Source organism: Malania oleifera, chromosome 9 (assembly GCF_029873635.1).
Source record: "Malania oleifera isolate guangnan ecotype guangnan chromosome 9, ASM2987363v1, whole genome shotgun sequence".
Classification (NCBI taxonomy): Eukaryota; Viridiplantae; Streptophyta; class Magnoliopsida; order Santalales; family Ximeniaceae; genus Malania; species Malania oleifera.
In genome coordinates this window covers 21,466,382-21,604,193 of record NC_080425.1, presented here as the reverse complement: position 1 = coordinate 21,604,193, position 137,812 = coordinate 21,466,382, and the positions used below count along the sequence as shown (strand labels likewise).

General features: G+C 37.3%; 1 protein-coding gene across 1 annotated transcript; it reads left to right on the top strand.

The window, feature by feature from the left end:
- The first annotated feature begins 21,133 nt into the window (after positions 1-21,133).
- Positions 21,134-126,729, top strand: LOC131163384 (transcription initiation factor TFIID subunit 1-like). Its single transcript, XM_058119979.1, has 19 exons — positions 21,134-21,351; positions 22,813-22,878; positions 29,823-29,929; positions 37,680-37,742; positions 37,908-37,953; positions 55,528-55,785; positions 62,748-62,857; positions 80,797-80,959; positions 81,320-82,436; positions 97,921-98,123; positions 98,324-98,561; positions 99,234-99,495; positions 102,781-102,987; positions 105,642-106,125; positions 106,563-106,759; positions 106,903-107,028; positions 119,166-119,222; positions 119,303-120,301; positions 126,135-126,729. The coding sequence occupies exons 2-19, from the start codon at positions 22,833-22,835 to the stop codon at positions 126,495-126,497; spliced, it is 5,046 nt and encodes a 1,681-aa protein (XP_057975962.1). The 5' UTR covers positions 21,134-21,351; positions 22,813-22,832; the 3' UTR covers positions 126,498-126,729.
- Positions 126,730-137,812: the final 11,083 nt, after the last annotated feature.

The following is a 137,812-nucleotide window of genomic DNA, read 5'->3' as shown; positions in this document are numbered from 1 at the left end:
TCTCCTTCTCTTTGGTTTCTCCATATTCTTTATCAAACTCTTCCCAAATTTCCTTAGTACTAGTACAAGTCATGATCTTTTTAAAAGCATTAGTATCTAAGGTACAATACAACATATTCATGGCATTAGAATTGATTTGCATTGAATAAGTATCATGCCCATTCATTTCATTTTCAAGTTTGGGAATTTCAATATCATTAACAATTTTCATAGGCACAAAATTCTCTTGTGCAATTACTCTCCAAGCTCTTCAATCCATAGATTTGATAAAAATAGTCACTCTTTGTTTCCAAACGGTAAAATTTTCGCCACAAAATATTGGAGGCCCGGTAGAGATTTGTCATTCACAAAACGGGGATACACCAACATGAGCTATGTGTCTTTAACAAAAACGTTTAAGCTTTTTGTAACAAGACTCTTATACCAGTTGTAAGGAATGGTGTAATCCCAAGACGGAGGGGTGAATTGGATTTTTAAAAAACTTTGGCTAATTAGTTTGCTGATTCACCATTAATATCCCAATAAAAAATAAAGGTGTGTATGTAAAATAATTATAACAATAAATATACAAACATACACGTGTGGAAATATAAATGAGATAAGGGAGAGAGAGAACGACACCGAGATTTTTACGAGGTTCGGCTATCCCTACGTCCTCGCTTTGAACAATCCACCCAAGGATTTCTACTATACAACTCCTTTAACTAGGCGGAGCAACCACTTACACACTCCTCATAGGCTGAGCCAAGTCTCCAAGCAATATCCCCTCACTCGGTCCACTCCTTATAGGCGGAGCCACCTCTCCAAGTCATACCCCACACTCGGTACACTACTCCTTATAGGCGGAGCCACCTCTCCAAGTCATACCCCACACTCGGTACACTACTCCTTATAGGCGGAGCCACCTCTCCAAGTGATATCCCCTCACTTGGCCGCGGTTCACAACCCGAACCGCAAAGAGTATTGTTGACTTTTTGAGTTCGATCCCTATTTTGATGTTAACAAAACACATGTTTCTTATGTGTGTATTTAGCATGTGAACATGTCCATTAATTTAACACACACATAAGGAAATGGCGATGGAAGCTTACAGGACTTAAAGCCTATATGATCAGGCGCATTTTATGAAGTCAGAAGAGCAAAAGAAGAAGAAGATCGAGGACATTTATTATTTTATCTTGTAATGCATTTAAGTTTTACTTTTAGAATTTGGTCTGTAATAATGCATACATCTTGCATGATATGATTTGAATGCTCAAACAGAACCATAGAGACTGTAGGGAACCAAAGGTCATAGACAAACCTTAAAACATTGAATTTTTCATTAAAAACCTTTTTTCATAAAAGTTAACATCATACAAAGGTTTTGAAATGTCCTTAGGGTTTAAATTAGGGAAAAAACAAGGTTGACTGACGTTGGATTTTTGGGCTTAATTTAAAAGTACGGCCAACCAAACCCTTGGCGATATAAATGTCTCAGTCGATTGAACAAGTCAAAAGTCAACATGTTGACTTCACTCGGTCAACCATACTGAATTGAACGCACTGTCCTCAGTCGACCGAACCATTAGCCTCTGACACTTCAACTACTTGGTCGACCAAACCTTGTAGTTCAAATTTGTCTTGGTCGACCCAACTTATAAAAGTCGTCAGCCGAACATTGTCCTTGGTCGACCAAACCTCTCGGGTTGGCTTAATTTTTAACCACTAATCGTCATTAAATTTTCACTTAAACATTTTCAAAATGACGAATGTGTCCCTCAACGATCAGATTTCCTGAAAATCTATAAATTCCCCCTCCATAACTCAGATTAGTAACTTTGATTAGCCATAATTTTATCTCAAATTTATTTTGGCTTTTCCTCATCAAAGTTCCCCCAAACCTATTTTTATTGCAAAAATATTTTCTTTGGGGCAAATCTTTTCATACTCTTCAAACTCTCTTTGACTTCTTTGAAAACATTTTTGAAGAAAGTATTTTTATTGGGCATTTATTTTTAGAGTGTGTTTATTGCAAAAACTTTTTCATGCATAAATCCTAACTTCTCCAAATATCTTTTATTGCAAATCTCTGTTGGAGAAAACTTTTATTACATTTTGATCTTTGGAGTTTCTTTTATTGCATATATAGTTCACACCAAAGATCATATATGTATTGGTTTTGCAAAAATATTTTTAGAACAAAACCTTAAGTTCTCCTACAGTTTTTATTGAAATATATTTTAGGAGAAAACTTTTATTAGGGGCCAAATCTTTGAAGCATTTATCATATATATTCTTTTCAAAGATTACAAAATCATTTTTAGAAAAACACCCTTACTCCACTAAGCTTATATTATATCGTAAGAGAGTGCATGTATTTGAGTTTTTAATGTGTACATCCATGCTTGTATTTAGAAGCGTTTTAATATGTACAAAAATGATTTTTAATGTATCGGTTGGGTTCAGCCCGAAATTGAACTAGAGAGTTTCAGCCCCGTAAGTGAGACCGATTCGGTTCAACCTGATATATTGAACTGGGGAGTCTCCACCCCGTAAAGGAGACAAGTTGGGTTCAGCCTTGTAATTTGCTTACAATGAATGCTTCTTCACAAGATGATTTATACAATGAAAAATATATCTAAAGGCACTCTCAAATGATTTGAAATGTGAAGTTCAATAGAGTTTGGTGGAAATGATTTTTCTTAAATAACCTTTGAAATATTAAATGTAAGAATACTTTCAAGCAATATATATGAGGTTGAATATATGCTCTAACCTTTCAAGAATAACTCAAAAATATTTTCTCCAAAAGATTTTTCAAAAGAATAGTAGGAGAAATTTAAATTTGATGCTCAAGAAGAATTTTGAAATATCAAATATAAGAAAGCTTTGATGTAGAAAATATGAGTGTAAAAATATGCTCAAAGCTTTTCAAGAAACCCTCAAAATGTTTTCTCCAAAAATGTTTCTCAAGAAGAGTAGGAGACTTTTGGATTTGATCTTCCAAAAGGAGTTTGAAATATGAATAAGAATGAAAGAATTTTCAACAAAGATTCCCAAATGTTTTTCTAACGTTCCCCAAGTGTTTAGGCTTAGTATATATAGGCAAAAACCAAATATAGTCATTATATGACTATTGGGGCTTTAAAATAATAGTTTATTTTGAAAATTAGCCTTTTTCAGTCGTTGAGGTGCTTTCCTGATAGGTCTGGTCGACTGGGTCAAATATTCGGTTGACTAGATCTTCAAATTCGTGAGTTTCGGTCGATCGGAGTGAAGATCCTATCAGCTGGATTATGCATTTTTTCTGCAGACACCTTTTAGTATTTTGAGCCTAACTTTTTCTATACAGCTCCAAATAACATGTTCTTGATATCAACCAAAAGTTAAGAGAACATCCCACAACGTTCATATTTAACACGTTTTAATATGAGATGTGATTGATTAATAAAATCGCTCATCAATGAGACAGAAGGAATATGAAGGAAATTTTCTACTGCGGATACCTTTCAATATTTTGGACATTACGTTTTCTAGAAAACTCCAAATGGGACGTTCTTGCTATCAAAAGAAAGATAAGAGAAAATTCCACAATTTTCATGTTAAACATATTTTAAGATGAGAACTAATTGATTGATAAAATCACTCATCAATGATACGGAAAAAACATGAAAGGGATTTGGAAAATCTTGTTTTGGAGTTTTTCATTGAAAAAAATGATTTTTACACTTGAAATAATTTTTGCACATTTATAAAATTATTTTCCATAAAATATAGAGTGCCTAGGGTCCAACTAAGGTCATGATTGAGAGTTTCACATCAAATCAAATGATATGCATGCACAATTTAAACCTATAAACAATACAATTGAAAAATATAAAGTTTTCAATCTTTGCTCTTCACAAATCCATGGAATACGCCAAATGATGTGAGCGTGTAAGTGATTTATGGCTTCCATTTTGCATTGGTCATTTGTGCTTATAGAAACATAAGCATGTTCATTTACTTAACGCACAAATGAGATACTATGCTTTGTCATAATCAAAACGGGATAAGACTCAAAAATTCAACATAAAGGACTATAAGAATCATAAAATTTGTAGAAAGAGAAAGAAGTTAAAGAAGGGGAAAAGTGAAAATAAATATATTATAAGAGAGAGAGAGAGAGAGAGAGAGAGAGAGGGGGGGGGGGAGGGAGCGTAAATATAAAAATAGAGAAGTAGATAAAGGAGGAAGAAGAAGGGATAAAAAGATTACACTAGGCCAAGTCAAATGTATTAAGTTTGATAATGGCATAGCGATATGTTTCTCATTGTTACGAGGATATTTGTTTGACTTCTTAAGTAAAACTCTCAATCCTAAACATATCTAACCTGATATTTTCTCATCATTTGCCCTCATTTCATTATTTGAATCGCATAGTTCTTTTGAATTTAAATGTAAACACATAACTAGTATTATAATTTGAATTTCTTAGCTGATTTGCATTTACACATAAGAGCATTACTATAATATATTCTTCTTGTACAGAAATTATAAGTCCCTTTACCATATTTAACCAAATCTCTAACTTTGGCTCTTGATCATGTGTCTAGCAGGCGATTAACCAAATCACTTCCACTTGATTGCCCTTTTATTTGGTAATTAAGTACACCATGCCTCCAAGCATAATAGTCAAATCATTTTTAAATTGGAGCTCGCAAGTCCATGATTATCTACTTGTCTATCATAACATCCATATGTGATATCCCTTGTTTAGGCCACCTATGCATGTGCATGGCCAAGATGACTACTTGAAGGTGTATTAATATTGGTATTGTAACGCCCCGACCTAGGTCTACTAGGGAGCACTGCATCTCTCCTCCTCCACCTGGACCAGACAATAGGGGGCGGGCCTTATCGGACTAATGACTGACCCCACAAACCAACACGTGTCCTTTTTAGTGTATTTTGTCCTCACTCACTCACTTCCTGAGAAAACTTCCTAGAAGGTTACCCATCCCAAAATTACTCCAAGTCAAGCACGCTTAACTGTGGAGTTCTTATGGGAAGGTTCTCGAAAAGAAAGGTGCACCTTGTTGATATGGGTAATAACATCAAATCCTTTTTAAGTCTTTCTTCCACGGGGTACCACATTCTTTCCCACTTACACAACGCAACGTCCTCATTGCGAACCCACATTTCCAAACCCAAGCGATATGAAACTCATCACACTTCTAGCTGGATAATTACTCTAATACCATTTGTAACACCCCGACCTAGGTCTACCAAGGAGCACTGCGTCTCTCCTCCTCCTCCACCTAGACCAGACAATAGGGGCGGGCCTTATCGGACTAATGACTGGTCCCACAGACCAACACGTGTCATTTTCAATGTGTTTTGTCCTCACTCACACACTTCTTGAGAAAACTTCCCAGAAGGTGACTTATCCCAAGATTACTCCAAGCCAAGCACATTTAACAGTGGAGTTCTTATGGGAAGGCTCCCGAAAAGAAAGGTGCATCTTGTTGATATGGGTAGTAACATAAAATCCTTTTTAATGATGCTCCAACCCTCTACGTGGGCCCGGAGTGCTACTAATCCACTCATTTACCTAATAATCCACATTCAAATATCATGTACGCAGTGGAAAATATAAATATAATCCTCAATCATATAATACCATAGTTTTCCTATACCTATCTACCAACCATAATAAATTAATCATCCACCTGTATTCAACATATATACATATCCCCTAAAACATCCATTCACAACCATTCCTTTCTTATCAACCTTAAAACATAAGACATAAAATATAAAATATTTACATTCCCAAAAACATCATTAAAATGTTTATACCATTTTTCTTATATCTCCCAAAAATGTTATAAATCGTCGAGCTCTCTAAGCTCGATCTCGAGGAGGTCCTGAAAAAGATACATTTATATTCGGGTGAGACACATCTCAGTAAGGGAATAAATAATATATTAAAACAGTGTGTGGCCACCATGAGGTTTGTATATAACATATTATTCATCATTTGCAAATCATTAACATAATTTCTAAAATCATTTTCTAATCCTATTCAAACACATGCAAGGTATTTTATCCATGAGATTACCTAAGCATAAAGGTGATTATCCGCCCATACAAGTAGCACCCCTCTGCCCTGATACATTAGGCAACCCAAAGGTCACAATAAAAGCATACCAGAGCACTCACCTTACTCAGTAAACCCTCAAGTGATTGATTAATCTCATACTCACAAAGTTCATACAAAAGTTGACCAGCAAAGGCTCCTAAGAATAGGGAAATCTACCCGCCCATACAAGTAGTTTCCCTTTGCCCTAGCACGTTATTTAGCCTACTGCTACATCTGATACAACTAAGGCACTCGCCTTTCTCAACAAGCTCTCGAGTAAAGAGTTTGCCTCGCCCAAACGTAACATGTTCTACTAGCATAAATACTAATAATACCACAATACATTATATTGTTTGCCATTATTCTGCAATTCTCATATGTTCATGTTCTCAGCTTTGTGATTTCATAGCGTTTCACTTTACGTGATTTTTTCTCATTTTATATTGTTCACATTTCACATTTCATTTCTGTTTTATTCATTTCCATTTTCATTTTATTTCATTTCATATCCAACATCTTTCAGCTGTTTTACCTAACATCTTTCAATTGTTTTATCCAGCATCTTTCAACTGTTTTACCTAACATTTTTCAACTATTTTATCCCACATCTTTAAGTTGTTTTACCCAACATTTTTCAGCTGTTTTACATGGTTGCATTAACACTCACATGCAGCATATTTCATATAACATTTTCATACTCAGTTCATTTCCTGTATATCTTGCATCTCAAACATATAACATATTTCCACAAAACATTCTTATTTACTAACGCCACACTATTTAGCAGTAAAATTCATATATATATATATATATATATATATATATATATATATTTAATATAAAATAAGTCAACCCACATTTAACATTCACATACTGGAAAAAAATGCCTTTAATTTCTTATATAATTAATCTGAAAAATATTTCACTTTCATAAGTTCAATTTCACATATAAGTATCTAATAAAACAGCCCTAGGCTCAGAAAGCATAATTTAAAGGGTTGGCATTTTAAACTCATACCGAAACATATACACGTATATATAACACAATTTATTTTTCATTAAATTCATAAAAATTTTGGTTTAATATATATTTTTCTCCTTACTTGGTTTCTTGAATTACGCCAATGGGGACCCCGAAAAGATACCTACGATGCTCACCTGAGCCCTGAAATAAAAATCCTAGTTCAATTAAATCAACCTTAAATAAAATACTATTTTAATATTTCCTAAGCTCATAAATTCGAAATAAATAATTATACCCTCAAATATAACCAATTTACCTAATTCCCCAAATCTCACTCTCGCTTTGGAGTGGGACCTAGGAAACCTAAATTGAAAATTTACTCACGCCAAAATGACGACGATCACGACTAAGACCTCGTGGTGGTGTCTGATCGTCGATTTAATGACAAATTTAAGGAAAAATTGAAGAAATAGGGAAAAATTGTCTTACCCCAGGAATGGTACCTATGCCGCTCCCACGACAAATCATCTCTAGTAGAAATGTCGGTGGTAGAGTTAGGAACCCAACGGTACCTTCCGTTTCCCAATCGGCCAAATATCCGCCGAGAAATGAGGAGAGAGAGAGACGAAGGCGGAGGAGTGAGAGAGTCACAAAAAGACGAAATCAGGGAGGCTTCTGTTTTGTCTGCAGTTCTCCCAGGAAGCTTCAAGCTTTCTTCTTTTCTCTTTTTTTTTTTTTTACTTTATTATATATTATAATAAAGTATATATATATAAATCACCAATCCTTATACATTTAGGCATATATATATATATATATATATATATTTAACCTTCACATAACTTAATTTAATTAATTCAATTAAATAATATTTAATTAATCAATTAATTTTTATTTTTTTATTTTTTTTTTCATTTTTATTATATTTTATTTTTTTGGATCACTATAGGTATGCATGAAAATAAATGCATATTCCATATAGATCGGTTTGATGGAAAGACAAGTAAAGCCTATGGTAGAACTCATGAAAAGGATAAGCTAGTTGGCTTTGACCTAGCTTCTCTAACCCTAAGCACCAATGACGTACACATACCTTAAGTTTGGATTAATTATTTATGTGCTTAAGAGGTACTTCTAGTATAAAGTCAACACCTACCTAACATAACTTTTCCACATATTCTCTATTCAAGTCCTCATTTTTGCCTCCAAATCCTTAATAGTTGACTTCACCACAGTCGCTACCTTTTATGAAGTACAGGAAGCCTCATAATTATATCCCTTAACTACTTGTTGCTAGATGGATACAATTTTGGTAATTTTTACTAGAGTTGGCAACAATGGTGTGGACAATAGTTCGGTTTGCTCAGTCCCATGCAAATCAGCCCCATGAACCACTAGTCCTACTTCTTTAAATCATCAGTGACACCCTTGCTTGCAACACACATAACAAGGAATGATGGCACCCATCGAGAGTACCAAAAAGGTGTTTACCAAAAATAGACCCTTTATAAACTGCATATAAGGAAAATAAGAAATGATTTTGGAACTTACAACTTTAGAACATCAGGTGATCGTACCAAGTAATGTAGACTTTACAATAAAGGTTAATAAGAATCATAAAAACCATAGAAAAAGAAACTAGTTAAGAAGGGGAAAGGCGAAAGGGGATAGATTACATAGAAAGAGAGAACGAAGGAAATTGATTAGGGCAAGATAGACATAAAGAAAGAAATAGAGCAAGATATAATGGACAAGGAAAAAAGAAGAAAAAGTTTACACTAGGTCAAGATAAACATGTTGAGTCTAATGGCACTGTAGAGGTATGTCTCTTATTGTTATAAATTTAGTTTTAGTCTTCCAAAGTATAAATATAAATCCTAAACACATGAAAACAAGTTCTCTTCATTATTTACCCTTATCTCACAATTTAAATCATCTTGTTTGTTGAATTTAAATGTAAATGCATATTGGCTATACAATTTTAATCCCTTGCTCAATTTAAATTTAGATTTAATAGCATTACTACAATCTATCTTTATTTTTGGGAAATGACTTCTCCCTTTGCCATATTTTCCTAAATCTATGACATGAATTTTGATTATGCCTAATAAGAGGTTAATCAAATCACTTCTACTCAATTGCAATTTACTTGGGCAAGTACTTTCTTCAAACCTTTACTCATAATAACCAAATCATTCTTTCAATTGGAGTTGATCACATACGAGAGGTTATCCACATGTTTCTTTGAGTGTGCACACACATGTTATCCCCCTTTTGGTTTCTTTTTGCATATGCATGGTCGAGATGATTACTTCAAGGTGCATGTGTGTATCAACAAATTCTTGATGAAGAGTTGACTGAAATAAGCAATAAACGTTTTTGAGAGATCTACTACAACTCACAAGTATGGCAAAATAATGAGCATCATGTATGTTCTAGACCCAAGAAACAATACGAAAGCCCTTTGTTACTGTTTTTAAGAAATGACTAGGATGAGCCCCATTCCTTGAAAGGAGTTTTTATGGAATTTTTACCTACCAAATTTTGAGGTTTTTGTTTTGATGAAAAAACAATCATGTATCCTCCTTTTCAAACAAAAACATACAAAAAGACTTGCCAAGAATCAAGTAGTTATTAAAACTTGGAAATATATTTTCAATTTATTTAGTTCTTTTTCTCCTATCAACCCTTTATCTATTTTCTTTAGTTCTTTAGTCAATTGTATCTTTTGAAAAATCTGAATGTTTAATTATTTACATCTAGTCCCACCTGGCCATGATATATATATATATATATTCAATTTCAATATTTTCTTAGGTTAAGTAGTTTTCTTGTTGATTAAATTGTGGCATAAACAACTTTAATAAGACTCCTATTGTTTTGTCTTTTTAAGGTGTTAGATCGACTTATCCATTGCGTGGATCAATAATGGTTGCAACCTTATAACAAGCTAAAAAGAACTCTCGTTGATGGTAGATCTTTTTTTAGCATTAAAACAGAATTGAGTCAGATTAACAAGTTGTTCCCAAGTCTAGTTGGTGTTAATGAAATGACATAAGTACTCCTTGAGTAGCGTGTTGAGTCTGTTTTTTCATTGGTACGAGGAGATGGTAGTTGTGAATTAAGGATTCTAAATATTTCTAACCAAAATTTTCTTATATATTAGGGGTCTTGGTCTCAAATTATGCTTAAGGAACAACCAACAATTCATAATGTGTTTGAAGAACAATTATGCAATCTCCTCTACCGTGTCATACTTTATTGTTAGGAAAAAAGTTTTACTTTGAGAACCTGTCTATATTAACAAGTTTATAACCCATGTCTCCAACTTTGGTAAGGTTAATTAGTCATGAAATCAAGTGGGACAATTTCCTATGCTCTCGTCAGCAATGGAAAGGGCTCTGAGGACCATGTAATCTTCTTCCACACAATCTTGTCTTATTGGCAACTAAAACAAAGTCCAATATACTCAACTAATCATCTTGTGTCTACAACTAACAATGCCCTTGCTTTAACAACGCTAAAGTTCATTAATTATCTTGGATAACACTCCTACAATGTATCATGGCACTTCCGCAAAAAGCATCAACCTAAGCTCGTTGTCTTGGAGAACATGAAGCCAATTTCCATATGTCCATAGTAAGCCGTCCTCCACCTAAAACTAGTAAGCTTTGCTCTCTTCCACTAGATTCATGATGATTTATGTTGTTAGATCTTTGAAAAGATTCTCTTTTATGCACTCCTACTTTGCCATAAAACCTTATTAGTTTTCAAAGGTGCTATTGTTTTGATGGGAATAAGCTCAACATTTAAAACTAAAGAATTTACAAACTAATTCATCTTCTAGTGTTTTGGCTAAGCTTGTCAGAAGGCTTGTTTTCTTAAGATGGAATAGAGACAGAAGGCCAAGAGATGAGAGAAAAAAACCAATAGGTGAGAGAGAAGGATAGGGAGTTCAATGGCTTGGAGGTCCTCCCTTTGAGCTGTATTTTAGGTTTTTTAAAAGGAAGGGGAAAAAATAAATAGGGGACTCAATGGGTGTTATTAGACATTAAACCGAGCACTACAATGGCAAGAATAACGTGAAGCTTAGCTAGATATGTTTGCTGAGATGGGATGCGAAGGGCTCTTAGGCAAGGGATTGATGAAAGGTTTTATGGTCACAAGAAGTTTAGTGAGCAAGAGAAATGGTGTTGGCATCAATAAGGAAGACTGAAAGAGGCTCAAAATGGTCATAGAGTCTAACTAGTTGGAATCTATGGTAAAAATACTACAAGAAAAAGGGAGACTAACTAAATAATGAGAAAAAGGTTGAAGACAACTAAGGGGCCAAAACAACATAGTTTTGGCTCCCCCTCATTATTTTTTTCATTTTTAACTTTAGTAAAGCGGTTCAATTTTGGCGCTTGGGCCTCTGCATGCATGCACCTAATTGTTATTTATTTATTTATTTTGAAATACTTTAAATCAAAACAACATTGTTCTCTAAGAGTTGTAGAAGCGTGTTTGCAACCATGTGACAATTAGTTAAGTCATTATTTTTAATTAATTTTTAAATTATTATTATTTTTTTAAAATAAATTTAACTTGCCAAAAAATATAGAAAAATTTAAAGAGGATAAAAAGAATATGAAAAGAGAAAAATCTTGAAAAAAAAAAAGTATTTCTCGAATTTAATGGAAAATTTGAAACCTTCACAATCTGTTTATTACCATTTCAAACCCTTCTGGATCACCCAGAAACGATCAAAATGGATAAAATGGGTAAAAATGTCTCAAAATCACAAAAACGGGTGGAGAGAGGGGGAATAGGTTTATATTGTCCCAATTTTCAATGCAGCGTCCAAGATTAGACTGGACAAACTTTAGTGTAGATAGCAAGGGGGGAAACAAGGAGAGAATATAAACAAATGGCAAGAAACAAGGCTGAAGACGACTAGGGAGGAGGGCTGTACAATATTGCTTTGGCTCCCCCTTTGTTTTTTAAAATTTCAAGCTTTAATAATGTCAATATTAGATTCTATCTTGGGCACCAATAGGGGGATTTTGCATGGTAATCAGTAAACAAGAAAACTAAAGAGAAGCGAGAAAACAAATAAACAAGAAAAACACACGAGATGTAGAGTTGCCATCTTTTTTTTCTTTAGAAAAGGGAAAACAAAGAAAAATCCTGAAAGTCTATAAAAATCAAAGACTCGATTCAACTGTTTAGGAGTACAATTGTACATAGAGAAGGTGATTGACTAGCCATCTCAAAGATGGTTGACCAATCAACACTCTTATCACTCCTTCCAATAATGGCTACCACGATTATTGTGTGTATGTGTCTTTAAATAAAAAAGATAAATGAAATAAATAAAAAAGGAAACAGACCCTTTTTGTCCTTTAGTGTCATCATTATTGTCCAAGAGCACTCAAACATGGCTTTGGAATCTTAGATTATTGCTTTTAAAAGGGTTGGCTTCAGAATGCTAACTTTGAAAAAAAAAATAATAATGATGATGATGAAAGGAGTTAATTAGGAAAATATCATGTTGTATCATTGATCCAAAAAAAGAAAAAAAGGTGTTCGAAAAGGATATTGGGTTGTACTGACAATCTTGAATAAAATGGGTTTAAAAGAGGTATTAAATTTTGATACTTGCTTGAGAATAATTTGAATTCCGATGCATGTGATTGAAAATTATAGAATTTCACCATCGGCCACTTTTTTGAATTAAGAAGACTTTTGCAAACGATTTTTCAATTGAGAAAACATTTTTAAAGATGGATACTCCATATTAATAATTATTGAGATATGGATCAAATAATCAAGATGCATAGCGGAATAAAAACAATAAGTGAATGAAATACAATCAGAACAAGAACAACAACAAGATTTATGTTGTTCGGCAAAGCCTACATCCATAGAAGCAATGACACACAAATTTCACTATGGAAATCACGAATTACACAATATGCTTCTCAAATGATCACTCTATTTTTCAATACATGCCTAGAATGACATATATAACACCATCTCGGAGGTTTCCCTCTTTTTACCCAACCACCCCAACGTTCAAATTTAAAATTCAAAAACCTGCTCATAACCCAGAACTTCTCATCAACTAGAACAAGGGATTCATCGACGAGACAAAGAAGAACACTCGTCGATGAATCATTTCACTCGTCGACGATCCCCATTTTTCTTCTCTCGGTATCTCAAAAACTTTGAACTTTTGGACCTCTCGGGATCTTCTCGTTGACGAGCACATGACACTCGTCGATGAGTCCTTACTGTCTCCTCATTGATGAACACAAGGCATTCATCGACGAGCCCCTACTGTGCCGCCCCTTCATGTTTTTCTTTCTTCTTTGTTTATGAAATTCAAAGTATAAGAGCCACACTACAAACAACAATCTCCACCTTGGCGATTATATGCCCCTTAGTAAAATCCCGAAAAATATGTTTAACTGCTCCACCTTGAACTTGAAACGCTTGGTTGGGTATGTCTCCCTTCTATCACTTGGAGACATGGAGTAAGTCCAAGCAATGCTTGAAATTCTCAGAAGTAACTGATTTCATCAGAATATTCGTTGCATTTTCAGACGTGTGAACTTTTTCCAACACAAGCTCACCCGAAGCAATCAATTCCCGGACCCTATGGAACCTCACATCAATGTGCTTGGTTATAGCATGGTATATCTAATTTTTCACCACATAAATGGCACTCTAACTATCATAATGTAGCACTACTCCATCTTGCTGTAACCCCAACTCTTCAAGTAAACCAGTAAGTCATAAGGCTTCTTTTGCAACTTCGGCAATTGCCATTTAACCGGCCTCAATCGTGGATAATGCTACCAGAGACCGTACCATAGATCTCCAATACACCGGTCTTCCTACAAAGGTAAACACATATCCTGTTTTAGACCTTCTATCATCCATATCTCCAGCATAATCAGCATCAACAAACCCCATAACTGAAGGACAACCCTGTTGTTTGCCGAACATGATGTCATATCTCGATGTACCCTGTAAATATCTAAGTATCCATTTGACGGCTTCCCAATGCTGCCTTCCTAGATTATAAAGAAACTTACTTACCATGCTTACCACATGAGCCAAATATGGCCTCGTACACACCATGACATACATCAAACTCCCTGCAGCACTAGCATAGGGGACCTTTGACATGTCCCGGATTTCCTCATCTGTACTTGGGCAATCTGCAATAGACAACTTGAAATGATTCGCTAGATGTGTACACACTGGTCTTGCATCAGCCATGCTAAACCTCTCCAACACCTTCTGCATATAACCACCCTGAGATAGCCATAATCTCCCTGCAGTTATGTCACGGATAATCTTCATCCTAAGTATTTTCTTGGCCGAGCCAAGATCCTTCCTGTCAAATTTTGATTACGCGCCGAAACTGCGTAATTGGGCATCTTAACCCGGGCTTTACGGTTTATATTTTTAATTAAATGTCTGAATTTGTTCAATATTTTAATAAAGTGCCAAAATCATCATTATTGAACTTTATTGCACTATTTATGAAGTTTTGGTATTTTTTTGTCGCAGGAAAATTCCTGGGAACCAAAACCGACACCTTTTCGTATTTTATGCATAACTTTTCCGTATGAGCTCCGATCGAGACGATTCAAATTTTTGAAGAAATAGGAAAAGATTATCTACAACTTTTGTGTTTTGAGTTTTGTGAGATACGGGCTCCAGAAGAGTCAGATTTGTGATGAACAGAGAATGAAAAAAATGGAAAAAATATAGCAATTCGAGTCAACTCCAATTGGGTCAAGTTGCCGGGTCGGGTCTCCTATCCGGGTCTAGGGCTTCCCCCCCTATCCTATTTAACCCTTCTCTTCCTCTTCCTGCGTAGGCAGCCCCCGTGGCTCCCCATTCTCCTCTCTTCCCTCTTCTTCTTCTTCTTTAGTTTTGTTTCTTTTCCTGCTTTGTTCCTTCTCTGTTTCCCTTTCCTTCTTCCCCTGTTCTTCCTTAGCTCTGCCTTTCCCTATTCTCTTCCTTGCCCTTTGTCCCAGTCCTCCCTCAGCACAGCACCCATGCACAGCATAGCTGCAACACTAGCAACACAGCAGACCCTCACGACACAGCAGCAGCTTCCCGCAGCTTGCAGCAACTTCTCCAGCACAGCAGCAGCTTCACGGCACAGCAGCCCCTGCACAGCTCTTCTCTCTCTCTCTCTCAACTTTTCTTTATGATTATTTTATTAGTATTAATTGTTTGAGCATTGAATTAAATTGGTTTGAATTTTATTTTAGACTTTGATTGTTGTTTAGACTTTTTATTAAAGTACGAATTTTCATAGGGATATTTGTTTAGGCTTTTTATTCTTCTTACAATATTTATTTATCTATTTACTTATTTTCTTTTTCTTTTAATTGAGTATGTGTTAGGATCGGTAGTGCTCGATTTAGTACCTTAATTTGGTGATGTCCATTCTAGTTCTTAAATAATAATAAAAAAAAAAAAAGGAGAAAGGTGTTATTGTGATTCGTTAAATTTAGATCTTTGTTCGTGTTTTGTTCCTTCAGTTCAAGTTCTTGGCTCGTATTAAAAGTTCAGTTTTTAGTCTGCATTTAAATTGTGATTTTGGTTCGTAATTTTTAGTTCATGTTAAAGATTTGATTTTTATTCCGCGCGTGTGTGTGTTTGATTGAGTTTCCATTCGTGCGTGTTATAATTCTTTATTCAAAGTTGTCATCTTTAATTAAGCGTGTTTCAGTGTTTCCTTAAGTAGACTAGGATTTCCGTTATTGTTATTTAATTTAGTGCGTGCTAGTTTTAGTACTTTAATTTGCGTGTGTATTTAATTTGTTAAATTAGGTCTCCACAATTTTGAAAATCTCGAATCTAAACTGAGTTTAGTACCTTTTTAATTTCGATTGGAAGAACGTAAATTTTGAAATTAAAACGCATTCCCTGAGAAAACGATCTAGCCCTTGGGCTTAATATTACACGACGTAACTCCTATACTTGGGATAGCTTCCGAGTTGCTCATTTTTCGAGTGAGTCAAATTCCTTATACAACAAGTTCTTTAACTGATTCACCTCAGTTAAATCTTTTGCAGCTATCAACATGTCATCGACGTACAATAATAAGAAAATGAGAGAACCATCCTTAAGCTTGTTCACATATACACAGCAGTCATACTCACACCTCTTGTAGTCAATCTTGATCATGAAAAGGCTATGGTGAAGCGTACTCAAGAGTATAATAAACAGAAACAGGAGCCACAAAGCTGAGGCAGTGGTGAACATGTTTTGTAGGTGGAGTTGGAAGCTCAGGGCAATAAAAATGATCATGGTCCTATGGTTGCAGGGAGCTCTAGCTCGGAAAACCAGCAAGTCGACAGTATTCCTATATGGAGATCCAGAAGCACTATCAGACCTCCACCAAGGTATGGATTTGAAGAGTTAATATCTTATGTTTTTCTTACTAGTTGCAACGATCCAACTACTTTTAAAAAGGCAGTGCACAGCCAGGAGAAAGATAGGTGAATGAGTACGATGATTAAGGAGATGGAATCGCTACATAAGAACCAAACTTGGGATTTGGTGGAGCTTCCAGAAGGGAAAAGACTGATATGTTGCAAATGGGTATATAGGAAGAAGGAGACAATTTCAGAATAGGAAGGAGAGAAATTCAAAGCACGGTTGGTGGCAAAAGAATACTCACAGAAGAAAGGGATAGATTATGATGAGATCTTTTCTCCAATGGTTCGACATACTTCTATCAGAATTGCATTGGGATTGGTAGCACATTATGATCTTTATTTGGAACAAATGGATGTAAATTTGACGTTTCTTCACGGTGACCTGGAGGAACAAATATATATGGTGTATAGTCGGAGGGATTCATTGAATTGGGAAAAGAAAATTTTGTTTGCGGGTTGAAGAAATCTCGTTATGGGCTGAAACAGTCTCCAAGACAATGGTAGCACTTCTTTCTCTTTTGCTATAAAATGAAATTCTCTAGGTTTAATTTTTTCTAAAATGCTAATTTCAAAGATGATAGGCTAGATTTTAATCTCGACGTTCAAGGAGTAAACTATGGCTGTTTTAGGTTGGATTTTCTATTTTCTATAGACCCTTAATGTTTGACATGTTGGGTTGTATTTCATTTTACTTTTATAAAACATTGAATTTCTCTGTTCTTAGTCATGATCCGTTGTAGACATAAAGGCACAATTGATGCTTGAACTAGTAACAAAACTTTGATAGTTTTCTTTCATTACTTAAATTTGTTATACAATCTGTTGAGTACCTTACATTATACTAAAAATTGTGGGTTGATTATTGTATTATCTGATCATAATCTCTTGGAATGAGAAAATGGTTGAGAGAAGAGGAAATTAGAGGTATATCCATTACCAAACCAAAAATGGGAGAAAATTGCATATCAAGTGTTTGATTTATTGTTTCTTACAAGTTTAATTCAATTTCTGCACATTTTCTTTGAAGTTCTTAGTTATTGGTAATTTTAGATACATAGATTCATCATTATCTTCAAGTCCTACTTGTGTTTGAACCTCATTTCTCTCTTTTGGTTCATTATTTTAACCCTTTAGCTTATTATTTTTGGAATTTATTGTCACTATAAATGAAAATATGATTTCTTGTGTTATAACTAAGACTTTAATCCTTGCATAATTCTTATTGTCCCTGTGAATTCGATCATGGGATTTACCCTTGTATTACTTTGACAGCTTGTGCGTTTGGAAGTCAAAATCGTTAGCTGATCATCATTGCAGGCTCAAATTGACCCAACTTGACTCCAAGTGTCACCTATGACATGTGGCATTTCTTTATTGTTTTTTTTTTTCTAGTTACATGTTGTTATAACATTAGATGACCCAAAATTTCTTTCTTCCTTTGGTGAACCATGATCCTCCCACGTTGGACAATATTGTTACTCCAAATAAGCACTACAGATATTGCCCTTCCCACCCCATTTGAAAGATATTTTGACCCTCATTTCTTACTATATACCTTCCTTGTTTATCCAGGGCTTCTTTCTTTAAAATCGTCACCATCTTCAAGTCATCCTCCTACCACTTGATACTTGATCTCCTAAAGATTACTTGATTATTCTCTCTTAACAATATCTCATTATTTATATGCAACACTATCACTCATCCGCATACAATTACCCACATTTACAATATATTATTTAAAACACCATATTATTTGACATTAGTGTTGACTTTTTGAGTCTGATCCCTAGTTTTGATAATGACAAACCGTAGGTTAATATTGTGTGTGCCTAGTACTTGAATAGGTCATTAATTCAGAACACACACATGAGAAAGGATTTATGTAAGCACATGAGAAAGGATTTATGTAAGCCTGAAAGACATAACGATCATACCTTCTAGTGTATTTCATGATCAAAGGAGCAAAAGAAGAATAAGACAATTATTTTTCTTTATAATTGTATTTAGTTTTTCTATTTGGGTCTGTAATAATTATTCCAAAGGTCTGTAATAATTGATTCATATCATGCATAATAGGACTATAAGCTCAATAAGGACCATAGGAACAATCAAAGGCTATAGACAGTCTTTAGGGTTTACTTCGGTCGACCGATGCCAGGTTGTTTAGACATAGTCAAAGAGCCTTGACCTTAGAGAGACTTTAAGTCCCTGCACTTCACTTAAGAAAAATAACAGGGGTAAAATATAACCTAAGTTGAAAATTGAAAGGTATTCGGGTGACTGAACCTTGGCGTTGAAAACGCCTCGGTCGACCGAACATAGGGAAAGCCAAAATGTTGACCTGACTTCGGGTGACCAAACTTATTTGAACTAAACGTCTACGGTCGACCGAACATGAGTCTTGACTTTTCCCAGCGTCCTCGGGCGCCCGAACTTCAAGTTCATTTTGAGCTTGGGCGACCCAACATGCAAGTTTGAAAGACCGAACTTAAGTTCGGGCGACCGAATCTCGGACATTTTGAAAATCACCTAGTTCAGCCACCCGAACCGTTTTTCAGGCACCCGAAATTCAAAAATTACTTTTCTTCATGGGTCTGTTTAGGCGACCGAACCTATGGCTCGGTTGACCTAAACTATCGGGTTGGACAATTTTTATAGTGGATAATTAAGAGTAAATCAGGGTTATTTTACTTAAACATGTTTAAAACAATTTTAAGAATTACCCTTATGTCCCCAACGGTAAAAATTTTGGGCATCTCTATATATATGTCCTCATTTGTAAAATTAAGAAATGATTAGGGATTTAATTAACTAAAATTTTCTGTGAATTTTTGAGAGCCCCTCTTCTTACACAAAGTCAAAATACTCCTCACTTTTACTCATTTCATTGCAAAATCATTTTGAGTGAGTGTATCTTGAGAGATCCTACATTGCTTATACTCTTATTGGCTTGATTAATTGTTGATTTTGTTGGGAGTTAGGCCAAAAGGTTTTCCCTGAGATTTAATTTATAAATTCATTTTTAGGGAAACATTCTTTAGCTTGTGAGTCTTTGCATTTTGACTGCAAGACTCTTAAGCTTGTTTTGTGTAGTGAAGTAAATATCTTTTGACAAGCTTGGTTTACAAAATATCTCTTGTACTTAATATTTTCAAAAATCATTTTTGAGATATTTGATCATACTATTGGAAATCTTTGAAACCCTAATTGTGATTGAAATATATTTACATATTGTTTTTCAAAGATAGATTGGTAATACACTCTTACACTTGATTGATTATTGAGATTATTTAGAGTGCTATTACACATTGTTTGCACTGAACTTATAAATCTATCATTTGGAAGTGCATTGATTATTACATGTGCGCATTAGTACAAATCTGCTTGTGTTTAGAAGCATTAGATTGTACACAAAAATTTGATACTCACTATTATATTCTAGGCGTGACCTGAGGGGGTTTTGATCTAACCCGTAAGAATCGGTAGGGCCTTCTCTGCGCCACAAGGAGAGTGTGTAAATATTGAGGTCAGTCCTGAGAATTTGACCTGGTTGTAAACAATGCCACTCCACCCTTTAAGTGAACAATAGTGGTAATCCTCAGACTTGCGAGTTGAGGCGGGGACATAGACAGTATTGGCCGAACCCCAATAACATTTTTTGTACCTGCTTTTAATTTCCGCAATTTAAATTTCTATACTTGAATGTTTGTGATTTATTATTGTGAATAATTGAGTTTATAATTGTATAGACAAACCCTAAGTTGCGTAATACTGTTGATTTGGATAAACTTAGGAGGAGAAATTTTTAAATATCCAATTCACCCCCTTTTGGGAACACACAAATTCTAACAATTAACATCAATAGAAATGAAGTAAAAAATATTCAAACTTTGTGTATGATAGCTTTATTTTTTATGCTACCTTATAGTATACGTGCAACCTAAATGTTACAGCTAGATTTAAATAAAGTACATCTCATTGATTACATAAATAAATAACCTATTATATTAAATCTACAAAAAGATACAAATTTTGGGATATCACTTGTTAATACTTTCATGTTCTATCCATGTATAAATGATATGTTGAGCATTGCAAAAACTTTGATGTTTATATGCATCAACACAATTAAGTAAAAACAAAATAAATTTATTCATTGATCGTTAGTTGATGATAAATTCCTACAAATAATTTAATTGAGATATTGTATTATGTCAAACATAATCACATAGGTCTTATAATTCAAAATTTTGTATATTTGTATTGTTAAAGTTTAATTTTTAAATAAAAATAAGGTATGGAATAGCAAAAGAAATTATGAATAATTCAATTTGTTAGTCGTAATTAATACTCTTTGACCTAAGTACATAGGGCAACCCCCATCAGCTTGATGGACCCACAAACATCAACCTCACTATTTACTAACCAGAAAATATAATCACAATTAAATTAAGTTTTCGATTTCATAAGGTTTATCTTACATAAAGATTTTAAATATATCTAGTTTTATTTTAGTGTAGGGTCCAAAACGCAACTGAACACCCTTAACGGGTCGGGTCCAATGACCCGATCAATGGCCCAATAAATAGAATCCTGGGGATCGACTCTCCTCTTGCTTTGCCCTTCCAAAACAGCGTTCAAAGAGAGCATGGCAGCGATATTCTCGAGCATTCTCTGAGGAAGAACAGCTTCCTCTTCTCCTTTCCGGGTCTTCTCGCTTATTGCGGGCGGCAAGAGCAGTCAGCTGAAGGATTTGAGCACTAAGAACCCATTCTTTGTCTCGATTTCCTCTGGTCCGTCTTCATTTGTCAAGAACTACGCAAACTTAGGTCTGTTTTTGGGTTGATTATGCCTTGCATCTTGCACTCAACCCTAATTAAATGACAAAATCGACCAGAAACGACGATACCAATCCTGTCGTTGTACTCTCACGTCTTCTTCTTCCTAACCTATGATTTCTTTATTGTCTTTTTCTGTAATTTGGAATTCTTATTCGTTCGTTTTGATTTCTACGTAGAAACGACTCCTGTAAAACCCAAAACAGCTGAGAGCTCAATCCCTTACCTTTGAAACTATTGAATAAATAAGAAAATTCATGAAAGTTAAAGCAGTCTGACCCGATAAAGTTGACTAAAAATACGATATAGCCTGTTTGTGACTTCAATATTACTTTAGAACAACAAAGGTTCCAAGAGAGAAGTCCGAGCACGTGAAGGAAATGTGCTTGGAATGGAGGCTATGGTGATTAATGGCTGGACAATCAATAAATTTCTAAGAGCTCAAGGCCCATTTCAAATTTTGTGAGGGGTGGATTTAGTTGACTAGCAATGGAATTTAAATTCCGTTTGACCCTGAGTAATTTTGTTGGAACTAAAGGCCCAAAGAAACTTTTAGGGCAACGCATTGGTTTTCCAAATAGAGTATTTGTGTGAGAATCAAACCGTATTGAGAGTCTGTATTTGTGTGAGAATTAGAGCCTATTGAGATTCTGTGATTTTGGCATGGCTTTAAGTTGATTGGTTGGAGAACTTTGGTTTGTTAAATGTAAATTATAATCTCATTTAGAGAGTTTGTTCTGTATTTTAGAAAATTTACTGATACTGAAATTCAGGTTTGTTTAGAGGTAATTTCACTGGTATTTTGGGCTTGTTTGGGCATTTAGGATGTTGGTTTTGATTTACTTATTGCTTTCAAATTTGATTTCTAGAATATATATATATTTTTTTATTTTGAGCAGGGGTTGTCATGTAACAGAGGATATGAATTTTTTGTTTATTTTTTTTTTCTTTCTATTTATCAATATTGAGATTGAAACATATGCCTTTGTTTTCCTGAAAATAATATGCATTTCTTGGCTAGAATGAAGATATATTTGTGATTTAGGAGCATTTTTCTCTTTTTAAAATATTATTATTTTTCCATTTAAGCTCAATTTGGTTACTGAGAAACTGGGGAAAAGTGATAGAAAGATCAACAATTTAAGTATTAAGTACTTGACAGCTATTTGACTAAGTAACTTGGAAATTTTTCATGAACAGTTTCAGTAGGTTGAGTGCCTTTGTCAAGGAAATATAGAATGATGAGGATATTTAAATAAGTTTGAATCTTTATCAGATCACAAATACCCACTTTTCAAAGTAGAAAATGCTAGCTTCAAATTATTTTTCCAGTTCTTTTCTTAAAAGTTTTTGGTAACCAAAGGGGAGAACATTGTTCTTTTAATTAGTTTGATTGTTGTAAGTTTGTACATAACTACATATTGTTTAAATCTAATTCTATTGTGTCTATAGTGTGGAGCTGGTGAGGTGACATGGGTTACGATTCAGACAGTGCATCCCAGGATGGCCGGGATGAAGGTAAGTTAATTTTCATATGCAAAATAATATCAAGAGGTTTAAACTTTTTCATTGCTTATCTAAAAAAGCAATACACATCATAAGGCAAATTCTTTGTTCACAGCTTTGTGTCTGTTTTGTTTAAAAATAGGCCTATTTATAAGGGTACTTGTGCAGGGTAGTAGATGCGGCTAGTCCTGCTGATACTAGTTGCAGACAGCTTGACTTAGTTTTTGGAACACTTTGAAATCAAAATAACTTTGGAAAAAATGCACACATGACAAGTTTTTAGCGTGTGGGGGTATATAATTTACATATCATGAAGCAAGCAAGGCAGTAAAGAACACTTATGACAACAACAACAGCAATTATTATAATAATAACAGCAATAATAATAATAATAATAATAATAATTCAGCCAGTCAAGTAGTGGTGTAAGTGTTGTAATTGCGTAAGGGTAATTGGGAATTGGGAGGGACAAAATAGTAAAGCAATGGTGAGAGGGAATTTTAATTAGATAATAATAATTATGACGATGATGACGAGAGGGGTAAACCGTATTTTTTCATTGTGAGTTTTGATCAAGAAAAGCAAACTAGATTCATATAGTTAATCTCATGTACTTGGATTTAGGCTTTATTGTTCCTGTTGTAGTACAGTAGTACCTTAAAAATTATCCAAGTGTGTTTGTGAGAAAATACATTCTTTTATTTCTATAAAAAATCTGAATTAGCATGTCATTAATCTATGACATGATTATATCATTCAATTTCAGTTTCACATGGTTAAAGTGGTGCCAGGTATTTACATTTTTTGTCTTACAGCAAAAGTCTGTAGTGTGCGCAGTATACTGATCTCTCTAGTTTCCGATAACTCTCTCTTTGCTCCTATTTCATGAGGACAAAACACATGGAAGTTGATTGTCGCTTTATCATGAATGATGTAATGAAAAAAAGTTGGGAACACTCCATTTGTGAATTCCTCTTATCAACTAGGGGATTTATTTCCAAAATCCATATTTAATTTTTTGTTGCATAGTTCTTGTAACATGCTAGATTAGGTGATGTTTACACCAACTTGAAGGGGGGGGGGGGGGGGGGGTATTAAATTAGCATAGGATATTATGTTTTTATTTTGTGTTGTGGGGGTATTTTTGTCATATGGTATTAGTTTAATTGAATAGATCTGGTCGGCAGAGTGGTGATAGACTGCTCTCCAGTTGACAATTATATTTCTGCTCTCTCTCTTCCTCGTTCGTCTATCTCTTATCCTAAACACAATCTCATTGGTCTTTTGCTAATCAACTTAGATCTCTCAGGTTTGCAACGCATATTATGTACCACGTTGTTTACTTTATTTCTTCTTGCAAAAAGGTAAGTATGGTTATCATAGATACAACTATGGAAGTGTATGGACTAAAAAGTCCCAACCTTTGGAGGATGTTGTCCTGGATCGAACACAATGTTGGAGACAGCATGGCTGAATGCACATGTTGGGACTCAAGGCTTTATTGTTGTTGTATTTATTTTCAGTGAGAACCTAGTGTTTATTTATAAATAGTAGTTTAATTCACAAACAAGGAATATTTTTCTTAACATGAAGATGCCTAAAACAAGTTGGCATGTTCGACCTCAAAACAATCGAAAATCCAAGAAAGCATCACTCTAGGTACTCCAAAACTTTGGACGGCTTGAACTTTGACTGGAATAGATGTTTGCGTGCCGCCTATGGGTTGGCTGTAGGGGTGAGCATAATTCGGGGAAAACCGAATTAACCGACCGAAATTGGTCGGTTCGGTTCGGTTAAAAAATTCGGTTAAGTAGGTTCGGTTATGCTTTCCAATATTTCGGTTAATTGGGTTTCGGTTCGGTTAATGGAGAATATTAATTCGGTTAACCGATTAACTGATTTACGAATTAATTAAATTTTAAATATAAATTAGTAAATTAAAATCCGATTTACTCATTCCCTCTCATACTCTCAGTCTCACACTCTCACAGTCTCATTGCTCTCAGTCTCACAGAAGTCAGAAGTCGTAAGTCCCTCACTGCCTTTCTCTCGCTCACCCGAGCTCGATCTTCTGCACCACCAGGCATCATCTTCACGCGATGCCTTCGTCTGTGTCCATCGCCATCGCCATCGCCGTCGCCGGCCATCATCGCCAACGCAGTCACTGCTCTCTGAAGTCGGAAGCCATCGCCGTCGCCTTTCTCTCGCTCACCTGAGCTCCTTTGCACCACCAGGCACCATCTTCACGCGATGCCTTCATTTGTGTCCATCGCCATCGCCGTCGCCAGCCATCATCACCAACAGTGCAACACAGTTACTGCTCTCTGAAGTCGGAAGCCCTCACTGAGTCACTGCCTCTCTCTCGCTCACCTGAGCTCACTGCTCCGCACCACGGTACCACCATCTTCACGTGATGCCATCGCCTGCACCCATTGCCATCGCCGTCGCTGCTGGCTAGCCATCGTCACCAGCACACAAGCTCCCTCTCATTCTCATTTTTCTTCTCTCGTGCACAGACCAGCTCACCGAGAACCACCCCCGACTCCTCATCGTCATCGGCATCAAGCTCACCTGAGCTCAATCGTCTTCCCCGACTCCTTCCTGACTTCCCCCTTCCCTTGTTCTGGATTCACCTTCTCGATTCCCCCTTCCCTCATTTCTCGGTTAAATTAGGTTAACTGAATTACCCGAAAATAAATTCGGTTGGGTTCGGTTCGGTGAGGCCCAATGGTTCGGTCGGTTCGGTTAACACTATTCTTTAACCGAAATTTTCGGTTAATTCGGTTAATTAATCGAATTTGGCCGAACCGACCGTTTGCTCACCCCTAGTTGGCTGAGGGTGCCCCTGAAGGAGTTAGATACATTGAATGAGGCAGGCATTTAAATATTACTTTTTCAACCAGGTAACATGCCTTTGGAGGCCTAAGGGAGTCAAAGCTCACTTTGTAATTCCAAAGCGATACAAAAAAAAGGTATCGTGGGAATTAACTTTGGAGGTCTGACGTAGAATAATACAAAGATGGTGAAAGAAAATAGGGAGGGAGAGAAACAGAGATGTTTATGTGGAAGGGAAATACCTTCAGCACAATTCTATTCTAAAATTAAGTCCAAACTTGTGGGTAATATACAATATCCTTATTTATAAACTATCGCAAACTGCCCAGACAAGTAATATTCTTCCAAAAAATCTTGTGACCATCTTAGCAACCAAATAGGACTCGAAATTTGCTCCTAAATACCAAAACTTCTAAAAATCACAAAAGACGGCAAATGTAAACTTTCCTAAATTAGCTACTTCTCCAAAATAGGAACTACCAGAACATGTAACTTAGGACTTAATTACAGACGCCAATAACAGTCTGGAAATTAGGACTCCTAAAAATTACTAGATAATATACTCAAAAAATTAACTAGTAGGCAAAATTGAGATGCCTGAGTCGACCAAAAACAGTCTTCTGCTTGCAAGCAATGCAGAGGTTCTGTCTCCATTCCAGTCTATGATTGGGAATGATAAACTCAATGAAGGGCTTGTTTTTGAGCCATTGAACATTTTTAACCACAAGCTCATCCTTAATTCCAAAATATGTGTTTTTGAGTTCTTAATTTTACTTTTGGAAGCCAATGCGTGTTGAGGTTATCAAACTTGTTTTGGAATTGTGCAGGTGGTTGTTTCAGGGGGAAAACCACCTTCAGTGTTGTCTTCTTTCATTGTAAATCTATTCTTCGGCTATGGAGTTAATGGTTGGGAAGAGCTTTTATCCTTTGTGCATGCCTTATTATGTAATTGTTACTTCTTTCTTAAGACAAAAAAGTGCTTCTCCTTACAATATTGAGCTACCCTTACTTTCATCCATGGATAACTAAGCAGCATTTGAATGACTTTTCATGAGTAGCAAGTGACACAAAATATTTGTTAAATGCAAACCCATCTAGAGCATGCAGCTTACATAGTAATGTTGTTTACTGAAAGAAATTTGAAGGGAGAAGGATGAAGTTCAGGCAGAAAATTTAGCTTAGTAATGGTATATTCAGAAACCAAATTCTAGGAGTGCCAATGGTCAATGACAATTTTATGAGTTTTCCTCGAATTAGGAACCATGGAATGTTGTGGCTTGCTTCTACACGTCTTACTCCATGGGTTAAATTTTGTTTTCTTTATTAAAGAAATTCGATTGAGAGAAAATAATCTCAGGGTAACTCTTAGAGGACAAAGATACAATTAAAAAGGAAAAAAGAAATAAAATCACGAGAAATTAGGCCAGGAATAATGTTGAAAATCTGAGAAACAAGTCCTAGCATTAAAAGCCCAAAGTGAAGCCAAGAACCAAATCCTATCCCAAACCAAAGATACTGAAAAATGCCTACCATTAAATATTTGCACATTCCTTTCCAACCAAATTCCTCAAAGAACAATGGAAGCCGCGCACCTCCACAATCTACTTGCATCTTTTCTCCATCCAGAACCTGTGAAACAAATAAGCAAAAACCATCCATTGAGCTGGGCATTCCCTACCGTCTCCAAACTGACTAAACAATCCAGTCCACAAAGAGCGAGCAACTGACTAACTCAAAAGAAAGAGGAGAAACAGTCTTAAAATTGTCATGACATAAAACACACTTTAGGAGATAAATTTTCTAGGGCATTCTATGCTACTACAGGTTTTTGCTTAACTCTATTAAGGGCTAGAAACCAAATAAATGCCTTTATTTAGATGGAACTCTTGCATTCCAAGTGTTATGTTCAAGAGGAATGGACATGGAACGATGAAAAGAAGATTTACTAGAAAACTTCCTTGGGGCATCCAGAGCTCATACTTGAACATTCCTCCTAGTATAAGGGCAGTAGCCATTCATCATAATAAGTAAATATGAAAGCTCCTCAGCCTCCCAATCATTAAGATTTCTTCAAAAAATGGAAATCCCAAGATAAAGAATCACTAGAAATCAACATGATGGTGGAGATATAAGCATTGTTAACCATGAAAAGGTGAAATACATGGGGTAAAAGAATAGAAAAAGAAACCTCACGAGGCCCAACATCCTCTAAAAACAAATATGAGAACCATCTCCCAATTTATACATGATCAAAGAGAAGAAAAAAGAATAAATATGCAAAATAAACCTCCAAGGACCCTCACATTAATTAAGTTCTCCTTATTAGTATCCCAATGACGCTTGTGGAAGCCAAATTTACTTCTATTCACATTATACAGAAGGGAGTTTTCCTCCAAGAGAAACCACCGTAACCAGTTAACCATTAGAGCAGTGTTCTTAGACTCCAACTTACTGAGACCCAAACCACTCTTATCCTTAAATCTATAGACAACATCCTGCCTAACCTACTAATCCCTCTTACCCACTCCAGACTAAAGGAAATACTTGATTTTTCTATCTTAACTGCAGCATCCACCAAAACTGGGATCCTAAACAAGACAAAAAATAAGGAGGAATAGTTGCAAGACATGCCTAGTAAAGCTTGCCCTCCTAAAGATGACAAGGCATCCTTCCACCGTCAAGACACATACACTCTATTCATAACTGAATCCCAAAAAGCTGATGACCTACGATCACCACCCAAAGGGAATCCTAGATAAATTAAAGGCCAATCTAAAACACCCCAACCCACTAAAGAATCAAGTTCTAAAGATCTTTACAAACTCCGGACACAAATTAATAGTAGCTATCCCAATTTTATCCATATTAATTTTCATACTGTGCACAGTATCAAAGGTCTATAAAATAGTGAAAATATTCAAGAAAGACTCCCAATGATCTGATGAGAAAAAAAAAAAAATAGTACCTTATGCTGTAGATGAGAAATGTCATATGCTGTAAATAAGAAACAGCCACGGAGCCACCCTCTCCACAACAAGCAATTATTATGCTATGAATATAGACAATGCATGATATTAAAATGGTTATTCATAGGGAAGTATCTCAACATGCTAATATTGGCCAATCAGGAAGGGATAAAGAAAGCAAACTCCTATTCCCTGAGGTCCTTTTTTATTGGAGGGAGGGGTCTTGATGGGGGTTGCAATGAATAGTACATGTGAACAAAGCTAATGGACAGTGACACCAACTATTAACTCATAGAGACTGGTCAGCACTAATAATTGATTCATTGGATGAATAATCAACGAAAGAGAAACTCAAGCATGGAGGATCAAATCTTGCTTTGATACGACTGATGTAGAACAGTAATAAGGGGAGTAAGGGAGAAAATAGAGGGGAAGGGAGAGAGCTATGTACTTGTGTCTACACTCTTAACACAATCCTTAACACAATTTCTAAGGATACAATAGTCCTTATTTATAGACTCCAGGAACTTCATAGATAAGTAATGGCATTCTAAAACCACAATAATAACCAAATATCCTAAAATCATTGCTAGTAATATCTCAAAATATTGCAATTTGTAGAGGATTGCCAAACCAACTCATCACCAAATTAATGCCTCACAGGGGACTCAATTACTATCCCCCAATAACTATCTAATGAGGCAAGTTAGAATTCCTAAAAAAGCTACAAAATAGTAAAGACATGAGAATAATCTAAAATGAAAAAGATATGGTCCATAATTCTTGAAACTAGGCTTTCATCTGGACTTGCATTATCCACCAAGGCCTTATGAGAGGCATAAAGTACTCTTAATTGGAGGCATCACCTTTCACCTAGTTATCCACCAATCTTAGCTCTAGGGCCTTAAGTGTATTAATCATCTTGACAATTTTTAGCTGATGCCACCTTGTGCTTTTGAGACTCAAAAATAAGGGGTTTTTCATATTTCTTGGGCTACATAGGGCACAATCATTAATAGGAAATTGGCTTTTGCTTTTGCTTCATGTAAAGCAAAATATATGTTTCTAGCATTTGAATGTCATTTTCCCTGTCTTTAGCGTGCGATTGGCATGTTTCTGTTAGTGTTAACATCACCTTGGATATTTGATTGGCAGATGATGATGAGGAATATGAGGAGGCTGGCGGCAGTAACCGGCTATTGGGATTTATGTTTGGGAATGTTGATAATGCTGGTGATCTTGATGTAGATTACCTTGATGAGGTAATCTTCTTTGTCCCCTTATTTTTACGTACATTTTTCTGTTGTATGCATCTATGCTATTGCAATTATACATATGTGAAGACGTGTGCACACAGTGACACAAAGATCTGGTTAATATGTAGGATGGCAGCTTGAAGAAACATAGGATTCAATTTCATAAGGAGTTTTGAGCCTTGTGTGCTAAGTTGAATTTAATATGTACTCTACTAAAGCAATGTTTCATTATATATCAATATTTCAAACACACACAAAAAAAAAAAAAATTTTAACGCACATACATTCACTCTTGCATATTATGTTTAGAGGTGCTGGGAGAAAGGAGGCCGCTGAATATTGAAGATGCGCTGCTGTTTTTGCTGACAGTTTCTTTATTTGATTGGAGAGAAATGCTGGTTGAAGTTCCTTTCCACCTGAGTTTTTCCCCCTTAGCTTCTTTAACAGAAATATCTCTTGTCAATCCTTCATGAGAGGATTTAACATCCCCAGACCACCTGCTAGTGAAGCCTCCTCTTTTGTATAAAATTCCTTCCCACTGCTTGAAAAATTGTGAGTGGCACTGTTCCTTGTGATGATACCCCCAACATGTAGCTTCTCCCTGGCCTATTTTTGAATGCTGATCATATCCATGGGCTGTTGCAACTGCCTCCTGGAAGCTATCAGCAACATTAAAATATAGGCCTGTTTCATTTGATGTCCCAACTGGAACATAAATGACTCTTCCTCTCTTTCCAAAGGTTGGCCCTAGTCCAAACCAGCATCCTTCGCCTAGGCCATTCTTCTCTGCCAACGCCACCCGAGTCCACGATCGATGAGCTCCCTGACTTCCTTCTCCTTTGCCACCAGCACCAGGAAGCAGATCCCTAGCCAACTCACAGAACTCACAAAACTTCACCATCCCTCACCTTTTGAGCTAGTTCCCCTTCCAACCAAGCCCCAACTCCAGAAAATTTCCTATTTTTGTTGATTGAATTGGCATCCAATACCTCATGCCATCCACTGAAATATTGCTTGGTAGGCTTAGTCTGTAATATTTTGTTAATAGTGTGTCAGAAAAGTTTAAATTCATAGTGCAAGTGAAGGACCAAAACAAGCCCGAAGTTTGTTGGGCAAGCCCAAGCTGTATAAAACATGAGGAAGGCCAATATCTATACAGTTGATGTTAATTGGATGCTCTAAAATGGATGAGGCTTCTCCTCCAAAATGCTACATGATTTTAATTTGATTTGTTGCAATCTTTGTCCATGTCTTTTGGTTTAAACATAATAGAAGGCTTTATTTTCCATGTGAAGTGTAAAATTGCAGAAGGAATCCTTTACCTCTAGACAAGTCCTATAATGCTCTTTGCTCAATATTATCATACATTACTGGATCTTGAAAAGGGTGAAGCATATTTAGAGAAATCTAATTTATTATACTTGATGTTCACTTAGTGGTTAAGGAGAAATCGACAAAGGTTTCATAGTTGATTGGTGAAGTTGCAATCTCTAGGTATGCAGCTGCATATATTTTCTATTTTGAAAGTTGTTGCCATTGTTGAATAATTGGGTAAAATGGAAGACCTGAACTCAATGATAGATCTCTCCCTCTATCTATAACATATGCCAAGTATAATAGGAATGGCGATAGTACCCTTACTAACTCACACTTACTACAAACCAAAACAATTAATAATAATGCTAATGAATAAATTAACCATTAACATTCCCCTTCAAGCTGGAGCATATATATCATATGCTCCTAGCTTGTTACAAATAATTTCACATGAGCACCTACTAAGGCTTTAGTGAACAAATCGCAAGCTGAAACTCGGACTTCACATGCGTGGTTGTAATGAGCATCTGTACAACTTTCTCTTGAATAAAATAACAATCAACTTCAATGTGCTTTGTCTGCTCATGTAAGACAGGGTTAGAGGCTACATGAATAGCTGCTCAATTATCAAACATCAACTCTATAGGCTGAGAATGTGGAAAACCTAGTTCTTTCAACATGTTCGTTAGCCAAACAAGTTCACTTGTAGTGTGCACCATAGCCCTTTATTCTAACTCAACACTCGACATGGCCATCACAATTTGTTTCTTACTTTTCCAAGACACCAAATTACCACCGACAAAGATACAAGACCCGGTTGTGGATCTTCAATCGGAAGGTGGCTCAGCCCAATCTGCATTTGTGTATCCCTAAATATGAGTGTGACCCCAATCTTGATATAAGAGACCTCTCCTTGGTGCACCTTTGAGATATCTCAAAATTCAAATTACTGCAGCCCAATGAATTTTTCTCGGGGAATCGAGAAACTGACTCACAACACTTGTTGCGAAGGATATATCTAATCAGGTGACTTTGAGATAATTCAACTTTCCAACAAGTCTCTTGTACGAACCTGAGTTAGGCAACAAATCACCCATATCTGGCATTAACTTACTATTGGGATCCATGGGTGTATCAACAGGTTTGGATCCCAACAACCCTGTTTCATCTAAAAGATCAAGAACATACTTTCTCTGTGACAGCACAATTTCGTATGAGATCTCGATACTTCTATACCCATGAAATACTTCAATGGTCCCAAATCTTTGCTTTAGGTCTTGGATGCCTCGATCATCATCACTAGTGATCACAATGTCATCCACATTCACAATAAGCAAAATCCTGCCAGATGGAGTACATGGTTTTAAATAACGGCCGTTACTTCATGGAAAATTGAGACGTCTAAACTGTTACGGACCGATATTGAGGGGGGAGAAAAATTCATGGCCTTAACGGCCGTTATGCTGCCATAACGGTCTGTAACAGCTGTTACAATATGTTATGCACCGTTACACTTTGTTACAGACTGTTACGGCAGCTGACACTTTGATTCGACTTTTCTCCTTCAAATTTACCCAACTTTCTCACGATTTCCTGCTTTCCCCCTCTCCCAACCACTTGTCCTTGGCAGATCTACCATTCCAAAGACTGAAATCAAGAAATCGTACCATTGATTTGTTGTTTGAAGTTGAAGAATAAGAAGGAACCCTTCGTTCGCAGTTGGCCAACACTCCCTCCTCCGTTTCTCCAATTTCTTCGAGTTCAAAGGCTAAGATCCACCACCCCCCCCCCCCCCCAGAAGTCGAAGGCTCAAAGCCCTGTCCTAGCCTGTTCAGCAGTCACAGGCCAGCCTGCAGCAGCTCCGCCAGTCGCCCCCAGCTCCATCTCCTTTTTGGTCTTCGAGAGTTTGAGTTTTGGAGTGGACTCTTCAAGACTCATCCTCCTCCAGCACACTCTTTGTCTCTCTCTTGATTCTTGAATCTTCACGTTTTTTTTTTTCTCTCTCTTTCGTTTCTTGTTTACTCAAAACTCTTAAACCTGTATTTATTTATATATTATATTGTTTATATATTATATTAGGTTTAGCTTTAGTTATTTTACGTAGTTATTTATATATTATATTAGGTTTGAGGATAGGATTTGAGACATAGGCAGTTTAATAGTTAAATTAGGCTGAATAAATATCTAAAATCCTAAATTCCTAATTGCTAAGATTTGAGAAGTAAATTTAATGGTCTTAAAATATATATATTATATAAATAATTATATTTTTTTCTTATTTTATGACTCTTATTTTATTAATAGATGAAATATCTAATATTTTAAAATTTTAATTATTTAAATATTTTAAAGAAATACTACTTATTATTTTTAACCAAAGATTATACTTTATTTTCATGTAATAAATATTTAAAATTATAAGGAGTATTAATAAAATAAGATAAAATAGGGAAGCAGATTATGAAGACCCTCCACGTCATTCTTTTTGGTGGTGATGTGCTATGTTGTAAATTTGTAATATTGTATTCATGTATTCAACTATTGATACCAATCATTTTTCAAATTCATGTATGTGCATATTAAGTATTGACTCATTTTTAGTAATTTTATTTCTCATATTAATTGATTCTTCATTTTAATTTCATTTCTACATTTTTTTACCCATTAAAGTAGTGCAAACTATAAAACAAATATGATTTTTTTTGTAAAGAGTCACTAAAATTAATATAAAAGTCATATTGCCTATTAAAAAGCATTTGCATGTTGAATAAAAGCAGTCAAAATTCATTAAAAATCATGTATTAATGGATTTCGTGCTTATTTTTTAATTTTGGCATGGTTGTGCATGCATGGAAAAAATTCACGATCATTACGTCTGCCTCTTGTTACGTAACACTCGCATCTCCTGCATCCCTCGACACCCGCAACCATTATGCGACGTTACTCGCGACTGCGATTTAAAACCATGATGGAGTATGACGATAAAAAGCATTGTGATCTATTGCACACCAATGAAGGCCAAACTCAAGTACTACAACACTAAAACAACCAAACCATGCCTTTGGAGATTGTTTTAATCCATAAAATGATTTCTTAAGTCGACATATTGAGCCTAACCCCCCCTGAGCAACAAACCTAGGTGGATGCTCCATATATACCTCCTTATGAAGATCACCATGTAGGAAAACATTCTTCACATCTAACTGATGTAGAAGCCAATAACAAATGGTGGCTAAAGAAAATGAACAAACATACTGAGGCAAGTTTAGTGACTCGAGAGAATGTGTCTGAATAATTCAAACTATATACCTGAGTATATCCCTTAGCAACAACGCGGGCCTTCAAATGAGCCACAGAATCATCAGGATTGGTCATAGTGTGCACCCAGCGACAACCAACCACAAACTTATCAGGAGGAAGAGGTACCAAATCCCAAGTATCATCATCATGGAGTGCACACATCTCTTCAACCATTGCTGACCTCCACCAGAATGGGATAGGGCTTCAAAAATAGATTTTGGAAGAGCAACAGAAGATTGAGTACTAACAAAACAGTAATAAGAGGGTGACAAGAAATCATAACAAACAAAATTAAAGATCGGATGTTGGGTACAAGCACGTTTACCTTTTCAAACAGCTATAGTAGGATCAATATCATAGGAAATAAGAACATCCGATGAGGGAACTAGAGGCATAGTAGTAGAAGTTGGAGGAGGCACTTCCCCCTTGAGTCACCGTGTGTATACCTGCAAATTGGGATGATCCAAGCGACGAGAAATACTCAAACTAGATGAAGATGTTGGAGGATTGGGCATAGATACTAGGTTTGGATCTAGAAGGCAAGGTAGAGGAAGAGACTCATTAAGATCAATAGAACTCAAGGAACCAAAGTAGTATGGTGTAGACTCAAAGAAGGTGGCATCAGTAGAGACAAAAAATTGATGTAAAGTAAGATTGATATCCTTTTTGAGTATAGGAATAGCCCGAAAAGATACATTTGATAGATTGATATCCTTTTTGAGTATAGGAATAGCCCGAAAAGATACATTTGATAGCACGAGGATCCAACTTATCCATTCTTGGAGTTAACTAATCGACAAAGGACAACACAATTGAACATACGAGGAGGAAGGGAGAACAAAGGAGCCTTAGGGAAGATAACTGAACATGGGATTTTACCGCCAAGGGCAGAGGATGGCATTTTATTGATGAGGGAGCACGCTGTGAGCACATCATCATTCCAAAAAACTTTGGGGACATTCATTTGATACAATAGGGTACGAGTGGCTTCAAGAATATGTCTGTTTTTCTGCTCTGCAACGCCATTTTATTGTGGAGTGTGGGCGCAAGAAGACTGATGGTTCATACTAGAGCTAGTCAAAAGTACTGAATTGGGTAATGAAGTACTCCTTAGCATTATCACTACGAAGTATCCCGACTAACTTATCAAATTGAGTCCTTTTTTCGGAATAGAAGGCACAAAGATATTGAACAACTCAAAACGATCTTTCATTAAATATAACCAAGTCATCCTAGAGTAATCATCAACAGATGTAATAATATACAGAAACCCCACCTTTGATGTGACACGACTAGGACCCCAAATATCGGAATGGACTAGCATGAAAGGACTAACCACTCGTTTGTCGACTCAGGAAGCAAAGGGAATGTGATGTTGCGTGCCCAATCGACAAGAATCACACTAAAGATTAGACACAGAACTCAATGTAGGAAACACCTATTTCAACTTGTCTAAGGACGGATGACCAAGGTGACAATGGATTTGAAGTGGTGTAGTTGAGACTGTGCAGGCAATGGGTGGAGAAGGCGACTCAAAGTAGTAAAGTTCACGAGTCTCAAGTTCTGTGCCAATTGTCTTTCTCGTCTTCAGATCTAGAATAACCACAAAATTAGAAAAGAAAGTGACAGAACAATTTTGTGACTTTGTAAGCTTACTAGCTAACATGAGATTGAAAGGAAATTTAGGAATGTATAAAGCAAAAGAAAGAGAGATTGAAGGAGCAGGATTTACTGTTCCTATCCCCTTAACAGCAATAATGGATCCATAAGCAAGGGTAACTTGAGGTAGATTTTTAGGATACTAGAGATCAGAAAAGAAGTTGGTTGCACTTGTTATATGGTCAGTGGCAGCAGAATCGATAACCCAAGTACTAGTAGGAAGGATACCAAATGACATACAAATTGTAGGATTACCTTTCTAGGCAAAAGACACAATGTGATAAGATGCTTGTTGAGATGATTGATACTGTAAAAACCTTGAATACTCCTCTAATATAGTCATAGTACATGGTTCATTCAAAGAAGTGACTAACGAAGGAACCATACCTTTGGGATTTGCAAACTCCATCCCAATGTTCACAAACTCAGGCCAATGACCATAAGATTAATTGTTGGAACAATTGGAACAACCACAAACAAGGTGACCAACCATGAACAAGTCACAAATAAATCAGTACAAGACTGCCACAACACCAAGAAACTTAGAGACAGCCCCAAGAAAGCAACTCACAGCACTGGAACAATTGGAGAAGTGAACCACTGAAACTACCATGGAGAAATCACCAACTAACTTATATAACACTGCCACAGCCTCACAAAAAACAACTTATGAGCACTGCCACTTCTCCAAGAAAGTCACCAATGACTGTTACTAACACCGAACAACAGCTAACGAATTACCATGAGTGCATGGTCACAAAAAAGATTGGGTCTTTGAGCAAAACACATGTCCAACTGCTTGATATTTCGATATATGGAAGAAATTAGAACATTGAATAAAAAAACACAGCAAAACCCACTGCTTCAGACCCAATAATTTCAATAATCATTGATAAACTGCTCCACAAAGCATAAAAAAACCATTCCTTGGGTTCTGCACATGAGGAATTAAAAAAAGTGAGATAATTGGGCAAAAACCATCACAAAAAACTCCAATAACATGTTAATAGAGGAATTGGATCATTGCTGGATCATTTCAGGTCAAAACCATGCCTGAAAGTGGCTTCATGCACCAGCGCGTGGGGTCGTCCCTGGCAGCCATGTCCAGCGTGTGAGTGCGCGTGGGACACTGCCTGGAGGTGGGATTTCAGTAACACTTTGGGTTTAGGTTTCAGAATCATGCTCTGATACCATGTTGAATAATTGGGTAAAATGGAAGACCTAAACTCAATGACAGGTCTCTTCCTCTATTTATAATATGTCAAGTACAATGGGAATGACCATAATACCCTTACTAACTCACACTTATTACAAACCAAACTCTAACAATTAATAATAATGCTAAATGACTAAATAATCATTTAACAGTCATCTAAGCAAAAACATTCAATTTTAGATTGGAAGGTATTTCCATGTGTTTTTATTTTTTTAGTTCATGATGAATATGACATTGGTGCTAAAACTACATTGTCTTTTTCAGGATGCAAAGGAGCATCTTGCTGCACTGGCTGACAAGCTTGGTCCATCATTGACTGCTTTAGATGTATGGTAGTCACTTTTTTTGGGCTCTACTGCTGTGGGTAGTATTGAAGAAAAAATATTTAGAATACAAGTGGTGATGGCTGTGCAATTTTATCTTTTGGTATTTGAAGAGAATGTGATCACATGCTTCTATTTTATGCTGCTAATTCTGTTGTTTGGCTTACAGTTGTCAGTAAAATCACCACAAACTCTCACTGATCCAACTGAACAAGGTGATGTTGCATGCCAATAAAAACTATCTGACAGTTTTTTATTTTCTGTAGTTTCTTAATTTCTTTATTTAATGAGTTTTTTTTTTTTCCTCATTTTTTTACACATGCATCCAATATAAGTATGCGCGTAAGTACTTTATTTTAATGGCATCAATTCATTCTTTACAGACCTTTGGTTGAGCGGCTGAATTAGAGTCCTATTTCAAAATGTAAGTTATGTTGTTACAAAAGACTTTTTAGGATGATGAGGTCAGGAGCATGTTTTATGGGATGGATACAGTTAAGGATCTATGATCTGATGTTTTTTTGTTGGAAGTTGGGAAATGGTAAGGATCTATAGACCTTCAAAATTTGATGTTTTAATGAATTTTTTAACTACAATTGTTGGAAGAGCACAAATTCCATTTTTATTTGGGATCCTAAGAAAGGTCATTCTGTCATTCTAGCTTTTTACTTTTTGGTGGGTTGAGTGAGGTTTTGAGTGAACATATTTGTAGTACTTGGGAGTGTTTTTGTTGGTTTGAACAATGTCTTGAATTTCGATTTTGACTCAAATTTTAAAGCTCCAAAAGTATGGGACTCTCAATGGAAATTTGATTTCGATTTGAAAAAATAACAGAAATCAGTAGTAAAGCATGGTATTATATTCTTTGGATCTTGCGCATCCCTAATTTCTGCTTTTTCTTCTTTGCAAGAGGATGGGCTTTCTTGGGACTTCCGTATTGGGAGAAATCTTAATGAAGTAGAGATTAATGAGTTGGCTCTTTTGACCAATTTGCTTTAACTCTTTTCATGCTCATTTGGGGATTAATAAAGGGTTTGGAGCTTAGTCCTTCTGGGAAGTCCTTTTTTTTGCCCATCGGACCTGTGATCCTAATGCAGCTCCTTTTGCCTTGTACTCTTTGAATTGTAATGCTAAAGTTCTCTAAAAAGTAGAAGCATTTATTTGGCCTGCGATACTTGAAAAAGTCAATACCAATGACTTGCTTAAGAAGAGAAGACCTAATAAGGCCCTGTTGCCTAATGTTTGTGTCCTTTGTTTGAGGAATGGAGAGACTAGCTCTTCACATTTGTTCCTTCATTCTTCTTTCACTTTGGCAGTTTGGATAAATTATTTGGTATTTTGGTATGCATTTGCCCCTCCACGTTGAAGGATTTTTTGTAGGTTTTAGCAAGGGAAAGGATGGGAAAGCTTTGTGGTGGTGTATGGTTTCGACAGAAGTAGACGATGAGAACTCGTTCGATTCAGATCGAAGGAAAGACCTTTGATCTTTGATTGGACAAGGTGGGGGAGACCCCTTATTTGTTTGTGTTGGGGAACAATATTTCTTAGAATAGGTGGGTACAACTTCCCAAAGAGGCTGATGGCTTATCAATCTTCAGTTGGATGGAAAGGGGATATTGAAGGGTTCATCTGGGGAACATGCAGTATTGGTTGTTGATTAGGTGGACAAAGGTGGGGAAATTTCTTGAGTTAGGATTGGGGTGGAAAGGTAAGAGCTTCTCTGTGTTCATCCTTGGTGGCGCTAAAAGTCGTGGATGGCAATCTTTTGCTCTTGATCTAGGTGGTCTGTTGCCTTTTTGGGATTTCCACTTTCGCAGGTCGTTAATTGATAGGGAGATGGTAGAGCTATCCTCTTTGCTAGTCTTGTTGAATGACTATTTTTCTTCTTTAGAGGAGGATAGTTGGTCTTGGTCTTTGGATCCTTCAGGGGTTTACTCTTGCAAATCTTTTTGTAATTATCTGAATAGGTCTAATTTACCCGTTCCTCTCTGTAGATCCATTTGGAAGGCCAAAGTTCCTTTCAAAAAAAGCAAGGCTTTTATCTGGTTGGTTGCACTTGATAGAATTAATACCAGTAACTTGCTGCAGGTTAGGAGACCTTTGAAGGCTGTATCTCCAAACATCTGTGTTCTTTGTTTTAATTGTTCAGAATCTGCATCACATTTGTTCATTCATTGTGATTATGCTTGGAGGGTATGGAATAAGCTATTTGGTATTTTAGGCAAATGTTGGTTGACTTCAGGGGCAGTGGAGGACTTTCTGGTTGTTTCTTTTTCTGTTATTGGCAGGAAAAAGGAAAGGGCCTTGCTCTGGAAATTTTTTTTTTTTGCTGTCTTTTCGGGGCTGTGGATGGAGCATAATGTGCATATTTTTCTAGGGAAGAAGTTGTCTTATTTGCTGGTTTGGGAAAAGATACATTATTTGGCTTCTCTTTGGTGGGTGGGGCTGGGGAATTTTAAGGGGGTGAGCTTTTCTGATATTCAGTGCGATTGGTGTTATGTGCTGGAGTGTTTCTTCATGTTGGTTTTTCTCTCTCTTGTTTTTTAGTTTTCAGGTTGTTCCTTTGTGTTTTTTTATCTGGATTTTCCAGACCATGTTAAGGAGATGTCTTATTTTTCTGGCTGTATATTCTTATTCTATTAATGAAATTCTTATTTTACGATAAAAAAAGTGGTGGATAGCGAAGCTTTATGAATGTTTTTTGTGAGATAGCTAAGGAATTTCATACTAAATCTGGAGGCAGAGGTGAAGCTAGTCTTTTGGCTCCCAAGATCGTGGAGTCAGGTGGTGATGGAAGGGAAGATTACCTAAGGTGAAGGTGGTAAAAGTTGTTTCCAAGCATGGAATCAAGATGTGGAGTATGTAAAAGACAATCTGCTTCTGGTGTTGGGGTGAGTGGCAACTGAAGGGGCCTAGGGCTGCATTGCCAGAAACCACAGCTGTTTGATTGGAGAAGCATGTCCACACAGTCCAGGTGTCTAGGGTTTCACAAGGAGCTTGGAAGCTAGCAGAGGCAGGTAGGTTTGTGCTTGGGGAAGTTGAGGCAAAGAATATTGGGCTGGGAAGTTTTGTTTTCGTCTTTGACCTGGGCCAGGTAATTGAAATTAGCAGTTTCTTTTTTAAGTAAGTTGGGCCAACTAATTGAACACGTCCGTAACCTTGGTAAAATTGATTGGGCCATTCTTTGGAAATGAAGGAGGCTTCTTCTAAGTAGGGTCATTCTTAGATGGGCCATTCCTTTAAACAGGCCCATTGTTTGAATAATGTGGATGGGGCCCAAAAGGCTGGTGTAAATGGTCAAGGAATTTTCCAGATCTCAAATAACACCCTTGAGGATCCTTGCAATGGAGTTTCTAAAGATCAGGGATGTTTGGCTGGGAGTGATGGATTAAAAAGAGAACTGTTGGAACTTTCATCCTTTATATCGTTATTGAACAACTGTCATCTTTCTTCAGCTAGGGATACTTGGTCTTGGACTTTGGATCATTTGGGGGTATATTCTTGAAAATCCTTTATTTTTATTTTATATAGTTTTTAATCCGTTCTAATTCTTGTTTTCCCCTGTATTCATATATTTGGAAGGCAAAAGGTCCCCTGAAAATTAGGGCTTTCATATGGCTGATTTTGGTTTATAAAATAAACACTAATAGTCCATTGCAGGTCAGGAGACCTTTGCAGGCCTTATCTCCAGATGTATACGTGTTATAGTATGTAAATTCTGAAACGGCACCTCATTTACTTTTACACTGTGACTATGCTTGGAAAATTTGGAATAATTTATTTGGTGTGATGGGAGAGTCTTGGGTCTGTCAGGCATTGGTGGAGGAATTGTTGTCTATTTCTGGTGTTTTGGTAGAAGGACAGAGAGGATGACACTCTGGAAATGTGGTATTTTTGCAGTGTTGTGGGGATTATGGTTGGAGAGTAACGCATGTATTTTTTCAGGGAGAAAATTGAATTGGCAGCTGGTTTGGGAGAAGATTCATTACCTGGCTTATTTATGGGTGTGTTGGGTTTGGTTGCTTTAAGGGAGCTAGTTTTTCAGATATAGCGAGATTGGAGGAATCTTCTGTTCTGAATTTTGTGTGTGGGCGTGTGCGTGTGCGTGTGTGTGTGTGTGTGTGTGTGTGTTGTTGGTTTTTGTTTTTCCTGGATTTTTCCAAAATTTTGACGTGAGAAGTTTTTTCTCCTTTTTGTAAATTCTACTCTTATCAATGAAATCCGTTCTTTTGTTATTAAAAAAAAAAAAAAAGCACTTGTGTGAAACTGTTACGGAAGGATCTTCTCAGCTGGAACAGCAGCTACCAGTAGTTGGGGGTCAAATTTAGGAAGATCAGAAGTTTCCTGCATTTCAAATCTAGAATTCTCCCATTAATTGGTGTAGGCAGACAAGGGACTTAACAGGTATGCTGTCTTTCAGGCAGAATCTGGGTACAAACCCTACCTTGCAATGCTGAGTTTGTAAGCAGATTCTTGATGGCCAAGAGGGTTGCCATCTTCATTAGAAAGAAGCAACAATACTGAAAGGGTTAAAGAGAAAGAGGCGAAGAAGGAAAGTCTTGTTTCAAACAATTCTTGAGTTTTGGTCAATGATTGTGTTCTGGAGCAAGAGGATGCTGCAGCAAAGGTTTACAAAGGTGATGGTGTTTTGGGTAGGATATCTGATGCCTCAGACCGTAAGGCAGATCTAAGGGTCCCAAGGTTGATACTCGCCAGAAGAATGCACAGATGGGTGCGGATTTGAAAAAATTGTCCGAAGAAAAAAGAAAGCACTCTGGTGAGGTAGTGCCAAAGATTTTAAAAAGGAATTTAGAAGCAGGGTTAGTTATTGTGGAAGACCTAACTGCTAAGAAAAATACGGGCAATTCTTGTCATGGGTTTAGCAAAGGAAAGGAGGTAATGAAATGGGGGGATTTATCAGATAATGAAAGCCATTGTTTTAGTGAATTTGATTGTGGTGCGGTAAACTGTTGGATGAAAACAGGGAATAATATGGATATGTTCTGATTCCAGTGATGTTTTATCATATGCACATCCATCCCCTTTGGAAGGATTGGAGGGGTTCTTTATATTTGAAAATGATGATCTGGTTAATGAGCTGCAGCGCGAGGATGATATTTTACCAACACCAATGGAGGAGATTTCAAGGAAGGATTTTGAAGTTCAAGATCTCATGGATGAATTGGATTTAAAGTTTTGTGATCCCGGGGAAATGAAGTGGGTTTTGATGGGTGTGTAAACAGAGCTAAAAAGGGTCAAAGGGAGTTAGCTAATGTGAATTATTAAGGAAAAGGATTGAGGAGGGGGTTCCTTGTTTACTTGTTAATTTTAATTTTTAATTTTTTATATTTTTCATTTTATTTTATTTTTTTGGGGTGGACTTCTTGTCCTCTTTTGTTGTAGTTTCTATTTCTTTATCTAATATACCTTCTTTTATTATATATAAAAAAATCTTTGTGTCAGTGTAATGTTATGGCTAACATTTGGTATGCTTGACTGGAGAGGAATGGTAGAATCTTCAAAGGTGTGGTTACTACTAGCAATTTTCTTTGGAGTGGAGTGGTTTATCTTGCATCCTATAGGTGTCCGCAAGTGGCTTCTTTCAACATGTTCCTCTAGAAGACTTGCAGCAGGATTGGTTGGCTGTGCTTCATGAGCTGTTTTTTTTTTTTTGTCTTTTCTGTGAACCTATAGCTGGTTTTCTTTTTGTAAAAGGAGGATTTCTTTTTCTCCTGGTTTTATTTTTCCTTTTTTTTTTTTTGGTTGTATATTGTTTTGTCTTCTAATACAATTCTTTGTTCATCAGTAGAAGGAAAAAAAAAAAAAACTTTGCAGCTGCATTGGTAGAGTTGCTTTTTTATTTTTGCTTCATCATGAGCAAACACCATAGATGTGAGGGGATTGTGCTTCTCTAACTTAGTGGGATCACTAGCTTTTTCAGCTGATATCTGTTCCCTTAGCTTTTATTTTATTTTTTTTCCTTTTTTTCCTCTTGTATTTTTTAGGAGGTTATCTAATCTCTTATGCTCTATATATATTTATAGCAAAAATGAATTTTATTCATATATTAATAATTTACAACCACGAGAATAAGACATCTCCTTAGTAAAGGCTGGAAAAATCCAAACAGAAAACAGAAAAATCAAAAACTAAAAAGAACAAATAAATCAGTGCAATCTAAGTTATCTAACAATCAAATAAATACCGCTAGTTGCACTGAATATCTGAAAAGCTCACCCCCTTAAAATTCCCATGACCCACACACCAAAGATGAGACCAATAATGTATCTTCTCCCAAACCAGCAAATATGATGACTTCTTACCTGAAAAAATACGCGCATTACACTCCATCCACAGCCCCCAAAATATAGTAAAGAAAGCACATCCCCAGGGCGCTGCCCTCGTTGGTTGAGCTAGATAGGAAGGAAGAAGATGGCACCCTCTCATGGGAGGAAGAGATGAAAGGGTATCTTTGAAGAACAAATTGGAGGAGATGATTTTCAAGGAAATGAGAAGTTGGGAACAGAAAAAGAAGTTTAAATGGGTAAAAGATTTTCCCATATGATAGCTAATGGAAAAATGAGAAAGAATTTTATAAGGGAGTTGGATGTGGGTAGGGGGGCAGGTATCTCCAACCAGAGTTGAACTGCTTCTGATATCACTGAGTTTTATTTTAATTGGTATTCTGAGGAGGATGATATTACACTGATGGTTGAAGGTTTAAATTGGGACCTTTTATCTTGTGATGAGGTAGCTTGGTTGGAAAGACCTTTTGAGGAAGAGGAAGTGAGGGCCAGAGTCTTTTGAGATGGAGAGGCTAGTAGGAGAGAGGAAAAGAGTTTTGCTACCGCCGGGGGAGCTCAATAGATATCAGTGCTGTAGGCACTGAGGTATCTCAATTATTAGCAGTTGGCTGCCGGTATTTCGCAAGCTCTGCCTACTTTTTGTTGTTACAATTCCACTTGTGAAATCTGTGACTCAGTTCTCTTACGCTCCATATATTTTTTTTCTTCTTAAAAAAATAGCAGTATTGTGAGATTTTACAGTAAAAATGATTGATAATGACCCGAATTCATCTGTGGCTAATGTGCAAATATGAAGTTGGGAGCTGGAAATTACTTTTGGGAATTTATTGTGTTAACAAGGAAAGAAAATAATTGAGAACAGTTAATCTACGAGGAACATTGGTGATAAAGGATCTTTCAGTGGCATGGGTTCATTCTACCCTGCATTTGAGCAGGGTTCGAACTCCTGTACCTGCCTTCCCACTTACCTGGGAAAAAAATCTACTGACACCCAAAGCTGGCCCAAGGATAAGGGATGTTACACAGGAAGGAGTAGAGATTATTGCAAATAGAGAAAAAATGTAAAGAGGCTAGATTGGTAGTATAAGATATGAAATTTGAACGATTAAAGAGAAAATTGAAGAAGCAAAGACAATCGATGAAATTTCGTCATCTTCTTTTTTCGTCTCCTCAGTTTAGTATTCCATTCCCATTAATGATTTTCTAAATAGTTTTTCTCCTGTTTTTAGAGTAAAGCAATGCACTGGCCCCTTCGTTATTCAGTCTTGTGATGGGAATACTTGGCAAGATGATAAAACGGGCAGTGAAGGGTGGCCTTATTTGAGGCTTCTCTGCTGGTTCAATTGATGGTAACTCTTTCAGCATTGTGCACCTTTTTGTCTGCTGACAGTACTATTTTTTTTTATGGACTTGAGGAAGAACAACTTCTTAAAGTGCATTCTTCTTTGGTTTTGAAGAGATCTTTGGTAAGGGTAAATTTATTTGTAGACATGAGTTGATTGACTAGGGGGATAATGTGAATGGAACCTGGTACCACTTGACATTCTCTGCTGCAATGAAGGGTAATGCTTCCTTTTTCATATGCTAAGTCTTCCCTTAGGAGTTAAATACAAATATGTGAGGATTGGGACCCCATCATTGGTTCATTGCAAAGTTTGAACTTTGGTTGGATGAGTGGAGAAAGCCATATTTGTCTGAAGGTGAGAGATTAACTCTTACCCTGAATGAACTTTCTAGCTTTCCCATGAATTTTTTTTCCCCATCACTCTGATGGCTAATAAGTTGGAGAGCATTCAAAGCCACTTTTTGTTGGACAGTGAGGATTTCAAGTTATATTTGGCATGGTGGGATGTTGTATGGCTCCCAATTAAAAAGGGGAGTTGCATGTGAAATCTTCTGTTGATTTTTACTGGGTGCTTCATTACCTATGGCTTTGATTTTTATGGCTGAAAAGGATATTCTTTGCTGGAGGGTAATGAAATCTAAATATGGATTGGTTAGGACAGGGTGGTTTAGTAAACCTAGAAGGCTTTATGGTGTTCATCTTTGGAAGCATTTTGGAATAGGTTAGGAGGATTTGGTTTATGGGGTGGAATAGGTTAAGAGGCCTTATGGTGTTCATCTTTGGATCATTTTGGAATAGATTAGGAAGACTTGCTTTATGAGGTGGAAAAGAAATATATTCTTTTTTTTTGTAATGATGAGTGGGTGGGCAATTTCTTTATGGCAAGTGAGTCATGTTTTTGTACATTAAACCCTAAATTGAGATGCTTTGGTAGTTGGAAGTATTGAGGTCGTAGGTGAGGTTTGGTCTTGGTGCCCCTTATTTGTTAAAAAGATCACTCTTGAAGATCTTTTATTGAACCATTCTGGGCTTCTTTATGATGTGATTGGTGAGGGATGATAAAAGCTGTTTTGAAACATACAATGAATTGTAAAAGCTTCTCCTAGAGCTTCCTTGTGTTGGTGGGAGGGACCTTGGCAACAAATTCTTACTCTAGCAACTTAAAAGCTGGAGGGAAGATCTTGGTGAGCAGATGTTACCTTTGCAAAAGAGACAAAGTCAATTGAATGCTTTCTAGGGAGCTCCTTCATGTTTTTTTTGAGATTTTGTGAGTGTAAGGTGGTTCTGTTCTTCATGAGTTGAATGCTTCGGGTGTTGGGGGTGGGGTGGGTGGAGCAACTAGAGAGGAAACGTTGACATTTAGAATAAAATTCCACATTCAATTTTGTTGTCTCTATATAGGAATGGAAGTGTAGAACTATTGATAAGGGGGAGTATTTTTATTTTTATTTTTATGTGATAAAAATCTGTTGGCTGTAGATATAGATGCTGCATGGTTCGCGTGTGGTGGTAATTGCTCATTCTCCCAAAACTTTGTTGATTTTTTTTAGCTACACACACACACACACACACACACACATATATATATATATATATATATAATTTCTTCTTTCTCCTCCTTTACTTTTCTCTCCTTTTTTAACCACATGCCTAAATGGTTTTTTTTAGCAAAAGAAGAATTATATTAAGAGATTAAGAATGTACAACCAGGATAATAGGACATCTCCTTGCTTAGTGTGGAAAAAAACCAGGCAAAAAACAGAGGAAAAACTGGAAAGCAAAAGAACAAAAAAAACCAGCACAATCTAGCTGTCCAACAAATAATGCCAATTCCACTGAATGTCCAAATATCTCACCCCCTTAAAATTCCCATGATCCACACACCAAAGAGAAGCCAAATAATGAATCTTCTTCTGAACCAGAAAATACAACAACTTCTTTCGTGGAAATAATATGTGCATTGCGCTTCATCCACAACCCCCAAAATACTGCAAAGTGCTACCATTTCCTTTTTCCTGCTAAAAATTGACAAAATGGAACTGCCAACAAGCCCGCCACTGCATCTGGACACACCCAACATTTGCCGGAAAAACCAAATTATTTATTTCATGCCCTCCCAGAGAAAGCACAATTTTAAAAAAAGATGTGATGCAGATTCTAAATAGTTAAAATAACGTATACAAATGTTTGGATGGAAAGCCTTCATAAGTCTCTTGATTTACAAGAAGTTATTGGTATTAATTCTATTAAGTGCAAGCAACCAAATGAAAGAGTCACTAGAAAAAAGACTCAATTTTTGAGGGGACTTTGGCCTTCCAGATGGTTTATAAAGAGGAAAAATAAGAATTAGAGCTAGTCATATATTTGCGAAAAGATTTGCAAGAGTAAACCCCGAAGGATCCAAAGATGAAGACCACTATCCCCCAAAGAAATCTGACACTTATTCTACAAGACTAGCAAACAAGATAAATCTACCATCTCCTTATCATTCAGTGACCTTGGTGAAAATCCCAAGAAGGTAAAGTAACACTTGAATCAACAAGAAAAGAAGAAATGGAGCCATCCTGCCCTGAGCTCTATCATAAAAGGTGAGTAAAAGAGGACAAAACTACATTACATTCCCTAACCAAAGATCATTCTAGAAGCAGATATTACAACCCCTACCCTACAAGAATTTAGTGTGGGGAATGAAAAGGGTATAAATATGAGAGAGAGCTCTCCACTGACTTTTTCAAGAACATCTAGATCCCAAATTAGTACGCCACTCATTCTCTTGTAATCAATACTTACATTTTTACAACTCTATGCCACATAGAAGAATTCTCTCGTGGGATCCATTTAGCTAGGATAGCTGTGCTTTTAGATACCAAATTTTGGAGACCCAAACCACCCTCCCGTTTAGACCTGCACAACACTTCCGATCTTACCAAATAACCCTTACAGTCCCCAACTCCCGACCACAATAAATCTTTCATTATTTTCTCAATATTGCTCGCAACCTCTGCAAGAATCTTAAAAATAGAAAGAAATTATAACAGGATACTAGAAAGACAAGCCTAAACAAGAGTAATTCTACTTTCAAAGAAAAAAGAGCACCCTTTCACCTATCTAAGCACTTTGAAACCCTCTCTACAGCAGGATCCCAAAAAGTAACAAAACTAGGATTACCGCCTAAAGGAACCCATAAATAAGACAATGACCAATCCAAAACACTACACCCCACCTCCAAAGATAACTCCCTAACACTTTCATCAAGCACATTAATAGCTGCAATACAACTCTTCCCCACATTAATCTAAGCCCAGAAACCTTCTCAAAAATATAGAAAGACCTGAATTTTTCAAAAGTAAGGTCTATGATCCTCTAAAAAAAGATGGTATTGTCATCAAATTGAAGGTGCAAAATCATCACTCCCTCCCTTCTCACTTCAAACCCTTTCACTAGACCTCTATCCAAAACCCTATCTACCAACCTACTCAAGGCATCAACCACTAAAACAAACAATATGGGGAAAGGGGTTCACCTTGCCTAATCCCCCTTGTAGCCTTAAACCTAGATTTAGGCTCACCATTCACTAAAATCGAGTAACTCACATTATACAAAAATTCACAGGGATTGTTATCTCTTCTGGATATTTAAGCTAGGGTTTTGGTAGATCTTGGGCGGGTTCTGTTGATTGTTGGATGGTGATTCGCGCGACAAGGGCAGGGAAATTTCTGGAATTAGCTCACAGATGGAGAGACAAAAAGATATTCTATCTTTGTGCCTGAAGGATCTAATGGCGATGGGTGGTTTCGGTTTGGGAAATAGTTCAATGTTTTGGTGAGCTCTTGTTTGTTTGGCATTGATGGAGTTGATAGTAAAAAGAGTAATGAGAACTGATCATGGAGTCAAATGGTATCAGGAAAAAACAATGCTGATGAAGTTTGTTCAATTGCTAAGGTTGGTGCATGCTTGATTCCTAATGATGGAGTTCACTCGATTCCTAAGGATGTGCTGGAGGTTGTGTGTATTTGTGGGGGGGGGGGGGGGGGAAGATGCAAGAGGAGATCTTGGAGACAGCTGTGCACGATCAATTGACGTTGCTAAGGGAGAAGGTTCTGGTGGAAGAGGTTAGGCTAGAGGTGGCTAGGGTGTTCTGCGTGAATGATGGGAGGATGATGAAGGTTGACTGGGCAGGGCCTGGGTCTTTGACGATTAACTTAGACATTGGCTGTCTGTTTGAGAGCAATAAAAGCATTTTAAAATTTCTGATGGGCATGTTGGTCAAGGAGGATCAAGAGTAGAATTTTAATTCTATATTGGGCTAGTTTAGAGAGGAGAAAATTCAGCAGGGCGAATCGCAGTTGGGCCAATTGGAAGGGCAGGCCCAAATGCTTAGTTAGGTTTCCAGTCAAACAGAAGACCTTCTTATGCAAACTTGTGAGGCTGTGGGAATTAATCTCTGCTTAGAACAGAAGAAAGACATGTGCAATTCAGTGCTTCAACTCTCTTCTGTCAAGATCTATGGTGGTCAAGAGGAGAGAAGCAGTTGCTTTAAAAGAAAAAAAGTAAAGGAGGCAGAATCAGATAAGTGGCCTGCTAAAAAGCCTACTAATTTTCTAGAGAGTGGTGCATCTTTTATTCTCGAGAAGATTGATAGTAGGTGGGGTTCCAGGGTTGAGTTTGGGGGATATTTTCCGAAGAATTTTAATTCTGTGGAGTTGAAAATCAGGACTTTATTGTTGGAGGGAGACAATTTGGATAATCTGTAGAGTTGAAAAGTTTACGCAAACCATAAGGAGGTGCAATTGGGTTTTGAAAGGAGGATGTATTTTGAAGATAATTGGCATTTAGTTAAAAAAAAAAAAAAAAAAAAATCTTAAAAGAGATTCTATAGGTGTTTTACGCAATGTTTTAAAAGGCGAAGGCATAAGGCGAGGCGTTTTAACCCTCAAAAGGCGAGGCATAAGCCTTAAGGCATTGGGGCGTAAGCCTTTTGAGAATTTATTTTTAAAGATAAAAATTTGTTAAATAAATTATATATATTTAAAATCAAGTAAAAATTAAGAAAATCACAAATGTAATATAGAAAAGAAAAATTAGATGTACTTCGCAAAACACTTGTTGGCCATTCAAAAATTGCTAACTTGAATACATGACATAAATCATGACAAGAGATAGCTATACCATTACAAAGTTCAAACCATTTTCATGATGCAAGAGACAACTCTCAGTTATTTTGGAAAGGTTGAGGTTCAAGAGTTTAAAAATAAACTCATATTATGACATTTCTTTTATACAAACATGTAGTTAAAATTTTCTAACCAATTCTAACTTGAGAATCACACACCCAAAATGCGTAAGCCTCAACTAAAAAGGTGCAAAAAGCGTGCTTTTCGTAAGAGTGCGTAAGCCTCAACATGTAATGCGTTAGCCTTTTTAGAATTTGGTATATTAGATTTAGCTTCAAGGCGTTTTAAGCATGCCTTGCCTTGAGGCAAGCCTCGCTTGAGCCTTTTAAAACACTGGTTTTAAGCATAGTGGAGGAGCCAATTGTTGAGTGGATTAATACAAGGATATTAAGAGATGGCGGGATGTTTCCGTGTATGATAGTGTAGGTAGTAGTGAATTTGAATGTGACAAGGGTTTACTTTTGATCAAATTCGGGAGCAGCAAGGATTTTTTCCAGACGCTTCTTAAGATTGTCTCAGGGATTTGTCTTATGTGTTGCCTCCTCCTCTAGAAGGTTTAGATGGAATTAATATTTTTGAGGATGATGCTTCTAAAGAAGAAATGAAGGTAAAAGATGGAATTCTGCCTAATTCAGTTTAAGAAGCTGCTGAGATTGACATTCAAACTCAGAATTTGTTAGACAGCTTGGGCCTCACGTTGTCTGATCATATGGAGGGAATGAAGTTAGGCTTGATGGTGGCAAATGTAAGGCGAAGAAAGATTGAAGCGTTTGGTGAACTGTGATGGGAAGGGATTAAAGAGGAGATTCCTTGGATAAGTTCAGATTTTTATTTTATTTTTATTTTTTAATTTTTATGTTTGTTCTTTGCTTTTGTTTTTCTTTTTTCTTTTTGAGGATTTGGCATCTTCGCTCTGATTGTACCTCCTCTTTCTTAATATATCTTCTTTTATTGTGAAAAAAAATAGTGATTGGGCATTGAAGTACTCTTAAGCATTATAACTATGCTAGACGAACCAAACTGAGTCTTTATTTCATAAGAAAGGCATAGAAGATACTGAATAACTTAGAACAACCTTTTATTAAATAAAGCCAAATCTTTCTTGAGTAGTCAATGATCAAAGTAACAAAATATCTAAAAGCCAACTTTGATGTAGCATGACTAGGACCCCAAACATAATAATGAACTAACATGAGAAAGTTGATTGCCCGTTTATTGATTAGGGGAGCAAATGGAGCACGATGGTGCTTTCTCAACTGACAAGACTCACACTTAAGGCTAGACATATAAGTCAAAGTAGGAATCAATTGTTTTAACTTGTCCAATGAAAGGATGACCAAGACGATAATGAATATGAAGTGGTGTAGCGGTAGCAGTGCAGGCACTAGAAGGAGATAGTGACTCAAAGTAGTAAAGTCCACCAGCATTATGTCCTCTGTCTATTGTCTTTGAATCGTAAATAACAACAGAATGAGGAAAGAAGGTTATGGAATAACTCAGTGATTCTTGTAACCTTACTAACATGCATGAGGTTAAAGGGGAGTGTAGCAGTACACAAAACAAGAGGGATGGAAGGGAATTTGTTGTCCATATTCCACTTAGTGTAGTAGTGGACCCATCAGCAAGGGTAACACGAGGTAAGAATGTTGTGGAATAATTCAGTGATGTTACTAACACAAGGGGAATAAACAAGGTGTAGGATTACCTATTTAAACAAGAGATGCAATGGGGAGAGAAGTTTGTTGGGACACCTCATACTGTATGAACTCCATATACTCCTCCTTTGAGACGGATATAATATGCTGCTCTTTAATAGCTGAAGAGGTGGAATCCATGGTGGCTGCCTTGGTGATGCATGGGAGCTTACCATAAAGATCCCAACACTGCTCAATCGTATGATCTTTTGGTCTAGAATGGTGTACACTTGCATGGGATACCTTTACTATGTCCATCCCTTTGTCCATGGTTTGAACCACTCTTGGAACTTTTGGCACCATGCGATTGAAGGCTTGAACCACCCGTAACAAGTGTGCACTTCTCTGAGCTAGAAGTTAGAACACCTAGACTTGGAACTAAGGCTTGAGTTCTACAGGAGGTGCAAACTATGCAAGAATAATGTCAGCAAAGGATGACACTGAGGACATTACAGGCTCAAACTCAGGTTCCAAACCTGCTGGGACTTGAGGAACTGTCATTTGCTCCCTCTGCTTTTGCATCTCACGTACACCAGCCATCAAGGGTTGCACGATGTTGAGTTCCTCATGGATATGATTCATCTCATTGAAATACCATGTGACTTCTGTGTCTCTTATTCCAGTTGAAAGTAATCCTAGGAGTGTTTTTGCATAGGGGTTATCTTAGGGGAATACTAGAGTTCGACATTGTCCCAAAACTCCTTGCATACATCTAGATGCATACACATTTGTGCAAACTGGGGTCCTGTTGAGTTCCACTGCAGGGAGACAATTAAAGCATCTTACCGAGCCCATACTTCTTTCGGTTTTAATCTAATTGGGTCTAGATTGCCTCACAAGTTTATATAGGCAGCCTTAGACCACTGCACATAATTACTTGTTCAACTTCGTTGTAATTGGTTGCAATCATGAGGGAAACATACTTTTGGGATTCATGTACTCCATCCTAGCACTGAAAAGAAAGACTTGTTAGATTACCACTTCACCTAAAAGCTTAACTATTAGGTTGTGGGCTAACAATGTACATAAAACTTTTACACTCCACTGCACGTGGAGAGATAAACAAACGACAAATACCCATTATAGGGAATGTAATTATTTTTTAAATGCTACACTATAAATGCGGGCAACAAGGTTGGAACCCAAGACCTCCTGGCAACCAGCTTTGATACCATGTTGGATCACCACTTTACCTAAAAGCTTAAGCTGCTAGGTTGTGGGTCAACAATGTATATCGAGCTTTAACAAGACCAACATTCAAAAAAATGGACACCTGAAAATCTGGAATGAGACACACACACAAGGACATAACACCGCCACAGCCCCAATGAACTCCGCTGCCACTGATAAACAGCCTCAAATGATCATTAACAGAGTGTCGTGTGCAAAAAACTGAAAGGTTGGATCTCTGATATCATGGTCTATAGAGGAACTCAAACCATGTGGGAAAATTGGACAAGAAACAAGGCTGAGAATCAAAACTATGTGGGAACAAATCAGACCAGAAACAAGGCTTAAGGAAGCCTTATGTGCTGATGTGGTAGCAGATCTGTCATATTACGACTGGTGGTTGAGCGCGTGTGGGAGGACTTTCAAGAATGAGATTTCAGGGGGCTACAGATCGGTGGAGTCTGTGGACAACTGTGGTGTTGATGCAAATTTCATGTGATTTTTATAGTTTTGATGTGGCAATGTCATCCAGAATTTTTTTGATGACTACTGGAGCTGTTTCAGGTGTGTGGTGGTGTGGATGTCACTCCCACAGTGGTGGAAATGCGTAGGGTTGTGGTGGCTACTGCACTTACAGTTTAGCTCGTAGGACCATGCCCTGGTACTATGTTAAAGAGTGTTTAGAAAATTGGAAAACCTAATCGCTGCGATTAGTCTCCTCTCTTTTTATGATATATGACATCTATATCACAATGACCATCATACGCTTACTAACTCATGCTTAAAAATGTACAGTATAATACTAAATAACCGACACTAAACAACTGGTAAAAGAAAATAGAGGGAAGGGTATTCTTTTCTTTTATTTTTTGGTGGAGATGTTTAAGAGCAAATGCTCTTGAGCTCATATTGGTTCATTAAAATGGGAAAAGACCAAAACAAAATGTAATATGCTGAAATTTGTATAAGATAGTACGAGAGGAAAAAAAAGGATGATAAAAATGAGATGGAGTGCATAAAACATCTTGAAAATCTATTTTTATTGCAAGAAGTAGAGAGCAAGGGGAAGAGCTGAAGAAACCCTGATGGGGAACACAAAGGATGTGAATTCAGTTCTTATTCATGTGCGTGTGCAAGAGAGAGAAGGGGATTTTAGTCTTTAGTTGAATTTTATGGCCTTCGAGTTCTTATTCAGCTTTCATGTTGTTCATTCGTTGATAAAGGAGGGAGGTTTTTTTTTTTCCTCAGTCCCCATTCAACTATTGTGGTGTACATTTTATTATAGAGAAACATACTAATAGGATTTAAAAAACCTGAAACCATTAATATTCTGGTCCTTCTGGACTCCAATCCTTGCCCCACTCCTTAAAAAATGACTGTAACATATAAACATTAAAACACATAAAAATGTGGAAAATCTGCATTATGGCTACTATACTGAAATAATTTTATCGTGACTTTGTATTGTGGGTTATGCATCTATAAATATTTTAAGGAATGGAGTGGTGGCCCTACTTAGTTGTGCCAAACTTCATAATGAAACACTCCAAAATCATAAAATGCTTAAAAAAGTTTGACCCTGTGATATTTGAGGCATGATCTCCCTTACATTCTACGGCTCATGTATCTTTTTAATTGGAAGCTTATGTTGGTCACTTTTGATTGGCTGTTTGGTACTTATCTCCCTATGTTATTTTTATTGGTCTTTGTTCTGAGACAAATCTCTGGTCTGCTTCTTAGATGAGATACTTTTAACTATTTATATTACCTGTTGAAGGCTGCTGATGTGGGCATTGTCTTGTTAAGAAGAGGCTCTTTCCTTAATATATATATATATGTATATATCTTAAAACAGAATTTGTAGGACTCAAGAGTTGAGTTTACTTTTATATAATTCGTATTGTCACTGTTCTGGCGCCTTAATTTTTTATATTTAAAAAAAAAAGTAGAAGGGGGAATTGTTTCATCAGCACTGCAATTATCCAGTGCAGTGCTCCAACAAATTCTTAGATAAAACTTCATTTTCCCTTGCACTTGTTCTGTTAATCTGTCTCTAGTAAAATATTCTGATATTGTGTTGGTTGGTGTATTCTGATGGTAGATTATGATGAGAAGGCGGAAGATGCAGTTAATTATGAAGACATTAGTGAGCAGTATGAGGGACCAGAGACTCAAGCTGCTACCGAGGAGGACTATTTGTTGCCCAAGAAGGAATTTTTTTCTGCTGAAGCTTCAGTTACTACTTTGGCACATACAACTTCGGTATTTGATGATGAAAATTATGATGAGGATGAGGAGTTTGAAAGGGAACATGAGATGGGGGATAACAATTTTGATGTTCAGACTGCTTCTATATCAGGTTTATTGCTGATTGGCAGTATCCTTTGACATTTTTTAATTTCCTGTATTTTTTTTAATATAATTCTGTTAATGGCTATTTAGTCTTTTAGCATTATTATTATTGTGTTAGAGTTTTGTTAGTAATAAGTGTGAGTTAGTAAGAGTATTGTGGTCATTCCAATTGTGCTTACATATATTATAATAGAGGGAGAGACCTATCATTGAGTTTAGGTCTACCCATTTATCCAATTACTCGACATTGTATCGAAGTGTGATCCAAAGTAAACCCTACTCTCCTCAGCCGTCACCGGAAAACACCATTCCCGCGGCTGTCCTTAGATTCATCTCCATCCCATTTTATTTCACAAAACCAGCCACACACCCATAAACAGACCCCTTGATGACGTAACCCACAAAACTCCATCGTCGGAGGGTCCCCCACGCGCTGGAAAAATGCAGGAAGGGCCTACTCCACACACCGAACTGCATAAGAGCAGTTCTGGCCACTTTTTATTATTATTATTATTATTATTATTATTATTATTATTATTATTATTTTGCCATGCTTCGATTCCTTCTTTAGACTATATTATCAAGCTGTTACGCCAGTCTTTTGCCCAAAAATTCAACCTTTATCGACTACGCACTCGCGGTATTCTGTTAATTTCTGTTCAGGATTTGTGAAGGCTTCATTGTGAGTTTTTCGGAGCTGTGGCAGCCTTCGTATGTTCAGTTGTGAGGCTGTGGTAGTGCTATATCAGTCGATAAGTTGTTCACCTTGTCTGTGGTTGCGTCGGTGCTTCACATGGATTGTGATTGTTCTGATTTTTGATTGTTCTTCTTGTTTTTGGTGTGGTTGCTGTTTGTGAGTGTTGTGGCAGCACTATATCCATTGGTGAGTTCACCTCGTCTGTCATTGTGTCGGTGCTTCACATAGTTTGTGATTGTCCCGATTAGTTTTGATTGTTCTTCTTGTTTTTGGTGTGATTGCTGATTTGTGAGTGTTGAGATGGAATCTATGAATCCCAAAAATTTGTTTCCTACATTGCTGCCGCAAATAATGACTCAAAAGTTGGATGGAAAGAACTATGTTCAATGGTCTTAAGCTGTTCGGATTTATTTAGCAAGATTAGGGAAATCTGACCACTTGCTCCAATCTGAGTCTTCTGATGAAAAGAGAAAAGACATGTGGTTTCAGAAAGATTCTTTGACTGTTTCCCTTTTATGGAATTTGATGGAGCCACAGATTGAACGAATGTGTATGCATCTAAATACATGCAAGGAGATTTGGGATTATGTCAAACTTCTGTACTCCAGTAACATTACATGTATGTATGATTTATCCTAGGAGTACTTTCAGTTACTACAAGGAGATAGGAGTGTTGCAAAATATTTTGGAGAGATGAAGCGTATTCATGAGGAGCTAATGTCGTGCAACCTATAGCTGCCAACGTTCGTGAGATGTAGAAGCAGACGGAGCAGATGATAGTTCTTCGTGTTCTAGTAGGCTTGAGACTTGAGTTTGAGGCAGTTGGATCACAGATACTCAGTAGTGTGGAGCTGCCATCATTTGCTGCTTATTATCGTCTCCTTCATGCTTCCTTTAGCACGCATTCTCCTGTTCATGCATTTGGCTCAGAGAGGACAGCTTTTGCTACACGGAGTGATTCAAGTTCTCTACCAAGCAACCGCAAAAGTTATCACGATGGTTCAAGTAGTCGTAGTGGTAGAAGGAATAATCATGGTATTGAGCAGTGTTGGGATCTTCACAGTAGACCTTCACGTGATGCCAATGCAGCTACCACTAACTTCACACCTCTAGGGGCAGCCAATGCAGTCATAGGTTGTCATCGTCTGATGTTCATACTTCTCATGATGTTGATCCTCCTATTGCTGTTTGGAAAGGTAAACACACATGTACTCAACATCCCATTTCCAACTATGTTTCTTATTATTCCTTATCACCCTCCTATTATTGTTTTGTCACTGCTCTATCATCTACTACCCTTCCTAAATCTGGTTCAGAAGCCTTAGCCCATTCAAGATAGAGGGATGCTATGGTTGACGAGATGCTATGGAGGGATGCTATGCTTGGTACCTCTTTCTCCTGACAAGTATGTGGTTGGTTGTCGCTGGGTTTACATTGTGAAAGTCAACCCTAACGGTTCTATGGCTCGTCTTGTTGTTGAGGGATACACTTAGGTGTATGGTTTGGATTATTCTGATACTTTTCCTCCGGTTGTCAAACTTACATCAGTATGTCTGTTCATCTCCTTCGCTACTACTTGTCACTGGCCTTTGCATCAGTTTGATGTTAAAAAAGCCTTCTTACATGGTGACCTTGAGGAGGAGGTTTATATGGAGCAACCACCTGGGTTTGTTGCTCAAGGGGAGTCATGCTTAGTGTGTCGGCTCAAGAAGGATTTATATGGTTTAAAACAGTCTCCTAGAGCATGGTTGGTTGTTTCAGTGTTGTTGTACTTGAGATTGGTCTTTGACACTGTGCTGTAGAAGATTCTTTGTTTAATCGTCATACTTCATCGTGTAGGATCAGATGATATTGTTATTACAGGCGATGATGATAGAGGTATTTAGAGTCTCAAACTTTTTCTACAGACTAAGTTTCAGATCAAAGATTTGGGACCACTGAAATACTTCTCGGGTATAGAAGTATCGAGATCTCGTATCAGAATTGTTGTGTCATAAAGTAAGTATGTTCTTGATCTGTTAGATGAAACTTGCTTGTTGGGATCTAAACTGATTGATACACCCACGGATCCTAACATCAAGTTAATACTGGATATGGGTGATTTGCTACCAAATCCTAGACAATACCGGAGACTTGTTGGAAAGTTGAATTATCTCATTGTTACTTAACTGGATATATCTTTTGCAACAAATGTTGTGAGTCAATTTTTGGATTCTCCGAGGACAAGTCTTTGGGACGCAGTAATTCGCATTTTGAGATATCTCAAAGGTGCACCTGGGAGATGTCTTTTGTATCGTGATCAAGGTCACACTTATATCCATGGATATATAGATGCAGATTGGGCTGGAATGCCTTCTGATCGGAGATCCACCACCGGGTACTGTATCTTGGTTGGCGGTAATTTGATTTCTTGGAAAAGTAAGAAACAAACTATGGGGGCAAGGTCAAGTGCTGAATCAAAATAGAGAACTATGGCTCACACTACTTGTGAACTTGTCTGGTTGAAGAAGGTGTTATAAGAATTGGGTTTTCCGCATTCTTAGCCTATGAAGTTGATGTGTGATAATCAAGTTGCTCTTCATATTGCCTCCGACCCGGTCTTTCATGAGCGGTCAAAGCACATTGAAGTTGATTGCTACTTTGTTCGGGAGAAACTTGTGCAGAAGCTCATTACAACCACTTATGTGAAGTCGTACATGCAGCTTGCTGATTAGTTTACCAAAGCATTGGGGGGTCCTTGTATTAGATTAATTTGTAACAAGCTAGGAGCTTATGACATTTATGCTCTAGCTTGAGGGGGAGTGTTAGACGTTATATATGTCTTTTAGTATTATTATTGTTTAGTGTGTTAGTATGTTAATTAGTGAGAGTTAGCAAGGGTATTATTGTCCTTAGAATGTATTTAAATTTGTATTATAAATAGACGGAGAGACCTATCGTCAAGTTAGGTCATTCAATTTTAATCAAATCTTAACAATATGCAAGCTGGAGGAGAAATTAAAGATGTAATGCTTATAGTTAAGCAGGTTGGGTAAAATGGAGAAGTGCTTTGGGGTGTGTTGTGTGGTCATAGATATGCTATATGGATGAGAATGTTGGGCAAATGAGAAACTATATTGAAAAGCTAAAATTTCTAAAGTGAGAATGCTAAGGTGGATGAGTTACATTAGTATAATGTCGAAAGATAAATTAAGGAATGAACCTATCCACACGTTGTACCTTCTCTTCTTTCTATCTAATATACCTCTTTTGTTATCAAAAAAAAAAAAAAAAAAAAAAAAAAAGGAATGAACCTAGTCCTGGTAAGTTAGCATAGTAATAGATGATAAGGGAGAAGCAGCTGAGATGTGGCTTTGATGGTTTGGACACATGCAATGTAGGCCAAATAGTGCACGAGTGAGGAGGAGCATATCAATGCTCATTAGCAGTGAAGTCCCTCAAACCAGAAAGTGAGATTCTGATATAGTTACTATTAGTTGCAGTAGAAGGGGTAGGCATAGACCTAAAACATCTTGGAGTGGGATTGGAGTAAAAATTTAACTGCTCTTAAATAGTTGGCAGAAATTGCCCAAGGTCATGTAAATTGGATGAAATGAAATTGATTCATGTAGATGGGCTCATCTAACGGACTTTGGTTTATTGTTTGTTACTCTGAAGTAAAATTTCATTAAAGGGCAACAAAGGTATGCCACCCATGTACATACAGACAAAAGAAAAGAATGCACGCTGTAAGGTGTCAAAAAAGTTAAGAATTGTATTAGTGTCAATAAAGAACAAGCCACTAGTCCAGCTAGTTACAATAACAATCCATTTATCTTTGATAGCAAGGCGTAGCCTGATCCTTCGAAAACTCTTTTATTTTTTTCCCTCCACGCAAATCAAAAGATTGCAGGAGGAACAAGAGCCAAGGATTTCCTTCGTTCCTTACTTGAGCGAATGCCATTCCAAGCTCATAACTTTCCTTCCACCGCTCTGGCAGTAACCTGGTGTTGCCTGATCAGGCTTATCACCAAGTTCCAAAGATTTCTGGTCTAAGAGCAGTGCAAGAGGTTGTTCAAATGAGTCGGCATTTTCCATACAAAAAAAGAAGCTGTTGACAAGAGGCAGTCCCCATTTCTGCTGTTTGTCTGTGGTAAGAATCTTTCCTAGAGTTGCCTCCAACATAAAGAAGGCTGGAGGCTGCTGCTTTCCATATGGGCTTTCTGGGGAAGATGCGACTGGTTGCTGCCCAAGAAGTCCAAATTCTGTAGTAGGATCTGACTGTAAACTTGGCATTTTTATCCAGGATCTGCTTGGGTTCATTAAAAATTTTTCAATATTGAGTTTCGTACAAGCTACCATAGAACTCTGTAAGGTGGTGAATTTCCAAATCAAAGGCATTCCTTACCAAGGGAATGTTTCAGAAATCCCATGATCTCTAATTTGGAGGTGATTGCTGATAGGGCTTCTTTGTCGTTGGGCCAGACTGAATATGGAAGGGAATTTTGTGCCAAGGGGAGAATGGCTGCACCAAATGTCCTGCCAAAAGAGAATATTATCCCTATTCTCCACTTGGAAATTAATAAGAGAATTTTTCATGCCAACTTTTCCTCATGAATTTCGAAACTTAAACACCATAGGATCCTCTCCCATTTGTAGGGACCCAACCATTATGCTGAAGACCATTGAAGCAATGATTTCCCTCTTGGTCCTCCTTCATGAATCTTTAGAGCCATTTCCCGAGGAAGGCTTCATTGAAGGTAGAGATAGATTTTAGCCTTAATACTTCATCTCGAGTAGCTTGCGTTATAGTCCCCTATTTGATGAGACGGTTTGAAGTCCTCCCCCATGTTTCCTGTAGGAATCTGTTTTGTACTGCCTCCAAATCTTTTGGCAACTAAGCAAGGGATGGGGAAGAGGGACATCAAACGAGGAGATTTGATAGAGTGCTCTTGATGAGGGTAAGTCTTCGAAGTGATAATTCCTTTTGCAACCAACAAGTTTCGTAGCTAATATTTCTATGGCAGGTCTCAAACTTCATTGTCATTGGATTTGTCCCCAAGAGGGAGATCAAGGTAGGTACTAGGAAATACCACCAGCTTGCAGCCCAAAAAGTCCGTTAATGTTGTTCCCCACCGGAATAGTTTGGCTTTTTCCCAAACCCACTTCCAGACCCGAGACTGCTTCAAAGCTGAGGAGAATGCACCTTAAGTTGAGGATTGATGAGGTTTTACTTCGTAGAAAATGTGGGTGTCATCTGCCAAAAGAAGGTCAGAGATTTCCATTTCTCTTCCATTCTTTCTTGATGCTGAAACCTTTGAGAAGCCCTCCTCTTAAAGTTTTTCGACAAGAGACTAAATATCCATTACCACAAGAAACAATTAGGGAGAGAGGGGTTGACCTTGCCTTAAACCTCCAGAGGAGTGGAAAAAATCTGATTTGGCAGCTGTTGATGAGCACTGAAAAAGTTGGGGTAGTAACGTTGTGGGATCCATTTACACCAAAATTCTCAAAACCCATTCTCTTAACGATGTGAAGGAGAACATTCCAATTCCCATCATCAAAAGCCTATTCCATCAAGCTTGGATACCACCAACTCTCCACCCCCCGTTTTCCTTTCCTTGAAGTACAGATCCACAATTTCATTTGCAATTAGGGCTGCATCCATAATTTGCCTGCCTGCTACAAATGCATGTTGGTGCTGGCCAATGACTTCTGGGATTGCTTTGTTGAGCCTCCTATTGACAACTTCGGGTAGGATCACGTTGATACTACTGACAAGGCTGATAGGGTGGAAATACTCAATGGCACAAGCCTCTGTTTTCTTGGAATCAGGCAACAAAGGTGGTGGTTAATGCTGCTCACAAGCTGCCTGTTTTGTGGAAATTATAAAAATTCTGATTGTATCCTGCTTAAGGTCTCATTTTTCTTGATAAAATGCCAAAGTGAAAACATTGGGACCAGGTGCTCTGTCTCCATTGCTGTCCTTGACGGTTTGAAAAAAAATTCCTCATCAGTGGGCCTTTCAAGCCATTGCACTGTGGAAGGATTTAGAGTTCTAAACGTGTTGCAATTGACTGTTGGTCTCCAAGTCTCATATTCAATGTAAAGAGTCTTGTAAAAATCACAAATGTCCTATTTAATATGAATGAACCAACTCTAGCATATTTAATTCACTCTTAAGTTTTTTGTGGCATTGACAAATTCAGTGATTTTTCACTGCATGATTATTTAGCTTTCTTTTTGATGTTTGGTTTATTTATGTTTGACTTATTTTCTTTTAACTTTTCTAGGTGAGCAGGCTAAGTATATTGCTATTGGTACCAAATCGCCCGAGGAGGATTTGCAAGTTGAATCTTTGGAAACGGAAAAGATGGTTGGCAACTTGGCCAATTTTCAAGAGGTTTGCTTGAAATTATTTTTTGATGAATTATATTATATTTGTTAAAATTTCTTCTTTGCTAGATAATCATTTTTTTATTTATAATAAAAGAAGTTATATTAGATAGAGAAAGAGAAATTACAACAAATAGGACAAGAAGTCCACCCGGAAAAAATAAAAATAAAATGAAAAAATATAAAAATTAGAAATTGAGCAAGGAACCTTCTCTTCAATCCTTTTCCTTCATAATTCACCGAACTCTTCAAGTTAGCTGACAACCCTTAACTCTTTTTAGCTCTATTTTTACACCCATCAAAATGCATTTCATTTCCCCCAAGATCGCAAAACTTTAAATCCTATTTATCATGAGATTTTGAACTACAATATTTGTCCTTGAAAGCAGCTCCATTGGTGTTGGTAGTAGTCCTTGCATTGCCGCTCATTAACCAAATTGTTATTTTCAAATATAAGGACCCCCTCCAATCCTTCCAAAGGGGATGGACGTACATGTGATAAGTCCCGTAAAAATATCACTTGAATCAGATCATCCGATAGTAAGCTACCCTCACAATCAAACTCACTAAGACCATCGCTTTCATTATTTGATAAATCCCCCATTTCATTACCTCCTTTCCTTTGCTAACTCCATCACATGCTTGGCTTTCTTTTAGCATTTATGTCTTCCAGAATAACTAACTGTCCTTCTAAATTCCTCTTGAAAATCTTTGGCACTACCTCATTAGAGTGCTTTCTTACCTCATCAGAGTGCTTTCTTTCTTCATCAAACAATTTTTTCATACCTGCACCCTTCAACACAATCTTTCGACGAGTATAAACCTGGATCCCCGATCCCTTAGATCCCTTTGCCTTAAGGTCCGAGGCATCATATATCGTACCCAAAACACCATCACCTTTGTTACTGTTGCTTCTTTCTAATGAAGATGTCAAAGCCTCTTCGCCATGAAGAATTTGCTTAGAAACTGAGCATTGCAAGGTAGGGTTTGTACCAAGAAGATAACATACCTGTTAAGTCCCTTGTCTGCCTACACCAATTCATGGGAGAATTTTGTGATTGAAATGCATGAAACTTCTAATCTTCCTTAATTTGACCTCCAACTATTGGTAGATGTTGGTTCAGCTAAGAAGATCCTTTCATAACAACTTAAGTGCTCTCTTTTTAATCCATAACTTCCTTGGTCGTTAGAAACTCCATTAGAAGGATCCTCTTGGGCGCTATTTGAGATCTGAACAGTTCCTTGAGCATTTACACCAGCCTCTTCGGCCCTATCCATATATTCGAATAGTGGGCTTGTTTAAAGGAGTGATCCATCTAAGAATGACCCAACCCAGAAGAAGCCTCCTTTGTTTCCAAAGAATGGCCTCATTGGTTTTATTTAGACTATGGACTTGCTTAATAAGTTGGCCCCAACTTAGTTTAAAAAGAAATTGCTCTTTTTTCAATCACACGACCTAGGTCCAAGACGAAGACAAAACTTTTGGGTCCAATATTCTTTGCCTCATCTTTCCCAAGCCCAACCTTCAGTCGCCTCAGCTAGCTTCCAAGCTCCTTCTGGTGATGAAGCTCTAGGTTCCTTCAGGTTGAACTCACCCCCTACACAGAAGACATATTTTGTCTTTCCATACTCCACGCCTTAAATCCATGCTTGGACATGACTTTTATCGCCTTCACCTTCGGTAATCTTCCCTTCCATCATTGCCTGACTCCACGATCTAGGAGCCAAAAGGCTTGCTTCACCTTTGCCTCCAAATTTAGTGTCCATCTCACCAAAAGTATTTGTATAGCTTCGCTGTGCACCTATTATTTTAGCACCGCTAGGGATAAGCACAAAGAAGTTCTTACCTTTCCATCCTTATCCTGACTTATGAAATTTCCCCACCTTTGTCCACCTAAATGGCAACCAATACTTTATGTTCCTTGAACAAATCCTTCGATATCCCCTTTTCATTTAATTGAAGATTGATAAGCCATCAAAAAACCAGATCTCAGCCTATTTGGGAAGTCGTGCCCACCTATTATGAGAAATATTGTTCTCCAACACGAACAAATAAGGGGTATCCACACTTTGTCCAATCTAAGGTCGAAGGTCTTTCCTTCGATCTGAATTGCATGATTTTCAATCGTCTACTTTTGTTGAAGCCATAGCTCAATCCATGAGAGAGAAGGGGGAGTTTCGTGAGGAGCCATTGAAAAATATCGTGCAAGATGCAATCTAGATAAGAATTTTTTTCATCTTATATGCCTGTATGTAGATGTGGTAGGATAAATTTGTTGAAATGTTGGTAATTGGAAGATGTAATCACAATAATAGGTCTCTCTCTCTATTCATAGTTTATGCCAAGTTCATAACAATGATAATATTAGCTTTCTAACTCACGCTTACTAACACAAAAGCGGCACACAATAATGACACGATGTAATTGTAGAGGCTAGATGTCATATGCCCCTAGCTTGTTGCAAATGGAATTAGTTTGAGCGCCTCCAAAGACTTTAGTAAATAAATGAAGAAGTTGGAATTTAGAGTGACTTCACATAAGTTGTTCTAATGAGCTTCTGCCAAATTTTTATTTATACAAATCAATAATCAACTTCAATATGTTTTGTTCACTCATGGAAGAGTTAGTTGGCGGCAATATGAATGGTACAAGTATCATAATATATCAACTCCGTAGGTCGACAATGTGGAAAATCAAGTTCTTCTAACTATTCTTTAGTCAAATAAATTTATATATATTATGGGCCAATGCATGTATTCTAACTCTATGTTTAATCGAGCCACCACAGTTTGTTTCTTACTCTTCCAGAATATCATGTTACGGCGAACAAAAACACAATACTCGGTTGTGGATCTTCTATCAGAAGGTGATTTAGCCCTCCTTGAACATAAGTATGACCAAACCCTAATATAAGATACCTCTCCTTGGTGCTTCTTTGACATATCTCGAGATACAAATGGTTGCATCCTAGTGACTTGTTCTTGGAGAATAAAGGAACCTCACAACACTTGTTGTAAAAGATATACTGGGTTGAGTGACTGAGATAGTTCAACATTGCGACAAGTCTCCAATGTCTTCTGAGCCCACAAATCACTCACATCTAGTACTATCATGTTAGGGTTCATGGGTGCATTGACAAGTTTGTATCCCAAGAACCCAATCTTATCTAAAAGGTTTGGAACATATTTCCGTTGTGATAAAACAGTCCAATACGAGATTTATATACTTATATACCCAAGAAGTTTTTCAATGGCCCTAAATCCTTGGTTTGAAATTTAGTTTATATAAAATGTTTCAGGTGCTCTCTCCAGTAATCACAGTATCATCCATATACACAATGAATAGAACCCTAATGAAATGGAGAGTTATATGCTGTGCACCGATGAATACCAAACTCAGGTACTACATCACTGAATCAATCAAACTATGCTTTAGGATATTGCTTCAGGCCAGACAAGGATTTCTTAAGTTGATAGACTAATATTGACTCCCTTTGAGCAGCAAACCTAGGTGGTTGCTAAGGCCTCCTAAATGTCACAATGTAAGAAGAAATTCTTCACATTTAACTGATGCAGAGAGCAATGACACGTGGTGGCTAAAGAGATGAACAAATGGAGGCAAGTTTGGAGACTGGAGAATGTGTTAGAATAATCCAGACTACACACCTTAGTGTATCTCTCAACAACATGACATGAGCCATAAGATCATCTGGATTGACTTTTATGCATACCTAACATTCTAGCCATCTTATAAAACTTTCCTTTTAATTTAAGGGTATCCTATGATCACACAACACGCTTGATGCACTCCTCCATTTTACCCAACCTGTTTTAATTCTATGTACTACATCTTCTTTAATTTCCCCTTTATCTTGCATAATTGATCCAAGATATCTAAATCTATTAGTGGTGTTATTCTCTTGATTATCAAGTTTAATTTTCTCTCCGTTGCTACTCCTTTTAATTCTGAAATTACATTTCATATATTCTGTCTTATTCCTACTTATCCTAAACCCTTTAGACTCTAATGTGGCTCTTCAAAGTTTTAGCTTAGATTTCACTCTGCTCCTATTATCATCAATGAACATGAGATCATCTGCAAACAACATAAACCAAGGGATCTCAATTTTGGATATTTATAGTAAGTTCATCAATTACTAAAGTAAAAAGATAAGGATCAAAAGTAGAACCTTAATGTACACCTATTGTGATTGGAAATTATGTAGATTCCCCTCCTACAGTCCTAACGCTAGTCACTACTCTATCATACATATCCTTAATGAGGTCAATATATCTACTGCAAACCCCCTTCTTTTCTAAGATCCACCAAAGAACTACCCTAAGCACTCTATCTTATGCTTTCTTTAGGTCAATAAAGACCATATGCAAGTCCCTCTACTTTTTCCTAAACTTCTCCATTAAACTTCTTAAAACATAAATAGCTTCTGTTGTTGATCTCCCAGGCATAAAATCAAATTCATTTTCTGAAATCTTTGTTTCTAGTCTTATTCTATGTTCAATTACCCTTTCCCATAATTTTATCGTATGACTCATAATCTTAATTCCATGATAGTTATTACAGTTTTGAATATCGCCTTTGTTTTTGTACAAAGGTACTAATGTACTAAATTTCATTTATATATACTAAATATTTTTGATATCATTATAACTTTTTATCTCTAAATCGTGCATTATTATATCTATTAGTAGTTTATAAAGTTCCAAGTAAGAATTCCATGCTTACTGCATTTTCCCATCATTTCATAAAGTAGAAATCAAAATTGACATCAACATAAGAAGCTATTGAATTTCTGTACTTCTGGAGCCTCAAAATTTTAATTGAAATTGAAATTTAAGATCCTGAAGACATTCATGAAGAGTTATGAACATGCAACTGATCCATCCCTCCTAGAGATACTCTACTGCTGAATCCTAGTTTTAACAAGCAACTGATCCATCCCTTCTGTCAATTGCGTATCATTGTGGCAAGATCTCCTTAGCTGTTAGAATCACACGTGCAGTGGCCTTTGCTCCTTGCTACTTCAGTGTTCCCATCTCAGCGACTCTCACTTGACTGAGACTGCTTTGAACTAGATTCCTCTGCATTGATTCTTTGCTGGTGTCCCCATCAGCGACAGACTTTGGTTCATTCCCAACAGAGTCATCGTCTTTGATAGTGTTTGTCAGAGATGGTACTGCATCCCCACCAAAGTTGACTTTCATGATAGTCATCAGCAGGGCTTGGCGAGCCTCCTACCATAACTTTGGGAGGTTCTTGTACATCTTGCCTGGCTGTTTTTGTTTACTTGCTGTCTGTGCTGCTTTGGTCACTTGCTGGTTGTTCGTGCTCTCTTGCCTATTGGTACGCACTTTTCTGGTTGCCTAGTCGTACATGGGTATGGGGGAAGGGGAGGAGATAGATGGACATGGTATTGCAAATATTGAGAGGAAAATTTTCAATGCTAATTGCTTGGACAGTTAAGCTTTCAGGTTGTCTGAATTTTCAGGGAGATTCTTCTATTATATCTTGCTGAAAAAGGAGTTCTTATGGATCTTGAGATCCTTGGGGTGGTTTCTTTGGGACCATTAGGGTCATTGAATGTGCAAACGGGGGATTCTCTTTTACATAGAGAGGGAGGCAGGATTCATATAGAACTGAAGAGTAACGAGAGGGGTAGGCTTATCTGTATTGAGAAGCGATCTCCTAGAGGTCGAAGGCAAGCATTCTGTGTCCCAGAAGGGAATCAGAGTGAAGGATGGCACAAGTTTTTAAAAAGCCTTTATGAAGCTGACTATTGACTTTGATGGATACCACATTATGAGATGTGCAGTTGTGGCTCCATGAATATTTTTCATCAGGAGCAGAACATAGTGAAACAGAATGTTCTTCAGAGGCTCTTGAATAGTTGATCATTCTTGTTTAAGAGCACCGGATAAAGGGAAGAAGAATTAATGAGCAATTAGGGAGAAACTTCTTCCCTATCGATGGTAGTGGGGACAGCAAACTTGGGCATTTAAATAATGGGCTGAGAAGGGCAGTTTGTAGATGGGCTGAGGAGGGTAAAATTAACGTGGTATCAAATCCTATTAAGGAGGAGATTTGAGAACTTCAATTTGTAAGAAAATGAGACCTAATGAACTTAATGATGCTGGTATCCTTCCTAGTGGTTAGATGAGTAAGCTCAATGGATTGGAGTTTGGGGGGGGGGGGTGGCTAGAAAGGGAGGGCAAACAAAGCTCTCAAGGAAAATTGAAGGGAGAGGTCTTAAGGACATAGTACTTGGAAGATTCGAAGGCAATGTAGGAGAATTTGAGAAATGCATTGCTTGGCATCGATTCACAACTATCTTTTGATTAAGCCGACGGGACATCAGAAACAGAGCCAGAGATTCCTGAAAGTGGGGGGAGGGGGAGGGGAGGTATCTGATATGAAAGATGACTTGAGTAGGTTTTATGATTCTGAGAAGGAATTGTTGGTGGATCAATTGAGAGCTGATTTAGCCTTGTATGAAGAGGAAGCCTTGGCTTAACTTACAGAGGAAAGCTCCAAAGGAGAGGGACTGGAAGCTTTAGGGTAGAGAGATGAACCTTCGCAAAACACAACTATATGGGGAAGAGTGTATTCTATTGTTTTCTAAAATTGTGCAAGGGGGTACTAATGATATTAAACACAATTTAAACTAGATGAAAGAATTGATAAATAGGGGTCTTTGTCCCTTCCCTAGTCCCTGAGCCTAATTCTGATGTGGTGGACTTTGTTGGTACTCATTTGGTAAAAGGGGTGTGGGTATTGATGAAGTGGCAGTTTTTTTTTGTGGTTGGTCTAAACTCGTCCAAATTTTCAAAAGTTATTCTTCCCTTTGTTGTTCAATCAATTATTTCTTCGACCACTTTATGCCACTGGGAGTGTTCTTTTGGGGATAGCTCTTCTGCTATTGGCCTAGGGAGTAGTGAGAGAGACATTCCAAATCCAAATAAACTCCTTGAGGACCTGTGTTTGAAATTAGTTAGTCTAGTAGTGATCGAGATGAAATTGCCAATGAGTCCCAGAACGTATGAGTGAGGAAACAAAAGGTGCAGAAAGAACTTAAGAGTATGGTTTCTTCTATTAACTATTAGGGGAGGGAAGGGAGTTGGAAAGGGAGGAAAATGAGTGAAATTATGAAAATTGTCAGTTGGAATGTTAGAGGGTTGATAGATTTTAGAAAGAGGGGGTTAATAAAAGATATCCTTATAATAGTCCCCCGATATGGTTTTGATTTAGATCAAACTTGAGAATGTTTATGGGGAGGGTTGCTAGAGGGAATATGAAGGGCGCAATAAGGACTAGGCCTTCGTACCTTCTCAAGGGTCAGTGGCTAGTATTTTGGTGATGTGGGATACTCGCTCAATTGTTAAAGTGGATAGTCTAGTAGGTTTTCTCTCCCTTTTTGTTTTAGTAGATGTGAGAGGCCAAGGTCATTGGTGGGTTTTGTTGGTGTATGGTCCTTCTAGACCAACCCTTAGGAGCTTATTTTGGGATGAACTTGGTTATGTGTATGGGTTTTCTGCTCCTAATTGGATTGTGGGAGGTGATCCTAATGCGGAGAACTTTCCCCTAGAGAAGAAAGGAGGTGATAGAGTTACTGCTACTATGTTGAGTTTTGACTCCTTTAGTAGGGAGTGTGGTTTGAGAGACATTCCTCTTAATAATGTTTATTTTACGTGGTCTGTTGGTGGGGCTAGAGTGGTGGCGAGTAGGCCTGATAGGCTCCTTTTTTATATATATATTTAATGAAGTGGGAGGACGAGTTCCGTTATCTCCTCTCAATTTATTTTACCTAGGCCCATGTCTGAATACTTTCCCATATTTTTGGAATCAAGGAAGGTAGCTCGGAGACGTACTTTGTTTAGGTTTGAAAATATGTGTTTGGATCACAATTCCTTTCAGCCCTTAGTCAGGAATTCTTGGAATGAGGATGTGAAGAGGGTTTGGGAGGGCTTTAGATTCATGAAAAAACTAAAAGGTTAAAGGAGAAGTTGAAAGATTGGTATAGAAGGTGTTTAGAGACTTGAGGTTTGGAAAGGTTAGTATCTTAGGAGAGTTGGTTGAGTTAGATATGAAGGAAGAAGTTAATATTCTATTGGGGGAGGAAGAGATGAGAATTGAAGAATGAATTAGAAGAGGTGATTTTCAAAGAAATGAGAAGTTCTAGGAAAAATACAAAGTTTAAATGGATCAGATATGGTGATTGTAATTCTAGATTTTTCATAGGATAACTATAGGGAAAATGAGGAAGAATTTGATCAGGGAGTTGGAAGTGGATAGGGAGAGAAGGGGGGGGGGGGGGGGGTAATAATATCCAATTAGAGTCAAATTGTTGCTAAAATCACCAAGTTCTATTTTAATTTGTATTTTGAGGAGGATGATAGTGGACCTATGGTTGAATGATTAGAGTGGGACCCTTTATTTGGTGAGGAGGTGGTTTGGTTGGAAAGACCTTTTGAGGAAGAAGAAGTGAGGGCCATGGTTTTTGGGATGGAGAGGGATAGAGCTCCAGGACTTGACGATTTTAATATAGCCTTCTTCCAAGATTGTTGAAAGGTGGTTAAGGATGTTTTGTTTACATGAATGGGATTTTAAGAAAGAGTATCAATTCCACTTGCATAACTTTACTACTCTAGTGTTGAAGAAGAATAAATCTATTAAGATTTCAGACTTTATATCTATTAGCTTAGTTTCCAAATTTTATAAAATCATAACTATAGTGTTAGCTAATAGGCTTAGTACGGTGCTTGATAGGACGATTTCTAAGGCTCAAAGTGGATTTTTGGGGGGTAGGCAAATTGTGGATGCCATTTTGGTTGCTAATGAGGTTGTGGAGGATATTTGGAGAAGGAAGAAGAAGGGTATCATCTTTAAGTTGGATTCTGAGAATGCTCATAATAGAGTGAATCGGAAGTTTGTGGATAAGACAATAAGATCTTTGTGAAGAAGGGGTTTGGCGAGAGATAGTGACATGTGAGTAAAGGTTGTTTGCATAGTGTGATCTACTCAGTCTTAGTGAATGGCGAGTCTAAATCTTGGTTTAAGGCTATGAGAGGGATTAGGCAAGGGGACCCTCTTTCCCTGTTTTTGTTTGTTTTAGTGGCTGATTCTTTGAGTAGAATGGTGGATAGGGTAGTAAATGGAGGTTTAGTGAAAGGCTTGGAAGTGGGGAGAGAGGGGGTCAAGGTTTCGCACCTTTAGTTTGTCGATGATACTATATTTTTTTTGTAGGATCATAGATCATCTTTAAGAATATTTTGGGTCTCCTTCACCATTTCAAGAAGGTTTTTAGTCTTAAGATTAACATGAGAAAAGCTGTTCGCAACTATCAATATTTTTGTTGAGAGTGTTAGGAAGCTACCTGTGGAGGTGGGGTGTAGTGTTTTGGATTGGCCGCTGTCCTATATTGAGGTTCCTTTGTCAGGTGACCTAGATTTGCTAGCTTTTGGGATCCTATTGTGGAAAGGGTTTCTAAGAGACTGGATGGGTGGAAAGGCACTTTTTTTTTTTTGTCTTGGTGGTGGAATCACTTTAATCTAGGCCTGTCTTTCTATTATCCCTTTATAGTTTCTTTCAATTTTCAAGATTCTGGTGGGGGTTGCTAATAAGATGAAGAAGATAATAAGGGATTTCTTGTGGTTGGGGGTAGGGGGTATTAGGGATTAGTTGGTAAGTTGAGGAGTGGTGGGTAGGTCTAAACTAGAGGGTGGTCTGGGTATTGGAAATCTATTCTGATGTCTAAAAAGACAGCTGTTTTGTCGTAATGGCTTTAGTGGTTTCCGCTAGAGATTTTCTTCTTTTGGTATTTGGTTGTTGTTTTGTTTTTTTTTGATAATAAAAGAACGTATATTAGTTTGAGAAAGAGAAGTTACAACCTTAGGGGACAAGAGGTCCATGTGAAAAAAAATAAAAAAACAGAAACAAAACAAAAAGTAATAATAAAGATGAAAATAAAAAATAAAAAATAAAAAATCAGACTAAAAAACAAAAAAAACCGAAAAGTACTCCTATCCAAGAAAACTCTGTGGCATTTGGTTGTTAAAAGCAAGTATGGATTAGAAGAGAATGGGTGGGATACTAATTTGAGATTTAGACGTTTTTTAGAGAGTCTGTGGAAAGCTATCTCTCAAAGTTACCCCCTCTTCATTCCCCATATTAAATTACTGTTGGGAAGGGGTAGTAGTATCCATTTTTGGAAAGATCCTTGGTTAGCAAATGTAGTTTTGTCCTCCTCTTTTCCATGCTTTTTTTGCCTAAGCTCAGGGCAAGATGAGTCCATTTCTTCTTTTGCTGTTGATTCAGGTTGTCCTTCACCTTCTTGGGATTTCCACTTCCTTAGATCATTAATTGATAGACAGATGCTAGAGCTATCCTCTTTGCTAGTCTTGTTGAAAAACTATTGTTTTTCTTTAGAGTATAGGCGGTCTTGGTCTCTGGATATTTTGGGGGTTTATTCGTGCAAATATTTTTGTGATTTTTTGAATAGATCTAATTTATCTTTTCCCCTTTATAGGTCCATTTGGAAGGCCGAAGTTCCCTTTAAAATTAAGGCTTTTATCTGGTTGGTTGCACAGTTGCACTTGATAGAATTAATACCAATAACTTGCTGCTGGTTAGGAGACCTTTGAAGGCTGTATCTCCAGACTTATGTAACCTCTTCTTTAATTGCTCAGAATCATTATCACATTTGTTCAATCATTGTGACTATGGATAAATTATTTGGTATTTTAGGTGAATGTTGGGTGAGTTCTAAAACAGTGGAGGATTTTTTGGCAGTGTCTTTTACTGGATTTGACAGGAAAAAGGAAAGGGCAGTGTTTTGGAAATGTGTTTTTTTTGCAGTCTTTTAGGGGTTTGTGGATGGAGCGTAACGTGTGCATTTTTCTAGGGAAGAAGTCATCTCCGTTGCTGGTTTGGGAAAAGATACATTATTTGGCTTCTCTTTGGTGTGTGGGACAAGGGAATTTTGAAGGGGGGGGGGGGGGGGTGAGCTTTTCTGATATTCAGCAGGATTGGCGTTTTGTGTTGGAGTTGGAGTGTTAGTTTGAGCTGGTTTTTTTCCCTTTTCATTAGTCTTTAGGTTGTTCCTTCGTGTTTTTTATTTGGATTTTCTAGACTTTGTTAAGATGTCTTATTCTCCTAGCTGTATATTCTTAGTCTATTAATGAATTCTTCTTTTATTATAAGAATAACAAATAGATCTGAGGCGCACACGAAAAATAATTGAACCCAAAATATTGATGATCGATCAAGTTCTTGACTCTACATGGACCTGAAATATCTGTGGATGGATAAGAAAAAACAATGATTTACTATGAGAATCCAAAACAATGATTTACTATTAAAATATGTCCTAACATGCTTTCTAGACACAGTACACTCAACAAACGAACTTAGGAAAGACATGTAGTGTTTGACAGGATGGATAACCCAGCATGTCTTTGATAAAGAGAAACACCATAAATAGAAATTGAGGAATGAGAACTGGATCTACCACCACCATGATCAAAATAGTACAAGCTGTCTTCAAACTCTCCACAAATCCTCTTCTTATTTAAATAACACAATGAAAAGGAAAGAAGATCACAAAAAAATTATGAGATTTAGTTAATTGAATAACTAATAACAGGTTCAAGGGAAATTTAGGCACATATAGCTCAGAAAAAAGCAGCTTGGAAGGAAACGGAAGAATATTGCCACACCCAATATAGCTGTGAAGGGTAGTCTTAGAGTGTAAAGTAGTGGGTTTCAAGGACTGAAATAAATCATGAATATATGTGCAATAGAATAAATAATCTAGGTTGAAGGGATGAAGAGGCAAAAGGTGCACTTGAATGGCCATAGTAGCATTAGATATAGAAGACTGAGTTTGGAGTTGTTGAACCATGTGGAGATGATTGTTGAACTCCTCTCAAGACATGGTAGATGATGTACCTAACTCCTAGTTGGCGTGGCCAGGTGCACTTGAAGCTTCAAGTTTCAATGGTCGGATTACCCTCAACAAGAGACTTATTGGCCCAAGTTGGTTTCCCATGGTGATCCATCAGCAATAAACAATATGGTTTCCTTGCCTCCTCCAATGCTTCCAACTTAGCATGGTTGGAGGCACATAGGCAATGCTGACCGTGGATGAACTATCATAAAAAAAGCTTGAATCAGACTGAGAACCATCTTTGGTGATCCATTGGATTCAAGTGTTTGCTTCGTTTACGGATGGTATGGATTCACTGGCAAGAATTTGATCATGGATGGGTTGAAGCTTAAGACTCAACCCAGGCAAAAACTTGGCAGCCAAAACTTTGTCCTTTGCTTCTTAATCATCTCAATATCAGAACTAACTAACTAGTTGATAGATGATGAATTCCTCCCACATACCATTCAAAGTGCTATAATACTCACTTATGGACCTACCTTCTTGGTCATATTTGCAAATCTTCTTATGTAAGTTTAAATCACGTGTTTGATTTTTATCTTGTGAGAAGTGAAGATCATCCCATAAGGCCTTGGCTATTAAACGAAAGACCATGTTCGCAGCTATTTGTAGCTCCATGCCATTCTACAACGACACAAGGAATATGCCATTTTCTTTCGTCCAATTTTCATAATCTTTGGAGTATGGAGATGGAGGAGAATGCAACAAATGCTTGGACTTCCCTTTTGCGTTAATATACTCACGCTCTGCCTGAGACCAGATGTAGTTGGAGGATCCTTCCAATTTGATGGCTGTGATCTGTATGTTAAGAGTATCAGACAAATATCTCTCTATAAAGGCCATCAGAACCACCTCCTGTGCACTATAATCACTATGCACTAGTATCAGGGATGAATAGCATAACAAGTACGCGGAATAAGGCAGCACACACAGGCTGAGCAGCACTTCAGAAGGCATATTGCACCACAAAACTGAAGTTACAATCCTACGAGGCAGATAACACCAATCACCACAGGCACTTAATAAACAACATGGCAGTGCAGTAGCTGCATTCATTATTGCTGGCAGCAACTAGGAGTGAGTGCAGGCAAGACTAGGAAATTGTCATTGAACTCCAATGAACATCTTCGGCAACTGATACAAGATTGCAAGCAGGCAAGCAATCACTAACACACAGCATTAAAACGGCATCATCATGTGACAACCTGCCAGTCAACAACAAAATAGCACCTGCAGTATACGCAAAACAGATATAACTGCTTCACATCAGCAAACCACTACAAATACACACAGCATCCTACCAAGGATGCTGCGCAGCCAAACCAAGATGAATACTGTTTCCGAAATGACAATCAAACCAACCAATAAATCATTTTTGAGCACAAATTAGGGGAAGATAGAAAGGAAAACGAAAATACAGAGTGTCTGAAAAACTGTGCAGATAAATCAGATTTAGAGGAGATTAATGCTGTGATACCATGTTGTAAAGTTAGAAATGGAGCAAATAAGAAGAGAAGAAGAGAAAAAGAGAGAAATGAAAGAGGCAGCAGTTTCTTGGAGCCATCTGTACAGCTTCAGGTCGGCCCTCTTGTATATTAATGAGGATAGAAAAGATTTAAGGACAAAAATTCTCCCACTCACGCAAGCTAATTATTAAAATAACATATTCTCTTCTAATAAAACTGTTCAAGAGTTCCTTTGGGTGGAAAGCCTGGTTTGTTAGCCTTTTGACTATTCCATTGTATTATTTATCTCTTTTTATGATCCCAGGAGGGGTAGCTCAAAAGATAGAGAGTATTATAGAGGATTTCTTTGGTCATGTGTAGGGGAGGGAGGTGATCATTTGGTTTGGGATAGAAGATCATTTGGTTAGGTGGCAGGTGGTGTGTAGGTCTAAGGAAGAAGGTGAGTTGTGTCTTGGTGATTTGGTGTCTTAACACACTTCTGTGGCTAAATGGTTGTGGAGGTTTCCCTTTGGGGTAAACAATCTAATAAAAAGTAAATTTGGCTTGCAAAATAATGGATGAGATGCTATTTGGGGTGTTAAAGGCTCTTCTGAAAGTGCTCGGAGGAGTATTTCTCAGGTTTATCATCTTTTTCTTCCTTTAGACAAGTATTTATTTGGAGAAAGGTAATCATATTAAGTTCAGGAAAGATGTTTGGTTGGGGTGTTGTGGGGCATTATCTTCTTTCTTTGCTTGGTTATATTGCCTTTCTTCCCTTTATAATGGTGTAATTTCCTTTTTTCATACTGTGGATAGAATTGCTTTTTATTTGGACTTTCATTTTAGAGGGGATTTGGATGATAGAGAGGTGGCAAGGCTGTCTTATTTATTCAATTTACAGGAGAGTTGTCAGTTCTCCCGGAGTGATGGTGGAGCTTGGTCTTTGGACGCTTCAGAGGAATATTCTTGTAAATCTTTTATCATCTTGCTAGTATTGATGTGATATTTCCTCTATATCAGGGTGTTTTGGAGCCAAAATTCCTAATAAGATAAAGGGATTTGTTTGGTTGGTGACCTTACTAGAGTTAACACCAACAACAAGACTGCAGAGTTGCAGGCCCTCTAAAGCTCTGTTGCCAGATGTGTCTTATGCGTAGAAACAGTTTGGAGGATGTGTCTCAGTTGTTCATTCATTTTTCTTTTGCTTGGAATTTGTCGAGTTATCTTTTTGGGGTGCTTGGTGAAATATGGGTTTTCCAAAAATCATTGGAAGATCTACTGGTTATTGCTTTTGCCTGTTTTCCAAGACTGCAGAGTTGCAGGTCCTTTGTGCCGTGTTTTGGAAATTTGGCTGGAAAAAAATGCTAGAAAATTTTCAAGGTAGAGTTTTTAAGTGGGAGTCATTTGGACAGGATATGTTACTTGGCTTCTCTTTGAGCTTATAGTGCTGGATGTTTTAAGATATCACCAGAGATTGAAGTGCTTTATTAAGATGATGTAGTTTTATGCTCTATTTTTTTTTTTTGGGTATCTTTTCTCCTCCTTTTTAACTAAAGTATTTTTTTTCCTCTATATAAAAAATCATTGGCTTAAGTTTCCAAAAAATTATCAAAAGTTCCAATTTCCGGCTGTCAATTTCTGACATTTTGTTGTACTGAAATTCCATTGAACTGGCCACGAATTATCTGAAATTCATCAAAATCTCGAAATATTAGTGAAAATTTTCAAAAAATTGGCTATGAAACTAGAAATTGAAATTTGAGATTCAAAACCTAAAAATTGAAATCTTTAGTAATGAACCTTCTTTTCTCTCTCTCTCTCTCTCTTTATTTTTTATTTATTTATTATTCAAATTGAAGCTAAAGATTATTACAGGAATTATATGAATGCTAACTTTCAGATTTTTGGCATTTTATGCAAAATCAAACTTAGATAATAGTTACTACATTTTGTTCAACCTTTTAGATTTTTTCCTCAATATTACTATTAATAATTTCTAAAATTTCCTAAAAAAACAATTAAAATCAAAATCAACATTGACGTCAAAATTTCCATGCTTCCAGACCTCATAACTTGAGTTGAAATCAAAATTTTAAACCGTGGTTTTGAATTGGTGTTAGGGGTGTAAGAGAGGAAGAGGCGGACCTAGAATAATTTGGATGGAGGTAGTAAGAAAGGATTTATTGGTATTCCTATTCTGGTTGGGAAGAATTCATATAGTGGATACACCTAGTGGACTTCAGGCTTTGTTTTGTTGCTATCGGTTGAGACTCCTTTCTTCAGAATGACCTCTCATGTTTCCTCCTCCTACTGTCGCTTGTTTTCATGCTTGAAGTGGTTTCCTGCTAGAAATGTTCTCTATTCCTGGATTGCTTCTTGTTTTATCCCTTTCCACACAAGTTGTCTTGAAATACAGATGAACAACAGGGTTGTTTGGAAAAAAAAAGTGTTGTGATTGATTGATTGCTGAAATCCTGGTTCACTAAACATGATATGGAACAATTAATGCATGAAGGATGCATTTCTAATAGAAACCTCATTTTACTTATATTGCAAAATGCATATCATACCACAAAAAATATGATATGTATTGCACTTCAACCATGCTTGATAACATTTGTGAGACTGTATGACACACCGTACACATATACAACAGGGACCTACAATATGTGCAATTTTATTTTTGGGATATTGTTAGATGGATTTACATTTTTGCTGAACCTTATGATTGGGAAGCAAATGAGATTTCTTTGCTTCTCAGTTTGTTGGACTCTTCCTAGCCTTCTTTAGAAGGGATTTTTGGATCTAGGCTTTAGAGGGGTTGGGGTGTTCTCTTGTTTTTTCTCTCATGTGGTTGTTTCTTGGACCCCTTCCTCTCTCGCTAATTGTGTTTAGAATGCTAAGTTTACCTCCAATGTCAAAGCTTTTGTTTGGTTGGCCATACTTAATTAAGACCAACCATTTGCTGCACATTAGGGGGCCTCATAGGGCTTTATCTCTTGATGTATGTGTGATGTGTTATGGTGTGAGGAGTAACATTATTTGTTCTTCTTGCATCGCTCCATGGCTTGGAGAATATGGATTGAGTTTTTTTGTTTCTATGATGAATGTTGCGTGCCCCACCCTTTTGGAAGTTTCTTTGGTTGATCTTTTTCAGTGGTTTAGGTTGGGTAAGAATGGAAGCTGGTTGTGGCTGCATGCTATTTATGTGGTGCTTTGTGTCATTTGTTTAGAGAGGATTGTGCATATAGTATCATGGTCATTCTTCGCTGTTGCATATACTTTGGGACAGAGTTGTTCTATTTGCATTTTTTTTTCCTGGGTGTATTCATCCAGCTGCTTTAGTGGAATTTGCTTGTCTGATCTTGAGCAAGATTGGAGGGCATCGTTAGCTTGATGCTATAGCTGTATATTGTTTTTGTTTTTTGTTTTTTGTTTTTTGTTTTTTTGTTTTTTTCATTTTCTTTTCTTCTTTTGTTCTTTTATTTATTTATTTATGAGGATATCTTATCCTCCTTCTATGAATAATTTTTCCATTGCTATCCCCAAATATGTTTTGTTTTCTATGAGAAAAGCCCTTATCTTGGCATATAATTTTAAGTCATTTTATGTTATTCATCTAGTTATAAGATAGATTGGAAATCTCAAACTGAATCCAATTTAAGTAAAAAACTATTAGCTAAGTGTAGTTTTCTGATCTCTAACGAAAATAACTTATTATTTTTTACTCCTTCTGTTTGATATACTGCCTTTTCTCCTGCCAACTGAGAGGCTGAAATGAAATAGCTAAGAGCCGAAAAAAATGGCTCTCAGTCACTGGAAAATTTAATTGATTTTTTGCTTTGTCATATGATTTGATTACCCTGGACTGGCTCAACACAATGAGAAGCTTGATGCATTAGCATCCAGCTTGGGTCCTCTTATTTCTTCCCTTTTTTCAGGGTAATTGAATGGTGGGGTTGGCTTTTTGTTGTGTTTTCCTATCATTCCATGTCTAATCACTTCAAGAGTAGGAGAGTAGCTCATATTTGGTCCTAGTCCCAGCTATTGATTTTTAGTTTTTTAGTTTTTTTGGGTGGGGGGTAAATTCTGGGTTTGGCATTGGGATCCCTACTTTAACTTCTAATGAAATATAGTAAGCAGAACTTTAATATTTCTTCGGACGGCATTTTTACATAGATTCTGATAGTTTGAGTGTGTGTTGGTCAGGAATGGAGATAGTGAAAATGCTGCACATTCATGCTTTTAATGCTGGGCTGTCGTGTTTGGTTGCGACTTTTCCTTTTGTCTGAGATACTAAACTAAATGGTTTGATGTTGATTAATTTTAATACATTCAATGCACTTATTATTATTATTATTTAAAAAAAAAAATTGATCAGTTGGTAAGTGGCCAAGTGGTAGAAAAACGCAGTAGATAGTGAGCAAATGGCACATATTTTCTGAGCTGTACGTCAATTCTTTACTTAGTGCACTTCCATTTTCAGTTTATTCCTTATTTATTTTTTGCTCTTTGCTCCTATATATGTGATTATATGGCAGGAACATGAAGTCTTAGATGAACCATTTGACAATCAAAGTTCCACATCTCTGCCTATTTTATGCATAGAAGATGGAATGGTGATCTTAAGATTCTCAGAAATTTTTGGTACTCATGAGTCGAAAAAAAAAGAGAAAAGGGACCAAACACAAAGAATTCCTAAAGGTACCATGTTTTTTTGGTTGGGGAGCAGGGGGTGTCTTTATTCTTTGAATATGTTGTTGCATTTAAATGATTTTATTCCTGAATGAGTGTTTTGATGTCCATGATCTGTAAATTTTTGTGGGGCAGCGACATGATGTTAAGAATTTTTGATGACTCAAGTGTGGTTCAATTTGTTTGTCTGTTTCCTTTGCCTTTTTATAATGCTTGATTGGAGACTTGAAGTTGTCACTGATATGATAATAAAACAGCTAGACTCTGTTTCTACTTTCTAGTTTGCATCTGTCTCGATGTTGTTTAAATTGCTTGGAAATTTATTTTCCTTTTGGTTAATTTTTTTCCTCTTTAAACTTCTCCATGCAGAGCGAAATAGATCTATGGATGCTTTTGAAATTGTTGAAGATGATGAAGAGGCATTTTTGAAGGGCTCTTGCCCAGGTTTTTCAGTTTTGAGACAGGCACATGTAACTCCAGATGATATTTTAGGCATCATGGGTGATAAAACAGAGTTGGAAGAATTTGGTGCTGTTCTGGGAGGTCCAGCAATTCCTCAGCAATTTGATGGCCAGAGGATGGACTCTTGTCGCATTGCCCTGCCAATGAAAGAAGATATGGCAGTGGATTTGTCTGTGGCAGGGCAGTCTCCATTTTTTCCTGAATTTTATGCTCTTGATCAGCAAGATTGGGAAGACGGAATTATCTGGGACAATTCTCCTGCTGTGAGTGATGGTTCAGCTGAGACTTACAACATCATTGGACTTGACTCTGAAACATTGGTTAATAAGAATACTGAATTGGTTTCTGATTCAAGGTCACAAAAGATTTTTTCGGAGCACCAAATGGTACCTGATGAGAAGGATCATAGGCTTTTTCTTTGTAGCTCATCTGTTAATCTGGAATCCTTTGGCTCAAGAGATCCAGGAAATATAAACTTGGCCTTCACAGAAAGCAGATGTCATCCCCAAGTTTTGAGATTAGATTCTCGATTGGAATTGGATGATAAAAATCATTCAGATGCTAAAGGGAATGCCACTGAAGGTCTGCACCATATTGATTCCATCAGGCAGTTTAGCAAGCTTACACTGCAAAATAGAGACATATTGGAAGGATCTTGGTTGGAAGAAATAATATGGGATCCACACAAACCTGTAGCAAAACCGAAGCTAATCCTTGATCTTCAAGATGAGCAGATGGTTTTTGAAATTTTAGATGGCAATGATTCTAACAATTTTCAGCTTCATGCTAGAGCAATGATTGTAACACGTTCCATGAAGTCTGGAACTGGGGATCCTTCCGAGTTGCCTGGTCATGGAGGTCCATCTGGTGGGCGTTTCAATATTGCTAATGACAAGTACTATTCAAACAGGAAAATTTCTCAGCAGTTAAAGTCGCATTCTAAAAAACGTGCAGCTCATGGCATCAAGGTTTTGCATTCAATACCTGCAGTGAAGTTGCAGACAATGAAACCAAAGTTGAGCAAGTAAGCACTCATTGTGATATATGCCTATATATATACTTCCTAAAATTTATTTCCATTTTGTAGATGGCAAAAGAAACTAGGCTGAATGAGGTCAAGACATTCTCAAGAGTAAAAAAGGAAAAATAACAAAAAGAAAGAAAATTAATCAAGAAATCTCTTTTCAAACCCTTCCCATCATAATTTTTGGAGCATCTTAAATGATTTCACTCTCTGACTTCTCTTCTTTTTTGACTTCCCCAAGTGTTTTAAATTTCCTGCCCTATAGGATCAGAGCATCAATCGCACTTTGCACTCTCATGTTGTCCAGCATATCTTGGACTCTATTGTTCTTCTCATCGAATTTCTTCTTTGCAGATATAGTAATTTGTTAAATACTAACCTTGCCATGCCTATTCCCAATCCTGTCCTCTGCTTCACCAGTAGGGGTCCTTTCAGTTATGAAAAATGATTTTCATTTTACATTTTTGTTTTTCAATAATTACAAAAAAAGTTAGCTAATTCTTCATTTCTACAACATTTGTATACGAAAAATGAAAAGCAATAAAAAGTTTTGGCATGATTTTTTTGTGGAAGTTGTTTTATTTTTCATTTTCAAATTTTCAATTATTACAAAAATATCACCTTCTTTTCCAATTTCTAAATTTCAACAGAAAAGTTGGAAAACATCTTTTTATTATTTTCTAGATATTTGATCTTATTCCTGTTTGAGAGCATGGAATTCAGATTTTGGATATAGTCATTTAGATTTGTGTGGATTATGAGAAAATATAATCTGAAATTATATTGCGTTTCTTCTCAATCCACACAAATCAAAATCCAAGTCCCAAAATGATTCCAAATACTAACTTTTATAATGTTTTCGAAATTGAAAAACAAGTATTTTTTTTAATCATTATTTTAAAGTCTAGAAATACAAAAGAAAAAAATTTCTTTGCACAACTAAAAAAAATCTTTATTTCTACTTTTTTAATATTAATCTTGAAAAACTAAAACTAAGTTGGAATTTTTATAATTCTTTAGAAAACTAAAAGTGGAAAATGGAAAATGTTTTCTGTAACTAAATGGGTTCTAACTATTTCCTGACAAGTTCTCTTAATCCCTAAAAATGAAGGCACCCCTTCCAAGTCAACAGGAGTCTTTGACACGTGAGAGACATCGTCTATGGAGGAAGAGCCCAAGTAAAATTGGTTTCTGGTTACATTAGTTTTTTAGTATTACTGTTGTGTGTTATTGCTGTGTTAGTAAATGTGAGTTAGTGCATGACTTATTAAGGGTATTATGGTCATTGTCATGTACTTGGTAATGGTGCAAATAGAAGGAGAGACCTATTATTGTGATTAGGTCTTCCAATTTACACAATACTACATGGCATGATAGCATGGCCCCTAGACCTAAACTTGGGCCACAGCAACAATCAAATGAAGCCTAAAACCCAAATCCACTGCATGTGTACCATTGTAGAAGTGCTATCAGCGTAGGCTTGAAAACCAGCCAAAAGGTGCCGGAAGATACAGCAGTCACCAGAAATACCTGGATGACATGGCCAATTCAGAAACACCAAAGCCCTTTAGATCTTTGAGAAACCAACACCATAGCCACCACAAACACTGCTGATCTGCCAACCTTGAAATCCCATTGTCAGATCTGCCCTCACATGTGCCAACCTTACATGCCAGTGCGTGAAGCTTCTTGCAGCGATGCTTTTGGCTTGCTTTGATCCTATATTGTTCAAATCCATCTATTAACCATATTAATGAGTTTTTGGTGATGGATTTTTGTAAAGATCTCACTTTAAGTTGTTCATGTGCGGCACTCCGAGAATGATATGTGGTACTGGAGGCTGTTTGACAATGTTCATCAGATAATTGGAGCCTGAAACAGTGGTTTGTTCCTGTCTTTTTGGTTGTTATGGTTGTTTGTCTTGTTTGTTGTGTGTTCGTGGTTTGTTGCGATGGTCGACTTTGTGTGTGTTGGATGGAGTAGATGAATACTAAAAGCATCTTGTTCATTTTGTGTTGGCGATTTGTTCCAATGGTTGAGGTTGTGTGTGGATGGAGTCCATGAATCCCAAAAGTATGTTTTGCCTCATCAGTCACTTGGTCGACCATTGGTGAACAATGTACTATGAATTTCTCAGAGGAGTATTGAGGTTCCTGCATCATCAGGCATCCAATCACACTGCATCTTTTGCTCAGAACGGTAATTCCTCAGCTTGCATGTCATTCAATATCTCTTTCTCTAGTCCTTGGGTCATCAACCCTGCTGCCACGAACCATGTGACAAGTGTAAGTGTAACCAACTTTTTTCTGCCTTCTTGTTTTCTAAGAGCCTTCCTGGAGTTTCCTAGGTCCACAACTACAGGTAAGGGGACATGAACAGTGAATTCTATTCCCTCAATTTCTCTTTCTTCAGTTTTGTATATTCCTAAATACCCCTTGTGTCTCATGTAAGATTATGAGGTCACTAAATTGTTCTATAATCCTCTTTCTTATTAAGTTATCTTTCAGGATCTATTGGAAAGGTGATGATTGGCATGTGATATGAGGTTTGTGGACATTATTACTATGAGTTGTTCTCCCCTCCTTTGGTCTGCAGTTTTGCTGCTGCACCAGTTCAAATCCACTGTTCCCTTGTTCGGATAAGTTAAAAAACTAGTATTTTTTTTTTTAAACTTTGAGTTCTGTGTCTGATCTTGAGTATGGGTCTTGTCCTTAGGGACAGCATCATTCTCTTTGCTTCCTGGGGTGTTTAATCCTTTCACGTTATCTCATTTTGATGTTTTGAACCTAGTCATGTCACGTCAAACTTGGGGATTTTGTTACATTTGTTGATGATTACTTTATGATGACTTGGCTCTATTTAATGAAAGATTGTTTTGAGTTGTTTAATATCTTTTGTGCCTTCTGTTCTCAAATAAGAACTTAGTTTGAGATATGTGTTAGGATACTTAAGCGAGAATCCTAATGAGTACTTTAGTATCCAATTTACTAACTATATGATTAATTTTGGTTGGGCGTCACTCAATGTATAATATGAAGGTCAATCCTGATGGTTCCATGGCTTGTTAGAAGGTCCGCCTTGTTGCTAAAGGATATACTCAAAGGGGTGCATTATTGTGACATATTGCCAAACTTGCCTTGTTTGTTCATCTCCTTAGCCACAACATGTCGTTGGCTTCTGCATTAGTTAGATGTTAAGAATGCCTTCCTACATGGATCTTAGGAGGTCTATATGAAGTGACCACTTGGTTTGTTGCTTAGAGGGAGTCAAGATTAGAGTGCCGGCTCTGGAAATCCTTGTGTTGTTGAAAGCAGCCTACATGAAAGCATGGTTTGATGCTTTGATAATTTCAGTCAACAATGTGTGCCAGATTGTATTCTATCCCCATATTTGTATTCATTGTGTGAGCAGGTGCTATTATTATTATTATTTTCCTTTTTTGGTGATAAACAAAGAAATGAATTGAAGGAAGAAAGGAGTACAAATGTGAAAATGAAAAAAAGAAAAACCCAGGAATATCCTCTCATTACAAAAGGAAGCGGCTAAACAGAAGAAACTAAATACAAGAGAAATCAATAAAGTAACGCCACCGAATCTCACTACATGTCTTCCAGACACCAAATGGATGCCAAGAAGACCACACTGCTCCAAAGCATATTACTGGTGACATCTTTAAAGATTCTAGCATTTCTTTCCAACCAAATGCTTTGAATAATAGCCAGAACAGTGTACCACCAAAAATAATAATATGGTCGTGTTCTGCAGAATCCTGGAACATCAATTTTCTTGAAATATCCCAAAAAAATTATTTCAAAGTCCCCAAGAGAAGGGACAATATTACAACAAATGAGAGTTAGTTTCCTTATTCCTAAAACAGAGGACATAGACATAGATAGAGCCTTGTTGGGTCATTGCTTCTAAAGTAAATCATCAGTATTGATTTTCTCAAATAATAGCAGTCCAAGAGAAGACCTTAATCTTTGAGGGAACTTTATCTTTCAGATTAAAGAATGAAGATCAAAGGGGCTGACATTAGGGTCATGGGTCAAATGAGTGGAGAAAGATTTGCATGAGAAACTCCAGAAGAATCAAGGCTCAAAACACATTTATCACTAGTCACCTGTGCATGGTAAAATTGAACCATGATAGTCAAAGAAGCAGCCTCATTAATTTCTATCTCATTGAGATTTCTTCTGAAACGAGAACCCTAAGAACGGCCACCCTCTTACTGAAGAAGATTCATGAAGTTTCGATAAAACCAAATAGATGAGGGAAATCCATAACCAGGGCACATTCCTAGACCAACTGCCTTCCCAAAAATGGATACTCTACCATTACCCACTTTATAAATGTAGGAAAGAAAGACCAATAGATTTGAGACAAAACTTTAAAAGGACTGGAATAAATAAAATTAACTCCAGCAATAGCATCCTATTCATTTTGTGAAAGGCTAAATTTACTACAAGTAGCCTTGTGCCGAAAAGAGTTAGGTTCTAAAGGAAAACACAACAACTTCCCCACCAAAGAAATAATTTTAGATTATAAATTACCTAGACCAAGCCTCCCTCTCTCTTAATCTACTCACAATGCCCTATTAAATGATCTGTCTCCCTCTTGCTAGCGCCTAGCCACAAAAAATCGCTCTTCAACTTCTTTAATCTCTATGCAAGTCCCATTGGAATTCTAAAAAGGAATAAATACACGGAAATAGAAGAAAGACAAACATGAATAAGAGTAATGTGACCCTCTAAAGTGAAAAACACTCCTATCCACCCATCCAGCCTCCTAGTAGTTCTCTCAACTGCCCCAAAACGAATCAGATGTAGGATTGCCACCTAAAATGATGTAGGATTGCCACCTAAAAGAACACCAAAGTAGGTAAACATGGCAACTCACAATACCCCAACTTGCTAATCTAGCAATAAAAGCTTAGGTCCATGCTTTCTCCCACTAAAAAACCCTTAAAGAAGTTAATTTTAACTCTGGGTCCTTCGCAAGAACTTGTAGACTGATTAGCATATTAGAGAAGCTGTTCCTATCCTATGGAAGAAAGAGAATGGTCATTGTCAAACTGAAAGTGAGAAATGGATAGATCCTCATGACCCACCTCAATCCCTTCCAAAATACCTTAGTGGGCATCCCTGTTTTGGGATTTTCATGTTAGAGGGAAGGGTGGAAAAGGATATGGGATGGGAGATGAGCTATCTTCCATTTTGTAGCTTGACTTCCAATCAACACCCTTAATCCCTTCCACCAAGCTTCTTTTCCTTTATCCATCAGCTTGCTTAAAGCATGTGTCACAATAGCAAAAAGGAGGAGGATAGGGGATCACCTTGCCTTAGATCCCTAGAAGCTTGACACTAAGGGGGTGTTTGATAAAATTTAGCAACTAGCGCCATAAATGCTGAAACTAGTGCTAAATGCTGAATGCAATTTTGAATTTGTGAGCTGGGTTCTAATATAATTTGAATTTTGAACTAATTTTATAATTTTTATCAATGGATTTAACACTTTGATCTTTATACATACAAAGAAAAATCTTCATAAATCCTTACAAAGGAAATTGAAGAGAGTTCACAGTCAATTGCATTCATGGCCTCTTTCTACTGTGGGCTTGTATTCACCGGAGTTCATTTTAATATGCAAAAGAATATTTGGGTTTTTGCAATTTGAAAGCTCCACACTTATTAGAGATAATTCAAGCTAGATGGGCCTTCCCAAATCATATTTTGAGATCTTGTGCAGCAGTAGACAAACTAGAAGATAACTAGATTTAAAAAAAAAAAAAAAAATGAATAAACTAGAACATAAATGAGAAGGAAGAAGAAGGAGAAGAGGGGAAAGAACGTGCCAGTGTCTGAGGAGCAAGGAGAATGTAGAAAGAAGAGGGATAACATTGGAGGTGCTTGTGCAGGAATGGAGAGACCGCAGAGATGAGAGCTTGGAGAAGGCATGCGTTGTTTGGGTCATCGTGGGAGGAGAGACGAGGTTGTGTAATTTGTGTTATTTTTTTATGGGAAAAAAAGTCAAAAAAGCTTCTAATTTGTGCTCTTACTGAGTCAGCGTCAGGGAGATTGTTGATTCTCCCAGAGGCAATCCTAAGTTGTTTCATTGGCAAGCCAAACAACACCGGTTTGCTGAATTTTGGACCATTAAAAACCCAACCTCTATTTAGAGGCCATTAAGCGCAAACAAATGACCCCTAAGACTTAACTTCTCCATTAGCTAAGATAGAGGAGACCATAGAGTAGAGACATCCATGAATCCACTTCCTCCATAACCTTTTCTATCCATAACTTTATCCAAGAAACTTTGAACTTGGTCATAAAATTCTCAAAGTCCAATTTTAAAACTAAGACCCTCTTTTTTCTTCTAGCTAAGTCCTCAACCACCTCATTAGCCATAAAAGATCTATCTTTGACCAATAAAAGGCTCCAATTATAGGAGATAATGTCCATCAAGACTGTTGCTAATATATTAGATAAGACTTTAGTTAAATCTTATACACGTGTAACCAAACTAGTTGGTCTAAAGTCATCAACTCTAGTAGCATAGTCTTTTCTAAGGACCAAAATAATTAAAGTGGAGTTAAGACTCCTACCAACCACCCTATTGTCAAAGAACTCATGAAATACTTTGAAGGTGATCCTTTGAAAAATCCTTACAATCTTGAAGAAAGGCCATTATAGAACCATCCACCCTTGGAGCTTTCTCTTTATCCTTCTCAAGCACCCTGCCTCTAATATTCTCCTCCTCAGAAGACGTCTCAAGCTAGTCCTCTTTGTCAATATTAAATTTTTCTTTGAGTTGCCTCCCACACCAAGGAAAGCAAACTTTGCAGGCACTGCAGTTTCTTAAATGAGCTTCTAAGGGAATCAATGAGCTGAAGTTGCTTGTTAATAAGTGACACAGGCCTGCTTGAAGATGGAAGGATATTTTTTTGCTCGGCGAGGACTTGCCATACCAAATTTCATGCCAAGAGAAAACATAATTCCCATTCCTCACTCAAAAATAAATAAGAGAGAAGAAATTACCATTCTCTCCTGATGAGTTTCTAGGTACCAACATCATGAACTCTATTTGTCTCTTTGTAGGCCCATCTATCATGTTGTAGCTCATATTTAGTGATGATGGCTTTCCTCTTGAAATGGTTCTTCTCCTTCATGAATCTCTATAGCCATTTTCCCAAGGAGGGCCTTATTGAAGGTTGGAAGAGATTTCCGCCCTAACCTTCCTCTTTATATTTATTGTTTAACTAGCTCCCCCATTTAACAAGATGATATTTAACACCACCACTCCACCCGACTCCCTTTTTTTTTTTTTTTTTGGGGGGGGGGGGGGGGGGGGGCCCAACTCAGCGATCTCCTTTGAATACTCTCAAACCTCCTAGTTATTGAACTAGGGACAAGGAAAAGAGGCATAAAATAGACCGGGAGGTTTGATAAGGTGCTTTTAATGAGGGTGAGTTTCCCACCTTTTGATAGGTAGTTCCTTTTCCAGCCAGCGGGTTTCCTTTCAAATATTTCAACAATGGAGTCCCAAACTCCCTTATCTTTAAATTTGGTTCCCAGAGTACAACTAAGGTAGGTAATAGGAAAAACCCTTAGCTTACACCTTAACAAGACCACAAGTAGAGATCCATATTTGCTAGTCCTCATAGGAATAATTTTAGTTCTTCCTAGGCTCACTTTCAAGCCTAATACCTCTTTGAACTCAAGGAGAATGCACTTGAGATTGAGGATTTGCTTAGGCTCATCTTAAAAAAAAATGATGATGTCATTGGCAAAAAGATGGCAGACGACCAGATTTGTATTGTTCTTTCCAATGCCAAGCCCCTTGAGTAGGCCTCCTTGGCTTTATTAATCCTAAGCCTCAAGGCTTCCAAAACCATGTTAAACAATAAGGGGGAGAGGGGATCCCCTTGCCTCAATCCTCCAGATGAGTAAAAAAAGTCCATAGGCTGGTGTCACGAGCTAAGCTTGTTCAGGGCATTATGCTTGCCTGTGACCGCTTATCTCGTGTGCTTGGGATGGGTTTCCATCATGTAAATACTAGTGTATGGTTATTTTCTGCTAATAGTGTCTTTGTATGCCAAATAAGGCAGTATGACTCCTCGGTCACTTTGATGTTTCCTAGTGCTAGGATGATAATTACATAAAGACCTCTTTAGGGGGAGGGTGAGTGTTCATCAGTCATTGTAAAACTCACTAGCAATTGTCAACGTGCTTAGCCTACTTGCCTCCCTCGCTAAGTACAACATGTCAACGGAGGATTTGTTAATGAATTACGTTTGCTTCAATGTTTACTGCTTGCTTACCACGACTTTCATGAATTGATTACTGTTTCCGCTGCTATCTGAATGAATGTTTAATAAAAGTGCTTCATGGATGAATGTTGGTAAACGATAGGCTGGCTAGTTAAACAAAAGTGCTTTAGCTAGTGCCGCACGACCCTTCACATGGGTGTGAAAATAGTCAGACCGTGACATTTGGTATCAGAGCTAAGTCGGTGACACTTGGTGAGAGCCCAAGGTTGAGTTGCTACGTGAATTCGATTGCCTTCGTTGTTGGATTTGGAAAGCTTTGGATAGTGACCATAGCACCAAACACTGCTGAGAGGATTAGCGTGCTGGAAGCACAGGTTGAGACAACAACCAACACTATGGTCGCGGAAGTGGCCCAGATGAGAGAACTTGTTGATGAGGTGATGGGATCACAAAAACATCAAGTAGGTTTTATAGGCGACATGTTAGAGGACTTTCGCCACACAATTGAAACTTTGCAGTCGCAGATGGCTGATCTGGATGCAAAGGTGAATCTGATGGTTCTTGCTATGGGGAACTCCAACGCTCCGGGAGTTAGCAAGACCAAGGTGCCAGAACCTAGGATGTATGGGGGTGCCCGAGACGCCAAGGAGTTAGAGAACTTCTTGTTTGATGTGGAGCAGTACTTTCGCGTTGTGAGGATGCCCTCAGAACAGGCAAAGGTGGGTACTGCGATCATGTACTCGATTGGTGATGCCAAACTATGGTGGCGTACCAAGTACAGAGAAATTGAAAATGGAAGCTATGTAATTGATAGTTGGGCAGACTTGAAGAGAGAGCTCAAGGCTCAATTCTTTCCTGAGAATGTTGAGTATAATGCAAGGAGAAAATTGAGAGATCTCAAGCATACGGGGTCAATCAGCGAATATGTGAAACAATTTTCTGCTTTAATGTTGGATATTCGAGATATGTCGGAGAAGGACAAGTTGTTCTATTTTCTTGAGGGGATGAAATTGTGGGCAAGAACTGAACTTTATAGGCAAAGGGTTCAAGACTTGTCAACTGCACAAGCGGCTGCTGAACGCTTGACTGACTACACTAGTGATGATACCGCTTCGTCCAAACGGTTTGGCGGAGAGGGAAAAAGTGGAAAGTCTTTCAAGAATGACAAACCCAAGAGTGGGGGAGCCGACTCTAAATCATCAACCTCAAAGGAAGTTTCGTCGTCTCAAGGGTTCAACACACCCAATGGAAAGGGGAAAAGTAAAATTTCGTGCTACTTGTGTAGTGGGGCTCATAGAGTTTTTGAGTGCCCTCACAAAGCATCACTTAATGCATTACAGGCTTCCATTGCAGAGCAGGCAGTGGAAGAAGATGAGGAAGAGGATGATGCCTCGAGGGTGGGTTCGGTGTGGCTCGTGAGCGCATTGGAAAAGTAGGAAAAAACACCAAAAGTTGCACGAGCAAAAGGGTTAATGTTTGTGGACTTGAGGATAAATGGGAAGAGTACTCGCGCTATGGTGGATACGGGGGCTACTCATAATTTTGTTTCGCAATTGGAAGCATGGAGACTCAACTTATCCTTAGAGAAGGATACAGGACGCATGAAAGCAGTTAACTCTGTAGCCCAGCCTACTCTGGGAGTAGCCAAGCAAGTGGCTATAAAGCTTGGACAGTGGGAAGGTCATGCGAATTTCACAGCGGTGCCATTGGATGACTTTCTAGTCATTCTAGGAATGGAGTTCCTAAGGGGGACGAGGGCAGTGCTGATGCCTTCGGCTGGTTCCCTGTGTCTGATGGGAGATCACTCGTGCATGGTGCAAGTCGTTGCAATGAAAGGAGACGATGGGAAGTCCCTTTCAGCCATACAACTCAATGAGGGATTGGGTCAGGGTGAGCAGACACGTCTAGCCACGGTGGTGATAGACAAAGAAGTAGGCCAAGAGCTAGAGCCTACGACCATCCAAGCAGTGTTGTATGAGTATAAGGAGGTTTTGCCGGATAAGCTGCCTCACAATTTGCCTTCACGACGGACTGTGGAGGATGAGATCGAGTTGTTATCAGGAGTGAAACCACCTGCTAAAGAGCCATGTCGGATTGGCCCTCGAGAGATGGTAGAGTTGGGGAAGCAACTTGATGAATTGGAAGCGGGATGTGTTTGCCCTTCCAAAATACCGTTGAGAGCATCGGTGTTGTTTCATAGGAAACATGAAGAGCATCTACGGAAGGTGTTCGACAGGCTAAGGGGAAACAGTCTGGATGTGAAGAAGGAGAATTTCTCTTTCGCTCGGCGGAGCAACAAATTCCTTGGTCAAGTGGTTGAACAAGGTCGTATCCGGAGGGGTATGGAGAAGGTAAGGATGATTCAAGAACGGAAGATCCCCACGACAGTGAAGGAGTTGCGTTCCTTTCTTGGCCTTACTAATACTGCAGGAAGTTCGTTGAGGGGTATTCGCAGAGAATGACTCCAATGACAGGACTACTGGGGAGGTATTATTGGCCGCACACGCGGGATGATGTGGTTGATTATACCAAAACTTGTCTCACTTGCCAACAAGACAAGGGGGAGCGGAAGAAGTATGGTACTTTCATGGCCGCACCAAAGTACTGTTCGGTAGAGGAGACGACACAATTGTTCCTTGTGACTATTGTGAAACATTGGGGTGTTCCCCAAGTTATTATTTGTGAACAAGATTTAATGTTCACTGACAACTTCTTGATAGGGTTTTTCAGGATATTCAGGTCACATCTTGACATCTGTTCGAGTTATCATCGACAGGATAGACAAACAGATGAAGAGATTTAGAGAGCTACTAGATGAGTACTTGTGCCATTGTGTCAACGACAACCAGAAGAATGGCGTGCAACTACTTGATGTGGGTCCATTCTGTGGCAACGCCCAAAGGCGCTCAACAACCAATAAGAGCCCTTTTGAGCTTGTTACAGGCCAGCTGCCGCTGTTACCTCACACAGTGGGTGAGCCGTACAGACGAAAGAGTCCCAGGGCATACATCTTCATTAGTGAAGGGAGACAGAATGCAGAGTTTGCCCAAGCCTATCTGGAGAAAGCTTCTGAGCAAATGAAGAAGTGAGCAGATCAGGGGAGAAGACCGCAGTTTCATGTCAGCTGCCTCAAGCCGTTCAACGCCAACTCCAATGACCTGAGCAGAAGTTAGTTCAACAGAGCAGAATTGAAGATAGTGCAACATGACAGACATGACGTTGAAGACATCCTTGCAGACAGCAAGTTCATATCCTCAAGGAAGAAGCGGCAAAAGTTCCTAGTGAAGTGGAAATGCCTTGATGACAAAGAAATCAGTTGGATTTCTGCGGAAGATTTGAAGCCATTCGTGGACAAAGTTGAAGTGCACCTATCGCCAAAAGTCTACGAGGCCGTCGACCGCATAAGTGGGGGAGAATGTCACGAGCTAAGCTTGTTCAGTATGCTTGCCTGTGACCGCTTATCTCGTGTGCTTGGGATGGGTTTCCATCATGTAAATACTAGTGTAGGGTTATTTTCTGCTAGTATTGTCTTTGTATGCCAAATAAAGCAGTATGACTCCTCGGTCACTTTGATGTTTCCTAGTGTCAGGATGATAATTACATAAAAACCTCTTTAGGGGGAGGGTGAGTGTTCATCAGTCATTGTAAAACTCACTAGCAATTGTCAACGTGCTTAGCCTACTTGCCTCCCTCGCTAAGTACAACATGTCAACGGAGGATTTGTTAATGAATTACGTTTGCTTCAATGTTTACTGCTTGCTTACCACGACTTTCATGAATTGATTACTGTTTCCGCTGCTATCTGAATGAATGTTAATGAAAGTGCTTCGTGGATGAATGTTGGTAAACGATAGGCTGGCTAGTTAAACAAGAGGGCTTTAGCTAGCGCCGCACGACCCTTCACATGGGTGTGAAAATGGTTGGACCGTGACAGCTAGCCATGTGAGCCCTGAGAATGAAGAGGTAGAAATATGTTGATAAATTGAATTGCAATGGAGTTCCCGAAAAGTCATTCTTTTGAGAATATTTAGCTGAAAAATTGACATGGTTAAACACGGTTTGCATACTTTTCCTCTTTTCCTCAACTTAGTGTAGGCATCCATAACTTCATTTCTGATTAGGGCTGCATCCATGATCTGCCTGTCTGCAACAAAGGCATGCTGGTGCTGCCCAATAATATCCGAAATTGAAATTTTTAAGCCTCGCTATGAGGAATTTGGAAAGGATCTTATACGTGCTACTAACCATGTTGATTGGATGGAAATCTTTGATGTTGCAAGTCCCCATTTTCTTGGGGATTGAGGAGACAAAAGTTGAGTTGATACTAGCCATGAATTTGCCTGTTCTATGAAAATCTTCAAAAACACAGATTACATCTTGCTTGAGAAGACCCCAAATTCATTTGGAGAAAAGCCAAAGTGAAACCGTGAAGGACGGGAGCTTTATCTCCTTTGCAACTCTTGAGAGCTTGAACATTTCTCCTTCTTGGAAGGGCCTGTTGGGCAACCATGATGTGGAAAGGCAAAGGTTTCTTACTGTTGGTTGTGTCTCTGGCTCAGTGTAGCGGTTCTTGTAAAGAATACAAGTACCCTATCCCTTTGTCTTCTTGAGCCCATCAACCCCCCCTTTTTATCTCTATTTCAATTCTTGTTGACGTGTTGAACCTTCAGTGAGCATTGGTAGTTGGGTGGAAGAAACAAGTATTCTTGTCCCCCTCCTTCAGGCAAAGGGCCTTGAAGTTTTTATCTTCGAGCAATTTCTTGCATGCTGAAGAACTGAATGAGTTCTTTTTTGAGTCTAAGTCTTCTAGACTTGTTGTTGGCATTAAGGCCTTGTCCCAGCTTTTTGCCATCCAAGTCCTTAATGTCTTTTTATGTTGACCGAATATCCTAAAACTTCCACATTTCAGGTTTTTAAGTTTACCTTTTGTAGAGATATCTAGTAGCCTTTATTATAGGCTGATCTTTAGGAGATTTACAGCTAATAAATCAGTGTAGAATTATTAGATATCTATCAGCGTTTATTAGAGGCTGATCTTTAGGAGATTTACAGCTAACAAATCAGTTGATTTGTTAGCTATTTTTGGTTCCACAATCCTAGGGGATTTGGGTAGCATGTTACCCGATTTTGTAGATAGTCTTTCCTATTTTACTCTTTCCATTTTAAATAAGATATTCTATTTTCAGTAGGTTGTAAATATCCGTAGTAATTAGATGAGAATTATCATCTATTTAAAGGGAATGTAATTTTTTTTTTTTTTCATATGTTAGTGGAATATTCAGTTTTATTTTCCACATTTCAACATGGTATCAAATCATCCTCTGAACCCTAATCTTCCCATATGACCAAATACGGTATGGCCACCGGGAGACGCGACTCCACCTCTTCAGTCTCAGATGTCACCACCAATCAGGAAGCCATGGTCTTAGGCAACAGCAGCAGTTCAGATAGCAGCCTCATGCCCATTACAGGACGGGGAATTTTTTTCTTTGTAGATTAAAAACCAACACCGCTCGAGCCCAATCTCTTCAGCAACCAGCAACTAGAATTATTGCAGAAAATTTTCGGCCAATCTTCAATAGCCCCTACTACTATGGTTGGTACCGGTTCTTTGGCACACAAATGTAATTTTTTTAGTGCTCTTAATGTTAAAAAGGAGAAGCTAGGTCCATGGATTATAGACTCAGGAGCATCGAACCATATGACTGGAGATAGAAGTTTTTTTCCTACTTATAGTCCCTATTATGCAAATTTAACAGTCAGGATAGCAGATGGGTCACTCTCAAAGGTGGCTGGTAGTGGTTCTATTAAAATTTCAGAGAACCTAACAGTCAACTCAGTTCTATTAGTGCTAAATTTGGATTGCAATTTACTTTCTATTAGTAAACTCACTTGGGATCTCAATTGCTGGGGCTAAAATCCCGTCATGGGGCTGCATATATTGGGGTTATTTACCTGAATAGGAACTGTACTTATTGGGTTGAGCCTCTTTTCTTAAGTCCACCAGAGAAGATACAATTTCTTGCTTCTTAGGAACCAAGGTCAGGTCTAAAATAATTTTAAAAATTGTTTTGGTTCTTGAAACGTCAACCAATTTAAGCCCCATTGTAAAAAGCTTCGGAAAGGAATTGGCCCAAATCAAAATGATGACCGCTAAAGATACTCACCTCTACTCAGGTTTGTCAAGAAGATTTGGTTTTCTAAAATTCCACAAACGTCCCCTAAGGTTTGGCGAAAAGGTGAGGACCTTACCTAAGGTTTCAAAATCCCATGGACTTCCTCTAAGGTTTGGCAAAAAGACAAGTAGAATAGAGAGTGTAAGTGTCCCAAAACTCGAATGTTAGAAGAGGTCTGTGGAATTTTGGAAACTAGGAGGTGTGTGTCTTTTTGCAAAACCTTAGGAAAGGTTCATGGGTTTTTTGGGTTCTTTAAAGCCTTAGAGGAGGTCCTCTTCTTTTTGCAAAACCTGAGGGGAGATTAGTGTCTTTTGTCCTAATGCTAGTGTAGGATCTATTCATTTCAGCATTTGGGTTTGGGCCTAAAAGTCGACAAGAATCATCTCCTCTTTCTCCCCTTGATGCACAAAAAATGCAAGAGCTAAGAGCAATAAGTGCTATTTCTTGGCATAAGTTCTTATTCTGTGTTCTTTATCAGAGTGAGCAATGTTATTTGTGCTTGAGTTTATGCTATAACAATTCTTCTTCACTCTCTCTCTTTCTCAAATTTGTTTCTTTGTCATTTTCTCCTTCAGCTGTATATTACTTAAATTTTGTAACTTAAAGAGAAGTATATCTGCCTATATTTTCCTTTGCAAGCTAGGAAACATAAAATGTGCAATTTGATCTCATGATATTTGGAATTTTAATCTGCCACGATTGGTATTTGTGCAACCACTCCTGAGGCAATGTAATTTATGTACATGTTTTCTTGTGCATCCCTAGAGTGCAGAAATTGTTTTGGCTATCTTATTTCTGCTTTTGTATATGGTTGCTTTTAAGTTCCTAGCAGGTTCTTTTTTTCCCCTTGACATGTTTTTTGGTTTCCTTAATTCTCTACTTGCTGGCTTTCTTTTAATTGCATATGGTTTAGAATGATGTATTGGTTTCATCATGTCTAGTTTACCTGTTTCTATGTGTGTTGGTATTCTTTTTGTTATGTTTATATGGGGGCTATGTGCTGTATTTGTATTTATCGTGAACTTTACATCCTGTTTTGCAGTAAAGATGTTGCTAATTTTCATTGTCCAAAAGCTTTGTGGTATCCCCATGATAATGAGGTTGCAGTAAAGGAGCAAGGGAAGCTGCCTACACAAGGACCCATGAAAATTATATTGAAGAGTTTGGGAGGAAAGGGAAGTAAACTTCATGTTGATGCTGAGGAGACAGTTTCTTCTGTCAAAATGAAGGCTTCTAAGAAGCTAGGTTGGTATGTCTATTTTTGCATGTCTCAATTTGGTGAAGATTTTCTTATTTTATTTAACAACTGCTGAATCTGCATCATGAATTTTTTTTTTTAAACGCATGTGTTCTTTTTTATAAGGATTTTGTGTTGTTAAAATTTGTTTTCTATCTGCATTCTTACAGACTGATAGCCTACCATGCACTTTTTTTTTTTAAAATAGATTTTAAAGCATCAGAGATTGTGAAAATATTTTATTCTGGAAAAGAGCTTGAGGAACAGAAGTCAATTTCAGAACAGAATGTTCAACCAAACTCTTTGCTTCATCTTGTGCGTACAAAGCTACATTTATTACCAAGGGCACAGAAGCTTCCTGGTGAGAACAAATCTTTGCGCCCTCCCGGGGCATTTAAGAAAAAATCTGACCTTTCTGTGAAGGATGGCCATGTCTTCCTGATGGAGTAAGTGACTCAAATCTTGTTTTGTATCATTATGCTTAGGTGTTGCCCTGCTTATCCCAATGTTTTGTAAGTCCATAGTTACCCTTGTGACTAGCTATACTACAAATCTATCTATATTGCCTTTTAGAATCCCCACACCCTCCCCCCCCCCCCCCTTTTTATTTTTATTTTTTATATTGCCTTTTAGTTCCTCCTCCCCCCCCCCCTCCGCCCACCTTCCCGTTTTCCTTGATTCTTCCTTCCTCCTCTATGTTCATTTCCATTCTTCCTATGCTTTCCGCCTGGAGTGGGGGGGGGGTTCTGGTTCGAATTACTTATCCTGGCTCGAATGCTTGGTATCCTTGCTCCTTCCTATAGGCTGTGGGTCCATAGGTCCTAACTAGTCCTATTGTATTTTCCTTTCCTCTTTTGCTCCTGGTAGTTCATCTTCTGTCCAGTTCCTGTAGGTGTGAGGTGCTTGTACATGTGCTTAGGGTTTATCCTGCTGTCCGTGTACTCCTATTTAGTCGCAGTTCCTGTGTTGGGGTGATGTTGGGGTGGGGTAGTCCTGCCTGGCGTTATAATGTTCCACTTTCTTGAGGGTCCTTACTAAGGCCGTCCTTTCCTCCCTTCTGCCGTCCCTTGATCCTCTTTGATCCTCTGCCTTTCCTGTCCCCTTGGCATCCTTGTAAGGCTTTTCCCCCACTCAACCGGGCCGCGAGATAACCCACGCGGCCCACGCTCCAAGCATCCGCGGGGGACACGGCCCCTCCCCATCAGACTCCCGCCCGACGGCTCCTCGCGGCTCGAGAACCGGACCGCCGACCGCTACCACCGGATCCACCCCACAGTCCGGAGACCGAAAGGCGGTCACCCCACTCCTAAGGGCCTCCCATCCGAAGGAATGGACGAACGGAGGATACGAACCCGAACCCCGCCTCCGGTCGCGCGTCCGGTACCCCGCCCTTTATTTTTATTTTTTATATTACCTTTTAGATTCCCCGCCCACCACCCCCCCCCCCCAGTTTTTTTATCAAAAGATTATGATGATCACCTGAATTCAAGATCCATCATCAGAGTATCACTTGAGTTGTATATCCCTAAGCAATGTAAAGAAGTAGTGTGTTCTTTGTTTGATTTCTGTATTTGGTGCTTATCCTTTTACATTGGTTCTAGATGAACTCACAAGGCATATCTCAGAGAGTGTTTCATGGTGTTTTTCTTGTAGATGAAATATTGTAGTTGGCAGAGCCATTAATGGGCTAAATTCATTCTTCTAAGTTAGTTATAGACAAAGAACTTAGAATTCAAAGGTTTATGGAATTTAATTATAATAGGACTTTAACAAAAAAGTGGGTGTGGTGAAAGAGAGGTACCCAAAAGTGGCTCTTTCACAATAACAGAAAAATTGAAGGATAGATTTTTCAATACAGCACATGGTTATTATTTTTCTTCTGAACTGCCCCTCTAATTGTTTTTGCGTTGGTCCTTTTTCTTGGAGGATTTGGAACAAATTATTTGTTTTTGTTGGGAAAAGTTGGATGTCTGAAGTCTCTGGAGCATAGTTGTCAAATTGAGATTCAATTGAAATTCCAATTTGGGAATTGAGAATCGAATTGAATCGTAAGATGCGGTCCAAATTTCCAAAATCAATTCTACATGCATATATTGATATACAAACAACAAGAAAAATAGTAAAACACATTTAAATTTTGACAACAAAAAAATCATATTTCATTTGTATGATTTTCCCTAAACAAATGAATAGTAAGAGAATGAGTTAGGAAAAATTAATAAAAAATGAACTTTGTGTTGTTTAAGTGAGGGAATCAAGAAAAAAATAAAAGAAAAGTTGAATTTTTGGTATTTATCAACAATTAAAAAAATAATAATATTGCATGCATATTCTTTTTTCGGATTAAAAGAAAAAAAAACTTAACCAAAAAATGATAATAATTGAACAAACTACTGAAAAACCCAACTAAATCTTAACAAGACAATGAAACAAGAGTACCACCATAGCCATTGAGTGTTCCGCGACTTCTTCTCAATGGCAGAACACTATACTCCTCCTAGAGTGAAAAGAATGATTTTTTGAAGAAAGCATGAGACCTAAAATTCTATTTTCTCCTCTTTTTTAGTACAAAGCTGACATAGACAAGGAATGGTGATGGTAATTGTGTAAAAATAAAAGCAATAAAAAAAAAGAAATAAATTTTGTTTTAGGGGTTTCAAACTAGTTGGGCTTGTCAGGATCAGATTGGTCCAAAATTGTGTGAATCGATAGATTCCAATCACATCGTTAGATTCACGACGTGAACCGATAGATTCAGCAATGATTCAGTTCTGTTTAGATTTGCTAGTAAGATTCAAATTGATTTGGTGTAGAAGTGATTTGAATCGTATGAATCGATTCATGAATCGTAAGATTCTAGCAACTATGCTCTGGAGGATATGCTGGCTATTTTGTTTTTTGGGTTTGGAAGGAGCAAAGACAAGGCTGCTCGATGGAGTTGGCTGTTTGTTTGCTGTGCTTTAGGGTTTATGGAAAGGAGAAAACTTCTTAGGTTTTGTTTTAAAAAGGATTCAGCATTTGGATTTTTATTGGCTGTTGCTGCTGGTTATTTCAAGGGATTATGTCTTGAAGATGTTCAGCATGATTTGTCTGCTGCACTGATGACTTGTCTTTAAGATCAAGGTATTCACTTAGACTTTAGTTCTTCACAAGATTAGTACTAATGACTTGTAAGAAGGGGCAGGGAAAATGCCTTGAGCCAATGTTTGAGTACCGGGTGCCATGGCGCTGAAGTAACCCATGCCATACTCCTAGGAAAATCTTGAACGACCTTTTAGATAAGAAGACTTCATATCGCAATCAGTCCTAATATTCTGTGATGTGCCTGGCTTCAACACTATTCAGCATCTTTTTCTTCATTGGCAGTAGGCAAGGCAGCTTTGGAGTAGGCTCTTTTCCTTGGCTGGTTTGGCACGGGTGACTTCTCATGTAGTGGATGACTTATGGTGAAGTTTTGAGATTTTAGCGAGGCTGCAAATGAACCAAGCTGTTCATGTATGGCTCAGGAGCTCAGTCGAGTGAGAGCTTGTTCAGGCCTGTTCATTATATAAAATGCTCAACTCCCAAGCCACATTCGAGCCTCATTTAATAAATGAGCCAAACCTGTACATGAATGGGCTTGACTCATTTCTCCTCATTAGGGGCTCGGTTACACAGCCTTACTGGCCCCGTTGGCTTCATTTAATAGGCTTGGAGTAGGCTCATTTATGGGCTAGTTTAATAAGGTTGAATTACACACTGTAAACTGTAGTGCGCTTGAAATTAGGGGCTATCTAGCATGGGCTTGCTTAGCCTAAGTTTCATAACATGACTTTAGTAATATGGTCAATGCCCAAGGCAAATAGCTGGCTTGTGGGAAATTAAACCATAAGGCAATATTAGTAAGAGTCCCCTTTGAACCTTCGCATAACAAAACCTTAAGAGCCTCTTGTGCCACAGTGAGAGGTTCCAAACAAACCAAACCGTTCACGAGCATCTTGGTAGGTTGATAAGGGACTTTGTGGATGGAGAAAAATGCTAGGATCTTTAAAGATCAAACCACATCTTCGTATTTGCTTCAGGATAGAGTTGTGTTTCTTGCTTTTAGGCTTTGAATGAATTTCTTCTTTTATCTGTTAAAGAATAACTCAAGTCGCCAAATTTTATCTGAGGTCAAAAGTTAATACCTTTTCTGTCTAGAATTATTGCATTTATTTCAAAATTTATTGACCACCTAGAAAAGTTCCCATTGGCAAGTAATTGAACTCTTTGTCGAAGATTAAAACCTCGACTGTGAATTTAATTGCTGGAGATTTTTATCTGAATGAGTGTTGCTTGTCCTTTTAAAAAAGAAAAATATAAATGATATATATAATTGAACTCTTTGTCAAAGATTAAAACCTCGACTGTGAATGTAAATGCATGGAGATTTTTATCTGAATGAGCGAGCATTGCTTAACCTTTTGAAAAAGAGGAAGAAAAGATATGTTTGTGTGTGTATATATATATACACACAACTTCAGTGCAATTATTGTTAGCATGCATGTAATATTTCCAAGTGGCTCATTCTTTACTCAATATTTGCACCATATTTTTCATACTAACAGATTGGAGATCGATCTTTATGAGCAATGTGTTTAATCAACATTTTAAATAATCCTTTTTCCAATTATTTTTGTTTTTCAGGGCAGGGAAAATATTGAGCGTCTGGAAATAACTGGTGTTGGAGATCCATCTGGTCGGGGCCTAGGTTTTAGCTATGTCCGTACTGCTCCACGGGCTCCAATATCAAGTGCAGTGATGAAGAAGAAAGCAGCTGTTGGTCGAGGTGGTTCAACTGTCACTGGAACAGATGCAGATCTGCGTAGGTTGAGCATGGAAGCGGCCCGAGAGGTTTGTTGATTTTTACGAAGAATTTATCATTTTGAGTTCTTCGTAAGTTCTTGATGATGCCTAATGCTATCTAGTTGTTGTCATAAAAAGCTTACTGAAAAGTTATAGTGCATTTTCCTTGTCAGTAGAAAATTTCTAACTTATATGGAGCAATTTCCTAGTTATGTCCTACTTAGCAGGTTCCTCAAAAGGTGGTCTGAATATGGTGCTTGACTCCAGCATTTTTGTCTGAGGTAGTTATTTCTGAGACTTAGTGATGCAGAACTAGAAGCCAGTCAATGGTTAGACCCTCATTGGAGGCTGATTAAGAAGAATGAGGGTAGGGAATTATTCTATTTGAGCCCAATAGATGTAGGAGTAATCAGTTTAGATTACATTTTTGTGAGGGTTTGTTTACAATTTGTCTTAGGAGCTTTTTATTTAATTAGCTACATGAGTTGGGAAAATTGATATCAATTGTCAAGCGATGTCTATAAGTGATCATTTATGGTACCTAGGTTCATTTATTCATAACGAATGGAAATTTGAGGACTTGGATCATAAAATTTATGCAGTATGGATGAGACATCATACGAATGAAAATAAAAGAAGAAATGCTTGTATGGAAAAATTTAGAGATGGTATATAGGAGAAGGATTTATTTAGGATGTTTTAGGAACATGCCACAACGTGGATGTGCTGTAGTCCTCCTCAAGTGAGATTTGAGTCAACTCAGAGGCACCAAAAGGAGTAGGAGGAAGCTCAAAATTAATGGTTTGAGTGACGAATGATATTATTTTATGAATGATAGATGAGAAATGATATCTAGAAATTTAGAAGTAAATTAAGCTATTTTTGAAGTAGAATGATACAATAGAATTAGTCTATCCAACTTTAAGTGGTTGCGTATAAGGTGTAATTGAGTGGAGAGAAGTCTCGCTTTTTTTTTCCTCTTGCTCGATATAAGATGGGTAATGCATATGCTATTTGTTTTTAGGAGTATTCCTGCATAGAAAACTTTGTTGTGTGAGCCTTGGTTCCCTGTCTTTTTAGAATTTCATCCATGCAATTCTGATAGCTCTTATTCTTTTGAGGATGGCTCTCTTTCATGGGATTTCCATATCTTTCAGGATGTTAATGAATGATAATTAGATGAACTTGCCAAATTAATGATAGTTGTAGATTCTTTCGTTCCACATTTGATATGTGAGTTGTGATGCTCATATTTGGCTTTGGATAATTCTGGAATGTACTCTTCCAAATCCTTTCTATTGCATCCCCAATGCTATTCCTTAGGAGAATGTTACTTGGAAGATTTAAGACATTAACCTCCACAAGTTAGGCCTGCAAACATAAGCTGCTATTAAGTATTTAGGCTAAAATGCTAAACTTATTACTGAGTTTGAATGAGAGACATTGGTGAGGGAAGAATGGCTGTGAGGAAAAAGTATCTATAAAGTTGTAATCGATGTCGAAGGATGGGTTTTCATTACTTATTTAGAGTTGATTAAGAAGTTTTTGACATTGATTGAGTAATAATGTATCTTTACACATTACTGAATTTGCAGATGGGAGACCAGCTTTCTTGGTGATGGATGACGGAGAATTTACGTTTTAGGCAAATTAAGCAATTCCGATCAGGACCTTGTGGGAATGGTATTAATCTATGGGGTGTAATACTATGGACAGAAAGGGGCTTCCTTAACTTGAAATTGCTCTCAAATAGATGGGCTCGCTTCTTATGCCTTGAGATATTTTGGGAGGTTGGGTGATACAAATCTATTAGTAATTCTAGAGAGTCGCAGCCTCATGGTGGTGGCTGTTCTTTAAGGCCTTGAAAAATGTATCTAATGTTAGGAGGAAAGTGCTTTGAGCATCATAGGGGCTGGAAGGAGATGCTGTGGTTGCAGATAACTGAACATCCATAGAAAAGGGCGGAGGGAGGGAGAGTATCTTCTAGACTATTGGAGGGGTTATGAATGCTGATATGCTCTGAAAGCTGCTGATGTTTGATTTGGGATTTTCTGACGAGGTGTGATTCACTATCAAAGGGATTTGGCAAGGAATTGGCAGGGAGATTTTCAGATAAGATGCACAATTTTAGAAATGGAATGATTCCTTTGACCGTATGATTTCAACTTTTAAGACAATTGAGCCTAATTTCTCTGAGCCTATGGTTGCGACCTCTTCTGGGTACCCAGAAAGTCTTCCTCCCATGGATTTTCTGTGTTTTCTGAAAAGAAAAGATTGCAACTCCACTAATAACTATTCTCTCCTTGATTGAAGGTGATGTAGAAAAACCAATGATTATTCTGTGAATATGTAAATTCTACCTCTTATCTTTGAACAAAGCTGCCTTTAATTAGAAGTAATGTTAAACTGCCACATGGATCCATTGGGAGACGTCGTGAGAGTGGTTATTCTATCAGTATTGTGTTTCTCGCCAGAGCTCTGGCATCGTTGCTCCCCTCATCTCTTCATGCACTGACTAGTTAGAGTTAAGAGACTTGGATTTTGAGAGGGCATCTTGTTAGTTGGAATTCTCTGGATAAGGTTTTTATTAGTAAGGTTTAGGTGAGAGGTAGTGGTCTTGAATGAGGGGTTATTTATATGATGTGTCTTTCTCACATTTTTGCTTATCATGTTTGTAACATTTTATTTATTCCCATTGCCAGGTTCTCCTAAAGTTCAATGTTCCAGATGAACAAATTGCAAAACAAACTAGGTGGCATCGAATTGCTATGATACGCAAACTTTCCAGTGAACAAGCTGCATCAGGGATCAAGGTTGATCCCACAAATATCAGCAAGTATGCACGTGGTCAGAGGATGTCATTTCTTCAGTTTCAGCAGCAAACCCGAGAAAAGTGTCAGGAAATTTGGGATCGACAAACTCAGAATCTTTCATCCATTGATGTTGATGAAAATGCGAGTGATTCTGAAGCAAACAGTGACCTGGATTCCTTTGCTGGAGACCTAGAGAATCTGCTGGATGCTGAGTGTGAAGAAGGGGAAGAGGGTAACTATGAATCTAAGCATGATAAAGTAGGTGGTGTCAGGGGCTTTAAAATGAGAAGGCACCAGTATCTAGCTCAGGCAGAGGAAGAAATTGAAGATGAAGCAGCTGAAGCGGCAGAATTATGCAGGATGCTCATGGATGGTAGGGAATATTGGTCACTAACATATTGGTATTTTTCTTTAATTTTTTAGTGGTTGTTCGAATTTGAAACTCTTCTATGTAATATATGAAAATTTTCTATCCAATTGCATTGCATTTTTGTTGAGTCTATCTTTAGGGCTTCTGGATTGAAGATGAAAATAATGTTTTGGGACATCTCTAGAATGTTGGTGGCTAGTTATACCATGATGAATCCTACAGAATTTACTCTTTAGGGTATGTGCATTTGTGTGTGTTGTGTGGCGTGTAACCTATAAATAAAATAAAATAATAATAATAAAAAATCAATGAGCAAAACAGATATTGGGCCTCATCTGATCTTTTAAGCTCTTTCCTGAAGTGCCTTGCATATATATGCTGAAAATGAAGAGAACTTTTAAAATTATTCAATGTATAGCTGACTGGGTACTGTTGTACAGATGATGAAGCTGATTGGAAGAAGAAGATGACGATAAAAGCTGTCAGGGAGGAAGCATTGTTAGGAGGATCACAATCAAGTTTTGGTTTTGAAACTGCAGGATGGATCAAGAAATCTAGTGCAGCAGCCAAGCCAATTTCCAGCAAAGCCCTGCCGGAAGGATATTATGCACCGAAGAACATTGTTGACCCAAAAAATGTAAGAATGCTCTGCACCATCCATGACTTGTTTACTTCCCAAAACTATTTGGATATGGACATCATGTTTTGACATTAGCACAATTTTTGAAGCACCTGTGTTTGTTAAAATCTGTGCTAAAAGGGAGCATATTTTGGTGGCAGGTTGAAAGTCTTTTCCCTAAGAAGAAAATGTTCAGAAAAGGAAAAACCATGAAAAAGAATGATGTTGCACATACTGGTTTAGTCCATAAGAAAGTTAAAATCATGGCAGATGGAGATGGAGTTAAGGTATTTTTGGTTCTTTATTTTTATTTTTTTTAGTGATGAGTGTTAATCTTTATTTTATTTACTAGAAATACACCTGCGGTTCAGTATTTATATTTTATTAAAAATATCATGATATTATACATAGTATTGATTCCGCCTCTATCTTGGGACCTTGGTCAATTGCCAGAATTCTTCCCAAACAGTACTCCAAACTCAAAAAGAAAAAAGCTACCTATGAAGGAACCTTGCTTCTTCAAACACACATCCCTCCAGCTAAAATCCTCTTTATTAGCACCTCATGATGAGATTTAACAGGAGCAAAACCTGTTTTTCCTGTGGCAAATACATTTTATTCTCCTGATCTCTAATTTTTACCTATATTAATGACCCAAAAACTAACACACCAAAGGAATTTCCTGGTCCCTAAAATTCCTTACCGGCAACAGATTACAATTCAAGGATGCATAACTTAGATCCAAACTGAATTCACCATCGATCTTCATCCGCAGATTGGATACCTGGAAAACTTGGGGTAAGTTTGTGTATATGTTTTAGCCACCATTCTATGTTTTTAATCACTCAAACAATCTGTTGTGCACAATTTGAAATACCATAATCCTGTGTCTATGGTTGACTCTCTGGGAGGAAGAGGAACAAACTTCGATGCACAATTTTGGTGAGGTGTATACATCTATTATTCTGTTATTGACCTCTAATCCAAATCAGCCACGGCTTTTTGTTAAGACTTGTGATGAACTTAGTTGGGATGAGTAACTAAGAATCTTCAAAAACATGTGAATAGCACTAAGAAGTTAGCAATTGGTCAAAACTAGTGGTCAGCTTACTGGTTAAGGCAACTATAAATGCATTGGTCAATGGTGGAGGCATGGTCTGATTTTGACACAGTAATATAAGTAGCCTGGAAGACATTTCCTGTGCCATAGATCCAAAGGCAAGAGGAACACTAGGAAGACAACTCAAAAAAGATTGAGGCATGTCATATAAGGAGTGAGATGATTCACCATTGTTACTGAAGCTGACATTGTAAGGAACATTGAAAGAACCTTTAAAGTACAAAGGTATCCAATAAGCACTTTTTTCAAACTTGGATCCAGTTTTATCCATACTGAGAGTGATGTCCAACTGTCCCAGTACATCCAAATGCGTTGAAACCAAGAGAGAAGGGGTCCTTAAAAGCCAATGGCTGAAAATGGAGGCAGATTCTAAATGCAAAAGATTGCTGATGATTGATAAGAAAACGAGAAGTCAAAAGAGCATTCTTCTGGTATGGTTTGTGACAGTTGTGAATAATAATAGAGTAATCACCAGCTAATAAATATTAATTCTTGCATTATACTACTATTTTGTTGAGTACAAATGCAAAATAAGAATAGTAATGCAGCCTTGGAACTCCAATGAATAGTGTTGAGATTTTGATTTAAATAAATGACCTAACTTGAAGATGGGTCACTCCCTCTATTTATAATACAAATCCAATACATTCTAATGACAGTAATACCCTTACTAACTCTCTCTAATAACATTCTAACAAACTTAATAATAATACTAAAATACAAAAATAACCCCTATTACTCCCCCTCAATCTAGAGCTTAAATATCATATGCTCTTAGCTTGTAACAAACAAATTTAACACGAGCACCCCCCAAAGCTTTGGTAAACAAATCAGCAAGTTGCATATCAAACTTCACATAAGCAGTAGGAATGATCTTCTGCACAAATTTCTTCCAAAAAAAATGGCACTCAACTTCAATCTGTTTCGTCCGCTCATGAAAGACTAGGTTGGAGGCAATATAATGAGCAATTTGATTATCACACATCAATGTTGAAATGTGGAAAATAAAATTGAATATTCCACCACACGTATGAAAAAGATTGCATTCCCTTTAAATAGATATAATTCTCATCTAATTACTAGGAATATTTACAACCTACTGAAAATAGAATATCCTATTTAAAATGGAAAGCAGTAAAATAGGAAAGGTAACATGCTACCCAAATCCCCTAGGATCGTGTAACCAAAAATAGCTAACAAATCAACTGATTTGTTAGCTGTAAATCTCCTAAAGATCAGCCTCTAATAAAGGCTGACAGATATCTAATAATTCTACACTTCCCCTAAAGTTGGTTATAAATATTGATTAGCCCCAGCATGGAACTCAGATCATCAAAATTCTTTCTTGGCAGAACCTTGGTAAGGATATTGGCTGTTTGGAGACATGTAGGCACATACAACATCTTGATTATTCCTTCCTCTATTTTTTATTTTATGAAATATCAATCAATCTCCATGTGTTTTGCTCTATCAAGATGCACTGGGTTCTTTGCAATGTTGATGGCTGACTGATTGTCACAGAACATCTTCATGAGTTCTTCCCCTGAAATCTTTAATTCCTTTAGAAGCCTTCTTAGCCATATTCCTTCACAGATGCCGTGTGCCATTGCCCTGAAATCAGCTTCTGCATTGTTTCTTGACACAACTGATTGCTTCTTACTTCGACATGTAACTAGGTTTCCCCACACATATGTGTAGTACCCAGAAGTTGACCTTCAATCATGTATTGATCCTGCCCAATCTGCATCACTGAATACTTCAATATCTCTTCTTTGATTCTTCTAAAAAAATAATCCTTTAGCCGGTGGTAGCTTCAAATATCGTAGGATTCTATAAATTGCCTCCATATGTTCTTCATTGGGATTGTTCATGAATTGACTCACCATATTAACAGAGAAGCCAATATCAAGTCGGGTGTGAGATAAATATATAAGTTTTCCAACTACTCTATGATATTTGCCTTTATCCATTGGTGCACTGTCTTCCTTGGCTTCTAGCTTGGTTGTTGAATCCATAGGAGTATCTACTGGCTTGCATCTCAGCATCCCAGTCTCTTTCAAAAGATCTAGAACATATTTCCTTTTGGAGACAAAGACCCCCTTCCTTGACCGTGCCACTTACATGCCTAGGAAGTATTTGAGATTCCCAAGGTCCTTGATTTTGAATTCTTTAGCTTGAAGACTTTTGAGACTACTCATTTCCTCCTCGTAATCTCCCGTTAGAATGATGTCTTCCAATTATACAATGAGGATAGAAATTTTTCCCTTTAGGAGAGTATTTAACAAATAATGTATGATCTGATTGACATTGAGAATAGTCATACCTCCTGACAACCTTTGTGAATCTCTTGAACCAGGCTCTTGGGGATTGCTTGAGCCCATATAATGATCTTTTGAGTTTGCAGACTTTGTTGTGTGTAGCTTGTGTCTCGAATCCAGAAGGAATTTCCATGTAGACTTCTTCAGCTAGGTCTCCATTGAGGAAGGCATTCTTGACATCTAGTTGGTGAAGAGGCCAATCTAAATTTGCTGCCAAAAAATAAGAGGATCAGCACTGTATTTAACTTCGCTACAAGGGAAAATGTCTCTTCGTAATCGATTCCATATGATTGAGTGAATCCCTTTGCTACCAGCCAAGCTTTGAATCGGTTAACACTTCCATTTTCATTGTATTTCACAGTGAATATCCATTTGCAACCTATTGGATGTTTTCCAGTTGGTAATTCTGTGATCTCCCATGTTTCATTCTTTTCTAGTGCACTGATTTCTTCCGAGACAGTTGCTTCCTTTCAGGTGTACTGAGAGCCTCTTGTATGTTATTAAGAACTTGGATTTTGTCGAGATTGGCAACAAAAGATCTAAAATTCGATGACAACCGCTGATATGACACAAAAGTGTATATTGGGTGTTTTGTGCATAATCTCACACCTTTTCTCACAACAATAGGACAATCACTCTCATCATTAGTTAACTCATTATGGGAAGTCTCGGGACCAGAGTTACCTGGTGGATTTTCACTTGATCTAGGGCTCGGATTAGACTCTTGGATTTGCTCAAGGGATTCTTGTTGTTCTTTCTCCTTTTGGTTCCTTCTCCTCCGTGAATAGGTAATCAACTCATCATTTTTTTTTCGGTTAAATAGTGTCTAGATTCTGATGTTTCACGGTAGATTCTACGAAGGGATGTGAAGGAGAAATGGAGTCAGCACTTGGAATAGATTCAGATATTTGTGATAGGTGAGAAGGGCAGAATCAGAAGAAGGGTGAGATAACTCTTCAATATCCCACAGCTGGAATTCCCATGTAATCTCCCCCTAAATTTCTGATTTGGGGTAATATGGTTGTCGCTAAAAAAAAGTGACATCCATGGAGTGATAATATCTTTAGTAACTAGTGAATAGCATTTATAATCATTTTGGTTTGAAGAGTACCCGATAAAAATGCACTTAAGGGTTCTAGGATCAAGTTTACCTCGGTGTTGACTATGAACATGAACAAAAGCTGAGCACCCAAATACTTTGAAGGGAATAGTGGAGATGAGTCGAGTATTGGGAAAGGACTGAATTTGAGTTTGACAGGGAGTTTGGAATTTCAGAACGTAAGAGGGCATCCTATTTATGAGGTAGGCTACAGTGAGAATGGTTTCACCCCAAAAGTGTTTCGGTACATGTGTAGAGAACACAAGGGAGCGGGCAACATCTAGTAGGTGTCGGTTTCTTCTTTAGGCAATTCCATTTTGTTAAGTGTCAACACAGGAACTTTGGCTTATTATACCTTGACTCAAAAGACAATCATCAAGAATGAATTTGAAATATTCTTTGGCATTATCAATTTTTACAATCTATATTTTTTCTTGGAATTGTGGTTGGATCATGGTGTTAAAATTTTTGAAAATCAGACTTGCCTCTGACTTTTCTTTAATGAGGAATATCCGCGTAAGTCTAGTGTGATCATCTATAGAAGATATAAACCAGCGAGATCCAGTAATATTCTTGATCCTAGATGACCCCCACATATCACTACGAATCATTGAAAAGGGTCAGGATGCTTTGTAGGGTCAGTTGGGATAAGAGTTGCAAACATGTTTTGAAAATTGACACATCTCACATTGAAAATCATTTGGATTTTTATTTTTGAATAATGAAGGAAAGAGTTTCTCGAGATACAAGAAATTTGGATGTCCTAACCTATAGTGCCACAACATAATTGCACTATCATTATTAGAACGAATGATAGAAAAATAACTTTGACTTCTAGACACTAAAGAATCGGATTTGTGAGTTGTTCCTTGAGGAAGATCATTAACCTCAAGAAGACAGAGCCCCAAGCACATCTTAGCACTGCCAATCGTCCTCCCGAAATCCAAGACCTGAAATTCACACATATTTGTGAAAAAATTTGTAACACAATTGAGATCCTAAGTGTTTACTAAAATTGCAATCCAAATTTGGCACTAATAGAACTGAGTTGACTATTAGGTTCTCTGAAATTTTAACAAAACTTGTACCAGCGACCTTTGAGAGTGAACCATCTGCTATCTTGACTGTTAAATTTTCATAACGGGGACTATAAGTAGAAAGAAAAAATTTCAATCTCCGGTCATATGGTTCGATGCTCTTGATCTATAATCCATGGACCTAGCTTCTCCTTTTTAACATTAAGACCACTTAAAAAATTATCTGTGCGCGCCAAAGAACCAATACCAAACATAGTATTAGGGGATGCTGAAGATTTTCTGAACATTTTCTCCAATAATTCTAGTTGCGCCTTGCTGAAGAGACTGGACTCGGGTGGTGTTGGTTGTTCATCTATCGAGACGAAATTTCCCTATCCTTCTCTGTCATTGGCAAAGCAAGAAGGTTTCCAATCTGCGGGTTTACCGTGGATTTTCCAACAGGTGTCCTTGGTGTGACCAAAACGTTGACAATGGTCACACCACGACCTCCCTTTCTTCGGTCTATTGTCATTGTTGTTATATGGATTTCCTCGAACTACAAGGGCTGAACTCTCCAGGTTTGTTGCAAAATCTTGAGGGCCTATCATTATTTTATTTCGGCTCTCCTCTCGGCAAACTTCTAAAAACGCTTCTCGGATATTTGGCAATGGTTTACCATTGGAGATGGTTATTCCCATTAAGTTTGTGTCTTGTAATGGGCATGAGGCTGCTATCTGAACTGTTGATGTTGCCTGATACCATGGCTTCCTTATTGGTGTTGACGTTTGAGACTGAATAGGTGGAGTCGTGTCTCCCGCTGGCCATACTGTATTTGGTCATATGGGAAGATTAGGGTTAATAGGATGCTCTGATACCATGTTGAAATATGGAAAATAAAACTAAATATTCCACCACACTTATGAAAAAAATTACATTCCCTTTAAATAGATGATAATTCTCATCTAATTACTAGGGATATTTACAACCTACTGAAAATAGAATATCCTATTTAAAATGGAAAGCAGTAAAATAGGAAATACCATCTACAAAATCAGGTAACATGCTACCCAAATCCCCTAGGATCGTGGAACCAAAAATAGCTAACAAATCAATTGATTTGTTAGCTGTAAATCTCCTAAAGATCAGCCTCTAATAAAGGCTGACAGATATCTAATAATTCTACAAAATTTCATGGGCTGAGAATATGAAAAGCCCAATTCTTCCAACATGCTCTTCAACTAGACAAGTTCACAAGTAGTGTGAGCCAAAGCTCCATATTCTAATTCAGAACTTGGCATGGCCACCACCATTTGTTTCTTACTCTTCCTAGAAACCAAATTACCACCGACCAAGATACAGCTAGGATTGTGAATCTTTGGTGGAAAGGCGACCCAACCAAATCTGCATCTGTAAGTCCATGAATATAAGTGTGACCCTAATCACAATATAGAAGACCTCTCCTAGGTGTACCTTTAAGATATCTCAAGATGCGAATTATTGCGTCCCAATAGCTTGCCCTCAGAGAATCTAGAATTTGACTCACAACACTTGTTGCAAAGGATATATCTAGCTGAGTGAATGCGAGATAATTCAACTTTCCAACAAGTCTCTGGTATTGTCCAGGATTAGGCAACAAATCACTTATATCTAGCTCTAACTTTTTGTTAGAATCTAGGGGTGCATCAACTGGTTTAGATCCCAACAATCTAGTTTCATCCTACAAATCTAGAGCATACTTCCTTTGTCGCAAAAAAGTTCCCATACAAGATCTAGATACTTCTATACCCAAGAAGTATTTCAATGGTCCCAAATATTTAGTTTGAAATGTAGTCTATAGAAGAAGTTTGAGACTCTGAATACCTTCATCATCATCACCTATGATAACAGTATCATCCACATACACAACAAGAAGGATCGTACTCAATTAAGTATGACGATAAAACATAGAATGATCCATTGCACACTATCAAAGACCAAACTCAAGTACTGCAACACTGAAACGACCAAACCATGCTCTAGGAGACTGTTTTAAACCATATAGTACCTTCTTGAGCTGACACACTAAGCCTTACTCCCCCTAAGCAACAAACCTAGGTGGTTGCACCATATAGACCACCTCCTTAAGAAGATCACCATGCAAGAAGGCATTCTTCACATTTAACTAATGCAGAGGTCAGTGATAAGTGGTGGCTAAGGAGGTGAACAGACATACTAATGTAAGTTTGGCAACAAGAGAAAACGTGTTAGAACAATCCAAACCATACACTTGAGTATACCCATTAGCAACAAGATGGGCCTTCAGACAAGCCACAGAATCATCAGGATTAACTTTCACAGTATATGCCCAATGACAACCCACCACAGACTTGTCAAGAGGAAGAGATACCAAGTCCCAAGTGCCATTGTCTTGTTTAGCATTCATCTCTTCAACCATAACATTCCTCCACCTAGAGTGGGCTAAGGCTTTCGAAATAGATTTAGGAAGGACAATAGATGATAGATACCAAGTCCCAAGTGCCATTGTCCTGTAAAGCATTCTCTCTTCAACCATAACATTTCTCCACCTAGAGTGGGCTAAGGCTTCCGAAATAGATTTAGGAAGGAAGAATAATAGGAGGGTGATTAAAAGTCATAGCAAATATACTTGGAAATGGGATGTTCGGTACATATGCATTTACCTTTTCGAATAGCAATGGGAAGATCAACATCATGGGAAATATGATCATTAGACAAGGAAACCAAAGGTGTGGTAGTAGAAGCTAGAGGGGACTTTCCTTCTTGGAGTCATCGTCATGAATACACTTGGAAATTAGGATGATTGAGGCGATGAGAGGGATTCGAACTACATGGAGACTTAGATGGTTGATTGGGCAAGGACAAGAAACTAGAATTTGGAAGATTAGGTAGAGGAAGAGACTCATTGAGCTCAGAAGCACTTGCAGACTGGGTGTTGTAAGTTATAGACTCAAAGAAGGTAACCTCTATATAAACAAAGAAGCTATGCGACATAGGACTATAACAACGATACCCCTTTTGAGTATATGAGTAGCCCAGAAAGATACATTTTATAGCATAAGGATCCAACTTATCCACACCAGGAGTTTGTTGATGAACAAAGGACACACCCCAATATATAAGGAGAGAGAGAAAAATGGTGAATTAAGAAAGAGAAGGGAGTAGGGAATTTTACATCTAAGAACAGAGGATGGCATCCTGTTAATTAGATAGCAAGCAGTAAGTACAACATCACTCTAAAACACTTTGGGTACATGCATTGGATACAGTAAGGTGCAAGTGTTTTCAAGGATATGTCTAGTTTTCCTCTTTGCAACCCCATTTTGTTGAGTATGGGCATAGGATGATTGATGGACAATACCGAATTGATGGACACAATGGTGCTTTCCCAACTAACAAGACTCACTTTCAAGACTAGACACAAAACTCAAATCCGGAACAAGATGTTTAAATTTTTTTAGTGAAGGGTGATCGAAGCGACAATGAATTTGGAGAGGTATTGTAACAAAAATGTAGGCAGTAGAAGGAGATAGCAGCTTGAAGTGATAAAGTCCACTAGTTTCACGCCCTTCGCCACTCGTCTTTCTCATCTTCCAATCTTCAATAACCACAAAATTAGGAAGAATGTTACTAACAATTCGTGGATTTAGTAATCTTTCTAACAAGCATAAGATTGAAAGAAACTTGGGAATATACAAAACTAAATGAAGAGAAATAGAAGAAGTGGGATTAATACTCCCAATTTCCTTGACGGTAGTAGTGGATCCATGGGCAAGAGTAATATAAGGTAAATTTATGGGATATTGAAGAGTAGAGAAGAAATTAGGTATACGTGTGATACGATCAATGGCAGTGGAATCTATGACCCAAGGACTAGGACAAGAAGTACTGGATGACAGACATACTGTGGGATTACCTGTTTGAGCAAAAGATGCAATGGGAAAGAAGCTTGTTGTGACGCTTGATACTACTGGATCTTGGAATACTTCTCCTCTGACATGGATACAGTACGTCTCCATCCCAAAGGTGTGGAGTTGGTGGTGGCTGCATTGGCAACACGTAAAGGTCTACCATGGAAATCCCAACTCTACTAAATAGTATGATTACCTTGACCACAATGAGTGCGCTTGCATGGAGTGCCTCTACCTCATCCATCTCTACCACCACGACCACTCGAACCACTTCGATAACTTTTGCGATTGTTTGGTATAGAACTAGAATCACCTTGTGTAGAAAAAGCTGTCCTCTCAGGGCCAAATGCAAAAGCAAGAGAATGTGTGCTAAAGGAAGCATAAAGGACACGAGAATAAACATCGGCAAATGATGGCAACTATGTACTACTAAGTATTTGGGATCAAAATGCTTGCTCCCTCTACTTCTGCATCTCACAAACGTTGGAGATTATAAGCTGCACGATGTTAAGCTCCTCATGAATACATTTCATTTCTCCAAAATAATATGCAATGCTCCTATCTCTTTGTTGTAACTGAAAGCACTCATGGGATAAATCATACATATGTGTATTGTTATTAGAGTATAGAAGCTTGGCATAATTCCAAATCTCTTTGTATGTATCTAGATGCATGCACATCTTTGCAATTTGTGGCTTCATCGAATTCCACAAGGATAAACAATCAAGGCATCTTCTTGATATTAGGTGGGGTCGGCTACATGAGTCCTTCTCCACCAATTTATGCCATATTCTATAAGGATTCATATCATAGTGATTTGACAAATTTTACGCTAGTTGTCGGCTAACTAATGCAACACTCCTCCTTTACTTGGGCTTGGGACCGGCTGTGTGTGAAAAGATTGGGACATTAAGTGCATCACAAGCAGAGTTGTTATCTGTGACGACGATGAAGGAAACATGTTTTTGGGATTCATAGACTCCATCCCAACACACAAACTAGAAGCCACACCAATGTCAGACAAGAAAAACAATCAAAACTAATTGGGACAACCACGGACGAGGTAAATGACTTGCTAACTGATATAGCACTGCCCAGCCTCACAACTCAATTTATGAACATTGCCACTGCTCCAAGAAACTCACAAAGAAGCCTTTACAAACACTGAACAAAAACTTAACGGATTACCATGAGCGCTTGGTCAAGAAAGATTGGATCTTTGAGCAAAAAACATACCTAACAGCTTGATAATATGGTCTAGAGAAGGAATCAGAGCATTGCAGGGGGGAAAAAAAAAGGTGGCCAGAAACTCTCTCTCGTGCCGGTGCATGGGGTTGGCCGGTGCTTGGGGCTGTTTCCAGTGATGGGATTTTGTGAGGGTAGGCTTTAGAGGGTTCTATTTTTGGCTATATGGTTGGTTTTTTGAAATAATGAAGGATGGAGGTAGACCTGAGAAGGGTAGCGACTGGGTGGTGCTTTCCGCCGACAGCTGAGTTTGAGAGGGTTTAGGTTGGATCATGCTCTAATAACATGTTGAGATTTTGATTAATGACCTAACTTAAAATGGGTCTCTCCCTCTATTTATAACATAAATCAAATACATTCTAATGACAATAATACTCTTACTAACTCTCTAACTAACATACTAAATAATATTGCTTAAAAGACATAAATAACCTCTAACAAATAGAAAGTGCAGAAAATATTCAGGTATCATAGAACAAATCCCGCTCAAAAGCAAATTAAGTTTGAATTTTTAGCACATAAAGATCTGAAAATATTTCATGACTCGTAATGATCTCTCATTAGAAACACCCATGTCAATGAAACATATGGATCCACAATGGAAAGCAACTCTGGATGGACCCAATATGTGAATGTAACAACTTTATTTATTTCTTAATGAGAAAAAGAAAGATTTATTGAGAGACAGAAAAAGAATATATAATACATAGGTGTAGTCTTCCCAAAGAAAAAAAAAAAAAGCAATACTGACAACGGAGTAAAGCTCAGTAAATCAAAGCTCTCCAGTCATGCTCAATGAGTAAAATGAACTCCTGTAAAAACATCAGTCACCAAACAACTTTATTATTTATTCCGAGGGGTTAGCACTCTAGTATTTACCTGCTTGACAAGCCACACATGCAATGTGTAGTCGTACAAAGCAAGGCAGCACTGAGAACCAGACTGATGTTGGGCAAAGGTTCAAAGCAACATAATTACAATTATAATACTGGAAAAAAAAATATATGAAAAATGGCACTCCCAGTGTTCCTGGCCCATAAGGCTCCCCGCTTTGCAAGGATAGGGGGAGGATCATCAGTATAAGCAGCCTTACCCCAGTTTCTGTGCAGAGAGGCTGTTTCCTTGGGCTTGAATCTGTGACCAACTGATCACAAAGGGGCAATGTTACCATTGATCCAAGGCCTGCCCTGAAGATTGGCAAAAATACATATAAAACTACTACTAACTCACTTGTAATATTTTCAAGAAAGCTATGTCTAATGTCAGAACATGTGACAGAGAACAGAGGATGGTGAGAATAAGAGGTTTGAGTCTAACATCTTCTTCCCTTCCTTCCGTCCCCTCCAAAAAAATTTTTTTTTACAATGATATCACCCATGGTATATGGCTTCCAGCCTCATCAGAAGGCCATGATGTAAGTTATCCTTTTCATTCAGAGAGGATATGTGCGCAATTTGAACCTATGATCTTGAGGTTTGGATTTAGCACCTGTCCCATTGCACAAAGACTTGGACTTGCCCTACCCTTGCAACCCTCTATGGGTGATATTACTGTTTGTCATTTTCCTTTAATATGCAAAATGTCTGCCCCACATTGCAGGTTTAACTGTTAGTTTTATTCTATGCAAATAGATGTTTTTTTCCTGTGATTCTTGTGAAGAAAAACACAAGCACTTAGTTTTTTTTTTCTTTCTTAACCAGATTGTAAAGGAAAAAAAATCAGCTAGAGAAACCTTCGTCTGTGGAGCTTGCGGTCAGGTATGTAACCAGTAATTGTTGTTAGTGCTGGGAATATATTACAAGTTCTCATTGTTATTGTTTACTTCTTCTTGCATCAGCTTGGACACATGAGGACAAACAAGAATTGCCCCAAGTATGGAGAAGACTTAGAAATGCAGAACGAAAACATATACCTAGAGAAGGCATCATCAAAATCCAATCTTGTGGATGCTTCTGCTCAGCCCCAGCAGAAACCTCTGATAAAGAAGCTGATACCAAAAGGCGCAACAAAAATTGTTCTGGTAGAAGCAAATGAAAGTGAGAATTTTGGTTCGAAGCCAAAATTTCTCCCATTGAAGTTTAAATGTGGTGGTTCTGAAAATCCTGATAACATTGCACCCGTAATTGCCCCAAGTTCTGAACGACCTGTTTCTTCTGATGTTGAAACTGGGAATAAGTCCACAGCTAAGGTTAACAAAATAATAATTTCCAACAAGATGAAACCTGAAGAAGTACATATTGAATCCCATAAACCCTCCATCGTGATACGGCCACCAGCTGAAATTGAGAGAGATATGCCTCGGAAGAAAATTGTGATTAAACGACCAAAGGAGATTATTAATTTAGACCACTTCAATCATGAAGGAAGTGCTGGTCCTGAGTTCAGGAAGACTAAGAAAATCGTGGAACTGTCGAAGCATGGAGAGCAGAACATGTTTGTGGCTGAGGTAACAAAGAGGAAAGCTAGAGAGGATAAAAGATGGTGGGAAGAGGAAAAGAAGAGAAGACATGCTGAGAGACAGAGAGGAGACAGAGCTAGGAAGCAATATGAAGAAGAGATGAGGATGCTAGAAGAACAAGACAGGCTAGCTGAGATTAGAAGATATGAGGAAGCCATAAGAAGAGAGAGGGAGGAGGAAGAACACCAAAAAGCAAAGAAAAAGAAGAAAAAGAAAAGGCCTCAAATGAAAAATGACTATTTAGAGGATTTCAGGTCAAGAAGAAATGACAGAAGATTGGCAGAATGGGACCAAACTGCAAAAAGGAGACCTGTCTTTGAGTTGGGAAGTTATAGTTCGGACTGTGGACCCCCAACGAAGCGCCGCAGAGGAGGAGAGGTACTTTGCTCATTCTTTGTTACTACAATCTTAACTAAGCTATCTCTTATGGGTTTGTTGCATCATTTTTTACTGCTTTAGTTCTCGTACATTCCAAACATAGATAGTTGCAGATCAATCCCACAGTACATTCCTATTTATTTAAGACCTGAAGAAAGTTCTTTTTATTTTAGTTTTAAATTTAGTTTTATTTCTTTTATAGTATTTATTTTCTTTATCATATTTTTTGATTGTATGCTACAAAAAAACAAGAAGCAATTGTTACCTTCTATTCTGGATAAGTTGCAGGAGGCTAACTTTGGCATTGAAAGAGAATTATTCTATTTTCCCCATCATTTTCTTCTTCTAGAGGAAAGAATTTTGAAGAGGCCATCAGATATCCCGAGTTTATTAGTGATTTTCTTTGATGATGCTGCTACAAAGGCTAAATCAGTTTTGATACAGCAGCAATCATTTATTAAACTAACTTCTATTTCTATCCTCTTGAGTTTATAGTTTGTTGATAGAAATTAGTAAATCATAGAGGAACTGCACAAGTGCACAACAAATTGAGTGAGGCCAAATGGCCAATTATGCATGGAGTTAATGTGTAAGCGGAAGTTCATGAATTCTATTGAATTAATTCTTCATATGTACATCACAATCTTTATATAATACAATTCCCTATTCTAAACAAGGAAATAATCTTCTTCCCGAATAATATCAAATCCCCCACATTTACCCACTTTCCTAATTAATTATTTACAATAATACTTGGGATTTTAACACTCCCCCTCAAGTTGGATTATAAATATTAATCATCTCCAACTTGCTAATGAGATCATCAAAGCTCTGTCGTCCCAACCCTTTAGTGAAAATATCTGCAGTTTGTTCCTTGGTAGGTACATAAATCATACAGATAATTCCTTCTTCGATTTTCTCTTTGATAAAGTGTCTGTTCACTTCCACATATTTAGTCCTGTCATGTTGAACTGGATTGAGAGAGATGTTGATAGCTGCCTTATTGTCACAATAGAGTTTGATAGGAAATTTCACCGGGACCTGTAATTCTTCCAAGAGTTTCCGTAACCACAGTCCTTCACATATCCCTTGAGCAACTGCCCTGAATTCCGCTTCAGCACTACTACGAGCCACCACGTTCTGTTTTTTGCTTTTCCAAGTTACCAGATTTCCCCAGACGAATGTGCAATAACCTGTGGTGGATCTTCTATCTTCCACTGATCCTGCCCAATCTGCATCTGTAAAGATCTCTACTTCCTTACTTTCACATTTCTTAAAGAAAAGTCCTCTTCCCAGGGATCCCTTGAGATATCGAAGGATCTTGTATACGGCATCTAAGTGGGCCTCTTTTGGTGAATGCATGTGTTGGCTTACAACACTGACTGCAAATGCAATATCTGGTCTAGTATGTGATAGGTAGATTAGCTTGCCAACCAACCTTTGATACCTTTCCTTTTCAACTGGTATTCCACAGTCTTCAACCCTCTTTTACCACCTCAATCAGTGTTTTGCTAAGTTTGCATCCAAGCATGCTAGTTTCAATTAGGAGATCAATAACATACTTTCGCTGAGAGACACTAATTCCCTTTCTCGTTCTTGCCACTTCCATGCTCAAAAAATACCGCATTTGTCTCAAGTCTTTAACTTCAAATTTAGCAGCCATAACTTTCTTCAATCTCTCCATCTCTACTGTATCATCACCAGTAAGGATTATGTCATCAACATACACTATTAGAATTGTTTTCTTACCTCTTTCGGTCTGCTGGAAGAATAAGGTATGATCTGATTGCCCCTGTTGATAACCTTGATTATTTATTACTTTTGCAAATCTATCAAACCATGCTCTGGGAGATTGTTTGAGCCCATACAAGGACTTCTTGAGTTTACACACTCTGTTTTCTTCACCTTTCCCACTAAATCCAGGTGGTATGGTCATGTATACCTCTTCTTCTAACTCACCATTCAAAAAAGCATTTTTAATATCAAGTTGTTGTAATGGCCAATCTAAATTGGCTGCCAAGGATAAGAGAGCCCATACTGTATTTAAGTTTGCCACTGGTGCAAATGTTTCTGTATAGTCAATGTCGTGAGTCTGTGTGAATCCTTTTGCAACAAGCTTGACTTTATATCTTTCAACTGTCCCATCAGATTTATATTTCACTGTGAAGACCCATTTATAGCCCACTGGCTTCTTCCCTCTTGGCAAATTTATCAACTCCCAAGTTCCATTTTTTTTCTAGAGCTCGCATTTCCTCCATGACTGCCTCTCTCCATTTAGGTATTTCTAGAGCTTCCTGAATGTTCTTTGGTACTTTCACCCTGTCAAGGTTAGAGACAAAAGCACGATATCCTGTAGACAAGCTGTTATAAGGCATGTATTTAGACCAAGGGTATTGAGTACACGACCTGGTTTGTTTTCTCATTGCAATAGGTAGGTTGATATCATCAGGTACCGGATTATCAGAAGAAAGCTCAATTACCAGATCACGATTGGACATTGACTCATGGTTATTTGGAGCCATCATCGGTTCCAACGTTCTTGGTGCCTCACGTATGAGATTCTCCCTATTCTTTGTGTTTGGCTTTCTTGAGTAAACAAGTAAGTCTGCGTTGTTTTGCTTTCCTGTATCTCCCCTTGAGGTTAAGTGTTCTGTTGTGTTTGGTAGGTCAGGAATTGATGCAATGGAAGACTCGATAGATGGGTCAGGGAATGAAGCTACAGAAGGCTCAATAGATGGTACGGGTTCAGATGACATAATCAATAGTATAGAAGTCAAAGAACCGATCTTCACTCCATGTCTCCCCCTGAAGAGAGGGCTTTGGGAAATAAGGAGTGGTTTCAAAGAAAGTAACGTCAAGACTAACAAACAGCCTTTTGGAAACTGAATCATAGCATTTGTAGCCTTTTTGAGTAGGGAAATAACCAAGGAAGCCACATTTAACGGCACGTGGATCCAATTTGTCCCGGTTGTGTGCATGAACATGAACAAACGTAGTACAACCAAAGATTTTTAGCGGAAGACTGGATGGAAGACGAGAGGCAGGAAAGTGTTCCTGGAATTTCTGAAGAGGAGTGACAAAGGAAAGTACTCGACTTGGCATTCAATTAATGAGATGTGTGGCTGTTAAGATGGCATCGTCCCAAAAATAGTTTTTCATGTTGGTAGTGAACATTAACGCCTGGGCTACTTCAAGTATATGTCTATTTTTCCGTTCAGCCACCCCATTTTGTTGAGGGGTATCCACACAAGAACTCTGATGAACAATCCCATTTTCTTGAAGATAGGTTCCCAGAATAGTATTAAAGTATTCCGTACCATTATCAGTACGTAAAATTTGGATAGTAGTCTGGAACTGTGTATGAATCATGGAATGAAAATTGATGAAAATGGAGCGGACTTCAGTTTTGTCTTTCAACAAGTAAACCCAACAAAGGCGAGTATGGTCATCAATAAACGTAACGAACCATTTTGTATTGGTGCGATTGAGTGAACGTGAGGGACACCACAAATCACTATGAATCATAGTAAATGGGCGAGATGGTTTGTATATGGATGATGGGAAGGAAGTTCGACTGTGTTTGGCAAGCTCACACACTTCACATTGAAACTCAGGAGACTTTTTATTTGAACAAATAGACGGAAACAAACGTTTTAAATATTGAAAATTGGGATGACCCATTCTTGCATGCCATAACAAAAGTTCACTATCTCTAGAAATAGATACAGAATCACAAATTGCAGTATTACATAGTTCACTCAAGCTTGCCTCCTCAAAGTAGTAGAGTCCCTCATGCGCTTTAGCAGTGCCAATCGTCTTCCCCAATGATAGGTCCTGAAAAACACAATGAGATGAAACAAATTTAGCAGAACAGTTCGAGTCTTTTGTTAATTGACTGATGGATAACAGATTGCAAGACAATTTGGGAACATGTAGGACTGATTGTAAAATAATCGAGTCAGATATGCAAATACTTCCTTTACCCGCAACTGGTGAGAGAGAGTCATCTGCAATTTTTACTCTCAAATTCCCAACATATGGTGAGTAGGATGAAAAACATTAATAAGAACCAATCATGTGATCAGATGCGCCCGAGTCAATTATCCATGGAGATTTGTAACAGGATGTAGTATTGAAAGCTGTCAGATAATTACCTCGGTGAGCCAGGGAACCAGAAGACTGACCCGATGTTTGAATTGACGAAATCAATTTGTACAACTGGTCTAACTGTTCAGGACTGAATGCACTGCTTGAAGAGGTATTGATTTTTTCTCCTTGTAATTTTTCAATTGACTTGTCAGTGCTAGTCTGGTACCCACGATTTTTTTGGTATTGTCTCAGCTTCCAATGTGCCGGTTTTTCATGAATTTCCCAGCAAGTATCTTTTGAATGACCTATTTTTCGGCAATGTTCGCACCATAATTTACCTTTTTGTGGTCGTTGGCTGGGTTGGTTGGATCCCCCTAGGCCTTTTGATACAAAGGCCGAGACATCAGGCCCATTAGTGTGCCCATTTAGATTTGGGGAGGATACAGGTAGGTCCAACCCGACAGGGTCATTTTGGGGTCTCAGCATTACGCGCCTTCCGCTTTCCTCCCTCCTCACTTCTGCGAATACCTCTCGGGTTGAGGGAAGAGGTCGTCGGCCAAGAATGCGTCCCCTCACGTCGTCCAGATCCCGGTTCAGGCCGGCAAGAAACTCGAAGACCCTTTCGTTCTCGAGCCTCCTTCGGTATCGCGTGCTATCGCCGGAGCACTCCCACTCCTCGTCGGTGCTTAAGTCGAGTTCCTGCCAAAGATGGGTCATCTCCATGAAGTACTCAGTAATGCCTTTCTCCCCTTGCCTCAGCAGCCACAGTCGGGTCTTGATTTTGAAGATTTGCGAGTAACTCTCAACATTGGAATACGTCTCACGAACAACGTCCCAAACATCCTTTGCCGTCGGCAAGAACAGGAAGATTTTCCCGAGTGATGGTTGCATCGAGTTGATGAGCCAGGCGGTGACCATGGAGTTTTCGGACCTCCATTTTTGCAAGGCAATCACGTCGGTAGAGTCGGGTTTCCTCCGTTCTATGGTAAGATAGCCAAGTCTCCCGTTTCCTTCGATCACCAACTTTATGGATTGAGCCCACTCACGATAATTTTTCCCGTTTAATTTCTCCACTGAGAGTGGAAAGGAGATATTGTCAAGTCCATTCGAACCCCCAACAGAAGTGGCCTCTGAGTCGCTGTCAATATTTGCAGACGAGGTCGACCCTCTGCTGTTGACGGTGCCGTTGGCCATAGTTAGCTAAGGTTGAGAAACCGTAGCTCTGATACCATGTAAGCGGAAGTACATGAATTCTATTGAATTAATTCTTCATATGTACATCACAATCTTTATATAATACAATTCCCTATTCTAAACTAGGAAATAATCTTCTTCCCGAATAATATCAAATCCCCCACATTTACCCACTTTCCTAATTAATTATTTACAATAATACTTGGGATTTAACATAATGTGCTTGTGCTTTTGTTGGGTTGTTCATCATGAGTACCAGCATAGTTCTTGTGCCTTAGATAGGGCTGGTCTATTTGGGGTGTGATTTTGGTCGTAGTTGTACCGGCAGATGTGACCAAACCATGTAAATCTTGTTCATACTGCAATATGTTTCTTTGTTTCATTTATCTGCTTCACCATTGCATTTGTTCTAGTGTTTATTCTTAACACATTGCATGTGTTTCTATTTGTTTGTTCATCAAGAAGATAAGCAGTTGTCAGAATTCTCTTGTTCAATATGATACTAAATTTTGTGTGTACACGAGATGATTCATGTTTAATTTTCCGTCAGGTTGGGTTGGCAAACATCCTAGAGAGAATCGTGGAGAGCCTAAAAGATGCATATGAGGTATCCTATCTCTTCTTAAAACCTGTGTCCAAGAAGGAAGCTCCAGACTACCTGCACATCATTAAGCGTCCAATGGATCTGTCCACAATAAAGGAGAAGGTGAGGAAGATGGAGTACAAGAGCCGAGAGGAATTTAGGCATGATGTCTGGCAAATTTCTTACAATGCCCACGAGTATAACATTGGACGCAACCCAGGTATTCCTCCCCTAGCAAAACAGCTTTTGGAGCTTTGTGACTACTTGTTAGAAGAATACAACACCAGCTTGACTGAAGCTGAAGCTGGTATTGAAAATAGCAACACTTAGGGATAGAATGTAGTTAGAACTAAGATCATTTTTTTTTTATATCACAATCCCAGTTTGGTACAACATTCCACACCCCCCGCCCCCCCTGTAGATTGGGGATTACAGTAGAGGGAGAGGGCTTCGGGCTTGGCTTATACATGTAAGTCTTTCAAAACATCGAGTTGCCTCTTTTTTCTTTCCCTTTGTACATATTTATGTTGATCTATGAAATAAAAGGTTTCTGTTTGAAATAGCATCATTCCAATGCTAATTTGCAGGTTGCTTTCAAGCATTGATTTCCTCAGTTAAAGTGCGAACCAAATTTTGATTAAAAAAACATATTAAAATAGTCATGATGAATTGGCAAAGTTGGCTTGGAAGAAATGCTAAAATAGCAGAGATACATAACATCAGTTAATAGTGTGAGAGATTTTTGCACCTATTTGAGATATAATGCTTGTTTAACAAAAGATTTTTTTTGTGCATTGCATCAACCATCTTGGATTGACCTGCAGAGTACTGCAAATGCTTTGCACACCTTGTTAAGGGGGACCTCAACTTAACACATTGCAGAGTACTGACGCAAATGCCTTGTCAGTGTATTTTTTAGCTTCTGTTTATTTATTCTTCCACAAATCTGTTCAATCTCATCTACAGAAGGAATTGAGACTCCCTGATAGTTTCATTGTTGGACCTGGCTTGTTTGATTATTTCAGCTATTTGATTCAACTATTGCTCTGTTAGAAGTCAAAAAAAAAATGTCAAAATTGTTTTGTTCACCAATCTGTTTGCAGTCGCAATTGCTATAATGGGCCAAATTTTGTCTGTTATTTGCTGCTTGCCTTAACCTATTGACTTCGAAAGATTCTGCAACTTTTAATATAAACGACAACAATAACAACATATTAGGCCTTATATGTCATTAGATAAGATTGGTCACATGAATCTTTTTCCATCAACTTTCATTGTCATGTATAATTTTCTCTGATAATTTTAGGTTAATAAACTCTTATCTCATTCTAAGTTATTTTAAGTTTGCCTCGACTTATTTTGGTGTCCTTCATGGTAACTCTCACTCTTCCTCACTAGTGTACTTTAGTTTGTGTTACAGGTATACAAATCATCTAAGTAGTCTACCATTTATTTTATTTTTTATAGCAGTTATGCTTAACTTATTTTAAATATGTTTATTATATAATGTATCTTTTAATGTTATACCACTCATCCATTCTCAGCATTCGTATCTCGATAATTTCTACTTTTTGCATATGTTGTTTCTTAGTTATTTAATATTTTGATCCATATGACATAATTGGTCTTATAGTCATTCTATAAGACTTTTCTTTTAATTTTAAGGGTATTTATGATCACACAACATGGTTAAAGTACTTTTTCATTTTATCTAATATGCTTTAATTATATGCTTTACATCTTTAAAATTTCTTTTTCTGCTTTCATAGTAGATCTAATGCATCATAATGTGCTAGAGTTATTGATATATTGACCATCAAGGTTAACCTTTTCTCTAATATTTCTCTTACTATGATTTAAATTAACTTTCATGTATTTTATCTTATTTCTATTTATTCTAAAATTTCTAAATTTTGACATTTTTTTCATAATTCTAACTTAAATTTTACTCCATCAATCAAGACAATTTTATTTGCAAACAACATATGTTATGGAATTTCATTTTGGATACCTTAAGCAGAAAGTTCTGAGTTTCAAGTAAAAATTTTTTTATTGCATTTCAAGTTTTTCATGCAATTGTTGAAAAATGAAAGGGTCATTAGACATTATTTAATTTTGAAAAAGAAAATAGAAAGATAAAAAAAAAATTTTTGCTACTAAGCAAGAGTAAAGTTTTTTGTATGGTCAGGATAATTTAAATTTCTATTAAAATCAATTATATAGTAAATTTTAGTTTTAATTTGTTTGTAATTTAATTTGAAAATTAATTTTGAGAGTTAAAATTAATTTTTCTTTTTAATAAAAGCTTCCTCGCAAGTTGATTTAAAATGGTTGTACTAATCTTTGTGTGAATAAGGGATCATTTGAAATCACTTATGTAGATGTGCTTTTTAGAAAAAAAGTGTTGAATTTAATACGTGTTGAAAATAAGTGTTAACTAGAAAAAGTGTTGAAAGTTATAAGTAGTGTTTGATTGTGTTTAAAATAAATAGTATTTGGACACTTACTTTTATTATAAGGTACTGTAAAATTATTTTTGAACATATTTAAAATTAAAAATATTAATATTTTTAATTAACAATTATTCTAATTATTTATAGTTAAAATTTAAATATTTCTATTAAAAATAATATAATATTATTATTTTTAATAAATAATAATCTTGTTATTAAGTTATATTTATGGCAGATTACTATCATATTAAATTATCTAGTACTAATTAAATTTAAAATTTTTAATTTATTTAATGTTAATTTAAATTAAGAAATAATTTGTGTTCCATCCAAATTGAATTACAATAACTAATAACTAATATTTTGTTTTAAATATATTTTAAATAAAAATATTAATATTTTTACAATTAAAAATTTAATGATAATTATACTATTTTTCTGATTAAAATTTAAATATTTTATATTAAATAAAATATAATAATATTTTTATTAATTAACAATAAATTTGTTATTAATGTATGTTTATAATATATGATTATCACATTAATTTATGTTAAAAATAGTACTAATACTAAATTTAAAATTTTTTATTTATTTAATATTAATTTAAATTTATAGATTGTTCTTTTTATTCATTTAAGAATTTAATTATATTTTATTAATACTTAATAGGTTATAATGCATGGTAAGGTAATATATGATTAATTTTTAATTAATAATTATTTTAGATATTATTTCAATTAATATTTAAATATTTTTATTAAGTAAAAAAATTTTATTTTTTATTAATAATAATCTTGTTCTTAATTTAAAAATATGATTATCATATTAATTTATGTTAAAATATTAATATTAATTTAAATTAATAGATGGTTTTTCTTCTTTATTCCAAAATTTAATTATGTTTCATTAATTAGTATATTATAATGCATAGTAAAATAATATATATTCATCTTCTATTGTATTTTTTTAAATTATAAAATAGTCACTAAATTTTTGTATATTTATAAAATTGACCATTTCTATGAACAGTATTAATTATAAGTGGTCAAAGACTATTCTGCTTAAATATTTCTCAAAAAAAGTAGTTCTGAAAAAGCATTTCTTGCAATTAGTGTTTGTTGCACTGCAAGCAAATTCCATTTTTTTTAGAAGTACTTATTTTAAGTACAACAAGTGTTTGTCTTAATAATAAGTGTTTGTCTTTTTCTCAATCAAAAAATTTGAATAGCCATAAACTAGCAATAACAAACATTTACCATTGCATTGATACATCATCTACAAGTTTTTTTTAGGTTACTATTAATTTGCAAAATAATTATTCCTTAGAATAGACGAGAATAAAATGAGAAATTTAGAAATGTAAGGGATAGACATTCACATCTATTCTTGTTGTTCTATTAACATAGATTGTGGAAGGAATTGATATTCCATGATAAAAGTTGAGAATAATTGTTCATTCTTTATTCTTATTCTTAGTTCATAAAAAGATTAGTTAGTCTCATTTGATTCTATCATTTCTATTGTGTGGTCGCGTGGGGTGTACAAGGTACTGCGAGTCTGTGATGCCAGCCTGCGAGTCTGCGACGGGCGGCGGCCGACGGCTGCTCAGAGGCCGTGAGCTTGCGACGCTGCGACTTGCAAGCCTGCGATGGGCCAACGGGCGTGCCTGCTGCATAGGTGAGAATGAGATCTAGGTGTGACGGAGATCTGCCAAGAGAATGAGATCTGGGCCGATTGGGCGTGCCTAAGAATGAGATCTGCGTGAGGGTCCTAGGCTGAGAGCGAGGGAGAGAGGGAGATGGGTAGCAGGGTTTATATATATATATAATAAGTTAAACGGGTCACCCAGTGGATGACTGGAGCCAAACCCACCTAACCTATTGTATACACAAAACAAACAATCGCACTTTATACCAATTGTTGTACGCAAAAGCAAACAATTGGCGCTCTGATTTTAATTGTTAATGCCTAGCGTGCACAGTGGAAGATCTCACACAAACTCACTAAACAATTAATGGAACAAGTAAGACAAGCACTCAATGATGAACTATACTAAATAAGCAATCACTTAACAATGAAAATAAATGAAAATAACAATCAAAGACATAAGAATTTACGTGGTTCGACATCACCTACCTCCGCGGGAGCAACGACTATTTTTCACTATCAATAATGTGAAGCTTACAAAGCTCTATGAAGCTTGTATCAAACTTATCAAACTAGGGTTACATAATAATGATTAAATACTAATCTTATGCTTACAGAAGACTTCTAGTTAATCTAAAACATTCTATAACAATATCTCTGAGGAAAGTCCTCCAAAAGCTCTCAATCTATTAATCTCTGATTCAAAAAATCTGTGACATCCACGAGCGTAACCGTTAGGAGAAATCTGAAAGCATAACCCCACGGCACCACCCAGGCCAGTAAATTGGGGCTGCCTCCCATCTAACACTTGGAGATGTAAACCAAGTCTAAGAAATGCTTGAACTTGTCCGTGGTAACAAGAACTCCACCTAACTAAACACCCAACTCCTTGAACGATCCTTTAAACCAAAAAGCAACCTTGGCAGCCTCAGCCACTACCAAGAACTTCGATCTAGTTTGTTAACTTTGGTGTATTCCCAATAGGGGGTGAATTGGGTATTAAAAAAATTATCTTAGGTTTAACTAATCTAACAACAATATTACTCAACCTAAGGTTTTTATCTATGCAATTATAAACTCAATCATTCACAATAGTAAAACACAAATATTAATGTGCTGGAATTTAAAATGCGGAAATTAAAAGCATACACAAGAAATGTTATCGAGGTTCGGCCAATACTATCTACGTCCCCGTCTTGGCTCACAAGCACAAGGATTACACTATGAGCTCACTGAATGGGTGGAGCGGCACCTAAATACAACCTGGTTAATTTTCACAAGGCTGACCTCAACCTTTACAAACAATCCTTCCGAGTTGGATTACCGCCCCTTTAGGCCACGCCTGGAATACAACAGTATTTCACAATATAATTTGTGTACAAACAATATGCTTCAACAAGTATATTTGTACCAGTGCGCACAGACAATAATTAATGCACTTGCAGATGATAGGAAATATAAGCTCAGTGAATGTAACGACTTGCTATTTCTTTTCCAGTTCTGTTTTTTTTTTTTTTTTTATATTGTAAGATTTATAATACTCTGATACCTACTAAAGTTAACCAAACCATCAACCTAAGTAGCAAGAAGCGGAATCCATATAAATACCATCAAGAAAATATACAATACCAGAGTGCTAAAATGTGTCCCCAAAATATACATATATGACTATTTCCCAAAAATACCCTTAACTAGGCTAAGGCTATACATAAATACTCTAAAAAAATACTCACTTTACTGATAGGGCAGTAGTGAGGTCCCTCTATCTACGAGCCTGATCTGTTCGCCTACCTGGATCACCTGAAAAATTTTAAAGCAATGGGATGAAACGACGCTTAGTAAGATGAAATATACTATTATTAGTGTGTGGCAAATGAGTTACAATACTATGAAGAACTGTTTCTATATAATCATGTATAACTGAATATGAAAATACAAATACAAATAACATATACAACCACCACTTGTACCCATGTTGCTTAACATACGTGTTTGTTTATAGGTTTTCCATTCATAATCTTCTACTATACATAAGTACCCCCACTGTTACTGTAAAACTGTATATACATCTAATAGCTGAAAACTTTCCTGTGGATAACTGTATGTCATGATTTAACCCCTCATAACAGGGTTGTGCGGCCCGTAGGCAGGATCTACCCTAGCTAGCTTACTAGGATAAACCACTGTACTCCATCAGACTTATCAACCCTCCTCAACCCATATCTGATGGGGAGCATGTCTACTCGTGGGTTCTATATGATCGACTTTGATACCACGTATTATCTGAATAGGTGGTTGCACTCTATACTGTATGTAGCAATGGTACCGTGCTCTGTAATCTGTAATGTTCCATCATGGTCTAATACTAAATAATACATTACTATATACAATCTATCTGTTTTACCATGATTCTGTAATATCTGTATTAACCATGACGCTGTAATAAATTGTATCTGTATCAACTATATTTTTGAAATGAACTATAAAATTGTAAGTCATGGTACTGTAAACTGTATCTGTATCAACTATATAATCATGGTATTCTGTAATTACTATAAAACATATCCACTGTCTGTATATTCTGTAAAACATAACTCAGGAAAATGCTATAAAACATGTTTCTGTACTATATCTATATTCTCAAGCCACACAGTAATTTTAAAACATATTAAACGTACTTGATAAACTGTATAAATTTGTGCTGTGAATAATAATCTGGTAAACTATATATAATTTCATATTGAAATAATACTCGTATAACCTAGCATAGCATATTTCTCTTATCTGATTTTTGCTAAAATCCCCTTACTGTAACGAATCGTACACCCGCAGAGTTCTCCACTCAACACCCTGAAAACCATAAATTTCATAACAAAACATCACTATTTTTACATCTACAACATTTCCTATAACTACCAAAAAGCCTAATTTTTAATAAAAGACCTTATCCTAAATTTGGGATGAAATCCAATTTCGTTCCACCGACGATCCGCTTTGGCAGACTTAGAGAAAATTTCCCTAGGAGCGTCGTGGTGGCCTCATATCGTCGATCCGGCAAACAACGGGACCGAAATCAAAAAGAGATGAAGGTGGAGCCATAGGAGAGAGAGAGAGAGAGAGTGAGTGAATTTTGCTGAAAATTTATGCATTTAACTCGATTTTAGGCTATTTATACTGTGAAATTCGTTGACGAGACATGTCACCTCGTCGACGAATCCTGTAGAAAGTTCATCGACGAACCTGCACTTTCATCGATAAATTTCAAACTTCCAAAAATCCTCTCTTACTATCTTCTCGTCGACGAAACTTGTCTTCGTCGACGACGCCTTCTTGAATCCTCGTCGACGAATCCCTTGTGTTCGTTGATGAGGACCTAATAAATTCTATTGGGTCATTACATCCCAAAGTGCAACATCATAGCGTTCATTGACGAAGTCGGTTGGCTCCTTCTGTTACTATTTCCATTTCTATCCCTCTTTATTATATAAATACCCTTATTCTTCGGATCGTTACAGTGAAGATGTGTGAAACTACTCTCAATATTATATCAATGTGCAATCAATGTATAAAAGTGAGCTAGCAAAGTTTCTTTGAAACAATCTACATAAATATATCAACCACAAATAATGTTTCAAAGATTTCCAAAAGTATAATAAAATATCTCTAAATGATTTGAAAAAAATTAAGCACAAGAGATATTTGCAAGCAAGCTTGTAAAAAAAATGTTCTTCCAAAGCACAAGCAAGCTCAAGAGTCTTGCAATAAAGTGCTAAGACTCACAAGCTAGTGAAACTTCCCCCACACAATAAATTTATGAACTAAATCTATGGGGAAAATTTTTGGCATAACTCTCTTTTAAAAAATCAACAATCAACACAATCTATGAGAGCATAGCAAGTGGGAATAATGTAGGATAACTCAATGCACTCTTACCACACTTATTTAGTAAAGAAATAGCAATAGATGAAGAATTTTAGGCTTGAATGTGAGTAAGGAACTCTCAAAAATTCAGAGAGAATTTTTCTTAATCAACTCACTAATTTATGTTTAATCTGTTCAAATGAGCATATATTTATAGACATAACACAAATTATAATCGTTGGGGAAACCAGGGTAATTCTTAAAATTGTTTTAAAAGTGTTTAGAAAAATTAGCCATGTTTAACCTATTTTACCTCGGTAAAAAAATAAAACAACCCGAGAGTTTCGGGTGCCTGAGCCATAGGTTCGGTCGCTCGAACACTCACAACAAGAAATGGCAAATTTGAAGTTCGGGTGCCTAAAAATAAGTTCAATTTGCTAAATCAAGGTGATTTTCCAAAAGACCGCAGTTCGGTCGCCCAGTCTAAAGTTCGATATGCCGAACTTATGTGTTCGACCACTCGAGGATATTTTGAACCTATAAGTTTGGGCTACTAAGTGTTGGGAGAGATCAAATCAGCAGTTCGGTCGCTCGAGGACGCTACGGTCAAAATGGTTCGATCACCTGAAACCAAGTCAGCCTTTTGACTGGTCAAGTGTTCGGTCACCCGAAGTGTTTTGAACACTAAGGGTTCGGTCGCCCGAATCCTCACAACTTTTGCCTATAAGTCCAGTTTTTCTCCAATTAAATCCCCTGCTAATATAAGTGATTATGGGTATTATTTTATGTGTATACGCGAGGACCTAAGGTCAGTCTACTGTCTAGGCCTTTCAATTAAGCCTAAAAACCTGGCATCGGTCGACGTGCCCTAATGACATTCGGTTCCTATGGTCAATCTACGGTCATATTGAGCTGTTGAGCTTATAATCCTACCATGCATGATATGCATTAATTATAGACCATAAATTATTACAGAGCTGAATTAAAATATATAAAATTACAACTTAAAACAAATAAGTGCTTCATGCTCACCTCCTTGACAACTATAGAATGCGCCGAATGATGTGCTTATGTAAGTGCTTCTCGGCTTCCAAATTGCATCATCATCTGTGCTAACTAAAACATAACCTATTCAAATACTCAAAGCACACAGATGAGATATTGTGGTTTGTCATAATCAAAACAAGGATCTCACAAAAAATTCAATACAGTTGTAACTTGTGCAACCTAAGAATGTACCCTGGACTTCCAACGATTAGGCTTTTCCACAACATACCCTGTTTTAAGCCTCCTGTCATCCAAGTCCCCTGTGTAGTCTACATCTATGGACCTCAAAACTGATAGATCACTCTATTGCCTGCTGAAGTACCCCACTACACTAACGTAGGAAATTTTTGATACATCCCGAACATCACCATCCATCCTTGAGTTGAGTGATAAACTATTTACTTTGATTCACCAACAGTATACCGGTGACCAGTTTAACATTAACTATGTTAAACCTCTCCAACACCTAATCCACAAAACCACCCTGAGATAACCATAATCTCCATGTAGTTTTGTTAACACAGCCACCTTGAGATAATCTCAATCTCCCTGCAGCTTTATCTTTGCGAATCTCCAACCCAAGAGTACTCTTGGCAGCACCCAAAACCTTCATGTTAACTTCCTTTCTCAATAGAGTCCCCGATTGATTTACCTCAGTCGGAACCTTCCCAGTAATATGCATGTCACTCACATAAAACAACAGAATAATTGCCTACTTGCATCCTATCTCTCTCCCCACTATGGGAGCTAAAATTAGGAATAGCTTCCCAAGAGGGGGGTGAATTGGATTCTAAAAAATTTCTTTTGATTCCTTTTAAAATACTTTAAACTTCTTTTATTTCTTTTAACCAATTCTTGACTTGTTTTTTTTTTTTAATTCTTTAATCAATCAAGAACTTAGTTCTTTTATCCAATCAATAACACAATTAAACAACCAATCAATTAAACACAATCTTCAAACCAAACAATCAATTTATTTGCCAAGTACAAGTTAAACAACAAACAACCAAATCAAGATATAAAGTATTCAACACTTTGGTAATATAACAACTCAAGATGGTTGTTTGTTTATATTTGCCAAATTTGAACCAAACCCTGTGATGAATGAGAATTTATGCTTGCTGATGTAAAGCCCTGTATAGATGAATCAAATCACTCTTTTCAAATATTTAGAAATCAAATAAACTCTTGGTAAATTTATCTTTGGGATATTAACCAAGTAATGTACTCTCGTAAGGTTTCCGCAAGATATGGTGTAACCAACATACTCCTTTTCGCTTTCCGCAACCCAAATCAAAATTAAACCTTAAGTTTGTTTGATTTCCAAATATTACGTAGTATATATGATTATCAAATAAACCATCCACGCAATTTAAATATGCTGAAAATAAAGAGTAAGGGAAAGAGAGAATGATACGGAGATTTTTACAAGGTTTGGCTTATACCTAGCCTACGTCCTCGCCTTTGGCAAACCACCAAAGGATTGACTAAACCTGTTCCGTTGAAGGGTGGAACAAAACCTGATTACAAGTGATACCCCACGCTCAAACACTTCTTCACTAGGCTAGAGCCCACCTCTCCAAATGATGTCCCCTCGTTTGGTCACTCATTTAGGCTAGAGCCCGCCTCTCTAAGCAATATCCCCTTGCTTAGCCAACGATCCAAACAATCCTTGGAACGTCAAAGAATTACAAGAAACACAAGATAAGATCTACGTACAAGTATACTCTCTCAAATAGAAATTTAGTACAATTTCAGCACTATATACTTCAATGTAAAATATCAATATGAAATAGAATGAAGTTCAAGTGTAGAATTCACCAATATCCTTCTTAGAAGATGATTAGCAGTAGGAATTCAAAGGAAGAAGGATCAGCACTTCAGAATATCTTAGAAAAAGAATTTTGCAATGAGTGAACAAGAGAGCTTTGGAAGAACAAGAGTGCTTTCAGTTTTACAAACAGATTTTTCAATTCTTAGATATATTTTGATTTGCAAAACCATGTATTTATAGGCTTTCAAACTTGTTTCCATGTTGCAAAAGTTTCCTTAGAGAGTTTCCTAAGTTTTTAGAAAGTTTGGAACTCAAACGGCTATATTTTAAAATATTAGAATTTTAAAAAAAAATTTCGTTGAACAGTATTTAGATGTCTGAAGATTCAAGTTCAGTCATCTGAAGTTCCTGAAACCCCTTAAAAAATGAACTAGACACAGGGTTAGATGTCTAAAGTAGGGTTCAGATGTCTAAAGTGCCGGGTTCAGACATCTGAACAGCTACTGCCTCTTTATTTTTTTTTTCATAAAATCTTCAGACGTCTGAGGTCATTCTGTGTGCTGTTCAGATAGTTGAAGTCCCTCCCGTGAATAGTGTTCAGATGTTTAACAGTAGTGACCCCATTTTAGTGTTTTGGCCATAACTTTTTCTGTATAACTCCAAATTAGGTGTTCTTGATGTCAAAATAAATCTAAGAGAAAATAATACAACTTTCATGTTGAACACTTTTTAAAATAATGAGTCTTAGATAAATAAAAATTCACCTCAATTAGGCCGTATAAAAACTGACAGCATTTGGAAAAACTCTTTTTGGTGTTTTTCATTCCAAAAATGATTCTAACCTTTTTAAAATAATTTAT

Bases quoted from the DNA above. Each gene is read 5' to 3' on its own strand.
- LOC131163384 (XM_058119979.1), top strand. From the start codon at position 22,833: ATGGGTTACGATTCAGACAGTGCATCCCAGGATGGCCGGGATGAAG. The intron at 106,126-106,562 runs GTAGGGAATATT...ACTGTTGTACAG, and splicing joins ATGCAGGATGCTCATGGATG to ATGATGAAGCTGATTGGAAG. The intron at 106,760-106,902 runs GTAAGAATGCTC...TTTTGGTGGCAG, and splicing joins ACATTGTTGACCCAAAAAAT to GTTGAAAGTCTTTTCCCTAA.